This window comes from Larus michahellis, chromosome 9 (genome assembly GCF_964199755.1).
Source record: "Larus michahellis chromosome 9, bLarMic1.1, whole genome shotgun sequence".
Classification (NCBI taxonomy): domain Eukaryota; kingdom Metazoa; phylum Chordata; class Aves; order Charadriiformes; family Laridae; genus Larus; species Larus michahellis.
The window spans coordinates 24271534-24397041 of record NC_133904.1 but is presented as its reverse complement, the minus strand read 5'-3'; the positions used below and the strand labels follow the sequence as shown (position 1 = coordinate 24397041).

Below are 125508 nucleotides of genomic sequence, written 5' to 3'. Positions count from 1 at the left end.
GGCACCTCTTGGCAGTAGGTGCCAAACCTGTGCGCTGCCTTTCCCTGCTGCAACCTCCCTGCCTCCAAAACCCTCCTCCTGCCCTATTCAGCGTGGGGAAAAAAAAAAATAATGATGTTTCCTCCTTCTCCTCAGAGATAAATCGTGTCCTCTCCCCTCTGTAAAATGGGGACGGTGCCACCAGGCTGCCCACACCACAGCGGTGCTGCCCCGAGAAGAGAAGGTCGGGACAACCTCTCCCTTCAAGGCAGAGGGAGTGCCACTGCCTCCCTCCCTCTTCCAGATTAACCCCAGCTCTGCGCGCTACCCATCGCCTTCAAACAAGCACATTTATTCTCTTTGCTAAATACATACCCCCCAGCAAGGGACGGAGGTTTGAGGCAAAGCCGGTGGCGTCCACCGAGGGCCTCCTTGGAAGCAACCGCTGTGTTTTCCTTCCAAATGATTTTTCACCTTGCACCCAGGGATTAAATAGAAGGAACATGGCCTATTTTTGTGAAGGAGCATTGAAAGCTAAGCAAGTTATTTTTAAGGCTTATGGTTGTATTCCCGCTGCTGGGAAACATCCACTTCCCAAGGTCAGGGGAGGACAGGCAGTAACCTGGAAAATGCCAGCATGGATTGCGGTTCTCCGGGGCCAAGCTCTGCTGGCAGGGTTTAAATCCCGAACAAAGCTACTGGCTCCGCTTGGGTTCTTCAGGGTTTGCAGCAGGATGGCGGGGGCAGGATGAGGCCCAGCCTTGGTGCTGCCCACCACCCACCTGGGGAAGGGCTGAGGGTCTGGGAGGGTGGGGGGGGAGGGGGGCAGAGAACAGACAAACCACAACCCGGACAAGCTTTAAAGTTTCCTGGCCAGGCCCTTTGACTTCCTCACATCAGGAGCCGGCACAGCATCATCTATGCCTTTTCTGGAGCCCCCTGGGCTTTACGCCCGGCCAGGGCACAGCACCAAAGCTGCCTGCTCACGTGGAAGTGCAGCCCCACCTCCTCACCCCAGTTTGGGCCAGAACCACTCTGATCTGGGATGTTTTGGGGGTGACAGGAGCTGGGCTGCACCTTTCCCTGCCGAGCGGGTTATAAAGCTTGCAGTGGTTCAGGGAAGATGCTTACAGCTGCTCTGCCAGATGTGCTGTGTGTCCTTCCCCAAGGGGAGGCCAGATGTGCACAGCTGCCTAACACGAGCCAGCCGTGCCCCATGAACTCACACGCCCTATTCCCGGGGAGCCCATCTCCCTGCAGCAGCTACAGCCTCTGGTGTTTCCCCAGGTGTCTCACACCTACATCCCTCCTCCGCCTTCTACCCACGGTTTTAAAGCAAGAAAGTCACACAGAGCGAGACCGCTATCTCCACGGAGCCCCTGTCCCAGGACAGGGACACCTCTTCTGCAGCACCCCAACCCCGAGCTGCAGGCAGAGAACCCGCACCCATGGTGGGGTGGCACATCTCCCCCAGCCCGGGCGTGGGAGAGGGGGTCACGGGTGGGTGCTACCCAGGAGGGCAAAGTCCCTGCTCCTGGTGGCAGGGTGCCCAGCCTGTGAGCACAGAGGAACGCAGGGCTGGGGTGGAGTGGGGACATGAGACACGAGAACACCAGTAAGGACAGAAGAGGGGCTGTAAGAAGGTGCTGAGGGCACCTGGATCAACAGGTCACAAAGACACCCTGTACGTCTACTTGCAGCTTCTGAGAACACCTGGGTCAGGGACTAAAAGGCAGGCCAAGAGGAGAGCCAGCCTGCAGACAGGCTAAAGCAAAGCCTCTGCCACCACTAGAAGCCAGAAGACACCCAGAGACAGAGACAAAGGACAGTGACTCACAGAGGTGTGACAAGATGGAGACGACAGACCTGCTAACACCTCCTCAATGGTAGGAAAAGGCATAGCAAAAGCAAGGACTTCAACAAGTAGAGCCACCCAGGGGTCAGGACTTGATAGCTGCTGTCCCTTGTCCTCTTTGCCACCTCCAGACACCCTGAGGAGATCACCTGGGTACAAGCATCTCAGTGCCTGGCCACCAGACTATCTGAGTGGACACAGGGGCTCACAAGTCCTGCAAGAGCGACAATGAGTTTCACTTCTATTTTGTTTTTAAGTCACCCTTTCTTTCTATAAGCCCCAGAAGCAGGGACTTACTCCTCCTCTGCTGGGAAGCCCCCGCAGCCGGATCCCAGGGCAGGACGCATCCTGGGCCAGTTCCATCAGGAAGTTCCTGCAGCCCTGCTGGGATTTCAGCCCGGCACTGGGGTTAATGTCCTGATTTGAGCTCAGATCAGCAGAGACAAGCAGGGAGAAGGCAGGTCTGACACCTCTCGCATGTTAACAATGATACCAGCGCGGAAGGCCAGCACTCCTGGCAAAAGCAGGCGACACTGGGACTGGAACGTAGGGATGGACACACAGCAGGAAGAGAGTCTGTCACAGCTCCAGTGACACGAACCAGTTCCCAGGCACCTATTCAAATGCAAACAAACAATAGGCCAAACAGGTTTCTTTCAGCAGCGACCCAGGGCAGATAGGATCATCTGGCTTTGAAACCCTCCCGGCAAGCTTTAGCCATGCAAATGCAGGGGTTCAAGCAATGAGGTACTTTATTCCCAGCCAGGCTTCAGGCCAGGACATCCAAGCCCTGCACAGCAGACTGGGACCCACGTAAGCATCACGGTCCCAGCCTTCAAAATCCTCCACTGCTGTGGACCACCACAGGCTGCAGGACCTTGTGACAGCATTGTCCACATTGCTCACGGGGACAGAGGCACAGCAAGCACACGAACCCCCTGAGCCCATGCAGGCAGCCCCTCTCTGTTTCGGGGGGACAAAACATAGTCCCAGGCCTCCTGCCTCCCAAAACCACCCTTGCAGCTCTCACCAGCCCCAGGAGATGCTCTGGATTTTGCTGGGAGCCAGGAAGAGTGTTCTGGGGGCTCCTCAGGAAGCACAGGTCACACTCCTGGGTGGCAGGTGATAAGGAGAGGTCTCCAGGACACCCTACCTGGGAGGCCAGGAGGACATCTATTTCTCCCAAGGCAGGTGAAGGACCTGACCAGAGGTGGCCAGGTCCTCCTAGGAGCTGCCCCACATGGGAACCTCAGAGCCAGACCTCAGGCTGGCTGCTGCATTGTCTAACAAGACTCAGGATCTCCACTCAGCCTGTGCCTAGTGCCCTGGGATGCCAGGAGCCCTCCCTCCCTGCCCCATTTCAGCAGGCCATGCCCACAGCCAGCAGAACAGGCTCAACTGGCAGCAAGCCCATCAGGACAGTACAGAGCCTGGGGCGGGGAAGAGCAGGCTGCAAGCATATCTCCCTGGGAGCACTTCACAGGAGGTGGGGACAACAAGCCCATGCAAGGACAAGGCTGTCCCCAGGAGTCTGGCATCCCCTCACCACCTCAGATAAAGCTCCCCACACCCTGGCAAGCAGAGGAAAGGATGCAGACACAGGGACCTGGACAGCAGAAAGCGTCCCCCAGGCAGCTGCTGTGGCACTCCAGACTTACATTCAAGGCAGACTGAGCCTAGTCTCCATTTCCACACCCAGGAACTCCAAAGCAGACAGACAGGACAATGACAGAGGGACAACCACATCCCACGGCCTGGGTTCTCCACCCCTCCTGCAAAAACAACAAGCTCAGAGACGCAAGCTCCACAACAGCGCAGGACCTGCCTCCCTGGGCTCAGTGCCTACCCAGGGACCGGGGAGATGATCCACGCTGGGACAGCGTCTGCCCCCAGCATCACTCCAGCTCCGGCTGGGGGGAGAACCAGCCTTTTGCGAAGCACCAAGGGAATGAGGAGGGCTGGCAAACTCCAGCCGTAATTAAAGGTGATTCCCAGCTAATTCCCCCAGCAAAGGCACTGCTGACCATGTCCCCCCTGCCCCCACCCCCGCTAATTACTCTGGGCTGGGAGCAGGAGGAAGCATTTATAGCCGCAGCCAGGGGAAGAAGCTGGGGTTCATTGCCTTGAGGAGCTAAGTCAGGGTCACGCTTCGGAAATATTTGGGAAATGCCGCGATTAAAAGATTTGAGCTGGCAGTCTGGGCTGTCTCCCTCTGCCCCTGCTTTGCTGCTGCGCAACGCCAGTGCCCTCCCGCGTGCATCCATCCAGTCTTGCTGCATCCAGGCACGTGGCTGGGTCCGGATGGCACCTCGCCACCATTTCGGGTGGTGAAATCCCAGTTCGGCTCCATCCTCTGCACACGCAGCCCCGGAGCTGCTGCCAGCCCCAAGGAACAGGCATGACTGTGCTCCCTGCTCCCCTTGGCAGCCATGCCTCTCCAACACTTTTGCTAAGCGGCAGCAGGTCTCATCCTGCCCGGCCACCCCTCCGGGAGCTGCACCCTGTGCTCGCCTTTGCCGTGGGGAGGAGCCCAGTCAGGCCTTTGGGCTGCTTTGGTGTCTGATCTCCCGAATTACTGAGCACTTCAGGCTGGTGGGGGTATGCTGCCACTTCCTTGCTGCTGCTGAAGCCCAGCTTGTCCCAGTTGCCGGGGCAGGAGGCACCCAGCACGTCCCCAGCCTTCAGCCTCCAGCTGCTCGCCTGGTCCCTGTGGGACCACAGCTGCTTCTGCATCCAGGAGGAGGTTCTCCCACCCCAGAGCATCCATCCCTAAGCCGGGCCTGGGGGGCATGCTGTGGGGGAGACACCTTCATGGCATGGTGGAGGATTGGTTTGGTTGTGGAGGTGGCTCATGCCACCAAGCCAAGACTTGCTGGTCTGGGGTATCCATGAGGATGGGCTGGAGCTCCCACCTCCCCTGTTTCCCACCTCCCAGGACCCCTTGCCTGCCAGCCGCAGCCCCTGGGGACAAACCTCATGGCACGAAACAGAAACCAGCACAGGTGCTGGATTTTCTTTCCACCGTGGGGAGAGGCAAGACGAGACCACTGGAAGCCTCCCACTGGAGCGGAGGCAACCATGGAGCCATCCTGTGCCGTCTGCGGTGCTCCCTGGGGAGGATGCACTGGCCGCTGCTGCCACCTCCCCACCCAGCCATCGTGGTGGCGGGGCTCGTGGCTGTGCCTTGTCTTGGCTTTCCCACGCGAGAGCAGCCTCGGGAAGCAGGAGAAGGAAGCGGACCTGCCCCGTGTTCCCAGCGTTTCCTCTCAGCCCCGTGTGCCCTGGGATTTTTTTTTTTTATTTGCTGTCACCCTGAGCAGGAGCAGGGAACAGCCTGTGTCCTGGATAAGGGCAGCAACCCAAACCATGGGGAGCACCGTGTGTACCCCAAGCCTCTCTCCCCATCACTACCCTGCGCCCCAGGGGTGCTCACCCAGCAGAGGTCCACCCTTGGGGAAACTGAGGCATAGCCTTCAGAGGGGGCGCACACAGCCCCCAGGGACCCTGCCCTCTTCCTGTCCCCTTGCCGGGACACAGGAGCGGAGGATGAGCTCCCGGGGTGCTGGGACATCTCCCTGCTCTGGTTGCACACCTGACCAGCAGAGGCGGCTCTTTGCAGCATTCAGCCTTCACCAAGAACGTGACCAGCCCAGGGACCCACGAAGAGGGACCCCAGGCAGGGCATCCCCCCGCTGAGCTGCGTCCAGGGGAGCTGGAATGCCACAGCTGGGTGCCAGCACATCTCCGGGGCTTGCTGGCCATGCCGTGCCAGAGGCTGGCTGCCTGCCTGGGGATGGTGGTGGCAGGCTCAGACCCAGTGGCCATTGTGCTCCCAGGGGACGCGCCATCCCGCACGGCATCTGGCCTCAACATGGGGCCAAGGCAACCGAGGTCATGCAGCACATGGCCAGCGGGGCCAGGGACGAGGTGTTAACCCCTGCGGGGCTGGTACAGGGGATTGCTGGAGGGGCTGGGGAGGGATGGAGTGGGATGGGACGGGGGGACGGATGGGGTGGGGTGGAATGAGGCCAAGGTAGGATGCGGCCGGGGTGGGATGGGGCTGGGGTAGGATGAGGTTGGGATGGGATTGGGCCGTGGTGGAGGGGACCCCCCCCAGCCGCGGGATGCAGGAGGAAGCACGTCCTCCCTGAGCAGAGGCTGCGCAACGCCTCCGGTTGCATTTTGATGTGCTCGTCCCCGCAGGCCGGGGCCGGGAAGGGCTCCGGGAGGACAGAGCGCAGCCCGCCACATTCCCAGCGCCGCCGTTATTTTAACAATACCCTGCCGGCCTTGCATGCCGGGGCTAATTTTAACCCTGGAGCCAGGCCAAAACGGCCCTAACTTTCCTCGCTGTGATTTATCCAAGCCATTTCCCTTTGAAAACAAGTCGTCGTCCCCCGCCGCCCCCGTGCTAGACCCACTGCCCCGGGTCCTGCCCCACTGAGCAGGGCAAAGCGGGGCAGGATTTGGCCCTCCCCAGGTGGGTAGTTTGGAGGGTGGGAGGGTGGCCAGTGCAGGTCACCCCCCCTCCACCAGCCCTCAGCCCCCTGCCGCCCACAGTGCGGGGATTTTCGGAAGCTGGCTGGGAGCCAGGGGATGCTTGGATGCGGAGCCTTCCCCGGGATCCTGGAGCGGCTCCGTTTTCCACAGATATCTCTGGGAAGGAGGTGGGTGTTTTTTCTACCAACGATTTTATTGAAAAGGCTGTGGGGCTTTTTTTTTGTTTGGTTTTCCTTTTTTCCCCCCCCCTCCCTTTTCCCAGTCAACAGCCATGCTTGAGAAAGAGATTTCCCTTTGCCTCTGTGTGTCTACTTAAAAACTGATGGGTAAAAATGCTGCAGAAACATTTGCGAAAAATGGAAAATATTGAAAATACCTCGTGACAAAAAAAAAATAAATCACTCTCTTCCAAATAAAGATCTTTTTCTTCTCTTTTTTTTTTTTCCCATCAGAAAAGCTTTTAGTGTGCAAAATGTCGACTGCTTTGATTTCTTCTCCCAGCGGTCTGGGATGCACCCACCTCTCTGCCCCAGGAGGGTGGGTTTTCGGAAAGCTAAAAATCACTGGGCAAAGATACCAGCACCGTTACCTCCACGTCTGTCTCTCTTGTGACCGCCCCCACCTCCCGTGTCCCCGCCAGACCCGCAGCAGGGTGGGAGGTCCCCAGGGAAAGAAGTGGCACGGCCAGCCCAGGGGCAAACCCTTCCCCGCAGGACTGCAGCCTGCCCGCCCGGGAAGGGGGAAAAAAGCCCAAAGGTATTTGGTCACTAGCATCACGAGTTCCTGTTCATTCTCAACCCGTCACAAACAGAGGAGGTCTGCAAGGCTGCGGATGGAGGAGTGAGTGATTCCAGCAGGGCAGCAAGCGGAGGCGTTAGAGGTTGTCGTACATGCGTAACGTCTTCTCCAGCTGCTGGCTGACACGCTGGTAGAAGATGATCTGCTGCTTTAAGTAGGACTGCATCATCCTCTTGAAATCGGCCACACGCCGCTCGTGGAAGTGGTTCATCTCGGCTTGCAGGGCGAAGCCCACCACACGGCAGCGCTTGCGGATCCCGTCTGCCTCCTCCTGGTCCATCCGGCCCTCGTCACTCATCCGCTGGCTCTCCTTCACCTTTGCAAAGGCACCTGGCGAGGCAGGGGCGAGGGTGAGAGGGTGACGGATCCGTGTGAACGCTCCATCCCCCTTCCCCTGGCACAGGCCAGCACCATCGGGTCCACATCGGGACACCAGAGGTGCAAAGTGAATAAGGGAGGGATCCATGTGCTCCTGGGGTATCATCTCCCCGTGCGCATCAATCCCCATCCCTCTCCTCCAGGCAGGGAAAGACCGGGAGCCTTTTCCCCCTGGACTCTGACCTCCCCACCTTCTTTTCTGCCCCATCCCTGGGGCAGCCACATATTTAGCAGGAGGTTCGGGGTTCCAGGCTGCTGGAGGGGTGAGACTCAAGGCTTGGGGTGCAAAGCTAAGGTTATTACAGCCAAGGACCCCAGCCAAGCCTGCCCTACAAATGTTCCATGTCACGCCATGGATGGGGGTTGGGAGCAGCTCTGGGAGACCCAGCGCAGGAAACCCAAGCCCAAGGTAGTGAATCGGGGTGCAGGAAGGGCGCGCAGTGACAGCTGGGAAAGCATCTCCCCCTCCCAGCGACGGCTGATGCTCTGACACCAGTTTTTCTCCCCTCCTTCCATTTATTTTTACAGCTCGGTTTCGAAAGAATCCTGCCTGGCTCCGGCCCTGCATTCCTCCCCACTCATTAGCAGAGAGACTGTTTGCCTAAAAACAGGATCTGGCCCGCAGCTCGCCGGGCTTCTCTTCCCCCCTCTCCCTGCCCCTTGCTGGGAGCACCGGACCTGGGGTCATGGTGCTCCCGCCGCACCGGCCTTGCTCCCAGTGGAGAGGAGGAGGAGGAGGAGGAGGAAGAAGCAAAGGTTGGAGGCCAAATCCTGCCTTCCGCTCTGCCCACACAGCCTCGCTGATGGACGGGATCCAGCCCTTCTTCACCCGCCGCCATAAACAAAGCGGGGAGGGAAAGGCGAGGAAGCAGCCAGGGCTGGATTGCTTCCTCCCCCTTTGCCTTCCCAGCTTCCCCCAGGGACGTGGAGCGATGCACCGACACCCCCCCGGGATACTTGGACGCCCTCCGGATCTTCAGACATGCACAGCCCTGGCTTCACACCAGGAGAAAACTCCCTGCCCCCCATAATCAAGGGGTGGGTGTCCCCTCCCCACCGCAGGCACCCGGCATGGGAGGAGTGCGTGAACTTTGGACTGACGCTCCCACACCCGGCTCCCCGGCTGCATCACACCCCACTGTTGGGGTGCAAAGGGACACCGAGCCCTGCCTGCCTGCTGCCCGCCCCAGGAAGGGCAGAGCAGACACCTCTTGCCGACCTCTCCTCCTTCCTGATGCCCCCCAAATACCCAGGGGACTGGCAAGGACAAGGGGATGCAGGGATCCCTGATGCCTTGGGGGGTGCCAATCCCACCCCTCCTGGGTTTGGAGGGGCAGGGGTGCACTCTTGAAGAGTTTGACCCTGGTTGTCCCCAGAAGGTCCAGTGTGCATCCCCCAGCCAGAGGAGTGCAGTGAGGCTGGTGGGAAGAAGGGACATGTCCATATCGCAGCCCCCCCGGCTCCTCTGACCGACCCAAGGCCACGTCCCAGCCCCGAGCACCCTCGCTGGCCACTGAACTGCTGCCTTGGCCGGAGAGGGAGAATGAATAGGGACAAGCAGTAGCGGGTGGGGACGCAATGTAGCCCCTTGCTCACAAAGTGCCAGGCAGGCCATCCTGGAGCCAACAGCAACAAGTGCCAGCTCATGACTCAGGGGGAGCGATGCCTGCCCTGACCCCCCCAGCCAGCAATTTGGGCAGTAGTTATGGAGTCCACACCATCACCTGAGGCAAAACCTGATCCTGGACCCGATGGCCTGAGCAGCCTCTTCTGGGCTAGGGTGACTGGGGAGTCGTACCAGAGGGAACCATGCTGCCTCCCTGGGAGCCACAGGCAATGGTCCCCATCCCCACCTTCATCCCCATCCCCATTCTCCTGCTCATCCCCATCACTGCACAGTACAGGATTTCTTCATTGCATCCTCATGCATCCTCATTGCACCCCATGCTACTCCCACCCACGTGGGGCCATCACACGGGAGAGGTCATCACCAGGGGAGAAGAAGCCATCCTTACCTTTCTGGAGGTGGATGATGTCTGGGAAGTTGGAGAGGAGCCCTTGGTACAAAGAGAGAGTGTCCAGCATGAGGAACAGGTCGTTCTTGGGCTGATCAGCAAACATCTCCCCCACGGTCTCGTACGTCTTGCCCGTGTGGGAGATGGCGTTGTTGAGGGCATCTGAGCTGTAGGGGGGGTCCATGTGGAAGGAGTGGCTGATGGCTTGGAAAGCATTACCCAGCTTTTGGAATTCCTTCCGGAAGCCCCCGACATGCTTGCGTACCAGCTCCGAGGCCACGTTGGTCAACTGCAGGACGCTGTCATCCATCTTCTTGCTGAAGGCCTTGAAGGCATCCACGCGGTCCTCCACGTCCTGCAGGTCCTGGTGCTCCGTGGGGATCTGGATGGTGAGGAGGAAGCTGGCGCCCACCATCTCATCCTTCTCTGCCCGGCGTTTGCCCAGCTTCCACTGCTTTTCGTCGCGGCAGCAGAGGAAGTGCTGGAAGCCCTCGTACTGGGAGAGGACCGGGTGGCTGGTCATATGGTCCATCCAAAGGATCAGCCGCCGCTTGCGCTTCTCGATGAAATCCTCCTCGAAGCGCCCAGTGGCCTGCTTCTCAGGCAAGTGGGGCACCGAGATGACCGTGAACTTGTGCAAGAGGCGGTTGTAGAGCCAGTCAAAGTGCTTGTACCGCCGGTAGACGGGTGAGTTGATGTTGCTGGGGGTCAGCTTGTAGGAGATGTAGCTCTTGATGCCCTTGAACTTGGTTTGCTTGGTCGGGTCCTCCACGGAGCAGATGAAGGGGTGGGGGTTGGCCCTCCACTGGGGACCTTTGGAGCCCATCTCGATGCAGTATGCCTCGGCGACCTTGGACATCAGGGGCACGTCACCCAAGATGAAGGCTTCCACCCCCGAGCGGACAAAGCAGGAGAAGCGGTTGAGGTTCCTCCCCACCACGCTGCCCCTCTTGGAGGAGCTCATGCTGTCCTGCCTCTCCAGTGCCGGCTTGGGACAGTAATCGGCATGCTGGTGGTGGCCGTACGCTGCCGGGTACTGCAGGCTGGGCGAAGGGTGCCCATTGGTGCCTGGCGCACTCCGGGGCTCCTCCACCACTGTGCAAGCATCGTCCCAGTCATCCCAGTCGTCGTCATCATCGTCCTCAAAACTGCCCTGGTAGGAGATGCCAGGGTTGGAGGGGGTTGTGTACAAGGAGGAGTCATGGCCGGGGGAGCCAGCCGGGCTGCTGGAATAGTCCGTGTAGTTGGATCCCGACCGGGCGCGGACGATTTCAACGTAGGAGGCAGGAAAGAGGCCAGTCTCCCCACGGCTGTTTTGGCCCTGTAACCACCCATCCAGGGAGTTCTCGCTGAAGATGACGAGCTCCTCGTTCTCCTGGATGCTGATCTCCTCTTTGTTTTCACTCTGGAAGTTGTAAAGCGCTCTGGCTTTTAACGCCATGGCTAGTCTCCCAGGGGGGTGGGGGGGTCACAGCGGAACGCAATCCCTGCAGCCAAAAACCAACCCGATGGCGATACCGCAGGCTCGCTCGGCACCAGGGCCGCCCTGCACTGTGGGAAAAGGCTTGGCTGGTTTCTCAGGAAACTAAAAAAATAACGCTGGAGAAGAAATCCCCTACGAGGTGAGGCCAAGGGCTGTGTGTCCAAGTGATCCCCCCGATCCCAGCGCCCCGGTTAAAAACAACATTCTCTGGTCAAGCGAGTGGCATTTCCCCGTTTCCTACGGGATATGAACCCTGGCCGGAGCAAGAGCTGGGCTCTGCCATGTCCACGCAGGTTTTATCTTGCTGGGACGCTGATCCTGCAGCTTCACTTTCTGGGAGGAAAAGATCCAGCTGCCAGCAAGGAAATAAATTCAAAGCAACTTTTCTCGGGGCTCCTGTGGATAAAACACTCCAATCTTCCCACTCCCCCCCCCCACCCCTGCCAGAGGCTGAGAGTCGGTGGGCTCCGGGAAAGCACTGGGAACCGACCCCAAACCCAGCCCAACCTCCCGGTGATCCCGGCCCGGGGATTTTGCAATTCCTTTCCGGCCCGACTTTCCCGGGATTTGATGTTTTCGTTGTTGTTTTGTTGGGCTTTTTTTTTTTCCCCCCTGAAATTCTCCAATCTCACGCGGGACGGAGGGGCCGGGCCCTGCGGGCAGGGCAGCACCAGGGCCGGTACCGGGGGGCGGGGGGGGGGCAGCCCCCCCACCGCACCGAGGGAGGAGGAGGGGGGCGGCGGAGGGAGGGGGAGCCCGGCCCGCCGCCGCTACCGGGGAACCGATAGCAGCCTCCAGCCCGTCGGCGGACCCGGCGGGCCGCCCTCACCGCATGGTTGGGCAGGGGACCGGGGGTGGGGGGGGACACCCCACCGCCCGGGATCGGGGCCCGGGGCCGCTCTCGGTACCGCCGTCCGGTTCCGCTGTAGGTGCTGCTGCCCGGTGCCGGTGCCGATCCTGGTGGCGATCCCAGTGGCGGTCCTGGTGGCTGCGCCGGTGTCGGTGTCGGTGGGAGGGTGGCCGCCAGCCTCCCGTGACGCAGGGCAGCGCCGAGCTCGCCGGTTCGCAGCTGGGGAGCCGCGGGGAGCGGCGCGGCGGGGCGCACGCTGCCCTCTGCAGGCAGCCGGCCCGGGGCGGCGGCGGGGAGCAGCGATCCCGCCCATGGACACGGACACGGCACGGGCACGGACCGCGGGGACACGGTCCCGGCACCGGCTGCTCCCGCCTCCCTCATCGGGAATCGTCCCTCCATCCCTGCCCGGGGTGTCCCCTCCATCCCTGCGCACCGTGACCCCCTCCATCCCTGTCCACCGTGTCCCCTCCGTCCCCGCCCTGAATGTCCCCACGCCCGTGCCCTGACTGACCCCATCCCGCTCCCGGCGGGAGGGGAAACTGAGTCTCGGCCGGGGGGGTGGGGGTGGGGGGGTGGTGGCACGGAGCCTCCGCGCCGCGAGGGGGTGCTGCGGACTGTGCGCGCGCCGGCGGCACCGCCCCTCCCGCCGGGCGGAAGTGCGTCATGGCGCCGGGCGGGCGTTGCCATGGAGGAGCTGAGCGCGGCGCTGCTGGCCGGCGTCTCCCTGGCGGCCCCCAACAGCCCGGCGGCCCCGCACCCCCGCTTGGCCGCGTACAAGCCCCGCGGCGGCCCGGGGCAGGCCGAGCGCCGCCAGCGCCTCCTCCGCCTCCAGAGAGAGTGAGCGAACGAACGAACACCCCTGGGGCTGCCGCCCCGGGAAGGGCAGGCCCAGCCCAGGCCTGGGCTGTGGAGGCGGGGTGAGGGGAGGAGGGTGGCTTGCCTCCCGCCGAAAATAACCCGATCTGTTTCCTCTCCCCTTCCCAGGAGGCGGCTGGACTACGTGAACCATGCCAGGAGGCTGGCAGAGGACGACTGGGCAGGGGTGGAGAGCGAAGGCGAGGAGGAGAAAGATGAGGAAGAAGAGGAGATGGATGTGGATGCTGGCAAGAAGCTGCCCAAGCGCTATGCCAATCAGGTGAGGAGCTGCCTGCCTCTGCCTGCCTCCCCGCGATGGGGTGCGGGTGTGAGCACCGGGCAGGGTGAGTGATGTGGGGTGGTTGAGGCTGGGCTGGGCGTGGTGAGTGGCCATGGTGATGGCTGCCTCGGGGCTGAGAATAGCGTGGCCTGCCTGGCTTGGTGAGGAACCGTGCCTCCGTTCTGCCCATGAGATGTGCTGTGGTCAAACAGAGGGCAGGCAGAGGTGGGTTGCCGGTGTGCTGAGGGATGGGATGCTATCCAGAGGGACCTGGACAAGCTTGAAAAGTGGGCCCGTGTGAACCTCATAAGGTTCAACAAGGCCAAGTGCAGGGTCCTGCACCTGGGTTGGGGCAACCCCTGGTATCAGTACAGGCTGTGGGATGAAAGGATTGAGGGCAGCCCTGCTGAGAAGGGCTTGGGCTTACTGGTGGGTGAAAAGCTGGCCATGAGCTGACAACATGTACTTGCAGCCCAGAAAGCCCCCCAAATCCTGGGCTGCGTCCCCAGCAGTGTGGCCAGCAGGGCAAGGTGGGGCCGGGGGGGGGGAATTCTGCCCCTCTGCTCCACTCTGGGGCCAGCAGCATCAGAAGGACGTGGACCTGTTGGAGCGGGTGCAGAGGAGGCCATGGAGGTGATCTGAGGGCTGGAGCCCCTCTGCTGTGAGGGCAGGCTGAGAGAGTTGCGTGCGTTCAGCCTGGAGAAAAGAAGGCTCCAGGGAGACCTTATAGCGGTTTTTCGGTACTTAAAGGGAGCCTGTGGGAAAGATGGGGCCAAACTTTTTAGCAGGGCCTGTTGCAATAGCACAAAGGGTAATGGCTTTAAACTAAAAGAGGGGAGATTTAGACTAGATAGAAGGAATAAATTTTTTACCATGAGGGTGGTGAAAATATCCAGGTTGCCCAGAGAGGTGGTAGATGCCCCATCCCTGGAAACGTTCCAGGTCAGGTTGGATGGGGCTTTGAGCAACCTGGTCTGAAGATGTTCCTGCTCATTGCAGGGGGTTTGGGCTAGATGACCTTTAAAGGTCCCTTCCAATCCAAACTATTCTATGATTTCAGCTCAGCTAGCAGCATTTGTATTCCATTGTGCAGCAGTCGGTTAAAGAATTTTATCTCTCCCCATGTCTGAGACACCAGGAAGGAAAAGAAACCTCAGCTGATGTGTTTTGTCAGCCTTGGCTGCCGTATTGGTCCTAAAAGATATACAGCCTTTCAGATGATCACAGTCTCTGAAGAGGTCAACTTGTCTGGGCTCTTCACTCCTAGTACTCAGGAATCTATAGGCTCTGCCATGTGTTTATAAATAAATCAATTTAAGGTGCTGGAGCGAGGACCGATGTACAGAGGTGCCCAGGGGAGGAGTATGAGCCCCGTGCTGTAGTCTGAAGCTTAGTCAGCAGCTGGGACGCAAGACAAGGACTCAGGGAGAGTCTGTAATGCAAGTTGGTTAAAGAGAGGGAGGGAGCCCCTTTGGTGCTGTAACCCAAGGTGATGAGCAATGCAAGTTGTCTCTGAAGCACCCAGTGTACCTGTAGAAGCCAAGGTAAAACCTACTTGCTGTGAGTTTCCCATAAATTCGGGAGAGTTGTTGCTAACTGCTTTTTTTTTTTTCTGCATTTTTCCATAGCTGATGCTGTCTGAATGGCTGGTCGATGTCCCCTTGGACCTGGAGCAGGAGTGGGTTGTAGTGGTGTGTCCTGTTGGGAAAAGGGCACTGGTCGTGGCGTCCAGGGTAAGCGGCAGCAGTGGTGATGTCTCACCATTTGGTAAAGGACCTGTACCTGGTTCCCCACCAACATAAGACCGGCCTGTCTGTCTTGCTTGAATTATTTTTTTTTCCTATCCCATTTCCTCATAGGGCACAACAGCAGCTTATACCAAGAGTGGCTTCTGTGTCAACAGGTTCCCATCCCTGCTGCCGGGGGGGAACCGGCACAATTCAACGAGTGAGAAAGGTAATGTTGTGAGGAGGCTTTTGGGTTCTGTGCCCTTTTCTGTTGCCAGGGGGGACATTAGCTTCAGGCATGTTTGTGTGTCCCTGGGGATAACTAGACGCGGATAATCTCCGATACTTTTATACTATATGAGAACATATTTTAATTAGCTACCTGGTTAATTGGCACTCTTAAACCTCAACATCTTCTCTTGTTTTCCGACAGAGAGCTGTGTATAGTGCCATCTTTCTTAATACCTCCTGCAGTTGCTTTACGTGTCCTGAGGCGGGGTGACTGTTGAGTAAATGCCTCTTTCTGAAACACGCCTTTGATGTGCCTCTGGTAGTACCTTTGTAGCCTTGTGGGACTCCAAGCTAAAGGCTTTCTGTGGTCCCAGCTTTTGTTAGCAGAAGGGTATCCCTCTGCATCTCTTGGCCTTACGTCAGGGCAAGGCTTAATACAGGAGAGATTTGATCTGGTGTTTGCCTGTTGGGTTGGGCAGTCCGTGGAGCATGTCTGGACCTCCCTGTGTGTGTGTGTGCAGTGTACTCCATCTTGGACTGCATCTACAACGAGGTAAAGCAGACGTACTATATCCTGGATGTGATGTGCTGGAGAGGACACCCTGTTTATGACTGCCAGGTACTGAATCCCCCCACTCTGCCCTGCCCTCCCTTTTGTTCCCTGTTCTGTCAGCTGCTTTGCAGCCAGCACTGGGCGTAGCCCTCTGCGCAATAGGATGGATATTTCATCTAAGCACTGGCATCTCTACAGCTTGTGGGCTGCTGGAATAATTGTGTACATCTTTTGTGGATATCTGGGGAAACAGCAGAGTTTGGGGTGCTGGCTTGTTCCACAGGTGAAGCCGAGTTTGTAAATCTCCTGGGCAAGTGCAGAGGAATGGAGATGCTTGGCAGGTGCTGATCGGTGATGTGTGGTGGATAGTCATTAAGTCTCTGCTTCTTTTCACAGACCGACTTCAGATTCTTCTGGCTCTTCTCAAAGATCCAAGAGGAGGAAGGGCTAGGAGAGAAAAGCAGGATTAATCCAGTAAGTTCTTTTGTACTTGGAAGAGAAGGCGGCTGGGGGGTAAGCTCTCCTGTTCGGCAGGCTTCAGCATTTTCTTTCACAAGCGGAAGCTTTTTTCCTTCCCCCCCACCTCCCCGCCCCTCACAGATCAGGCTTCAAAATGCACTTCTAATGAAATGGAATGCCATGTTCAGGATGTAAATAGAACCACTGAGTCTTGTAAATGAGTGTGGGTTTGTGTTTTTTTGGGGTTTGTTTTTTTTTTTTCCAGACAAAGTGCTGAGGGAGATCAGACTGCAGGGTATCAGCTAACTTCCATGCCATTTTTAGCTTTCCCTTGAAATAGAATGGAAAACCAGTGTGGTTTCTACAGGGGCAGCGTGACTACAATGGGATTTATTCTTGTGTAGTATTATGAGTTCACAAGGCAAGGGGAAAGGCTCATAAAGCTTTAGCCTTCCCTCCTGCTTAAACTTATCATTGAAGTTGTCGGGATGGATGCCAGATTGCGACCTGGAGTCCCTGCTAAGCAAGGATAAAAAGTCTTCCTTTAAAGACTTAACCCATGGAGGTCAGACCTAGAACCCACAGCAGCTTGGAAAGTGATTTTTGGGGACAGACATAAGAGATCTGGCGGCCTGGCCAAACCAAACCACAGTTTGCAAAGCGGGACCTGTTCACTGTGCTCAGACGCAGCTAAGCAGAGCATCTCATAAAGGAAGATGACTGCTCCTCTGCCAGCAGTGAAGGTATCTGTATTTGAAAAACATCCTGTTCTGACTCCCAACAGTAATATCCAGAAGACAGCTACCTAATGAAGGGGGGGTCGTTTCAGCTTTCATTTCCTGGGTGGAAAGATTCGCTTGGCTGAGCCAGCAGCCTGGAGCAGATGTCTGTCTGCTTTACATCCTGCCCAGAGGTCATCATTTTCTATTTTGGTTGAAAGAGCATCTCAGGGTCAGCTGTCCTGAAAAGTCCTTCCTGCAGCCTTAGATGCTTGGAAAAAAGGTACTGGGAGCATGTGGGAGCTGTGTGCTGAGTCTCTGCCATCCACCTCTCATTAAATGCCAGAGAAGGTGTCATTTGGAAATGGCATGATAAAATACCTGAAATAGACCTTTCTGGGCCCTCTAGATTCCATGCCGGCTGGGCATTGTGGTGGCAATCCTCTGGTCTTCTTTTGTTACCGCAATGCGTTTTGTAAAGTTGCAGCAACGTACGTGCTTTATACAGCATTGCTGGAGAGATGGCAGGGATTATCTCTGAAGGCTTTTCCCAGCCCTCTTTGCTGGCTAGGGTGACTTTTATAGGTTTTCACGCAGGCACTTCCAGTGGGGTGTGAGTAGCACCGATGGACAGCTTGGTCCTGTTGTTTTGTCTCTAGATCTGGAGTTTGCTTCTGGACCACGTCAGAGGGCTGTCTGCCCCAATAACCTCTAGCAATCACAGAGACCAGTCGCTATGGCAAGAGTAAGGAGTTGAGGATACCTGTCATGTTCCCTCTGACTTTGTCAGCCTGTGGTTGTACCTGGACCATGGAGTTAACGGCCACCAGGGACCTGCCTTTCAGGAGATGGTCTAATCCTCTTTTGAGCCTGTTTGTGCTCTTGGGCTGCCAGTAGCCTGTGGCAGGAAGGCCAGCAGTTTAATGATGTGGTGCCTGCTTGAGATCTTCCCTCTGGTTACTTCGTCTGATGCCTGTCCCTCACCCTGCCCCTCCTATGCTGGATCTTGCACTGGGGGAAACCCTTCCTTCCTAGTTGCCTCTACACCAGTGCTTGATTCAGTGACTTGTTCTGCTTTAGGCAGTTGTCTCTTCTAACCCTCTCTTACTTTTTCAGTTCAGATTTGTGGGCCTGCAGAACTTCCCCTGCACCTCGGACAGCCTGTGTAAGGTGCTGGCTATGGACTTCCCTTTTGAGGTGAGAACATGCAGGCAGGGGCCTGGACCTCAGCCTTAGAGACAGCGCTGCTGTTGCATCTGCCGCTGCTTGGAGAGAGGTGCATCCCCTTCACTTGGGAACTGTGCCCTCCTGAGGCCCGCAGGAAGCTTACTGAGCTGTGCTGTTATTTCTCTGCATGGGGCATGGATGCCTTTTACGCACGTGGCTGATCTGTTACCCTGTCAACAGGTACAGGCTGCGTCCAGCCAAACTAATTAGCAAGAGTTAAACCTTAGCATTCCCTGTGCTTGGGATGCGTTTTCTGCTGCTGTTGACTCTCATCTGAAGGAGCCCTGGGGAGGAGGGTGTTGAGGCGGGCACCCAGACTGCCTCCAGAAGCAGCATAGCTCACATTCACATGGCAGTGTGATGGATGGCTGACCTTTTTAGGGCCAGCGCTGATACTGCAGGCTGCCCCAGGTGGGTTAGCGCCTGTACAAGCATGAGCATCTCTGCAGTGTGCTCCCTTATGTGGTGGTGGTTCTCGAGAGGTCTGCAGGGTGGGCAGTGGTGTCTCTGACCTCTGTCATGGGCTCTGTGTTTCCTTAGTCTAGTTATTTTCATCTCTCTATGTGGAAGGCACACAGCTGTCTTGGGGAGGAAAGAGAAGGGTGGTAGTAAGCTCCTGATGGTTTCTGAAGGTTTCAGGTGTTAGTGATGGGTGCCTGAGATGTGCTGGAGTCTGTCCTCCTGCTACTAATGTTGGATCTTGTGGGAGGGGATAGTGCGAGCTCTCCTTTTTGCTTCAGTCGGAACCAGCAGTTTCCTGCATCTGGCTCCTGCTGCTCAAGGTGGCCTTTCCCCCAGCAAGAGCGGCTGAACAGAACCCCTGCGTTCGCTTCATCAGCTTTAGAAGTTGGTGCTGTCGTGCTGTTCAACCCTCTGCTGACCTGTGGGAGAAGGGCAGGGCCGGCAACTCGGTGTGCTGCCCAGGTCAGCTCTGCGTGAGCAGAGAGTAGGAGGCCCTCATGAAACAGCTCAGGTTGCTTTTGGTGGCGATCCTGGCTGACTTGGCACTGAAGAGGATGGAGGAGGTGGTGGCATTCCGGCACAGGGTCAGTGATAAACATCTGGGAGCCAGAAGCTCTTCTGGTGGCTGCAGCAGTTCCTGCGGAGTGCCCAGTCTCAGCCCTAGATCAGAAACAGCCTCTACAGAGGTTGCTTGTCCCGCTAAGCCAAAAGCCATGTTGATTCGGCTGTGCTGCTTGTGCGCTCTCAGCCCCAGTTAGTGATTAACATACGTGCAGGTTTAAATTTAAGGGATGCTAATTTGGCTGCGAGGGCTGACTTTGCCTTCTGCTTGTCAAAGCCGGAACAGTCATTAGAGAGAGTCGGGAAGTCCCAGCCCCTTGGTGGTCTTGCCAGACCCTGCTGTGAACGCAGATCAGGGAATGTTGAGAAGACATCCCAGGTTTCCTGCAGCTGACTTGCTCAATTATGAATGCTCTGAGTGCCTCTGTAGAAACAGTCATTCCCGTCTTTGCTGATTGCATTCCTTCCTGAGGCATCCGCTCCCACGAGAGATGGCTGAGGAGCGTTGCCCCACTGCAACATGGTCAGAGCAGAAACGTTTCAGCCCGCAAAGGAGACCATTGCGAAATGCTGGGGGAGGGAGATGGGGTTGATCGGACTCTCCCTTGTAATACAGCTGTGATTTGCCCCTTGGGTTCTCCGGTCAGTACATCAGGGTGCCACCCCAGCAAGTGGTCACACTTGTGGTGTAATTTGGCTCAAAGGCAGCCAGTAACCCCGCAGAAACAGTGGTGCCACTTCCAGCCCTGGGTCCCTTCGTGACGTGCCGCAAGAGGGAGCCCAAGAAACCCTTAATAGCTTCCACCAGCAGTACATAAACTTTGGAGAAGGCAAAATGCAGCCTTGCTCTAGATAGTGCAGTGTGATAGAGGTTTCCTTATGCCTGGGCCCAGCTTCTTGTGCCTTACAAGGATCCCGTGCGTGTGATGGCAACAGACAGAGTCAGTGCTTTCAGATCTGGCTCTTCAGAGTTAATCTGTAACCTTAGAGTTAGGACCTGATATGTTATATTCAGTGGAAATTTTTTTTCCACTGAATTCAGTGGACTTTGGATCAGCTGACTGGCACTGAAGTGTTTTTGGAGCGGATCTTAAGAGCTACTGTCCTACTCGCAGATCCAAGTAAAAAACATTCAGGTTTCCACAAAGGCAGGGGGAGCCAAAGCCTCTGAGAAACCCTAGTGAAAAGGAACGGGCATGCTGTTAAGCACCTAAAATCTGAAAAGCATGGCCGTGAAATCTTGCTAAGCCAGTTTCTCTTCAGGTTCGGTCCTTTAGGGACAGTATTAGCCCTTATTCTGATGTGGCTGGTGTCGGTGCGGTGACTCAGGGTAGGGATCTGGCCAGCAAATTAAATGAACTGGAAGGAAAACGGGAGTTGCAGTAACTTAAGAGAAATCAGGGGAAGGAAAAACATGACCTAAGTCTCCACCAGGCTGAACTGCTTTGAATTCTCCAGCTTGGGGAAGATCTTTGGAGCTGTCTGGAAGGCAGAAGCCTTTCCAGGCTCTGATCTTTACCAAAACATTCCTGTGGGTGCCGGGGAATCCACGTTGCTTACCAAGTGCTGCGCACCCACAGGAATGGGCTGGATGTGCAGCGCAGTGCTGAGGTGCCACAGAATCTGGCTCTTCCCAAGTCTTCCTTGGAGGCAGGGGGAGGGAGAAGCTTTGTACTTTATATCCAGAGGGTTACACAAGCTCGTCGTCATGTTTGCTGTTCTGGTTTCATGTTTTCCTAGCACAGGAATCCCCCTTTTTTCTGGGATTATTTTGCAAGATCTTAACAGCGACTGAAAATTATGGACGGAGTAGTGTAAGAAGCTCTCTGTGTTCTGCTGGACGTTAGCATCCATGGAGCAGAGATGGACGGATGCTGCTCTTTGCTCCATCTGCCTTGCAGTTCAGCACGTAGCAGAAATCAGACTCACAGAGCAGTTTGGGTTGGAAGGGACCTTAAAGATCATCTAGTTCCACCCCCCCTGCCCTAGGCAGGGACACCTCCCACCAGACCAGGTTCCTTCAAGCCCCGTCCAACCTGGCCTTGAATCCCTCCAGGGATGGGGCAGCCACAGCTGCTCTGGGCAACGTGGGCCAGGGGCTCACCGCCCTCACAGCCAAGAATTTCTTTCTAATACCTCATCTAAATCTCCTTTCTTTCAGTTTAAAACCATTAAAAAAATCACCTTGATCTGCTTGGTTCACCCATGCCTCAGCTCACTGCCCATATAGGTGCTGCTCTGCCCTATATATTGTGGGGGCTGTAGGCTCAGGGAGGGGCCTGGGAGCCAATTCAATTCAGCCCAAGGTGGGCTCTCATAATTTCTGCCCACTCAGCCCCTCTTACTCATAGGCAGATGGCCTTTTAAGAGCTTTGGAGGCTAAGCGAAGAGGGGCACCACCTCCAGCGTTAGTCAGGCTGGCAGCAGGATCTAACCTTGCAGAGCACGCCCCTGTGAAGCGTGGGAAGAGGGGGTTGGGGGGGTGGGGAAAATCCCTTAGCGTGGTGGGGAAGCGGGGAAAACGTCAGCCAGCTGCAGTATTGCCGAGTGTGGAAATAGCAGCACAAGAGTTAGGGCCTAAACCTTCAAAGTCCTGAGTGCCCTTAACTGTCATTGATTGCTGGAGAAGTTCTCTCGTGGGAAACATTAAGAATTTATTTTGCATAAGCCAGCTGAAAAAGCTGGAGCAGCGTTACGAATCAGGGCTCCTTGGCATCACGCGCTCTGACTAATTACTCCCTAAATGTATTATTTAAAATAACCTTAATCCAGTAAAGTGGCCTTTCTGTGCACTGCCTTATTCAGAAACCCGATGGCTTTTCTGCAGAATGGGATCATAGCAACCAGAGGAAAAGTGCTGGTCGGTGCCGACATCAAGCTGAAATTGTTTGTCTTCACTGATTTAAAGCCATCCGGCAGTCGCTGGGCTTGCACTGATCTTTCAGGACAGGAGCTCTGCAGGTTTCTTCTTTCCCTTCTGCCATTTATTGCACTGCTTGAGGAAAAATGATCCAGCTGGTAGTTTTGGCCTGGAAATGGAGAGCGGTGCCGTCTGGCGCTCTGTCACCCACCTGCGATTGCTCCAGCTCTGGCCTTTCATCCACTCTCTGTCTCTCTCTCCTTTTTCCAGGTCGATGGACTTCTCTTCTATCACAAGCAAACCCACTACACCCCTGGCAGCACCCCGCTGGTGGGCTGGCTCCGGCCGTACATGGTACCTGAAATCCTGGGGCTCACCGTGCCCGCCACCGCGCTCACTGCCAAACCCGACTATGCTGGGCGTCAGCTCCGGCAGATCATTGAGAGCAAGAAGAATAAAAAGCTGGCAGCTGAAACAGGTCAGCCGAGCAGCGCGGTGGCTGCGAGGAGCGGACATTACGAGCTGGAACACTTGTCTACCCCTCTGCCAGCAAGCTCTCTGGAGGGCCAGGAGGAAGCAGGGAGCCAGATGGAGAATTAGGCTGCTGGGACAGACCGGTTGGGTAAGGAGAAAGCAAAAGGTTCCCCGCTTCTCACTGTCACTCACGCTCCCGGAGCGTGGGGCAAAGGTAATGATAGGATGGTTTTGTTTAAAGGGCATGGAAGTGGAATGTCTTCCTCCAAGTGCCGCTGGATTTTTTTTTATTATTATTTTTATTTTTTTATATTTTTCCCAGGACTTCTGTGAGGCCTTAACAGTATTGTCTGGTTCTTTACTAAGGCGGCCCATGTGTTGGGAAATTAAATGATCTGTCCCCACGCTGCAGGGTTCCCGGTTCAGCTCCTGACCCTGCTTCTGTTAAAGCCTCTGGCAAAGCTTCAGTGTTAGGAACAGTGCTCAGACCTCCAAGGTGCAGCTGCTGCTGGTAACCCCAGCCCCGACGGCAGCCACGGAAACCAGCGTATTGCAGCCTTCGATCCAGCTGCTTACTGAGACCTTCTCAATGAAAGTTTTGTGGTCAGTCCACTTCTAGTAACAAGAAAAATAAATGTTTGCAGCAGGGCTGCTGTAAATCAATAGGCCAGGCTTTCCACACGCACGTGTTATTGAGGGGAAAAGAAAAACAAAACCCTAAATTTCCTTTGCCCGTACTCGAGGCTTTTCTCAGTAGGGGGTGGAAGGAACGATTTCTCTCTGAAAAAATGATCACGTTGATTGTGCCAAATAAAAGATTTCTCAGAAAGACAAATGCTCGAATGTCTTCCTGCTGCCTAAGGGTGGAAGTGGGCTATGCCTCCTGAATAGGGATTAAAAAAATCAGTTGCAGCATTAACTGGAGCGGAGGAAACGCTCTCCTCTGTGCACTGAAGTGCTTCAGTCCCTCCTAGCCCAAACCCGCTTTTTGAGCACCGGCTGCTGCCTTTCCCCGGATTTAGTGGGGGTGAAAGGATCGTACACCATCCCCAGGTCCTTTTCCAGAGGGAAATTAAAAGGCCAGAGCGGGGCCGCTCTTGCCACAGAGCCGGGGGGGGCGGGGGGTTGAAATAGCAGTCTATGGAAATGCCCCCTGGAGGAGGGCCCGTATCCAGGAGGAGATACGGAGAGCAGGGGTGGCTGCCTGCAGATAGCAGGGGTACTTGTATCCCGCCCTCACACCCCCCCGTTTTTCCCAGAAAAAACACTTGTTTCTGTGCCAAGCGTGTGGGCAGCCTGTCATCATCTGACTCTGCAGCCGCTATTGATTATGCCAGCGGGCAGCAGGAACTGGCCGAACTGCAGCCGGAGCTGGCTGTGGGAGGGGGCAGCCCCTGGCTCCCCCTCCACAAGAATGGAGGAAGCAGCACCCCGACCCTGCTGCAGACTTTTATTTTATTATTATTTTTGTTATTTTTTTATCATGGGAAGCAGCCTGCCTGGGGAAAGAGGACAAAAACCTGGACTGCCTCGTCCTGCCCCATCCCTTGAAGGCTCTGGGCCGCTCCAGCTGCGGATTCCCCACGTGCTTCGACCTCACCGGCTGGCAAAGGACAGCAGGGAGAGCCCCGGCTGGGAGACCACATCCAGCCTCCTGTCAGTGTAGTTTTCCTTCCATCAGGCAATTCAACCTGGAGGTGGGCAGCTGGATGGACAATTTTTGCATCCCTTAGGGCAGAGAAAGCCGCAGCTCAGGTTACTGCTGCCCTACAGCATCCTCCCAAGGTCTTCCAGCTGCAGGAAGGGGGAGAAAACACAGCCAAAGAGGGCCTGTAGCCTTCCACTGCTTGCTGCTGTCGATGGAGGAGAGCAGGAGGGAAGCAACTGTCATTTCCCGCCGGCTCCAGATGATGCCGCATAGTTTCCCTTTTAAAAGCATTAGCTGGGGCTGGAGAAATAAATATTTGCGTTCCAATTCCTATTGGAAACCCAAGGCTGTGTTTGGAGAGAGGGTGTTAAACGGAAGTTGCCGGGGCCGGCGCAGTTTGTTGCCGTGACTATTTTATTTGCTGGGTGTGATCCTGTTCCCAGCTGTTCCATGCCCTGCTCCCAACTGGAACTGGTGGCAGCTTTGACCGAGGAGGGCTCACCCTCCTGGGAAGCTGAAATTTAGGCTGGGGTGGGAGAGCTGAGTGGGCAGCCTGATCTGCCGAGGTGGCCTGGGGTTCTGGAGGATGGACAGCCGGCCATCCAGCTCAGAGGATGGGCGGATGGCCATCCAGCTTGGGGCTCGGCCCCTTCCCTCTGCCTTATCTTCCATTTTCTCCCAGTTAGGTGCAAAGGCTCTGGCTATGGGCGCTGTGCCAACGCTGTCCTCCACAGCCTGACAAAATGTCCCCCCGTCCTGTCCCGGGCCTTGGCTTTTCGGTGGGGTGGCTCCCTGAGGTTCCCTGCTCTGGAGGAGCATCCCTGGGGGCTGTCCACCAGGCCAGAGAATGCGATTTGGGGATGGCGGGCGGAGAAAGGGAAAAAAGAAAAGAAACACTGGAAACTCCGGGTTCCCGTTGGGGCAGCGGGAAGCCGTGGGCCTGTCGCTGCTGCCCGCGGGGAAAGGCTGGGAAGCACAGGCTGGAATACCGGGAAGGGAGGATGCTGCTGCTGTGAGGGGTGTTGGGAGAGGAGGGACCCGCAGGCTGATTGCTCCCATCCTGGGGTCGCTGCTTGCAGAGTTCGGGGGTACAACACACATCTATAATAATTATAATAATAATAATAATAATAATTTTTAAAAGGGCTGAGTTGGGATTCTGGGGATGTTTCCTCGGTGGTGAGCTCGCAGGAACACACTGTGCCTTTGGCTTTGGGTGCGAAGGAGTCCCAGGCTGGAAGGCAGAGCCCTGGCGGGGGTCTTTAGCCGCCCCTTTTCCAGCGCTGCCCCTTCGTCCCCTCCTGCCTTCCCTCTTCGTCGGGCAGAGCCGCCGCCACCATTTTAGCGATGCTACCGGAGCGGGGCGGGGGAAGGATGATGCCGGGGGACGCGCCACAACCCCCCGAGGCGGGGAAAAAGGCTCCTCCGCTTCCTCCATCCCTGTTCCGTCCCACCGCCCCCTCCCCCGCCGGGGAAGGGCTTCCTGCCTCCCCCCGGCAGGGGAGGGGGCTGCGGCCGCTTCCTGCCGCCGCCCCCGCCGGGGCAGAGCGGAGCGGGGCGGGGAGCTCAGCCCGGCCCGGCCCCGCCGCGCGCCGCTTCCCCGCCGCCCCCGAAACTTACCGGGGAGCCGCAATACATAAATATATATATATATTTTTTGAACGTTTTTTATTTATTTTAAATTTTTCGGCACTTTTGGCGGAGCCGCCCTCGCCGAGCCAACGGCGGGCGGGAGGGGCCGGTGCTCGCACGGCCGCCGCTCCCCGGGGATGGGCTCCGGCGGGGCGCCCGCCGCCTAGGCCGGCCCGGCCCGGCCCGGCCCGGCCCGGTACGGCCCGGCCCGGCCCGCCGGGGGCAGCGGGGCCGCGCAGCATGGCCGCGGAGCTCAGCGCCGAGGAGGAGCAGGTAGGTCCCCGCCGGGCTCCGCTTCCCCGGGCCTGGATGGGCTGGGCAGGGCGCCCCCTTTGCTCTCTCCCCCCCCTTTTGCTCTGTCTCCCCCCCCCCTTTGCTCTGTCTCCCCCCCCCTTTGCTCTGTCTCCCCCCCCCTTTGCTCTGTCTCCCCCCCCCTTTGCTCTGTCTCCCCCCCCCCCTTTGCTCTGTCTCCCCCCCCCCCCTTTGCTCTGTCTCCCCCCCCCCTTTGCTCTGTCTCCCCCCCCCCTTTGCTCTGTCTCCCCCCCCCTTTGCTCTGTCTCCCCCCCCCTTTGCTCTGTCTCCCCCCCCCCTTTGCTCTGTCTCCCCCCCCCTTTGCTCTGTCTCCCCCCCCCCTTTGCTCTGTCTCCCCCCCCCCTTTGCTCTGTCTCCCCCCCCCTTTGCTCTGTCTCCCCCCCCCCCTTTGCTCTGTCTCCCCCCCCCCTTTGCTCTGTCTCCCCCCCTCCTTTGCTCTGTCTCCCCCCCCCCTTTGCTCTGTCTCCCCCCCCCCTTGCTCTGTCTCCCCCCCCCCTTTGCTCTGTCTCCCCCCCCCCTTTGCTCTGTCTCCCCCCCCCCTTTGCTCTGTCTCCCCCCCCCCTTTGCTCTGTCTCCCCCCCCCCCTTTGCTCTGTCTCCCCCCCCCCCTTTGCTCTGTCTCCCCCCCCCCCTTTGCTCTGTCTCCCCCCCCCCTTTGCTCTGTCTCCCCCCCCCCTTTGCTCTGTCTCCCCCCCCCCTTTGCTCTGTCTCCCCCCCCCTTGCTCTGTCTCCCCCCCCCCCTTTGCTCTGTCTCCCCCCCCCCCTTTGCTCTGTCTCCCCCCCCCCCTTTGCTCTGTCTCCCCCCCCCCCTTTGCTCTGTCTCCCCCCCCCCCTTTGCTCTGTCTCCCCCCCCCCCTTTGCTCTGTCTCCCCCCCCCCCTTTGCTCTGTCTCCCCCCCCCCCTTTGCTCTGTCTCCCCCCCCCCCTTTGCTCTGTCTCCCCCCCCCCCTTTGCTCTGTCTCCCCCCCCCTTTGCTCTGTCTCCCCCCCCCCCTTTGCTCTGTCTCCCCCCCCCTTTGCTCTGTCTCCCCCCCCCTTTGCTCTGTCTCCCCCCCCCTTTGCTCTGTCTCCCCCCCCCTTTGCTCTGTCTCCCCCCCCCTTTGCTCTGTCTCCCCCCCCCTTTGCTCTGTCTCCCCCCCCCTTTGCTCTGTCTCCCCCCCCCCCTTTGCTCTGTCTCCCCCCCCCCCTTTGCTCTGTCTCCCCCCCCCCCTTTGCTCTGTCTCCCCCCCCCCCTTTGCTCTGTCTCCCCCCCCCCCCTTTGCTCTGTCTCCCCCCCCCCCCCTTTGCTCTGTCTCCCCCCCCCCCCTTTGCTCTGTCTCCCCCCCCCCCCCTTTGCTCTGTCTCCCCCCCCCCCCCTTTGCTCTGTCTCCCCCCCCCCCCCTTTGCTCTGTCTCCCCCCCCTCCCTTTGCTCTGCTGCCATCTCCCCTTCCTCCCCCATTTGCTCTGTTGTCATCGTTCCCCCCAACCCCAGCTCTGTGTCGTCCCCATCCCCCCTACCTGGCTCTGCATCCCCCTCCACCTTGCGCTGCGTGTGTCGTCCCCCCGCCCCATCTTTGCTTTGCTCCCCCTCCACCCACACTGTGTCATGTCCCCCCCCACTCGCAGTCTGTCTCCCCTCCCTGTGCTGTGTGTGTTGTCCCCACCGTCACCCCATTTTTTGGCCACCCCCGTTTGTAGCACTGTTTTTTCCCGGCGGAGCAGTTCTCCCCCAAGGAAAGCTCCATCCTGAAAGCCCTCACACCCAAGCTGGGCACCCCCCCTCCCCACTATCTGCGCACCCCCCACCCACACGGCGCTAATCCCAAAGGCCTTTGCAGGACCCGTGCGGGTGGGCGCTGGGGCGAGCGGGGGTGCCAAAGCGCGGCATTGGGGTCGTGTACCCCCAGACCGATGTGTGTGTCCCCACGGCCTCTCCTGGCAGCGCCCCCCACCCCGCCATGGGCAGGCTGGCTTGGGGATGCGTGTGCACGCGCTTCCCACGCCCCAGCCCTCCCGTGACGTCCCGGCTTCCTCCGCCGGCCCTTGCGTCACTGCGGGAGGATATTGCTGGGCTCAGGGAGCGGGGGGCTGATAAACCAGCCAGCGCTCCTTGTCCCCTCCTTCATCCTCGTCCCATCCCCCCCGCCCCCGGCCTGCATCCAGCTGGGGATGTGGAGCCTTGGTGCCGGAGGCTGCCTCGAAGCTCCCCATGGCGACGCTCGGGCTGGCCAAGGGCACGGCGTCACATTGGCCACCATGCTGGCCTTGGGGTGGGGGCTACAAGGCAAAAAGGACCAGAGAGTCCGTTTTCTATTTGTTTGGGTTGGTTTTTAGTTTTTTTTTGGTTTGTTTTTTTTTTTTTTTTTTTTAAAACATCCTTGATTTCTCCCAGGAGGTTGAGGAGGGTTGGTACAGGGACGTCAGCGAGTGGAGGAGTCTGTCCCGCACCGGGGAAACGCGGCGCTCCTGGGCTTTCTCCTCCACCACACCTCCCTCTTATCAGTGCCGCTCCCAGGAGTGATACTGCTGTCTCCAGGGTCATAAAAATCGGAAGGAGTGGGGGTGTTCCTGCTCTCTGTCCTGGTATTTGTGTCACAGAAGGGGCAAAGCTTCCAGCAAAGGGGGTTTTAGAAGACTCTGCTCCAGCAGGGGAGGCTTGATTTGCAGTGAGAGGCAGCATCCCGGAGAGGGATCCAAGGTGTTTTGGTTTGTGGGGGAATATTGGCTGGAGAAGATGAAGGGATATTTGCAATAACAGCTGCAGGTTTCAGGTTTGGATCGTCAGACTGGGGTGGGGGGAAGGCTGCACGTGGGGGCTTGGAAGAACCAAAATAGTGGAAAAGTTTCTCTCTCCTCATGGGTAAGTAAGTGGTGGTTGGGGCTGGGACATCCTCTTCCAGGTCCCCTTCCCGCCACCTCTTAGCCCTTCTTGGCACCGTCAGGGTTTCCTCCGCTTGCTCTGGTGTCCCCTGTCACTGACACCAAGCGGGAGGAGCTACTCCTCTGCCTGATCCCCGCTTGCCATGGGATGGGGGAGCCCGGCCCCGGGCTTCACCCCTCTCCCTGCCAGTCTCCTGCTCCTTGGGATCTCTGCTGTTCCCTTCCCAAACTGTCCCAGAGGAACAAAACTGATTTTCCTCAGGATTTTTCAGCCCAGCTGCAATTTTCACAGGACATTGCCCGCCCGCCCCGGGCTGAAGAAGGAGGGTGGGTTTGCTCCAGGGGAGGAGGGCTTGAAGAGCCCCTGTGTTCCGGCAGTGGTGGCTTTGTCACCACCCTGCCCTGGCGCGGCGAAGTGAGGACCTCGATGACACCAGTGCTCCAAAGACCGGCATTGTTCCCAACGCCCGGCTGCAGACCATTTTGCTCACAGCGCCGTCGGGTTTTTTTGCAGAAATGAGGCCCTTTGCCATGGTTTTGGGCCCATGGGCTTTGTTTCCAGCATGTGGAGCGATCCCTCCTGTGCTTGGCTCAACACCTGGACAAATCCCTATGGGTTTGGGGCCAGAAATGATGTTTTTTGTTCTCGTGGGGGAAAAAAAACCAACCAACACAGCATCCCTCTTGCTGGGGGCTGGAAATGGATTGTATGAAGCGTGGTGGGTTAGATCTTGAGAAAGGAGACTTGAACCACACATTACATCCTCTCCCTGCCGCCACCGTGCCCCTTCCCATCACCTCAGGGTGTCCTTCCCGTCCCAAGTCATGGTGTGGGATCCGGTCTCTGCCCGAGAGCAGTGAGGAGTGTGCCTGGTGCTTGTCCCCATCCCCGTGCCACCCTGCGGGTGCTGGGGAAGGAGCAGCTCTGCTGGTGTTTTGGATTCGCATCTCCAGCTCGAGTGTCTGGGCTGCTGGGGGCCCCAGGGGAGTCCCTGGCAAAGCGGGGGTACCCCTGGTGAGGCTCCCCACCTTAGCTTATGGCTGGGATATATTTCTGTATACGTATGTGTGGATATGTGTGTTGTCTTAAGGCTTAAGATGGTTTCTCTATTGACCCGTTTATTTTCCTGCCCCCCTTCAACAGAGGAGAAATCGTTAGAAATTTGGGCTGGGAAAGAGTTGCTTTTGTTTTGGCAAAATGGAGGCTCTCAGAGATGAAGCAGTGGGGATAAAGGCGTCCCGTAAGTAGTGCTCCCAGGAAAAGCTCCCACTGGCTGCTGGCTGGGAGATGGGAACACGAGGTGGGGGGGCGTAACGCCCCATCTCCTTTGCTGCCTGCTTTGCTCCTCTCTTCCAGCCCCTTGCCCCCAGCAACTGGGGACATGGGGGGACCAATCTGGTTTGTGGTTGACCGTGGCACACCGCTGTGCTGGGAGGGCTCGTGATGCTTAAAGGGGATTTTTGCAAGGGCTCGGAGCTGAGCTATCGAAATCTGCTTTCAGATCCCTCCCGGTTCTGCTGGCGGTGGATCCAGCCCAATTACAAGTGTTCCCTCCCAGCTGGTGCTCTCCTGGCTGCTCTGCGGGGCTCTGGTACCCAGTTAGGGAGTTCCTGGCTGCGACGTGCTGGGGATCCGGGCTGGCCCCTGGTGGCTGCCAGCAGCTGGGCAAGCTGGTGTCCCTTCCAAAAATGCTTGTTGGGGTGCCAGGTGGGCTGCAGAGACCCCTTGGGTGAGCAGGGCTCCTTCGGCTCATCTCACACGAGGGGCTCGCCACTGCAGATAAATCCCAGCCTTTCGCTTCCTCCCGTCGGAAGTCATTAACGCCAACGAGCTTTTTCTGGCTGAATAGCTCCCTGTAACTCTGTGCTGCTGCCTGACATCCAACACCGCCGCCTGCCCGTGCTCCAGGAGCCAGCCTTTGGCCCTCACTGTCCCTCCTCCTCGCTCTGTCATCGCCATCCTCCACTCTTTTGAAGTGGAAACTCCTCTGTTTTGGGGTGTTGTCTGGGCTGTTTCAGGGACGACCTGCATCCTGCCCGCATCCTTTGAGCGGTACCTGGTGGAAGGCTGTTCTGTGCTGCCCTGTCCCCCCTGGGGCACCTCTATGGGGGTGGGGCGGGGGGGCGGCCAATACGCAGTAGAAAGCAAAGCTGCTTCCATTAGCACAGCATTCAGAAGTCCTGCGCTGCCCCCAGGTTGTAAAAAGTGACACGTTTTGGGGTTGGTTTTTTTTCTCGTGCACCTTCAGGATTTTAAGCCTGCTGGGAGGTTACAGGTTGGGTCTTGCGACTCTGCTCCGTCAGCGCTAGCGTTGGAGAAGTTTCGTTCTCAGTTTCTCACAGTTTTGGGTGTGTGCAGTGTGGGATGCATGCTCGCGTGGTATTGCCCTGGCGTGTTATGGGATGGTGGGGAGCAGCAGGATTGTCCTGAGACCCACTCGGGGCTAAACCCTTCTCGTCTGGTCTTCTGTGGCCGTGTGAAACTGGCCTTACTGGGGGAGCTGGTCCATGTCCTGTAGCGCATCGGAGTGTCAGCCCTCGATGCCGGTCCTGCTCATTACCCGTGTTCATACGGCTGGGTTTGCTGCCGGGAGGCTGCTGCACCCAGGCTGCTGTGTCTGAACAGGTGTTTGCCACATGTAAAATCCTCCTTTTACTCCCTGTCTCCCTTCTAAAAGTCTACAGCCAATTTTTCTCTGCCAATACTCCTACCATTTGTTCCTGTAGAGTTCCCTGCTTCTCCCCAAGGAGCTGCTGCGTTTGCCAAGCTGTGGTCGGCCCCTGCCCTCACCCCGAGGACCATGTAGCTCCTGTGGTGACCAGGGATGCTCCTTGGTGCTGCTGCTCCTCGGTGCTGCTGCTCCTCCTCCTCCTCCCATCTCACTGCGCGCCCCTCATGTCTCTCCCACAGGCGACCAAGCAGTTCCTGGAAGAGATCAATAAGTGGACGGGCCAGTACAATGTGTCCCCGCTCTCCTGGAACGTGGCCGTCAAGTTCCTCATGGCCCGCAAGTTTGACGTCCTGCGGGCCATCGAGCTCTTTCACTCCTACCGGGTAAGTAAGCAGGGCCGGGTTTCCCCGCCCCTGACAGAGGGCTCCCTGCTCTGCCAGCAATCTCTGGTCCCAAGGAAGACCGTCCCCTTGCTTTTTTTCTTTTCCCCACCCTCCCTTATGGGTTTTATCCAGATGGAAAAATCCTTGTTCAGCCAAGGCGAGTCACCATGGAGATCTCACTGACCCCAATCTCTTCCCCAACACCGAGCCCAGCATGCGCGCTCACAGGGCATCCGCTCCTATGTAAAGGAGAGAGATAATAGATATATACACATGCCTTTCCCATCACGGTTTTCCCCATTCTGGGAGCTATGGTGCTGCAGCTGGTTGCAATCCCCTGCCCGAAAATAGAGCCATGGAGCAGAAGTTTCCTCACAGGGGCTTCCGTGGGAGGGCTGGTGTGCCCCATGGGGGACGTGGTGGTTGGTGGAGGGCTGGAGTGGCCGTGCCTGCTGTCACGCTGGCTCCCTGCCCGCAGGAGACACGGCTGAAGGAGGGCATAGTGAAGCTGAAGCCGCACGAGGAGCCGCTGCGCTCGGAGCTGCTTAGTGGCAAGTTCACCATTCTGGTACGTGGAGGTGTCCCGTCCCCCCACCCCAAATTACCTGCTCCACGTGGGCGTACTCAGGTGACACGGGAGCCTGACCTTGTTTCCTCGCCAGAGCGTGCGGGACCCCTCGGGAGCCTCCATCGCCCTTTTCACAGCCAAACTGCATCACCCCAGCAAGAGCGTGCAGCACGTGGTGCTCCAGGCGCTCTTCTACCTGCTAGACCGAGCAGTGGAGAGGTGAGTCGGGGGACCCTGTCTTGGGGTGGTGGGTCCCCTGGGAGCCCCTTCCCTCCCAGGGATGAGGGGAGATGTTGCTGCCTCCTGAGGTGTTCGTGAAATCCCTCCGAAAGGCTTTGCGGGGAAAAGATGTGCCATCTCCCCTGTGAAGGGGAAATTGTGGCTGAGTCTGCACGTCACCAGATGTCCCATCTCTCATTAGAGGGAAGAAGGGTGTCACAGCTCCCTGTTGCTTGAAATTCCCTTTCTCCCCCCAGTTTGAACTCAAGCCAGTTGTTCCCGTGGAAGCGTGCAGCAAGGGAAACAAATCCCCCAAGCCCCGAACTAGGCCCTTTGCAGCCTTTCCCTGCCCACGTCCAAGTTTCAGTTTAGCAAAGACCCCCCCAATTACTGCAGGCTTTGGCCGAGGAGAAGGCAGCCCCCACCACCAGCAAGGCGTAACATGTGCCCTGCCAAAAATATAAAGCCCAGACATCCCATTCACCCTGCTGGGCTCTTTCCGTTTCTGAACTTATCCATCACAGGCGGTGCAGCTGAGACAGGCTTAAGAGATGGGCCAGGCTTAAAGAAGGGTTGTAGGAAGAGGTGGTGGAGCAGCTGGGAAATGCAGACGTGAGCTTTGGGGTGTGTGAGTCCTTCTGGAAGCTCAGAAGGGGATTTTGGGGGGTCAGCAAGCTGAAGATGAGGTTAGCATGGGGCAGGAGCCGAGCCAGGTGGACGTTGCCAGGGTTGTCCTTGCTCTTTTTCCCCTCTCTCAGCTTTGAAACCCAGAGGAACGGGCTGGTGTTCATCTACGACATGGCAGGCTCGCAGTACACCAACTTCGAGCTGGACCTCAGCAAGAAGATCCTCAACCTGCTGAAGGTGACGGCTGGGGGTGACCTGCTGGCTGGGGGTGACCTGCTGGCTGGGGATGTCACACAGGCCACTCGCTCACTGAGTAAAATCTTGCGCCAGACCATACTGACCATGTCTTGGCCGAGGTGGACCGGCTCCAGGACCTCAGGAAGGTGCTGGGAGCCTGCCAGGCTGGACCCGGCTGTTGTCCCATGGGTGGGAGGGGATCAGCTGTCCCCGCGCCAGATTCCTCTCTCAGCTGCTGGCAGGGCTTTTGGGAAAACAGATGCAAATTATTTTTTAATTGTGCTGGCATTTTCGTGCCTCCTCCCTTTTCTGCAAAAAAGAAAAAGAAAAAAAAAATAGTAAATATTGACCAGGGTGTGTTCTCCACACAAATCCTTGCTCACAGGCTTCACTTCTCTCCCCTGCAGAGCCAAACCCTCTGCCTACCTAATTCCAAGGAAGTAATTTGTTTCCCTATCGGAGCATAAAATAAGGGTGTCTGCATGCGGAGCACACTTCAGATGTGGCGTTGCCACCTCGGGGTCCCTTTGCTGGTCGTCACCTCTGCTGGGACGTGTCCCCCCCCACCCCCCAACCCCAGCAGAGTGTGGATCTGACCCCCCCCTGCTGCCTGCAGGGTGCCTTCCCAGCTCGGCTGAAGAAGGTTTTCATCGTGGGAGCACCCATGTGGTTTCGTGTGCCCTACTCCATTATCAGCCTGCTGCTGAAGGAGAAGCTGCGAGAGCGGGTGAGTGTGGGGGTGTCCTGTCCCCCCCCCCGGCGTGGGACCTGTCGAGGGGGAGGGCTGAGGCTGTTTTCCCTTTGGATCAGAGTGGTGTCAGCACCCTGTGCCCCTCATCCCCGTCTGCTGGAAGCTGCTGAGCCCGAATCCCTGGGCAGTAGCCTGTTTTGTAGGGGCCACCCTGTTTTGGTGTTTTCAACAAATATCTTTGAACCCCTTTGGAAATCGCCTACAATTTCTTCCTCTGCAGTGAGGCCGCCAGCAGCGGCAAAGCGGAGGTGATGGTAAATAATTACAAGGAAAAGAAATGTCTGCTGAGCACATGGGAGAAAAGGGAAACTTAAATACCTGTGCTCAGGCCCTATCTGGCAGGGCCAAAAATACCCCCCAAAAAATTGCCTCGGTATCAGCAGTGCTGCTGATAGAGCCCGTTTCCAGCCTGACGTCTCCCTGGGCTGGACTTTACCCCTTTGCAAGTGGCTCCAAGCTCCTCCCAAAAGTAAATTGGGAGCTGGGTGTCAGGGTGGGGTACGTGGTGGGGGCGGGGGGGCACCTCCTGCCCCACTGCTGGTGTTCCCCTAGGTGTCCTCCTGGGGCAGGGGAGAGAGGGGAAGACTCCCCATGCTGTTGGGAGAAGTCTCCAGGCTCCATCAGGGTGGCGCCAGACCGTTAGCATCCTTGTCCCTGTCCCCTTCTCCATCTGTCCCTGTTCCTCTTCGTCCCGCAGGTGCAGATGGTGAAGATGTCAGAACTGAAGGAGCACCTGCCCCAGGAATGCCTCCCTGAGTACCTGGGGGGATCCCTCAAGCTGGACCCTCTGAGCTGGAACTGCCGGTTCCTGCCCCAGCAGAACGGGCACCCCGATCCCCTGGATGAGCTCATCCTGGTGCCACTCGCGGCCCCCAAAGATAACGGCTCCGTCCATGTCCCCGGGCCCAAGTCCGTCACCCTCCAGGAGCTGCTGGATCACGTCAGCCGCAAGCAGAAGCGGGGCATCTATGAAGAGTATGAAGATATTCGGCGCAGGAGCCCAGCCGGCACCTTTGTCTGCTCTTTGTGAGTTGGGGAGGAAGGAGACAGGTGGGGGCCAGCGGGGGGGTCCCCTCGCTTGCTCCAAAAATTCTCACTTCCAAAAGAAGTGCTGGGTCCGCCCCCCCCCCGCACTTCTGCTGCGTTGTGGCAGCCCAGCCGCCTCTTTGGGTTGCAGTGCTTTGGGTTAGCAATGGAGACCCCCCCAGCCTGGTGATGCTGCTAGCCCCCTTTGCAGCTCCTGAAGCCCCCGGGGGTAGGAGGGAGCCGGGCAGGGTACGGCAGGGACCAAGACCTGGCCGGGACTCCGCTTCCCCAGGCTTTGGCCAGGTGATGGCAGCAGAGCCCAGGCTACAGGAGGAGTGCTGGCTTTTCCTTCCTGCCTGGAACACACAGGATCATAGAATAATTTGGGTGGGAAGGGACATCAAAGATCATCCAGTCCCACCCCCCTGCCCTGGGCAGGGACACCTCCCACCAGCCCAGGTTGCTCCAAGCCCCGTCCAACCTGGCCTTGAACCCCTCCAGGGATGGGGCAGCCACAGCTTCTCTGGGCAACCTGGGCCAGGGGCTCACCACCCTCACAGTGAAAAATTTCTTCCTAATATCTAATCTAAATCTCCCGTCTTCCAGTTTGAAGCCATTACCCCTCGTCTTACCACTACATGCCCTTGTAAAAAGTCCCTCCCCAGCTTTCCTGTAGGCCTTTCAGATACTGGAAGGGGCCCTAAGGTCTCCCTGGAGCCTTGTTTTCTCCAGGCTGAACACCCCCAACTCTCTCAGCCTCTCCTCGCAGCGTCTTTGTGGCCTCCTCTGGCCCTGCTCCAACAGGTCCATGTCCTTCTGCTGTTGGTGGCCCCAGCGCTGGAGGCAGCACTGCAGGGGGGTCTCCCCAGAGCGGAGCAGAGGGGCAGAATCATAGAATGTGTTGGGTTGGAAGGGACCTCTAAAGGCCATCTAGTCCAACCCCCCTGCAGTCAGCAGGGACATCTTCAACTAGATCAGGTTGCTCAGAGCCTCATCAAGCCTGGCCTTGAATGTCTCCACGGATGGGGCCTCCACCACCTCTCTGGGCAACCTGGGCCAGTGTCTCACCACCCTCAGTGTAAAGAGCTTCTTCCTAATGTCTAATCTAAACCTGCCCTGCTCTAGTTTAAACCATTGCCCCTCATCCTATTGCTACATGCCCTTGCAAACAGCCCCTCCCCAGCTTTCCTGTAGGCCCCCTTCAGGTACTGGAAGGCCACCATAAGGTCTCCCCGGAGCCTTCTCTTCTCCAGGCTGAACACCCCCAACTCTCTCAGCCTGTCTTCATAGGAGAGGTGCTCCAGCCCTCTGATTATCTTGTGGCCCTCCTCTGGGCCCGCTCCAACAGGTCCATGTCCTTCTTGTGCTGAGGGCTCCAGAGCTGGACACAGCACTGCAGGTGAGGTGTCACCAGAGCAGAGTAGAGGGGGAGAATCCCCTCTCTGGATCTGCTAGCCATGCTTCTTTTGATGCAGCCCAGGATGCAATTGGCCTTCTGGGCTGCTCTGAGCACGTTGTTGGCTCGTGTCCAGCTTTTCATCCACCAGGACCCCCAAGTCCTTTTCCATAGGGCTGCTCTCTATCACGTCATCCCCCAGCCTATGTTGATAATGAGGATTGTCCCGACCCAAGTGCAGGACCTTGCACTTGGCCTTGTTGAACTTCATGGGGTTTGCACAGGCCCATCTCTCTAGCTTGTCCAGGTCCCTCTGGCATGTCAACTGCACCACTCAGCTTGGTGTCATCCGCAAACATGCTGAGGATGCACTTGATCCCACTGTCTAAGTCATTGATGAAGATCTTGAACAGCATCAGTCCCCGTACAGATCCATGAGGGACAGTACTTGTCACCCCTCTCCATCTGGACATCAAGCCTCTGGATGTGACCATCCAATCCCTCCTCTCACCCTGCTGGCCATGCTACTGGGGATGCAGCCCAGGATGCGGGGGGCTTTCTGGACTGTGAGCGCTCATTGCCTGCTCATGTTGAGCTTCTCCTCCACCAACATCCCAAAGTTGTTCTCAGGGCTGCTCTCAAACCCTGCTTCCTTCTCCCCTGCCTCCCAGGGCACCCTACAACCAGGAGAAGAACCGGTACGGGGATGTGCCCTGCCTGGACCAAACCCGCGTCAAGCTGGCGAAGCCATACAGCCGCCCAGAGGTGAGCCAGCCTGGGATGGAAACTTGGGTCCTGCCTGGAGCCACTTGCAGCCATCCTGGCCATGGGGCTCTGGAGGGTTCATGCTGCGTGTGCTTTTCTCCCCTCAGCTGAATGACTACATCAACGCGAGCTTCATGGATGGCTACAAGCAGAGGAACGCTTACATTGGGACTCAGGGTACGGCCCTGAACCCCTGTGGGAGCCACCAACAGGGTTATTTTGCTCCTGATGCAGGTGTGGGCTTCACCTCCCTGCCCAGCATCAGCCCCTGGCTGTGGAGTGCAATAGTCTGGGAGGAGGGCGGTGCCTGGCAAGTCCCCCTCCTCTCTGGGTGTATTTACTCCCCTCTCAGTCCCCAGCCAGCAGGCAGTAGAGCTTCTCCTGGAAGAAGGCAAGAGTTCCATCCCCTTACAACGATGGCAGCCCCCTCCTCCTGCCCCTGAGCCAGCCCCTGGCTTCTCCCCACAAGCATCTGCAGCACCAAGCGGGGAGGGGGAGGGGAGGGGAGGCGGCGGGGCTTGGTGCTGAGCTGCAGGGATTCATTCAGTGCTGGGAGGGCCAAACTGGTGGTAGCTCCAGGCAGGGCTGGTGGCACCACACGAGGGTTGGTCCCCTGGGGTAGGGAGGGCTGGCAGAGGCTGCTGGCCGAAGAGGATTGCCCAAACCCATCAGGTTTTGGGGGGTGTCCCCCACAGGGCCTCTGGAAAACACCTACGGTGACTTTTGGCGCATGGTGTGGGAGCAAAACGTCCTGGTGATTGTGATGACGACCCGGTGAGTGCCCTGGGGGAGGGCACAGCCCTGGAGTTTTTGGTGTTTTTTTGAAAAATGGGTGTTTTTGCTGTTGGATGAGCAGCGCTGGGTGCTTTGCTGTGACTCTGCAGCTGTGGTGCCAGCAGGGTGGGGACACTGCATCAGGGATGGACCAAAGGGATGAGGCTGGGGGGGCTTGGGGCATGTCCCTAGCAGGGTGAGGGGGACATCACCAGCTTCTCCTTCTCCTGCTCCCAGGCTGGAAGAGGGAGGCAGGAGAAAGTGCGGCCAGTACTGGCCTCTGGAGAAGGATTTCCAGGTGTGCTTCGGGGCCCTGACCATCACCAACCTGGGTGTGGAGAACCTCAACCATTACAAGAAAACCATCCTGGAGATCCACAGCTCGGAGGTGTGTGTCCACAGCTGCCTGGTGGGGGACAGCATTGGGGGGGCACTGGGGGTCCTCCGTGGCCAGGGGCATGGAAGGGGAGAGGGTCTAACCCCCTGCTTTCCCCCAGACCAGGGAGCGGCGGCTGGTGTCCCACTTCCAGTACCTGAGCTGGCCGGATTACGGCGTCCCCTCCTCTGCAGCCACTCTCATTGACTTTTTGGGGGCTGTGAAGCAGCAGCAGAGGGTGGCAGTCAGCGCCCTGGGACCTCGCTTCAAGGGTCACCCCGGGGGGCCCCCAATCGTGGTGCATTGCAGTGCTGGCATTGGCAGGACAGGTGAGGGGGTAATGCCACTGCAGGGGGTGGAGGTCTTGGTGGCGGTGGGGCATGTCCAGCCTGTCCCTGTGGCATTTCCGTCTTGGGGACCCACGATGCATTTGGAAGCCAGTTGACTGGGGATGCGTGTCCCCAGGACCTGCTTCTCCCGATGGTCCTTGGGAGGTGAGGGGTGAGGACCACCACTGGGTGGAGGACTACCACCACTCCTGGTGGTCCCATGCAGGAGGTTGGTGGGGGGCTGAGGGCCACCACTGCCCCATTTCTCACAGTGGTGGCTCTTCGGTGGCTGACAACGTCCGTCTCATCATTGTCCCCAGGTACCTTCTGCGCGCTGGACATCTGCTTGTCCCAGCTGCAGGACGTGGGGACGCTGAACATCTACCAGACGGTGCTGCGCATGCGGACGCAACGCGCCTTCAGCATCCAGACCCCCGAGCAGTATTACTTCTGTTACACTGCCGTCCTCGAGCACGCCCAGCGTGAGGGTCTGCTCCTTGCCAACCACAGCCACACCGGCCAGGAGAAAAGCCCACTGGGACACTGAGACCCACCATCTCCCTATGGAACCACCCCCCCACCACCACCCTAGCCTTTTCCATCCTCCTGGGGCTGCTGGAGCCTGCAGGGACTCAGTGGAGCGACGGTGCCAGAACGCGGAGGCGACCACCTCTCCTCGACTATCAGCACTGCTAACAAACTGTGCCTTATCCAAACCTACCAGTGGCCGCCGCTCGCCGGGGGGTGGAGGATGGCGCGGGAAGAGTCTTTGGTTGGCTGGGGAAGTGTTTTTTCTTCTCTAAGAGTTTGTTTTGTTTTGTTTGGTTTTTTTTTTTATTTTTTTTTATTTTTTGTTGGGACCACCTAAAATGTATCTAGAGAAAGGGCTTTGCAAAGCTTTAGAAAATGTGTTTCCAGTCCTGCCCTGGGGCTTAGGAAGAGGTGTCTACTTCAGTCTTACCTGCCACTAAGTCTGTGTGTCTGTATGTATGTGTGTATATATCCTCGCTCTCCCCAACCCCGCCTATTATATAGATACGTATATACAAGCCCCCCCTTTTAGCAGCTCCTGGGGGTCCGTGCTCTCCTGTTGTCTCACCGCTGTGATCCCTGGAGTGGTGAGTTTGGTCCTGGCTCTGTCTTGTCTTTTCCCCCCCTCACCTTTTTCCCTTTCCTGCTCCTCATGGGCAGTGTTGGGACCTGGTACCCATCCTGTGGGAGGCACGGGGATGTCTCATCTTCCCCATCCTCCTCTCCTGCTGGGAGAGGGCAGCTGTGCTGCCACAGGAGGAGCTGGAGAATTTTGGTTTGAGTCGAGGAGCTCACCAATGTCCCCTGCCCCTCGTGGTGCAGCCACAGGAGTCACTAGGTACGAGACGATGGGGACAGATGGGGACCGACCTGCTCTCTGGGTTGCCCGGTTTTCCCAAGCTGGCAGTGGGAACCTGCCAGCCCAGCCCTGTGGTGAGTCACAGGCTGGAAAAGTGCTGAGCAAAACAATAAAAAAAAAAAAAAAAAAAAAGCCAAAACCCTGGGGAGGCGGTGAGCCGACCTCTGGGGCAGCAGTGCCTGCTAGGGACAGTGGCCCTGTTCCCTTGCCCCTCTGTGCTGCCTGGGGAGTGGGGACTGTCAGCGCCTGGGCCTCAGTAACTTTATACTGTAATAAGCTCTTTGAATGTGTATATTCTTATTTTTTTATAATCTTGAGGGGGGCTGGGTATTTTTATTTAGTTGGTGGTTTTGTTTTTTCTTTTTTTTGGTATTTATCATTAACTTGATCTAAGTCAGAGCCAGAAGTATTTGTAAATGTTCCTATTTTGCTCTCATTCAGAGAAACATTTCTGTTGTTGTTAACTTTTTGGGGTTTGTTTTGTTCTTATTTGTAACGATATATAAATATGCTACTTCCAGTGACCAGTCCCTCCTAGCTCTTGTGGTGGAGTTGGTCAGGTCAGGATAGGAGAGGGAGGGAGTTTAGGGCTTTGTCTATCCCTGGGGACACAGGGACCTGCTGCAGCCCCCCCTCCCCCCCCCAGCACTTTGCGGGTAGGACATGCACATAAGAGCCGTCCTAGAGCTGAGTGACTGTCTAGGTGACCCCAGAGCCATCGGCTCCTGGGTGAGGCCCTGCGAGAGATAACGGGGCTGCAGGCAGCTTTCCTGGGTGGGCAGGATAATGGCAGGAGGGAGGGCAGCGAGATGTGCAGCCCTGTCAGCTTGGGGCAGGGGGACACAAGCCACGCCCTTTCTGAGCTCCTGCCTCTTTTCCCAGGGCCTGGCTGAGCCCCAGAGCATCAATCTCCTGTCCTGCTCCCAGTGACGGGCTCTTCAGAGCCTGCTCTTTTTTTGCATAGTCCCTTTTTCCAGCTGTCCCCTTCCTCCTATCTGTTTTTTATTAATAATTATTTAGAAAGTGCCTGGGCTTCTATTGTCCACCAAGGCCAGGAAACCAAACCGCTGCCTGCAAGGAGCCTCCCAAGTCCCAGCTGGGGGGACAGTGCTGTGTCCTGGATGGGGGATCTGCCTCACGGTGGTCTCAGGGCGGTTGGGAGGGTTCGTCTCCAAGGCAAATGCTGCCAACAGCAAAAGGATGGGGCGGCTGCTAACTTGAAGAAGACACTCTTGGTCCTATTGCTGCTACATGTAATGCTCAAGGGATGGTAGCAGAGATTAAAGGAATGGAATTGTTGGGCAGTTCTGGCAGTATTTCCTTGGCACCTACAGCTGTGGTTGGGGGAGCATCCGCTGTCTTCCCATGTTTGGGAGCATTCTGCAATAAATGCTATAAAACAATGGATGGTGGCAAAGTTGGGAAAAGACATTTTGCTGCTGGATTTGGCGGGGGATGGGATGGCTCCCGTGCTGCCTAGACCTGCTCTGAGCAAGCATCTGGGGCACAAAAATACCTGGGCAGGGCTGGGCTGCTGGTGAGCTCCCGGGCTGACAGCCCTATCCAGTGCCTTCAGGTGCAAACAATGCCAGTCTCGGAGCAGCCTGAGGCTTCGCAGCTAGGGAAAAAAGAGGCGGCTTGGTGCAAATCAAACCCTAAAGGCAGTGGGAGAGCATGCGCCTCAGAGCAGAGCAGCCACTGCCAGCAAGGTTCTTGGGGGAGAGGAAATGCTAGTGAGTGGGAAGAGCAACACCTGTGTTTGCTCAGCTGGAGTCTGAAAAAGCCAAGGAGGCCAGCGCCTTCCTGGGAATGGCAGAGGGGGATGCTTTCCCCTGCACTCCAGGCATGGACAGGTTCGGTTGTGCCCAACCGCGGGGGCTGGATGGCTGGAAAAGAACAGGAGGCAGCAGGGCATCTGTCTCCAAGGGCTGTGTACCCCAGCACCCGTGGCTCTGCGAGAGTTGGCTGTTTTGAACATCCCTGGAGCTGCGACTGTCCTGCTTGTGGAGCAGTTTTGTCTCAGCCGGAGTGTCCCGTTCTTCTAGGTCCCATTTTCTGCCCCGCTGTGCTCCTTGAGCAGCATCAGCCCACGCAGTCCAACCTGCAGAGTGGTTCCTCCGGCTCAGGCTGGCCTCGAGTTCTCTTCCCTGCACCCATTGGAGGGTGGCTCCAGCATCCGAGAGAGCTCCTCATCCTCGGGAGGAAGGATCCCGGCGCCCTCCATCCTCACTGTTAATATGTTCTTCACCCCAGCTGGGCTTTCTTGTTGACACACATGCAGAAAGGGGGTGTTTGTGGTTTCTTTTCAAGCCTGCACTGTCAGTAGTGGCTCTCCCTGGCTCAGTGGGACTTTCAGAAGGGTGTCGGGTCTGGAGCCAAAAGCTGCAGGTGGTGCCAAGTGTCCTCTGAGGAGGGATGAAGATCCCATCTGTATCAGAGGTGGAGGAAAGGGTTGTTAAGTGTTTTCCATGGGAAAACAACCCAAAAGCTCACAGACACACAAACCCCTGCGGGCCTTTTGCACAACACGAGGTTCTGTTGCACTCACTCCTCCTTCCCATGCCCACAGGTCCTGCTTGGCAGCAGAAATACAGATTTCTGTGGAAATAGCCCTCCCATGGCAGGGAAACCCTAAAGTGACAATGCCATCCCTGTGCCCACCTGTCTCATGTGGCTTTCTGGGTTCCCTGGCTGCATGCACACTGCCTCACTAATTATGGCTGCTTTAGTGCTTGTAATTTGCCCTGCGACAACAGCCTGGCTCCGGAGCACTTCATTTCTCAGCCCTCCTGCTTCCTTGCCACCAGCATCCTGGGCTTGGGCACAATCCCCAAGGGCACTGCAGCCTGTGCAGGTTCAAACACCCCTGGCCAGAGACCTTTTAGCAGCCAAACTGAGCTGCAGCTCCCAGCCAAAGAGGCGAGAGAGATCCCTGCTGTGGCTGCGTGTCCTGGACTCTCAGCAGAGCTGAGAAGGGGAAAAGCAGCTAGAAAGGAAAAAACCACAAGAGTTTCAGACTTTGCTTGAGTAAAGATGCTTGAAATACATATTTCAATAGAAGCTTAGAGCATGTGCGTTTTTGTTTTTCCCCCTCCTCCATGTGCTCTGGACGGCCAGCAGGTCTGATGACAGGTCATCTGAGGCCAGGCCTGGTTCTTCTAGTCTTGGTCTCAAGGCAGGCAGGGGGCCCGCAGCCGAGGGGAAGCCAGCAACTCCCTCCAAAACTTTCTAGAAAAAAAAATATTTCATAATAACTAAAAAATAATAATTTAAAACCCCACTACCTCAAGCTGGTGATTTAGCAACGGCAAAGGGGACTGCGCAGCGCTCACCCACCCCGGCAGGGGCTGGATCAGCTCCCTCCCGCCTTCCACGGTGAGGTCTTTCCCTCAGCCGCCACCGCCCCCCCGCCCCCGGTGGGCGGCTCGTCCGTGACGATAACTAGGGCGGGTGCCAATCCGTCCCCCTGAGGGGGGAGTTCCCCCTCCATTCAGGGTTCCTCGCCTGCGTATTGAGGGTAGGTAACAGCTGCTTTTCCGCTCACTTTCACCACACACCGGGGAGGGGAGGGGAGGCCCCGCCGCCACCGCGCTGAGGGGGAAGGCGGGAAGCGCGCGAGGGAGCGCGGGGAGGGTGAGTGTGTGAGCGGCCACGCCCCCACGCTCCTATTGGCCAATGGGGCGCCAGGGAGGCGTGGCTGGCACGGAGGTAGCCCCCCCCCCCCCAGTGCGTGCGTGCGTGTGTGTCTTCCCCCCCCCCCCCGCACGTGTAACCGACCCGCCCCACGTGGGGCGCTGCCATCCCGGAAGTGAAGGGGTCGGGGACAAAAGGCAGCGCCGTTTCCCCCCCGCCCTCCCCGCTGTCTCCCACCGCCGACTCTCCCCCACTCCCCGCCGCCGGAGAAGGCGGGGGGAGTCGGCGACGGGAGGCGCGGTGGGGGGGAACCGTGAGAGAGCGTGCGGGCGGGAGACGGCCGATGTAAACATTCCACAAAAGGCCTCCCCAGAGAGGGGGCGTGGCCTAGCCGTTGGGAGGCGGGGACTTAGGCGGAGCTTCTCCCCCCTCCTCCCGGCTGGTTGGCTGGAGCTTTTCGTCCTCCGCCAATCGGGTGGCGGAGGAGGCGGGACGAGAGGCGGGGCGCGTTGCTTATACGGACATTTTTCTTCGGCGGTCGCTCCCCCCTCTTCCCCCCCCCTTTTTCCCTCTCCACATCCCCTTCCTGGCCTCGGCAGCCAATAGGAACGGGCAAGATGGGCGGGACCGAGGCGCCGATTGTCCGCCGGGCTGATGGGCGTGCTGTTCGCCCAATGAGCGCTTCCCACCCCCCCCCCTGCAACCACCACCACCACCCTGCGCGGGGAGGGGGAGGGATTTCCCGGGGAACAGAGAAGCGGGCAGCGCTCCGCCGCGGCGGCCGAGCGACGGTTACTCCATTTTACCCCCCCACTCCCTCCATCTCCACCACCACCCCCCGACCGGGCCCCTGCCTCCGCCGCCGCCCCCCCCCCCCCGTCCCCCCCCGGGAGGAGGGGCGCGGGGCACCTCCCCCCACCCTTATTTACCTCAGCGAACCACCCGCCCGGGAGGGCCTCGCCGCCCCCTCACGGTGAGGGAGACTCGGCCGCAGACAGGGCCCCGCTTTGAGGTAAGGGAAGGGGCGACGGGGGGACAGGCCCGGTGCGATCCGTGGGGGGCGGGGCCTGGCGCCGGTGCGGCGGCGGAGGGGGAGGGGCAGGGGGGCCGACGGGGGGTGGGGGGGCGGCGGTCGGCGGCGGGAAGGGGGGGAGCTCCCGGTGTCCGCGCCGCGTGCCCCGCCCCGCCGTGAGGGGGGCGGGCGGGAAGGCAGGGGGGCGGGGGGGGTTGTCCCGGCCCCGGCATGGCGGGGAGCGGCGGGCGGAGCGTGGCGGCGGCCGCTGGGCGCGCTGCGAGGCGGGCGCCTCCCTCCCCCTCCACCCCCCCTTCCTCCCTCCTCCTCCTCCTCCTCCTCCCGCCCCGGTGCTGCGGCGGGAGCCGCCCCCCTCCCCCCCTCCGTCGCCTCCTCCTCCTGCCCTCCCGGTACCGGTCGCAGCGCGCGATGGGTCCCGCCTCCCCCCGCCCCTTCAGCCCCCAACTTGCCGGAGAAGTTGCGGTGAAAAGGGTTTTTGGGGTCCCGCTCCGCCGCCGGACCGCCCCCCACCCCACCCCGTCGCTCTTCAGACACCCCCTCAACATTGCAGTCTTTCATCCTAAATCCGCAGCAAGCCGTAAGGACCGGCCGGAGCAATATATATAGAAATATATACGGGATCCGCATTAAGTTTTTTGAACCCTTTTTAGTAGTCCTTTTTGACTCTTCCTCTCCTCTCCCTGGCTGGAAACCCTGTCGGAGACTTTGCGCTTGATATTCCAGCTCCGGTTTGTCATTCTTCAGACTGCTCTACATCCATGGAAACTAAGCTCGGGTTTTTCCCGGGTTTGCAGGAAGGGTCCCGAGAGCTTTAAAAATAGGAGCCTGCCCGGCGTGTACTCGTATTTGTGCCTTTTTTTGATTTCCTGGCCGTGCACTGGTGGGTAAGGGTGCGTCCGAGGAGAAAGGCGTTGATTCGCACCACTAAAATGCTACAAAACTCAAAAGAAAAAAAGAAATTATTTAAAATAGCCATCTCGGCGCCTCGAGCTCTGCGTGGGTTTTTAAGCTTGGAGGAATGAAAACATAGTTCATGCGCTTAAGGGTGACCTGACCCCGCATGATGCTTTTCTAACTTGTTGCTTTTATTTTTGTCGGCTGTGCTAAAAGGCTTGGGGTCAGTAAACAAGTGGGAAATGCCCAACTTATTTTGGTACAGCTCTATCTGCACTTCAGTCTACCCATGCTAGCATGTAAAATTATTTTTAAATACAGTTTCAAAGAGGTATACGTTGTTCTAAAATATTGTGCCATTAATACTATATAATAAAATGGCACCTTATGTTAAGATAGTGATGTTAAAGCACCTGTAAAATTCCTTCATTGCATCACAGTGCCTTGGCAGCCTAGTGTCAGCCCGTGGTGGATCTCCAGGGAAGGAAATACCACGTTATAGGGTCTTTCCTTCCCTTCCCGGGTGAAGTTAGCGGTTTTTCAGGCCGGTGTGCTCTTTGCAAAAGGAATACACGCTTTCTCACCCCAAAGTGTCTTGTCCTCCTCCCTCCCACCCACCCGTCTGGTTAAAACACACAGTCTTGGCATGAACTGGTTTGAAAAGCTTCAAAGTGGTAGTTTGCCTAATAAAATGGCAGTAAGTTGCTAAAGTTTGGGGAAACTCTGTGTGATTTAGACTGCTTTTGGAAGCAGGGTGGGGAAGGGGGATGCTCTCCACTCCCACCCCCCCGCCTTCCCCAGTCTGGATTGCCAGGGGGAGCCCTCCGCGCAGGCTCCTGGCACGTGTGGGTCTTGGAGCCGGGATCATTGCCTTGGAATTGGCAGGCAGATCATTTACGTTTCCAGGATTTATGAATCGTTTTCTGTCCAGATTGCTGTTCTGGTCTTCTCCAGTGTTGGAAAGCTTTTATGGCTGTTAAAGCTGGAACAGAAAAGAGAATCCCGTAATAGCTGTCATTTCAGCCTGGTAGGCGAGGGGTGTGCTTTTGGAGACATGCTGCTTTTTTTCAGCTCCTGTGGGGTCTCATCTCTTTTTTTTTTTTTTTTTTTGTTATTAAAAAAAAAAAGTATTCTGGTAGTTCTCTCCACGCACAGAGAAAGGATACTCAGGGAAACTGGGCAAAATGATGCTAACTTCTGTATTAAGTGTAAAGTTCGGTTTGGAGTGTCTCTTTGCAGTGGAGTTGAATGCCCAGACCATGTGCTGCTTTAGCAAACATGGATCAGTCTCCTACCAACTTGTGACCCCTCTGGACGAACACAAGTCAGGTTTCCTCCTGCCCCGTCTGCCTTGTGGTGGCTGCTGGCCTGTAATCCGCAGGCTGTCACCGTGTCATCTTGCAGAAAACTCTCCTAACTGCGCTGAGAGTTTTGTGTGATGCTTTCCCAGCATCGTTTTCTTTTGGATACTTCTCATTTCGTTTTGGAATGGCTCTCCAGTCACAGATGTGCGCTCTGCAGCGGGGCTGGGGGCTTATTCCTGTGTTACAGGCGAGGGATCTGGGCTGTGTGGCACTGTGCAAAAAATATACCAGCGAGTGCTGAACAAGCTGGGTGATGTTCTGGAAGGCGTGTGGCTGGGTTAGTGCACAGCCAGCAGCGCTGCCAGAACCAAAGCTGTCTGCTTTCTAGCAGGCACCGTGATACACAGCATCAAAATCCTATGGGAGGCTTGTCCTGCAGGATATCCGTGATGGCTCCAGTGCCTGGAGCTGTAGCGGAGACTTATACTTGCTGCTCCCAAGTGTTGAGTCCTTTCTCCCTCAAAAGGAAACCTTTTAAAAAGCCCCCGCGTGCGTTAAACACATTGTCTGCAGCTATGGGATTTCCCTGCCCTTTTTCAGAAGGGTCCTCGCTCTGCATGGACCAAAATGATTTTGACCGGTGTTTTCACAGCTTGTTCCTGAAGATGGTGTTTATCCACAGGCATATTGTGGTCCCAACAGGTGCCCAGGCAAAAGACCTTCCCGATTTGCCTTCTTCCTAATCTTTATCTGCCTTTTTCTTTTTGCTTTTGATTCTGACACCCATTTAACAGCTGATCTCTACTGCCAGAGACCCTGCTTATCTGATTGGAAAACCTGAAATTAAAAAAATGCAGATTTTTGCCATCTTATTTGGTAGAAAGCTGCCACAAGAGAGGCAGTTTTGCGAGGGATGAGGAGAGTCCCCGGGCTCTCTTTCTCCCGTGAGGGGGTGAGCTGGCGGGAGGGGAGCCATGCCCTGCTCCATCAGCTGAATCCAGACTTGTCCCTGCTTTGTTCCTTCTCTTTCTGTGTCAGCGCTGCTGCTCCTCTCCTCTCTGCGGTACCAGAGGGGAAAGGATGCGCTCCACTTACGTTTATTGGTCCCACTGGCTTACACCAGGCAGATAGATGGGGAAATCCTCTGACAAGATTGGCGGGAAGAGAATTTCATAATCCTCGTGGCATTACTGAGGTGCAGCATACCTTTTTAAAATTTTTTTCTTGTTTTACCAGCCAAGGATCCTGTATGCGTTTGTGGTTTGTCTGCCTGATGCATACTACCTGTAGCACTGAGCACAGCTGGTGAGCTGGGAGGTAGCACGCGTGGGAAGATCAGAGGTGTGTTCCTATGTGGTGTCCTTTCCTTGTGAGGGGGAACACTAAAAACCTTGGAAGAATAAATAAAGAGTGTGTATTTTTCATCCTCCTGTAGGCAGAATGTGGTGTACTCTGGCTGAAGTTAAAAGATAGTTTGGGTAGAAATGGTGCTGGGGAAAGGGGGTGCAGTTTTCCGTGGACTCAGTCTGTTCAGTTATTACTGATCTCTCCTGTGTGCCTTGGGTTAACGCTTTTAACCAAGGAAAGTCTTGTGCAGTCCTTGCTGTATTTTTTGAGCTTTTTTCTTCCCCACCCCCAAATTAAGATTACAGATGATACAATTTGAATTGGGGCTTTCTAGATCTTAGAGTCAAAAGGCCATAAAGTCTGGGCAAAAGCCAAAAGACAACATAAAATAAGCGTTGTACTGTTTGTACCCTCGGTGGAGGGTGGCTGGCTGATATGAGTCTGTCTTCCATATCGGCCGTCTGGCGGGAGGTAGGAGGCATAAGACTTGCCGGACAGCAGATCTCTCCAGCTTTTGAATGGAGAGGATCCCTGGGAGACGCCATAGCAAGATCAGCAGGACCTCAGTGAGGAAATGAACAGACCTTTGGAGCATTCACTATCGTGTTTTCTTCCGCAGGATGCAGACAAGTTTCTGCTCTGGTGCTGGTTTGCTCGTCTCTCAGAGCTTTCCCCCTCTCTGCAGAGTTTTGCTGGTGGTGGATGCAGAGTTAAGGTCACTAGTTTTTTGTCTAGGTACAGCAGAGTATTGAAGTCATCTCTCTACTAGGATTAAAAAAGCCTGAGAATTGGTAATCTTTGTTAAGTGGTCATCTGCTGCGAGCTGCTCTTACACAGAGGGTGCAGACCCTAAGAAGGAGTTTAGCAAGGTGTTACCTAGGAATATTGACTAATGCTATTGACTGTTGCCTATAATATCTACTATATGTATATTGACTATGATATGAAATTTTAAAGTTCAAGCAGGTACAGTGCTTGGATAGAAGCAGAGTTCAGGCTCTGTTAGCGGAGGTGAGGGGAATTCATAGGGAAGAAAAACCTACAGGAGCTTTAATTTTCACTAAACAGAAGCTTAATGTTGACTGTACAACAAGCTGAGTTTCTGGAAGATTGCTCACTTGGTCTGTGAGAATTAGGAGCTTCAAAAACTGATGTTCATGCTGCTGGTGTGTACGTGGTAATGTATCCTCAGTGCTGCCACCATTTCCACAGCCTCACAGGGCTGAGCTGTTCAGTGGCTCCGTGGGGAAAAGGCTTCTCAGTCAGCCTAAGGTGGCATTTTAATCCTCATAAGGGCACACGAGTCTTCCAGCCATCTTCTGTCCTCAAACAGCCTCTGCGTTAAAGGTTGATTAGTCCATCCAAAGCAACAAGTGTGGAGTGTTGTTTTGGGAAGTAAGACACAAGGCTGGGACACTTAATAGGCACCACACCACATATACACCATGTATACATAGACAGATATATATACGCTCACACCCCTTATTGCAGACAGGTGTTAAGCCTGCTGGAATCAGTTAACTTGTTTATTCTTTATAGTAAATCACACATGATTTTTTTTTTTCAAGAATGTTCCTGCTTTGGGGATACTGCGTGTAGGTGACTGCAAAGCAGCAGCTCTTGCTTGCTCCTGTAGGGAAGGAAAGCGGTTGCACCATTGAGAGGGTAAGGGGCAAACCAGCCTGGGACATCAAAAGAAAGTGGAAGGACTGGCTGGGGGACCAGTGTTTAGAGCAGAAGGGTGTCCAAGTTGGTGAACGGGTTATAAGTAGATGCCACCAAAGCTTTGCCCAGACTTTACTCATGCAGTCAGCCATTGTCATGCAAAATCCTGGCTAGCTCTGCTTGCGGGATGATGGTGCGTGGCCAGATTTGCCGGCATTGCTCAGTTTAGTCCCAGCCCTATTAGCATAAAACTCTATGTTTTTCCAAAGCTGAATGTGGGCTGTGCTGGAGGGGAGCAGCTCCAGGTTAACCTGTCAAGCTCTTTATTTGTCAGCAGAGACCAGCTGAATGAAAAGACAACCAATGCAGGCACCATTAGCAAAATGAGCTCCTGGAGTGTGCTCCTCTGCTTTCGGAGTGCATAGAATCATAGAATCATAGAATGCTGTAAGTCAGACCTACTTTGGCTTGGTAACTTGTAAATAAGATTCAGTTAGAGAGCGTTCTCCTTTCCTTGGGGTGAGGAGTCCTCCTCTGCCTCTGCCAGCTGTCTTCTACGTGCCAGTGCTTTGGGGACCTGGTACAGGACTCTGTTCGGAGAGCTTAAAATTGAAAAGCAACTCCAAAAAGAAATGAAGTCATCTTCCCTCTTGTCCAACCCTTTCCAAGTGAAAGTAGAGACTAGTAGAGACGTACGCAGAGGTGAAAAATGTTTCGTTGCACAAAGCCTGTGTTTTCAAGCCCACCTTGATCTATTCTGAACCTCTGTCCTGCCGGTTCCCGTTTACATATTTCATACACGCTGATGATCTTTGGGTTATTTCGTTAATGATGGATTTAGTCTGTGAAGAGCTGTCCTGACTTGGTGGATGAGAATTGGCTCAGTTGGCTATTGTACCATTATTCTGGGGGACCTTCATTCTCTCTTGTTTATCTGTATGTTCACGTTAGCGATGTTTAACTGCACTGGAACCGAAAAGGACTTGCTTTGGAGAGGTCCTGGTGAATTAGAGGCTGAAGAGGGTGCGTTTTGCTCTGTTCCCTGTCCATCAAACACCTTAAATTGGTGCTTTTGAGCACCTAATGCTCTCATGAAAAGCAGATAAGATCTCAAGGATGGCAATAACTGTTGATGCATAAAAAAACAGCACTGGAATTTGCTTGCAGAAAAGAGTAGGTGAGTAGTTCAATCAGAGCAAAGAAGTCATGGTGCTTTTAGGAGTGGGACAGTGTCAAAACCACCTGTCAGATTTGAAGTGAAATTAAGTTGCATAAAGACAACTTGGAGTAGGGCAGGAACATGCCTGCGTGTTGGAGAAGACAAAGTACTGGAGCATAAGTGGGACAGCTGCTGATCAGTGCTCGCCAGCAGCCCTGGCAGGCACGCAGGATGCCATGGAGCCTGTGAGCTCTGCTCTCCTGTGCACTCTTCAGCTTGGTGCTGGTGAGCGGGCCAGGATGCTGGGAGGACTACGGCTGTGTGGCATATGGTATCCAAAATACTCCCGGTGTAGTGAGTCTGTGGGTTTCCGTGAGGTTACACCAGTCTTATGTGTATTAAATGGTGAACGCTTTACTATGGGGCTTTGTGATTTCAAAAGCTGACTACGCATCCTGCTTTTTGCCTCCTCCTTCCTCTTCCTCCTACATTTTTAAAGCATCTCTCAGAGCTGGCTGTCATCCTGCCCAGACTCTCCAGGAGGTTCTGCTTTAAATGTAGGCAACTTTGTCCAGGCTGTGTGTAGGTAACACAACTTAACCTAGTCTGTTGTGTTCAAATACTGCGTTCAGTCACCTTTGCAGGGCTCAGCGGTTGCATGTGCTTATGGTGCCCATGCTAGCAACATCCTTGAAGTGAGACTGAAAAAATAATTAACTTTTAAGCAGAGTACTTTATTTCTAACAATAAGGCTCTATTATTTGTGATAAAACACAGCTGTATGTTTCATGTAGAAAGCTGAATCTTAATTCCACTCTCCTATCTCAAGATATCAGTAACCTAAATGAATATCCAGAAACTTGCCCTACCTGCTCTTGGTGAACTTCGCGTCCACAGCCCTGGCAGGGAGCGATGAATCAATTGCATTTGTTAATTGGTCTGTTTTTAACAGGTTTTGTAGTGCTTCCCGAGCATGAGTTCAGCATGAAGCGGCGATTGGATGAGCAGGAGTCACCCGTGTATGCGTCGCAGCAGAGGCGTATCACCAGCAGCACTGAAGCTTTTCAACACCAGCACCGTGTGCTTGCCCCAGCACCTCCAGTATATGAGGCGGTTTCGGAGACCATGCAGTCTGCCACGGGCATCCAGTACTCCGTAACTCCCAGCTACCAGGTGCGTGCCCTTGTGCCTTAGCCACATCTTGGCTGCAGTCCTGCTGCGTGACCGGCCAGCACTGTGTCATTTCACCACAGAATTCTGTATTTGAGACAAGCTTTTATTTTAGTAACCAGGGTTTCCTAAAGAGAAACCAAGATTGGACAATGTGCTTAGCGTACATCTCATTTTAAGCACTTACTTTAGGACTGTTGGCTTCATTCACGTTCAGAGCCACCTGAACCACATGTGGTGTGCTTTTTTGAACATGATTCTTTTAATGATTCTCTCAGATCTTGGTCTCCTAGAGGCAAGTGTGTGCAGGGCTCTTTCTCCATTTTTCTTTTTTTTTCCACCAGTAAAGAGTTTATTCTTATGGTTGCTCTGTCACTGGCATATGGTATCTTGGGTGATCTTAAGCTTAACAGACTGGATTGGACCCACATTTGGACTGGAGACTTTCAGTAAAATTGAAATGTTTCAGAAAACATTACCCCAGAGTCATCAGGTGGTACTCTTCCCTCTCTTGCTTCCTTTGCAAGGAGCTGTCAGCTGGGGAGAGAAAAAAATGTACTTTAAGAGTGCACTGAAGATACGTCCCAAGGAAAGCAGTTCCTGTGTTATTTGTCTTTGCCATGTTTTTGTCATGTTGCATCTTCCACGCTTGTGCTGCTGGTGAGCTGCCCTCCCTGTCTGGTGCCTAATTTTACATGCAGCTTCTTCCTTATTTCTGCAGAAGGGATGTTCATGCTGATAGTAGCAGCCGCAGAGCTGAAGAGCCTGCAGGCAGGGACTGGAAGAGGGTGTGTTTATGCTGGCGGTCCTTCCTAAAAAGAACTTGAATGGACCAGCAAGCAAATCGTTTCTTGTTCACGAGAAGGATTAAAAAAGTATATCCCATCTAAAAGAGGCTTGAATGGAAAACTAAGTTTGTGTGAAATAAAAAGTAATTTTTTAAAAAAATTACAGGCTCTTTTAATGGATTTTTCCAGACTGAAACTTTTCTGGTTTAATATATGAAGGAGGCCTGAAAAGTTGCATGCCTTCTCTTCCTTTCCCTGATTTTCTAAGTGAGATTGCAAGCTGAGTTTTCCCCTGAGTCTGCTGGGGCCAGAGAGCTTCAGTTTGACTTCAAGAGAGTGGAAGCTCTTTAAGAGTCGTTCATTCCAGTTATTGCTTGTGATGCTAAGTGGTTTAATTTTTAGAGAAGATAGAGAACCTTTATCAAACTGAAAATCCCATTTTATGCTCTTTTTGCAGGTCTTTACGTTAGTGTTAGTGACTAGACGAGCAGTGACTCTACAGGCTGGCGAGAACCTGCATTTGTAATGTGTTTGCAGAGAGGACTCTCCTCTGTTTGGAGTGTAGGATGAGAGTTGTCTTCTTTTGGTTTTAGATCTCTCTAGGCCATTGTTAAAGAAAACAAAACATATTTTTTGAGTAAGTCTCAGCATTCATGCTGTGGTTTAAGTTCAAACTGACCGTGTTCTGCTTCCTTAATGTTTCACTTGTGTCTCCTGGTCCGGGAAGATCTTGCTGTGTCCCGTGCAGCCAGCAGAGGCAGCTGTGAAGCTGCAGCCATATACGTGATGTCCTCTTTGCCTTGCCAGGTGTCAGCCGTGCCCCAGAGCTCGGGCAGCCATGGGCCAGCCATCGCGGCTGTCCACAGCGGCCACCACCACACTGCGCCAGTGCAGCCCCATGGGAGCCAGGTGGTGCAGAGCCACGCTCACCCCACCCCGCCGGCCGTGCCCGTACAGGGACAGCAGCAGTTCCAGAGGCTCAAGGTAATGCCAAGCATTGCTCCCTTTTTCTATATGGTGTTTGGGGGACACCTCCCTGCAAAGCCAGCTGGTGATCTCCTAAAAGCTTTCTTGGCAAGGCTCCTTCTGTTCATAGGACCGAATGCAGAAAGGGACTTCTCTTTCTGCTGTAACCCTTATTACCCCCTTTCATTACAGTGTTTGTCTCAATACTGTAATAAAAAATGGACTTGCTAGGAAAAGATCAGGGTCAGGAAGGAAAAGGAGGAAGTATTGATCAGGGTTTTCATATGAATGGGTTAAATTGCCAAATCATTTAGTGCTTTTCTGAACACATGGCTTATGTGGGTGGTTGCGTGGGAGTAATTTGGGAGTAAGGAAGGCTCTATTCTCGGATTATGTGCTGTAAAAGCCTTAAAAAAAGAGAAAACACCACCAAAAATAACCCATTGAAGTGACTACATTTGGTTTAGCTCTAGCAAGAAGGCACATATATATAAATTGACACCTATTTCTTAGTCTCTTCCAAATATGGCGCAAGTCTCTTCCAGTTTTGATTGGAACCCACTGCCTGGTTGGGCGAGAGGCCCTTTCCTTTTGCAGAATGTAGGATGCTTCATTTCTAGAGACCTCTGAAAATGGTTTCATAGTGCGTGGTTCTTTCTCCCAGTGACATTGATGGCAAATCTTCTGCCGATGCGAGATTGGGGCAATATGTGATAGTCTTTCTGCCTTTGCTGTTGTTTAATTTCAGACAAAAGAGAGGTCCTGTGTGTAGCTTTTGCAGCTGATGAGCGTGTGGCTTGGCTGTCAGAGGTGATGGGGACCCAGAGCTCTTGTTTTTTCTGTGGCTGTTCTTTCAGTACATCTGCAAATTGGATGTTGGTACATGAATGGTTCATAAACTTCTTGCTATTTGAGGTGTAAAATAATTTACCGCCCACAGTTGCCATTTTTGAAATCCTTATATGTTGAACTGAAATGTCTGGCTTTTAGAAAAAAGTGCAAGCGTGTACCTGGCAGACATCTACTACACTGAATATGTCATTTCCACTTTCTGCTTATTCTTAGACTTCCATAATAATTTCCACATATGAATGCAGGAAAAATACTCAGTCTAGTTCTGTTTATCCTAGCAGTCACTTCAGTGATTGTAAATTTGGAGTATGGTTTTTTCTTTCTCTTGAGTAATTCTGCTGATCTGTGTTGCTTTTTTTTTCCTTTTTGTTTCTTTTTGGCACAGTTTTATCTTGTGAGCCAGGAGCGGGGAGTGAGTATCTCTTATTCAGATGGTGCTGGTAGTACACTAACCAGGCTCATGATCTCTTGCTCCTTAATTCCCTGCCCAGGCTCAGGGCTAACAGCTGTGTTTTCAAATAATGTGTGCTTTGCAGAACAATGGGAGGTGAAATAAAATCTTCTCTGCTCATAAAACCTGTCTGGTCTGTCCCCAGGTGGAGGATGCATTGTCTTATCTTGACCAGGTGAAGCTGCAGTTTGGTAGCCAGCCACAGGTCTACAATGACTTCTTGGATATTATGAAAGAATTTAAATCTCAAAGGTAATAAGCTGCATTTTGCTTCTTCCTTCCAGGTTAGAAAGAGTGTATGTGGGCATGGGAGTTCTGTCCTTCCATGTGCAAAGTAACACAGCTCTAGCAGTAGTATAAAAGCAGTTCTGTGCTTCCTTTTCTGAAAGTTAAATGTGTACCTTCATTTCTACTCAATTTTCTGCTTAGAGTGGGAGTTCACAAGTATCAGCCTTGATAGCTGATTTGTCTGGTTGTCTGCCCATTAATAATGGTCAGACTCGGAACTAGATCTCATAGATACGAAATGCTGTCTGGGCTAGTAGCATAATTCTTATGTCATTCTTAAGTTCAGCAGTGTATTTATAGGAATCAGTTTTGCTTCATTTTGTCCCTTAGAGATGATACGGTAAAAATTCTAATGGCAAATTCTTGTGTAGAGAATTCAGTGTGCCACTGAAAGGATCCTAAAGGATTGTGACGTTTTGATCTTGTTCCTTCTTCAGTATTGACACTCCAGGAGTGATCAGCCGTGTATCGCAGCTCTTCAAGGGCCACCCAGACTTGATCATGGGTTTCAACACCTTCTTGCCGCCTGGTTACAAGATAGAGGTGCAGACGAATGATATGGTGAACGTGACAACACCAGGGCAGGTTCACCAGATCCCCACTCACGGCTTGCAGCCCCAGCCGCAGCCCCAGGCACAGCATCAGTCGCAGCCTTCAGCGCAATCAACCCCAACACCAGCACAGCCAGCACCACAGCCACCGCCGGCCAAAATCAGTAAGGTGAGAGGCTTTGAATGACATACACTGATAACACAGAGATCATGCTGCCTCTAGCTGAAACTGGTATGGAGCTAGAGGGTGAAAAAGGAGCTCCCACACTGCTTTTTCATAGTATTTGTGAACCTGCATGTGTAGCGCTTCTGATGCTGGGTTAGTTTCTCATTTTCAAACTTCCAGATGCATCCTGGTTGATTTGACAATAATTCAAATAAGTCACCGTAAGGGTTTGGAAAAGCCTCGTTGCTTTCAGTGGGGAACTGAAAGATGTACATGCATTACTTGGGAAGTGATCCAGCAGCCCTGAGAAAAAGGTCCCTGAAATGCATGTGACTTTGCAAGAAGGGCTTCCTAGTTAGAGTGTTGGGCACATGTTGAACTGCCTGCTTTTGTGTATATTGTCTCAGAATAACTGAAGTCCCAAGAAATTACCCATAAAACAGAGGCCTTGAGAAAGATGTTGCACTTGTGGTGAAAGTGTGTGTGTGGTTTCAGATAATTGGGGCAATGAAGCCTTTAGTATAAAAGAGTTTGATTACTACTTTGGTAGATTCTGCGTTGCTTGAAGTCTTGTTTTCAGATTCGACATTTTTTGTAAAAGAGTCTAGTTCAGCCATCACCCAAGTGGGTACAGGAGTTATTGGCAAAATCTAAAGTGCAAGAGTTCAGGCAAGATGACCGTGATATCTTTAGGTATCAGTTTGTCCACCTGAAACTGTGACCTTCCAATAACTAAGGGAATTTGACTTGGTTCTAGCATGTAATCCAGATGCTACAGTCCTGTATTTTATGCAATTGGAAACAGAATAGGATAATAGGTGTTCAAGGACCTCAATCTACATAAAATATCATGTATTTTAGCCTCTAAATGTGGAAAGATTTGAGAGCCATAGGGAGGGAAAGAATCCCTAAAGTCAAGGGTTAATGTCTAAACTGTACCATTAGCTAACAATTGACTGGAAAAGAAAAAGAAAAGGTGGGGGGACACATGATGTGGTTAGAAAGCAGCAGGATTTAAAACGTGGCAATTAGATGATCTCTAGACAAACATTGGTGGGACTTGCAACCTCCTGTTCAGAAATGGCAAACAAAAATTGTGCTAAAAGATTTGCAAAGCTGAAAACTGCAAAGCTAAGACATTCCAGAATTAACTTACCTGTGCCATATTTCAAGGCTGTTTTCAAGGCAATGCGTTCAGTGAAGAGGTAGCAGTCTCTTTCTCATCACTGTGGGCTAAGTGGTTTTCTCCCTGTGTCACCAGCCTGCAAAGAGTTGAACTTTTTTTTTTGCTGAAACTTTAAAATGAACCTGAGGGACATGGACGTGGTACATATTGAGGTGAGATTACCTTACCAGGCAGATAAGGAAAGGCAGGATCTTGTAATAGGCCATCCTAAGACAATTTTCACTACTCGCAGGGTAGATAAAACATGTATTATGCAGAGTTAAAGTTTGGAAGGTGACAGGAACGAGTACTTCCATTTGCATTTAAAATTGCCACCTCAGAACTGCTGCTAAATTTTCCTGTGGCTGTTAGGGGTCTATTAAGGCTATGCAAAATAATTACTCTGAGAGCCTTATCTGCTTGTTCTTTGTCTTAATATTGAAAGAAATTCCAGTTTTCCCTTGCTGTTGTCTTTATACATCCCAGAATTCTTCACTAGGAGCAAAATAACTTGCAGTGTTGGAGTAAGCCATACCTATGCATTTTGGCTCTGTTAAATTTTTGAGACAGTACATGTCTTTTATCAGATTTCAGTCAAAAGCAATTAGCAAGGAAAATCAACTGTTAATAACAACAGCTTGAATGGGCCTGGTGTTTTGTCTTCCTGATGAAGTGTAGTCTCTGCTGGCCCACTAAATATTTATGTATTCATTTGCTTTGGATAATGGTTTTCTTCTCCTTAGTCTACCTGTGCTTCTGTTAATCTTGAAAACCTAGCTCTGACTGTGAAATGGTACTTCTTAATTTTGACTATTAACAGCAGTTTCTGCTTAGACAGCCAGTAGGAAATGTTGAGTTTAGGAAAGATATTGTTAAAATTCCCTAGACCAGTAAAGGGAATAATGGTTTAGTAGCAGGTAAAAAAGGTCAGTCTTTTAAGGAAGTGCAGAAGTTGTCCAGGGCCAGTAAATGGGAAGAAATTGCTTGACTGGATGTGGTAGCAGGAGATTTAATCCAGTTGTGGTATTCCAACGCAGAGATATCTCTGTTGAATCCATGTTGTTCCACCGTTGGCATCAGGTACAGTTATATGCTGGGTTATTTCCTCTGGATGTGGTCCGTAAATGGAATAAAAGTGCTTCTATTACAAACATAAAGTAATCTGCTAATTTCTAACATGGCTTATTTTCTTCTTAGCCATCACAGTTGCAGGCACATACTCCTGCCAGCCAGCAAACTCCCCCGATTCCACCATATGCATCGCCACGCTCACCGCCGGTTCAACCTCATACGCCTGTGACAATCTCTCTGGGAACCACACCATCCCTGCAGAACAATCAGCCCGTCGAATTTAATCATGCTATCAACTATGTCAACAAGATAAAGAATCGGTTCCAGGGACAGCCAGACATCTACAAAGCCTTCCTGGAGATCCTCCATACATATCAGGTGGGTGTTCACAGTGCAGACTGGAGTATATGTGCGGTTATTTCTCTTTCTTTGCCATGGGAGCTAACTCTGCCTTTCCAAGGCTTGCATTCAGGTCTCCTGCTGGATTAACGTTGGCCAGCAAGCTAAGCAGAGTTCTTGCAAATTAGGAGATGGCATAGCAGCATGAAATAATACATTTCAGTCCACCATCTTTACTTGAAAGCATCTGAAATGCCTTTTTAAAAGTCACATTTGGTGTTTTTCCATGAGCATGGATTAGGAAGAGACAATGTGCCCATAGTACTATGTTAAAAGTAAAGAAACCTCTTTCTTGATCAGTGTCCTACTAGTCCATGGCCAGCTGGGCACTTAGTATGATTCTTTAATTAGGATGCTGAGACCTTTGCTATTTCATTCTTTATATCACTGAGGGTTTTTTTTTTTTTCCTTTGTCACTGAAGTAGTTCCTGCGTCCTTTATTCTGAATCCACTCCTCTTTCCTATGACAGAAAGAGCAGCGTAATGCCAAGGAGGCAGGAGGTAACTACACGCCAGCTTTGACGGAGCAGGAGGTGTACGCGCAGGTGGCTCGCCTCTTCAAGAACCAGGAGGATCTGCTCTCGGAGTTTGGGCAGTTCCTGCCCGATGCCAACAGCTCTGTGGTGAGTTGTCTTGGAGATAGGTTGGAACTGAAATACCTAGCGGAAAGCTGTTTCGGTATCTAGCCAGAGTTCACAAAAATGTGCTTTTGCTGTTTGTTTCTTGGGTTTTTTTTGGAGTGATCTTTTCCTGAGTGTGGGAATGGGGTGAGGGTGATAGACACTGTTTTCTGGCCATAACTTGTCTTTTAAATACAATCCCTTTGCCTAAAAGGGTTGTTCTAAGACTACAATAACTGCAGTAAAATACATCGGTCATCTAGAGCTAGGAGGAGCAGGCATATTTTTTTGCCTGGATGTGTGGAACTCAGCTCTAATGATCTTATGGGTTTGTCTCTAAATAAGCTGTTAAGTAAGACAACTGCAGAGAAAGTGGAATCGGTAAGAAATGATCACGGTGGCACGGTGAAGAAGCCACAGCTCAACAACAAACAGCAAAGACCCAACCAGAATGGCTGTCAGATCCGACGGCACTCAGGAACTGGAGCAACCCCTCCGGTGAAGGTAAGAGCGTGCGATGCTCCTTCCACAGCCCTGTTTTTCCCAGGAGCCTGTGGCAGAGCAGGATGCGTTTTACAAGTCTGTGCAATTTTTTGTGGCACAGGCTGCAGCTTGAGAACACAGAAACTAACGCTTGCCTTTAAAGAAAACTTTTAAAGTCCTTGTTTCTAAGCACAAGGCTTTGTCTCGAATTTTCACAAACTGGTGGTGTTATCTGTACCTAAGGGTAGCGATAGTTACTTTACTGGCTTGGAAAAAATACGGTTTTCCCCACTTTATTAGGGTGCTGCAGAATGTCTGGGAGGAGTTGTATTGGTGCATAAGGTCTCGGTAAAGTCGCAAAATAAATTTGTCCAAAACTCATAGTGGTGTTTCTCAGGCACGTGGGAAGATAAGCTGAGGGAAAGATAAAGGTGTGCCTGAAAGCTTTGTTGTAGTAGAACTCGGAGCAGATCCAGCACGTTTTGAGAGAGCGAGGCTTTGTAGCATAATACAAATGGTCTCGTGGCCAGGTGGTTTAGTGTTTGTGAATTAGAGGCAAGTTGGCCTGCTTGTTTTGAAGGTGGTGTATCTTGCTTTGTCATGAAAAGCATCAGCATGCCTGATCGTATCATTTAAATCCAGTGATTTACTTCCCCTTCTGCACTTTCTGCTCCCCTTTAAATGAAACACATTTTGGAGGCGGCTTTCAGAGGGTGTGGAGTATGGTATGGGGAAAATAAAGGCTCTTGCAGTGGAATGCAAGAGAGAAAAAGAAATATGCTAATTTTAGGGAAGTGTAAGACTTAACCAACTGGGTGAGTGATAGGAAAAAAACAGATCTATTTTGGTAATTTTGAAATCTAGTTAGAAAAATGAGATATGCTACAAACAGTGACTGTTTCAATCAACTAGTTACAGAAAAGGATGCAACAGTGTATTAAAAATATTTGGAGTTCTATGCTACTGATGAACCTTTAAGAGATTAACTTGCGAGACACACTTTCATGCAAGTTTCCTTCAAAAAGAAAAAAAAGCCACCTTTCTTTTCTTTGAAAGCAAAAGGTGGGGTCAGGAAGAGAAAAGCCTTTTGTGATAGATAATCAAAATATAGCAATTTGCTCTGCTGAACAGCCCTTTTTTCTTAATTTTTCTTGCCTTTCTTTCTTTTGTTAACAGAAGAAACCAAAGCTGCTTGGTTTAAAAGACCAGTCTTTGGCGGAAGCCAGCAAACATGGTGTGGGGACAGAATCTCTCTTCTTTGAGAAGGTGAGAAGCGAGGTTCAGAGAAAGCCATCTCGTGTCATTGATTTATATTCTTAGCGTGTATACATTTGGATTTTTATCACAGTCAAGTATGTGGTGTATATATCACCCTGATAACATTTGTCAGCGCGACCTCAGATGTATTGTGTGACCTCTAAGTCAGATCTGTTGAATTTTTTAAGACGACTGGTGATCTTTTTTACGTGGATATTTGTGTCTTTTCCCCAGAGGTGACTCTTCAGCTTTTCACTCACTGCCGATGCCATTTATTTGCAGGAATGGGATTTTTTTTTTTTCCTGTAAGGCACGCTCCAATTTTTTTTCACCTTTATGAAATCCCTGTCTATAAGCGCTGATGTGTGTGGCGTGTCTTACTGCGTTGGCACAGCTTGCTGTACCCATCCGCAACCAGCTGCCTGCAGCGTGGGAGCTCAGTTTACAAAGCAGCTGATTCATGTTGACAATTTTTTTTTTTTGCTTGGTTTTTTTTCCCTAAGAGATGAATCTTAATTAATTGCACAGTTGTTACCTGTTGCTGGTTTACCACACAGAACAAACAAAGGATGTGTGGGATGTTTTCAAGTAGTACCTTGGTGTCTTCCCTAAGATGTCCATACATTTCCTTATGGGTCAGAGGGGAGTATATAGTGAATGTAAACGGGCCTTTTAAGTAATATTCATGTGTCAGTGAAAGTCGTGGTTGCTCCCTAGTGATGTGGTGCGTTTTGCAGCATGCTGTAGACCAGCTAGTGGTAACTGGGAACCAATCTATTGCTCAGAAGATGTGTAGGTGTTAACATGAGTAAACCTAGAAATCCCTGCTGCAGAATTATAACTGTGATGACGAATATCTTAATGATGATAGATCTCCGTCTGATGCGTATATGCCTTCTGTTCTTGTGGGAAAGGTAATGGTGTTGGGATGAATTGTTCGGTTTCCTCGTACTGTTGAGATAAGGGATACAGAAGCTGCATTCTGTGTGATAACCCAAGCTGTAACACAGGCAAGGGCTGGAGCGGTGTTACCCAGGGCACAGGTCTCTCTCCCCTGCTCCCTACTTGCAATATTCTCTAGCGTTTAAAGGCAGCCTGGGGGGTTTTGTCGTGCTGCAGTTACGACTGACGTTGTCCATGATTTGAGCATTTTGTAATCCATCTGTTAGGGATTTTTTTGAGGGATTTCATTCTTCACTTTTAACTCCTTTCTTCAGCTCTGGGTGCTGATAGTGCAGGGCATACCCAGCGCAGAGGTGGCTCACGTCAGGACCTGTTTGTCTGGCCCTGTGTACGGGGCAAGTTACCCTCTGTTCAGCTCACTTAAAGATTTGCGTTCCTATTCCATGCATAATCTCTGTGCATTGGTGGGAAGCATAGTGTTGAATCCAGGTCTCCTGGACAGCCATAGCATACACAGCTTGATCTCACCCTGACGGCAACTGTGTTCCTCTTTTCCTCTTTCTCTAAGGTCCGCAAAGCTCTGCGTAGCACAGAAGCGTATGAAAACTTCCTTCGCTGCCTGGTTATTTTCAACCAGGAGGTGATCTCCCGGGCTGAGCTCGTGCAGCTCGTTTCTCCATTCCTGGGGTAAGTGGAACCCATTTCCTTACGTGAGGTGAGAAGCTTAATCTGCTTGGTCTGTTTCAGTTGGAAAGCCAGGAAAGAAACGCTAACCTTTGTGGTCATTCAGGGGAATGCATATCGTGTGGGTGTGTGGCACGGAGGAGGAGGAACACCACTCAGGGAGATGGGCGTTGGTTTCTTGGGGCTGCAAAGTACATCTGAGACAATAAGGGCCCTGCTTCAGTTTTCTTTCCAACTTCCTGCTCTTCCGCACTTCCCTTTTCTATTCCTTATCCGAGAGGAGGTGAGAGAGGGATTCCTAGCTGTGTCTCGGCAGGCGGCACTCAAAAGCAGTGCTGGTACTGCTTGCTCTGTGTCTTCCTTTTTTCAGAAGAGCAGCCAGAATTATTTAGCAGCTTGTTAGTGCAGTCTCTTACTCTAGAATCACAGATTATTTAATTTGAGAAAAGACTGACTGTCTAATTACATACAAAATGTCATATAAAAAAAGAGTGCTGATATAAACTCACTAAAGTTTCCCAAAAGCAGCTGAATTATGTCATGAAGCCAAAAATAAGAAATACTCTAGTTTAAATAGTAATTATGACTTCCATAATTGCTAGTAGTGTACAGCACAACTCTATCAGATAAAACCAACTGATATCCTCTCATCAACTTTAGGCAGCAAGATTAATGTTCCTTCTTCCTGCTAATTGAATTCTTGGTTCCAAGGGAGAAGGCAATAGCAACATAAATTTGGGTTCAGGACCCCATTACGCTGGCTACTGTGCAAAGAAACTGCCCCAAGGAGCTTCCACTTTCTCCGTAGCTCCACTGGAATTAGTCAGGCACCAGCAGGATGCTGTGTTTAGCTATGATAGGCGAAATATTTGACAAAAAATTCTGCATTTCTCCCATCTACTGTCTGTACTCCTAGCCGTAAGGATGAATATCTGTATTGCGAAAGGTATAATACAGTTTTCTTACTCTGAAGTTGGACGTTATGTTCTGTCATGTAATGAAAAAGCAATAAATGAGCGGTGATTCAATTAGCCTCAGTACCAGGTTCAGTTCCTCATATTGCCAGAGCTTTGCGTGAGATAAGAGGAGTTGAACAGATGCAGTATTGCAGACTAATAAATTCTTCAGGAAACTATGCAAGCAGGTGAGCTTGGGCCTTGCAGGCAAAGGCTTCTTCATAGTTTGTGCTGGTCTGTGTATTTGGGGGAGGCAGCGCTGGTCGAAGCGATTGCTCAGCACTGAAGTGTTTTGCCGGGTAGTTATGGAAGCGCTTTTCAGTTTCTTCTTGCTGCTTTTGGAAAGGAAAGGTCTGTTTTAAGGCTAAGGATGTTGGCAAACAAGTAGGCATCTGGCCTGCGTTCGCTGCTGGGGTAGTTTGGGAGACCCAGATGGGATCCTGCAACAAGTGCTGCCCCTGGAGTGAAAGCTATGTCTGCTCTGCCTTGATTGTCAGTTGTCTCGCGGGGACTGTATGCAGGAGGCATGTGGAGGGTATATCGGTGCTTCTCTCTGTATCCCTGGCAATATGAGGAGGTAATTCTAAAGCACCTTAGTTGCACTGAGAGAGCAATCCACCACCTGATCAACAAACAGGTACTTGCTTTCCATTTGATCGGGCTCTGTGCAAGTGGGATTGAGCAGAGAGGATCCTCTCTCCCCACACTGGTCATTCAGAGGGTCTTCTTGGACACAGGCTGTCTGTAGCAATCAACTGTAGCCTCAGCATTGCAGTTCAGCACTGTTTGATTTCTGCTTAGCTAGTTTTTTTCACTTCATCCATTTTATTTTTAGGAAATTCCCAGAATTGTTCACTTGGTTTAAAAACTTTCTGGGGTATAAAGAGTCTGTTCATATCGAGACGTATCCAAAGGAACGGGCCACCGAGGGGATTGCCATGGAGATAGACTATGCCTCTTGTAAAAGACTGGGCTCCAGCTATCGAGCCTTACCCAAGAGCTACCAGCAACCCAAGTGCACGGGGCGGACTCCACTGTGTAAAGAGGTAAGATGCTCTCGGCTGGGAGTTGCATGATAGAGGAAAGCTATTCCCGGCCTTCTCAGAGGGATGGAGCAAGGAGGAGTGGAACAGGATGCGGAATTTATTTTGTATCCCTGCGTTATGCTGAAAAGGTTCCAGGGGGTTTTGGGACACTTCTGCTCTCGTCCAGCTGAGTTGTGCTGCTGCCTGTGCCCCAAAACTGGCGCTGGGCATGGAGCTGGGGCCAGGCAGCTGCCTGGTTAGCTCTGGTCCTGCACCCAGGTGTGTGCGGGCGTACTGTCCTGGCTCGGGATCATATATGTGTTGGAGCCCAAGGTGAGTACACCCCAAAGTGTTCCTCGTGGCAAGCAAGTGCTTGGCACTCCTGCAAACATCTGGATCGTGGCCAGAAGCTATTGCACAGGGCTGGGCGTCAGTCTAGGAATGGGTTATGCCAGAAGCTGGCTGGGAGATGCGATACCCACACAGCTTTGGTGGTTGGCATCCGCTCTTCTCCAGTGGTGCTTGTGAAAGGGTTGCATAAAGCATTGCAGGGGGAACAGCTGGAAAAAAACCCAACCAAATAGTCGTGGTGTTTACTTAAATAAAATGTAGGAGCATTAGATATGTATGTTTCATGTAGTGTAATGTGTGAAAAGAACATGAAGATTACAAACTTAAGAACTTGAAGTAGAAAGTGAAAGAACTAGTTTTGTGTATATCTTAATGTGATCTTGGGGATCTTTTACAAGGCAGTACCTAATTCAAGGTTATTGCTACCTTTTTACCCAAATTCCCACTTAGTCTCCTTTCAGAGTTGTCTCTGGTCCAACCTTAAAAGGTTAACCTTAAAATCACGTTTTCTGTAGGCAGATTCTCCCACATATTCCTCGCATGCTTCTTTCTTTCTGCCTGAAAAGCGAAGACGACCTTTTGTCTTGAGAAATGGTGCCTTGCTTTGGGAGATGCGCTCCCTACAGGGGAGCCTTCTTGGTCAAGAGTCAGTGCTGGTCTCTTGACAAAGGGCTGCAGCATCAGATGTACTTTGTCATTAATGTACTGTAATGACCTTTTGATCAAAGTGGGAACGGTACTGGCTGATCCTGTTCCTTCACTGGTATTGAAGGGGATGTTTTGGAAGTGAGCGAGCTGAATGCCAGTTAATTAACGTGTTGGTTAAGGGTGTTCACTGGGGGAGGGGAAAGCCCCAGAAATCCCTTCCCTGGGCGACTGCAGTCAGCAGTGGCACCTGCAACAAGTAGTGAGGAGATTGCCGTTTGGGATCATCGTGGGTTTTGTGTCCTTGTACTCTTTGAGACATGAGGAGGATGAATGTGGGTGACTGAGTTGCAAAGCTAGCAGTGGTGATAAGTGTTTTCAGCTGCAGTGGTGGCAAGATAGTGAAAACAACCTGGGCAAGAGACAATTGTAAATTTGGGTTTGTTTTAATCTAAGTCCTGACATATCTCTCAAAAGTGTCTTGTGTGATGCAGTTATGAACTTTTCTTCCTGTGCGAATCTAATGACTCAGTTGTTCAAGCTTCAGGTTTAGAAAACCAGGACTGACTTGCCTGCCAAAATCTCTGTTTCTTTGCCTTTGACCTCTTTGAGGCTTTCCTGAATGTTCTCTTCCTGTTTTGGAGGTGGTGAAAGCTGCAGGTGCTCAGCCGCTTTGTCAGGAAAGGTGTTGCTGGGGTATGGATTTATATACCCAATTAGCCTTATTTGGAGGTAGAAACCATGTACTGTCTAATGGTTGTGTTTGACATGATGACCACCCAGTGCTGTCGGTGGTGAATCACACACATGATGAACCAGCTGGTTGCAGTTGACTAATATGAAGTAATGGAAAAGCTCCTTTCACCTTTCTTTTTCTCTTCGCTTGCCAGTTTTTTCTCCCAGCTCCAGCTAATGAATTTTTCAGGCTGCCTGGACATCTTGATTCTGGCTGTTTGGGGTTCTTTTGAGGATGCCAGGTGGTGTTTGGGCTTTGGAAAGGACACACAGTTTTTCCGAATCCTTCTGACAGGAGGATCTACTTCCGAGGGAATTAGATCCTCCTGTCAGAAGACCGGGCTCAGAGACAGCCAAGTGGAGCCCCTTGGAAGGCTGATCTTGTCTCCCCCTCTCTCCCTCAAAGGTTTTGAATGACACCTGGGTCTCCTTCCCATCCTGGTCCGAAGACTCCACATTTGTGAGCTCCAAGAAGACACAATATGAAGAGCACATCTACAGGTGTGAGGATGAGCGTTTCGAGGTAAATTGTTTTTCCTTGATTCATGCCTTGGAAAGCGTGGGGTTCTGTGAACAGTTAATGATCTTGATACCTTTAATACTGCTTCTTAGAATCTGTATTTGTTGTGTGTCTGTCACCTGTTCTTTGCATAAAAGCTTGTGTTCTCTTAATGCAAGAAGCAGCGGCTGCGTAACCACCACTCGCTCCAAGATACCGACCCTGCCCCTCACTTTCTGTGCATAGCTCTTCATTCACACTGCTCCAGATGAAATCTTTCAATGGCCAACATATAATTGATGCATCTTTTCTGTTCTTACTGCCCACGTAGTGCGCAAGAACATGCATTCCCCTGTTGTAATCCGGAAAGTGATACGTTCAGGATGTTAAATGATTGACATTTTGACTTGAAATGGAAGTTAGCTTGGCAATTACCTGAATATGCTCAGATTCAGCCCATCCTTTTGTAGAGTAACTGTCAATTGTGTTCTATTCCCAGGTGGAAAATGTAATTTCCTAACACTATCATTCTGGTAGCCTTTAAATTCTTACGCGGTATTATCTAGGTAGCAGATGAAATATAATTGGATTATTTTAGAGCAGCTGAACATGGAAACCGCTGCTTGAGAACATTTTGTTAAACATGCATGGCTTCTTATTTCGTGTCACCTAAATGTTAGCCTCTGTGAAGTATCATGTTTTACCTATTCAACAATGGCTAATGCACTGTTCACTTCAGCTGGATGTTGTCTTGGAGACCAACCTGGCAACGATCCGCGTCCTTGAGGCAATCCAAAAGAAACTCTCGCGCTTGTCTGCCGAGGAGCAGGCCAAATTCCGGCTGGACAACACTCTGGGTGGCACTTCAGAGGTGATCCACCGCAAGGCTCTCCAGAGGATATATGCTGACAAAGCAGCCGACATCATTGATGGACTTCGAAAGAACCCATCTGTGGCTGTTCCCATTGTACTGAAAAGGTACCGACTGCTCTAGCACTCTGTCCTAGGGGCTCTGCCGAAGGATAATGCACTATATGTGATCCAGACTTATGTAAAAGTAGCTAATTCCAGCCCCTAAAGGGTGTGACCTCCACGAGGCTGTAATTTAGGAAGTGCATTTTATGTTCTGGTCAGTTGCTGTATTTCATAATAATCACCCGGAAAGAGGGAATTACCCCTCTGAAACAAACCTAACCAGCTCAGCCGGAGGGATGTTGAGCTTTTGTTTTCTCCTCTTAAACCTTATTTCTTCCCCGATGTCAGCATCAAGTATAAGATGAGGAAACTGTATTGTGTGGATTGATCCAGGGCTAAATTTGATCCCTTTCCGAATCCCGCAGCTGTGACATGACTGTGGGCTCAGATTGCGGTAGCTGTGTTGCCCGCAGATTCCCAGGCCAGTTTCTGTTGTCAACCTGCCCTTCCTTGGTCAAGAAAAGGAGTGGATACTGCAGCTCCCTGGGGAAGCTCGAGGAGACGTGTAAAGAGGAGATAGTCTTCCCGCCTCTGTGGGGCTGTCGCTCCCATGTTTCAGGGCTGTGAGAGGTGGGGGTAGCAGCCTGACCCAGGATACCCGCAAGGTCACAGCTTCCCTACCCTGCTGCAGGGACACTCTTCCTGTGAGACGGGTCTTGAGCTGCATCAGGGCTGCTTTGCTTGAGATACCGAGTCTGAGGTTCAGGAGTCCATTCCCAGGAACCTCGTGTTGCTGCAAGGCGATAACTTTTTTAATCATCCAAACTAAGCCGCTCCTTTTCAGCAGCTGAAGCTACACGACTTTCTTGGGATTTCTGAGTGAGCTGGGACAGCTCTTGTGGCTCTCCTGACCCTTCAGCCCCTCTCCCCGCTCCCGACAGCGGGATTAGAGGGACGCTAAACCTTCTAGCTGTCCTGGTGTGCCGCAGGGGGAAGCACAAGCCTTGAAGCTACTTTGTTCCTGAGCTGTGTTACTTAGACACAAGAGAAGCCCAGAGGGGTTTATTCAGAAGAGCGTGTGCAGGGTGCCCCTCCTGTGAAGCTCCATTCTGTGGGACAGCTTTCATTTATCCCTGTTTCATAAGGAGTTCAGCTCTTCTCAGCGCTGGCCAGGAACCATCGGCTTAGGTCTTCCTTATATGCTCAGAGTAGACCTCTTAGCTCACTCTTGTTTTCTTGATCCAAGGTTAAAGATGAAAGAGGAAGAGTGGCGAGAAGCCCAGAGAGGATTTAATAAAGTCTGGCGAGAGCAGAATGAGAAGTATTACCTGAAATCCTTGGACCACCAGGGCATCAACTTCAAGCAGAATGATACCAAGGTCCTGAGGTCAAAGAGTCTCCTCAATGAGATTGAAAGCATCTATGATGAGGTAAGAAGGTCACCAGTAGTTTCCTTCCCTCAAGTTTCTGTAGTTTTCAAGCTCAGTTTCAGTTTCTGTTCCTCACCACTTGATGAGAGAGGAGGTCTGCATCACTGGCAGAGCTTTCTGAAAGGGTCCTGTGTGGAGAGAGGTGTTTTGGACTAATTTTCGTGCTGTGTTTCTCACTTGTAGAGGCAAGAGCAGGCTTCAGAAGACAATGCTGGAGTCCCCACAGGCCCACACCTATCACTAGCCTATGAAGACAAGCAGATCCTGGAAGACGCTGCCTCTCTCATCATCCACCATGTGAAGCGGCAGACGGGAATCCAGAAAGAGGACAAGTACAAAATCAAGCAGATCATGTATCACTTCATTCCAGACCTGCTGTTTGCTCAGCGAGGTGAACTCTCGGATGTGGAAGAGGAGGAAGAGGAGGAAATGGATGTGGATGAAGCAACTGGGGCTGCAAAAAAGCACAATGGTGTTGGGGGCAGTCCTCCTAAAACCAAGCTGATGTTCAACAACACGACAGCCCAGAAGCTGCGGGGCATGGATGAGGTCTACAATCTCTTCTACGTGAACAGCAACTGGTACATATTCATGCGGCTGCATCAGATCCTGTGCTTGCGGCTGCTGAGGATCTGCACCCAGGCCGAGCGGCAGATCGAAGAGGAGACACGGGAAAGGGAGTGGGAGAGGGAAGTGCTGGGCATAAAGCGAGACAAGAGCGACAGTCCTGCCATCCAGCTGCGACTGAAGGAGCCTAGTGAGTGCCTTCTGGTGGGAGGCTGGGGAACAAACATACTTCTAGTCGTAGTGCGTTGACAGGGCTTACTTGGCATCTTCAGGCATGTTACATCAGTTGCCCTTTAAGACAAGGGTATCTCTGATATGCCTACATCGCCTTTTATCATCGCTGGGTAGCACTGAATTGAGGGAGGAGAGGGGAAGGTGTGGGGTACATGGGGCTCGAATAGCACAATGGTAATATACAGCAGTTGTTTCGTAAGAGCTGTCATTTTACACTTGGTATCTAAAGTATCCTTGAGTTCGTTAACTAAAAACTTTTTTAAAAGTCTTTCAGAAGTAAAGGCCTCATGGAGGAGGCTAGAGCTGGAAACCAAGAGATTATGAAAGTACCTGTGGCCTTAAAAGAACTCATTTAAATGTCTATAAAAGACAAACTTAAGTCTATTCCAGTAACTCTTCAGCTTGATTGGGCAGTCTGAGGACCAAAACTCAAAGCGACCCTTCCTGGGGATGGTGTGTTCATCTCTCCCATTCTCTCTCATTGCAGTGGACATTGATGTTGAGGATTATTACCCAGCCTTCCTGGACATGGTGCGCAATCTCCTGGATGGGAACATGGACTCATCGCAGTACGAGGACTCCTTGCGCGAAATGTTCACCATTCACGCCTATATCGCCTTTACCATGGACAAGCTGATCCAGAGCATTGTTCGACAGGTGACTGCCAGTAAAGGCTGGAGGGTGGATGGTCCGAGGTACAGAAAGTAGCCAGGATGTTTGCTGCAGTGAGAGCCCAGACCCACATTGGAGGGGAATGTTGTATGCCTAAATGGGTAATTTCAGGGGTAAACAGGTAAATTCTGGGTGTTTTTTTAACACAGCTCTAACGCTGGTGTAATGAGATATGATAAAAGGTAATTTCTGCTGTATTTAAATTACTGAGAATATCCTCTCTCTGCATAGAGAGTTCTCCCTTTGTTTTCCAGAGGTTTTAGGATATCACTATTCAATTTTAAAGCATCTCCAGAGCTAATCTTGCTTTACCTTTAAATGCCATTTAATTCTTTTTTCACGTAATTTCTTTCCTTTTCACTGGTGTTGTAGGAGCCGTGCATGCCTTTTCTGAAAAGCTTTGTCTCTTTTATCTGACTGTTTGAGTAGCTCATTTTGGCTGTTCAACTCTACTTCTTTTATTGGGCTGGTAGGAAGAATGTGTGACCAAGGGAAAAAATTCTTCATGTGCCTTTTTGTAGCATAAAGAACAAAAACAGACACAAGGGACCGGCAGTGGAATGGCTTGAAAGGCCTCTCCTCTTTCAGATGGGTAGTGCTACTTTTCAGAAGCCCTGTATATTTCAGTCCAGAGATGAACTGAATTTGAAAGGCGGTCGAGTGACTTCTGATTTTTAAACTTGTACAAAATAAGGATTTGATATTAATCCTCCCATCTCTGCTCAGACACAGCAGCAGCACCTTGCTGTGGAGGAGATATACTATGTCACGGTGCTCTAGCCCTTCCTCCCCTGCTGCTGAGGTTGTTCCCTGCCCATAGGTTTTCTCCGAGTTAGCTGTACTTTGCCACCTGCTAATATTTTTATAGATATACTGTGTTTTTTACATAGCAGCAGAGATCATCTGCAACTTTAAGAAACTACGAAAAATGTAGCTTTAAACTCCTGCTTTTTCAGCCTTTTTTTTTTTTTTTGGCTTGGGTTTAAACCCACGGTTACATCTTTGTTTCTTTCTGTTCTGTGCTGATGGACCCATAGCAGACTCCCTGATGAACACCTTCCCGGTGTTCTTGCTTTTTGCAGCTCCAGCACATCGTGAGCGATGAGATCTGCGTGCAGGTAACAGACCTCTACCTGTCGGAGAACAACAATGGAGCAACAGGAGGTCTTCTCGCTTCCCAGTCTTCTCGTACGCTTCTGGAGGCCGCCTACCAGCGCAAAGCTGAGCAGCTCATGTCAGAGGAGAATTGTTTCAAGGTAAAGCCGGGCTGTGAAACGTGGTGTAAAAGCAGCAAGCAGCGAGGGGGATGCCTTTTAAAACGGGAGAGGCACCAGTCCTTTAAAAAAGGAGCCTTGTTTAGGCACCCAAGAGCCCTGAGGACTTTCTGTAGCTCTGAAAATTGAAAGTTTTGGTGGCGTGTCCCCAGCCTTTGGCATGTAGGTTAATGCTTCTGTAAGGGCCCCTTGGAAATGAGGTTTCAAGCAGAAATACATTTCCTGGAACAGCAATGAATATTCCTTGTGCATCACAACATCTTTGAGTTGTATCATATGGACCGCTTTGCTGTCACTGGTTTTAATTTGTTAACTCAAACTCTCCCATTTAGCTTGTGTCTCAACCTTTGTTGACTGTGGGAAGATCTGCTAATACTGACGGGGCGTTAAATCATTGCTGACTGCATACATTGCTAAATAAACCTGGTACGCTGTGCTAATCAAATCCATACTTCTTTCGCCTGAGGTGCGGGAAGTGGTCAGCCCCTTTCTGAGCGAGTGAAGTACTTTGGATAAAAGCCTGCCTGTATAATTTCTCTTCTCTTGCCTTCAAACTTATTTGGGGGGCTCCAGAAGGACCCGCGCCGCCCCATAAACAACAACAAAAAGGAAGGCTTTCGGAAGGCTTTACAATTTTTCTGTTCCTTAAAGACTGCAATTTGGCTAGTGTTTTCCGTTTGCTGTCAGGCATGTGGGAAGCAGCATTTTTTTCCCTTAAAACTGTGCCTGCTTCCTTCATTCTTCCTTTGCCCCAGTGAGAAGTGGAGGTTGTTTTTTCTATTTGAAACCCTTACTGAAGTCCCTTCCACCTTTTCTTTACAGCTGATGTTCATTCAGAGCAGAGGTCAAGTTCAGTTAACCATTGAACTGCTGGACACAGAAGAGGAGAACTCGGATGACCCTGTAGAAGCAGAGGTGAGAGCTGCTTGTGCAGAGACTTAGGAGTTGAGAAGGAACTAAATTACTTTAATGAAATATTAATAATAAAATAAAAAGAAAATAATGAAATAGACACAGTATATACAAAACTGTATTAAGCTCCCAGGATGGCGTCACCGTCAGGCACTGGGGAAGTCCCAGACTGGACTCAGCAACGGATGTGAACTGGATTCCAGATCTGGAGTCGGGAACATGGATTGGGATCAAAGGCAGATGAACAGACAGGGTCCTCCTCGGACATCAGCCGTTGAAGAAAGAGAGCTGACCCTTTGATCCCTCAGCTTTTATACTGAGCATTGGGCAGATGGGATGGAATACCCCTGTTGGTCAATTTTGGGTCACCTGTCCTGTCCGCTCCTCCCCACAGGTGGGACCCCTCTATGCTTTTCCATTTCCAACCCTCCAACAGGGCAGATAACGAAATTAGCTGACCTTGGTTGTTATAGCAATAAGTATAAGCAAGAGCCTCTCTGCATACCATTCACAGAATCACAGAATGGTAGGGGTTGGAAGGGACCTCTGGAGATCATCTAGTCCAACCCCCCTGCCAAAGCAGGGTCACCCAGAGCAGGTGGCACAGCAACGCCTCCAGGCGGGTTTGGAATGTCTCCAGAGACGGAGACCACCACCTCTCTGGGCAGCCTGTGCCAGGGCTCTGCCACCCTCAGAGGAAAGAAGTTCCTCCTCAAATTTAGGTGGAACTTCCAATGTTCAAGTTTGTGCCCGTTACCTTTTGTCCTTTCCCTGGGCACCACTGAAAAGAGCCTGGCCCCATCCTCCCAACACCCACCCTTTACGTATTTGTAAGTGTTGATAAGATGCCCCCTCAGCCTTCTCTTCACCAGACTGAAAAGACCCAAGTCCCTCAGCCTTCCTTTGTAAGAGAGGTGTTCTAGTCCCCTAATCATCTTTGTAGCCCTTTGCTGTTCCCTCTTCAGCAGTTCCCTGTCCTTCTTGAACTGGGGAGCCCAGAGCTGGACACAGCACTCCAGATGCGGCCTCACCAGGGCAGAGTAGAGTTCATTCCTTGGCATGAACTGTAAACATTGGTCTTATCCCTCTGAGAACGGACACTTTTCTGCACGATATGCTGTTAATTTCAGAGAGTTACAAGAGGCCTAGCTAAGAAGTAAAATTACTGAACAGAAAGTTGGTTCTGTTTTACCTCAAACCAGGACAATTAGAAAACCCTCAAAACCATATAGAGAAACATTGTACCTGCCTTTTGGGGGATAAGATGCATAGAGCCTTCAAAAGCAGCCTTGTATTTGTCTGTAGAACTTCCAGCTTAGCCTCCTTAACCATCCTGTGTTGTTTGGTGGGAAGGCAGTGGCTGATCTGTGCTCTGTGCTCGCTTCCAGCGCTGGTCAGACTACGTGGAGCGGTACGTCAACTCCGATTCTACCTCCCCTGAGCTCCGGGAGCACCTGGCCCAGAAACCGGTCTTCCTGCCGAGGTGAGTGGCTGGTCTGTGCCGTGAACCCTATGCAGTGGGCTGTGTCTGGCCGTAGAGGGCAGAGCAGCTGTGATCTGTCGCAGTGCTGGCGGTCAGTCTCGCCTGTTATTTTAGTGCTATGACAGAAGCCATTACCCTGGCAGCGTGGCTTAGAGGTACCGTGCCGCTTTTCATCCTAAGAGATGGCATGGTCCACGGGTTGGGGAGAGGGAGAGGGCTGGTGACTTGCCACATTGGGGTTTTTTGGCAGTCCTGGCTTGGTTTACAGTGACCCTCTACCTGAAAACGGCAGGTGCGACATCAGGGCTTTGCATGAGCAGGGAGTTGGAATAAAATTTTCAGAAATAAGATAAACCAAGCGAGCTGACTTCTTGTAGGGGTCTGAGCCTGAATGACTGCATCAGGCAGTTGTGCTCCAAGCTGCTTGCCAGGCTTTCAAGGAACCAGCACAGATCCACCAGCTATGTCCAACTAGTAGTGCCAGAGAGTGAGCACAAGTTCCAAGAGAGGTTCTCTGGTTTGCAGGAATCTGCGACGGATCCGTAAGTGTCAGCGTGGTCGGGAGCAGCAGGAGAAGGAAGGGAAGGAGGGAAACAGTAAGAAGTCCATGGAGAACGTGGAGAGCCTGGACAAGCTGGAGTGTAAATTCAAACTGAACTCCTACAAGATGGTGTATGTGATCAAATCGGAGGATTACATGTACAGGAGGACAGCTCTGCTGCGAGCCCAGCAGGTAGGAGTGAGCGGAAGGACTGGGGTGGGCAGCTGGTGTTTCCCGGGACAGATGAAACGTCCTCGGGGATCCCAGTTGGTAACATTTAGCAGTCTGTGTTGCCAGAAGGATGGTGTGCTGTTTTGTCCTTCCAAGGCACTAAAGATTTTCTGAATGTTCCTAAGGTGTAATCTTTTCTTCTTTCACCTCTAAGTCTCTCTCATTGTTTTCTCATCTCTCCTCCCTTCTCTCCAGAGTTTTATTGTGGTAGGATAGTGGTGTCAACCGTAAGCTCTCCAACTTCTTCCAGGAGGTACTTCCCATGGGTGGTGTTCTCCCTGTTTTAGGGAAGACCTGTGTTCTGCGTGTTCTTGTGGGTGACATGTGAGAGTACCTGTTCTTCCAGGGCTTCCCCAAAGAGGAATCGGAGTGCAGGGCATCAAATGCCTTCTGTCCCCCTGGATCCCTCTGGCTACCATCCCCTCGTCATGTCCCCACAGTCACAGAGAGTGGGAGTTCTCAGGTTGCTCCCCGCCCCCCACGGTCAACATGTGGCAGTAGCTGGAGAAAAGCTGGGTTTTGTGGCAAGGATGGGAGTGGTGAGGTCACCCATACGGAAGAATCCCCATGGGTATATTTCCAGGGCTTGAAAGTTCTGGACCTCAGGGTCTGTGACATTTCACATTTAGCAGTCAATGCTCATGATTGCTGATTTACATTGGAATTTGACTTTTTGAAGTTACTTAAACTTGCCTTTGGTTCTCTGTGCCCAAAAGTAACTGTTGGGGCAAGGGAAGGGGGATGTGATGGGGATAGTTGGGAGGCAGGGGAGCAGAGATGCAGAAAGGGAAGGAAGTGTTGGCTCTCTGGCTGTTCTTGAGCTGTAAAAGTTGGGGTTTATTCAAGATTAAAAGAGCCTGTGACTCCAGATCAGCCAAATTCAGAAGGGTTCAGTGGGAGAAAGCTGATTTTGTCCTCTGAAAGCTTTGACGCTTTGTTACTTTTCTCATCCCATGGGAATATTTCCGTCCAATATAGAAAACCAGGGAGCTCTAAGAGCAAACCTCAGTTATAGTTTGGCTATTTAGGCTTGAGGTTTGAAATACTTCACTACGCTTTTATTATAATCTATTTAAAACACAACGTTAAGCAGAATGCCATTGCTTAGAATGCAAAAGAAAGTGAAACCTGTTAGATTCAGGCAAAAGTTACTGTCTGAACCAACTAGAAGCAGAGGAACCCAAGAGGCTATGCCAGCAGTAGTCTTTTCTATAGCTGCAGAGATGGTGTTCACTTTATTAAATTGTTCACTTTCCTGAGTGAAGCACTGAGGAAACTCACTGGGAGGTGAGGGAGAGAGGTGCACGCTGCTTCCTGCCCAGTAAATCATCCTGCATGGCTGTCTTTTAATTGTGTATTTAGACTCCTAAAACAACTACTTACCATCTGTTTCTTGCTGATGAAGTACAAATAATGGTTTTATTGTTGTTAGTTATTTAGTTGTAAAGTAATTTTGTTAAACTTGTGTTCACACCAGATGAGAGTGTTTTATTTCGGTAATGACTCTCTGAAATGCCGATACTGAGGCATTTGGTTGAATTCCATCTATCCCATTCAACTGCCACAAACCTCAAGGAAAAGTTATCTCATAAGAGGATACTGCATGCCAGTGTTATCACAGAGAATCTGAACATAAGTCAAATTATTGAACTGTTAGATACATAGCATGCAGCACAGCCCCTTGGTTACTGAAGCACACCGGAGGAGCTGCAGAAGCTACGCTGAACTACATATCTATTGGATTTAGCAGTTAACACTGAGCAGCAGTCCGCCTTTGGGAGGAGAACAAAACAAATAATAAAATACATAAGTTTTAATCTTGAGATTTAATGTTGTTCAATTATGACTGTAGCCATGGTTTTCAAGCCATGGCTCTAAGCCATCTGTCCTTAATTTTACATTCCTTAAGCAGATGCTCTTACTCAAAAATGCATGCAGTTTTTCCTCTCCCAATGCTTCCGTTAAGCCAGCGGTTCTCAGACCTTCTAGACCTGACCTGATTCGTAATTTTCTGTAGTTGGTTCCCCTAACATGTGTAACGTTGAGCTTGCTCTCTCCTGAAAGCGTGCCCCTCCATGCAGGGCTGGAGGCAGACCCTGAGGGCTGGGAAGAGCGGGCCTTGCCTGGTCAGGAGTTCTACCTTGGCTCCTGGTCGCTTGAGGAGGAGCAGGAGGAGGCAGTGCGGAAGGGACTCTGTGCTGGGCGTGCAGCTCTCAGGCTCCTGCAGGGCATGTTCTGTGTCCCCAGCCTGACAGCCACTATATTAAACAAAGAGCATAAACTTTTCGGTAGTATTTCTGAGATTGTTTTGCCACTGTAATTGTCTTGGAGAGGAGACCCAGGGGCCTTTATCAGAGCTTTTCCTCTAACGTTAGCAAGGGATGATGTCCGCGTTACAAATTCCTTCTGGTCATTGATCCCCTCGGTTGTGTTGACTGGCAGCCAAGCTTTGTGTAAAGCTGCATTTTTGGGGTCCAAAGACACCTTTTTCTAACATCTCTTCCTATTTCTATAGTCCCATGAAAGAGTGAGCAAGCGGCTGCACCAGCGGTTCCAGGCCTGGGTGGACAAATGGACCAAGGAGCATGTGCCCCGCGAAATGGCAGCCGAGACAAACAAGTGGCTAATGGGTGAAGGGTTGGAGGGCTTGGTGCCCTGCACCACCACCTGTGACACAGAGACATTGCACTTTGTCAGCATTAACAAGTACCGCGTCAAATATGGCACGATATTCAAGACACCGTAAAATTCCCTCGGGGTGAGAGAAGAGCCCGGGAGATGTGTGTGTGTGTGTGCGCGCATCAAGGAAAGGAGGAAGATGCCTTTCTTCCCTCACTGTGTATCTCCGTAACATGGCCACTTGACTAGTGCGTGGCTGGTACAACCTGTCACCAGCGGGATTCCCTGTAGGGACACGGATCTCCGCTGGGACCACGGGCCACTGGCCCTTTGACTTCGGCATGTGTCCCCGGAGGGCGGGAAGGACCCTTCTCTGAACTGAGCCATCCCAGAGAAACACGATGAGCTCGTACACACCAGCAGTGTTGAGGCTTTGACTCCCCAGAGGCCCCGGGCGGCGAGGGAAGAGAAAACTGGAGGCTCTCCACCACCGGACCTCTTGGATGTGTCCCTAAATCCCCAGGTGCCTGTCGCGACTGGATTCTCCTCCCTCGACGCTCCTGCGTGGGGCCATGGGGCAGCCCCACGCCACCTCATGGAGCTGACCCTGGGTTCGTCTCGCCACCCTCTCCACCCTCCCAGGCTGGACTCACCCCGTGCAGATTGGTCTGTCCTTTCTAGTGCCAGTGGAACTGTTTATTTTATTTTTATTTTTTTTTGTACCTGCTTGTTTACTAGTCTCTCCTAGTGCCATGCACCAGCTTTTCACACACATGTACGTACACACACACAACAGAGAACAACACAATTTTAACATGTTCCCCTCCTTTTTTGTAAATAAATGTACAAATTGTCCATTTTTTGGGTTTTTTTTTTTTGTTGGTTTGGTTTCTGGTTTTGTTGGTTTGTTTTTTTTTTTTTTTTTATTAAAGGAAGTATGCTTGATGTGCTAGCATAACTGTACTAGCTTCTTGTGTACCATAGTACCAGGTAGCTTGAGAATTAGTACCAACAGACAGACTGACGGAGACATTTATTACACTTTTTACCAAAGGGAGTTACCATTGTAGTGCTTTTGTGTGGAAACTTTTATCTCCTTTTTTTTGTAAATAAAAATAATGTCTTTGTTCTTAACTGGAGGAAGACACTCGCTCACCCACAGCCCTGTTCCTGGTCTGAAAGGCACCGTGCAGCATGCAGTTTTTGGGGTGGGGAAAGGGGAGGGATGGTGCATCCAACCATTTTTGTATGATTGGCTTCACAATCTGAGAGGAAAAAGCAAAGGCAGTGTGCGCGTTTTGTGGTTAACACAACCGAGGTATAGGCGGCCTGTTAAGATATATAAATATATATTATATAATTTTTTTTTTTTTTTTTAATTTTTGCTTTTCCTGGTGGGTAATTTTTATCCACCTAGTCTTCCAGCTCCAAGGACCTTCGCTTTTGGGAAGTGTTGCTGAGCTACTTAGCTGGGGTTGATTGTGCTGATGTATTTTTCCCTCTCAGTATTGGAGAAAACATCATCTGAAGTACCAAACCAGTATTTGATAGAGCTGCTCTGCGTGTGTGTTTGTGTGCGGTGCATGTGTGCGTGCAAGAGAAGGGTGAGGGGATGGGGCGGGTCTCATTGCGTTTCGCTAGTGAAATCCACCTATGGGATATATATATTTTTTTAAGTATAGAAGTTTAGTGCTGGCAGATATTTAAAACACGGGGGAAGATTCCGCTTTTAAAAAAAAAAAAAGAAGTCGCCACAGACTTCGTAAGCCACGACAGACACAACTGCACTGTTTCTCCTCCTCAAAGGAGGCAGCTTTCCTTTGCACAAACCCATGCTGCCAGTCCTAAGGCACCCGAAACGGCACCAGGGACAGCTGGGGAGACATGAGCAGGGCTTTGCCGTTGCTTAAACCTCTCCCAAGGATTTATTTTTTTTTTTCCAAGACAGCAGGTCATCTCCTCGGGGAGAGGCTGGGGAGCAGGCGTGGAGGGGGATGCGTGCCTCACTGGCCCTTCCGCAGCTGGGAGAGATGGGCTGGAAGTACACAGCCCTGAGGGGCCACTACTCATTGGCAGCCAATGTGCAGCAGGCAGATCTTGAATGGGAGCCTCCTATGGAGAGAGGGAAGAGCCCAGTGGGGAATACTCACAGTTTGCCAGCAATAAGTTACCTGTCTTGCTTTTCCTCCTTTGCTGTAACCGGGCAGGAAGGGGCTCTTGCGTGTCCTCTTCCACTTCTAAGGTTTCAGGCACACTCCTCCGCTCTCTGTTTCCCCCTTATTTCCCTGTTGTATGCTCAAGGTGATCTGGAAGCAAAAAATCTTGGGGTAATTTAGACTTTTGACCAGCTTGGAAGTACCAGTTGCTGCTACTTGGTGGGTGTCTTGTCCCAGGAGTCTGTGCCTGCATGTGAATGAGCGCAAGGGGGGCTGGCACGGATCCCCGGGATACGCGTGGGGAGACCTCTGCCTCCGTCCGACATCCCAGCTCTGCTCCCAGCCTGTACAATAGCAGAGGTTTGGGGTTTTTTTCTCTTTTTATTTGAACTTGCTTTTTGTATTCTGTAATGTGATCCTCGGCCCACAAATCCATGTGATTTCTATACAAATGTTGTAAACTTGACTGTAGTGCAGTATTTCCATTAAAATATCAGGGCTAATCATTGTGTACAGATTCTTCCTTTCTTCCTGATCATACACAATGAAATTTCAGGGCACTTACGGAAAATAAGGGGGAAGGGAGGACAAGAGGTGGGTGCAGGATCGCTGAGGCCAAAGGAGAGAGAGACGAGATGCCTCTGCTCGGGTTCTGCCTCCCGTTTCCCATTAATTTACTAAAAGGTGCGGTGTTTGGTGCTGGCGGGAGGCAGTAACGAGCCGTTTATTTTCCTCCAGAAGCTGGGAGGGCAGGAAGCCGGCAGAGTGAGTAACAACCATCCCCGGGAGCACCTTTCCAGGCCCGCTGGAAGAAGGACTGGGCCCGGCCGTCCTTCAGGGCCCGGTCGAGGCCCTGTCACCCGAGCTCACCTCGGCGGGGCTAGGCGGGCCCGGCCCTTTCCCCGGACAGCCCCTTGACACCGCGAGGCATCCCGGTGAGCTTCCCCGAGCCGCGGCAGGCGGCCGCCGCTGGAAGCGGGGATGCCGGGCAGCGAGCCTCGCCCCCCACCTCCAGGACCCACCACACCGTGCCCGCCTCAGGGCCGCCCCGCCCCGCGCGCCTGCGCAGAGCCCGCCGCGCCCGCCGTCATGGCAGCCCTGAAGCACCGCCGCACGGCGCTGGAGCGGGTGGAGAAGTTCCTTTCCGAGACCTACTTCACCGACTGCAACCTGCGGGGCAGGTGGGCCGTGGGATCGCTTCCCCTCCCCTTCCGTCACCTCTCCGTGGCGCTGGCAGCAGGTGGGGGTGGGCCGCGCCGTCCCCGGGCCTGCTAGCCCCGGGTTGCTGCCGGTCGGGGGTCTTAGTGAGCAAAGCACACACGCGCCCCGGGCCAGCACAGAGCTCTGCCTCAGGGTGTCGCTGGCACAGTCGCCTCTGCCCCCAGCCCTCGTGGTGGGGGTGGCTCCAACAAGCCCCTTCAGCAGGGCAAATTATTGCTGTGTCGTTCAGTTAATGCTGTGAGGGTGTTAACTGGTAGCAGGGTGATACAGCCGTGCTGGGGAAACAAGAGTGATCCCAGTCCTCCCCCAAACACACCCCCTGTGGGCTGGTCCACACAGGACCGGCTTTAATAATGGTCTCCGACTGCAGGCTCTTTGGGGATCGTTGTCCGCCGGCATCGCTCTCCTGCTTCCAGACCCCGCGGCGCATCCCGTACAATGAGGCTGTCAGGCAGGAATTCACACCAGCTAAAGTGGGAGACTCCTTCGGGCCCACGTAAGTACCACGTTTCAGGGGTACCATGACAGCGGTGGGGTTGGAGCTCACGTCTCAGAGCTACTTGTTTGTGTGACTCCTCACAAGCTCTCAATGGTGAAGAAATGAGATGATAATCCTCTTCGCTGGTGTTTTAGGTAGGTGTCTGCCTAGAAGCCATTGGGGAGATTCCGTGAGGGAACTGACTGAGATGTGTATGTTTCCAAAAAAAGTGAAAGGCCAGGTTCACTGATTCTTTCTGCTGAGAGCCCCTGTTTGTAGCCATGGTTGTGACTAATATTTGCCTCTGTGTGGGACCTGTATGCTTTCTCAGGGCTGGGAGAAGATTGGGATTTTTTTTCCTAGCTGTTGTCAAAGACACGATGCTGCTGTCCATTTTTCTGGAGTTCCAGAAGAGGCTGGTGTGAGGCCAGCACGACGGGGTTTGTGTGCTGCTTTCTGAGCTTACTCACCCACTGGGGCTGCCGTGCCTCCTTGCAGCCTGGGCACCAGCCTGCCGTAAGGGCTGTGAGCAGTCCTCACTCTGCTTTTTCCATGGAGGCTCTGAGGAATTGTGGCTTCCCATGGGGTGGGTTGAGGTTGCTGCCTGCTCTCTTCCAGGTGGGAGACGTGCTGGTTTAAGGTAGAGCTGAGCATCCCCCTGGCATGGGCAGGGCGGGAAGTGCACTTCATCTGGGAGAGCGATGGGGAGGGCATGGTGTGGCGCGACGCCCAGCCTGTCCAGGTAAGGAGGTGTGGATCAGGGGTGTGCCAGCTGTGCCAGGCGCTCAGCTATGTGCAGAGTGGTTATCTCCCTTACCTCTCTGCAGTGGGGCAGTAGAAGAAACCCCCTCCTGTTTATTATGCACTCTCGGAGTAATGTCTGTATGTGAACCAAGAACAATTGCAGGTCAGGAGGAGGACATGAGGAGGTTTTTTAGCCTTGAGTTGTAATCTCTGAGGCAATAGGAGAGCTGTCTTTAAATATGGGAAAAATCTGCTGTGCAGAGAAGGGTAGTGTTTGTGAAAAGTCTGATGCGTGGGGTGGGAGAGGGGACTACTCTCGTGGTTTGTGCTGTTGGACCACAGAGGGTCTGTGGGCTATTTCCAAAGTTCGTCCCAGAAAGGCAAGCCTTAGTAGTGGGTCTGAGTCTGTTTTCTAGAGGTTGCCCCCCGCCAGGAGTTAAAATTCTGGTCTGCCAACCAGTAGCAGCTGAAAATCCCTTGCTTAGACATTAGCAAGTCTGTCTTGGAAGAAGGGTAGGCAAACATTGGGCCTGAGATCTAAGTCTCCATTGCTGTAAAGAGCAGTGGGACAGACTCTTGTCACACAGGTCAACTTCAGTCCTGCTTTGAGGGGGTGGAATGGCTCAGGTGACCTTTTGCAGCCCTGCCCTGCTCTATGTTGGCGTCCACAGGGTTTGTGTTACTGCTGGGGCAGCAGCAGCTTCCAAGCCAGTTGTTCCATCCCATGAGACGTGGGACCAGACTCCTCTATCCAGCTGGGCTTTGTCCTGCCCATCGTGGACCTCTGAAGACCTGTGTTAAATGTGCCACCCTCCCCTGCAGGGTTTGACGAAGGAAGGTGAGAAGACCAGCTACATCCTGACAAGCAGCCTGAAAGCGACAGAGCCCCACAGGTGGGTGGTGAGCCTCGCCGGAGCCCCGCTCCACTGGGGGAGCTTGGTGTTGTTTGAAGCTAAGAGGATGGGGTGAAACATTCTTGCCTGCGCCCTGGTGCTCTGAGAAGTGTCCGGTGTTCAGGGGCTCTGTCCGTTGTTCAGGTTGGGCCGAACCCACCCCAGGGAGAGAAACGGACTTTCCCAGTTGATCTCCCAGCTCCTTGTGATCTGCTCCCTAGTGGTTTCCTTTTGGTCTCTGCAGTTTGACGCTGTACGTGGAGCTGGCCTGCAATGGTCTCTTTGGGGCTGGCAAGGGCAGTATGATCGCCCCTCCGGACCCTGACAGGAGGTTCACCCTGAGCAAGGCTGAGCTGGTCGTCTTCAACAGGGATGTCTACGAGCTGCTGGTGGATCTGGAAATACTGCTGGGCATGGCCCAGGTCTGTGAGCTCATTCTCTTCCCTTATCTCACCATTTCCACCTCCTTCCACAACTTCATCTTACCCTTTCTGCCGCCATTCCATGACCTGTCCCCTCCCACCAGGAGGCCCTGGAGGAGGAAATATTTGGTCCTGCTACTTTAGCAGAATTGACAATGTCTATAGTAGGAGACAACTGAAGAGAGAGAAGCCACAGGTGGGTTTTTTCACCCACTTTCTGCTCCAGGGCAGGATCTGTTAGACCAGCACCCCCTGAGATGGGCGTGTGTGTAACCTGGCTTTAGAAGGCAAATGAGCAAAGAAACAAGGTTGTATCTGTGAAGCAGGGACACGGTGTTTACCTGTCACCACTGGCAGAGACAGATGTTGGAAGGAGGTAGCAGGTTCTCCCTTGGGCAGATAGCATCCAAGCTGGTACAGAGAGCTGACCTGAGCCAGAGGATGAGCTGAGCTCAGAGTCAAGCTGTTATCACTCCCAACCCCAGCTCCTCGGGGAGGAAAACCAGAGGAGTTTCCAGGCACTGTACACAGCCAACCAGATGATCAACGTGTGTGATGTTATGGACCCCTCCACCTTCCCTGCTGCCCGTGACCTGGCTGCGACGATCTTCAGCCAGAGGAATGGCGAGAGCCAGCACACCATCCATGCCATGGGTCACTGCCACATTGACTCTGGTGAGAGCAGCACAGCGTTCCCTCTCTGCTGACCTGGAGGTCAGGGCATGCTGCCTAAGGGGAGAGCTGGCTGCCGTTAGGCTCCAGGTGCTGGGTACTGTGCCCCGAGGGAAGGGAAAGGGACCTCTGTGCTGCCATAGAGCTGGTCTGTCACCAAGGCAGGGGAACGTGTGTCTGGCTAGCTGCGCCATTTGGAGCACTGATGCCGCGCTGGTGATGAGGGATGAATTACAGACCACTGCCTTCCACCTGCTGGACTTCACCCCTCAGTTTTCAGTCCCTGGAAGGGCTTCAATCTCAGCAGAAAGCCAGCAGGAGAAGTGGGAGTTGGAGGCCCCAGGCCGTGTTGCTGTCAGACACTTAGTTGAAGGACAGCATTTTGCCCTAGCATTTTCCCTAGCTGATCTGTGAAAGGCAGCATAGCCCCATTCCCAGAGGAGCTTATGCTGAATAATAACCACTCCGTCCCCGCAGCCTGGCTGTGGCCATATGAGGAGACCATCCGTAAGTGCGCTCGGAGCTGGGTCACAGTGGTCCGTCTGATGGAGTGCAATCCAGAGCTCACCTTCACCTGCTCCCAGGTGAGTGATCTCCCTCTGGGGAGCTCTCCTTCCGCTCGTGGCTTGTTGCTTCTCCAGCATGACTCAAAACGAGATGGGGGGCTCACTGAGAGCATCCTGTGTAGCCACAGAGGGGAGGGACATGAGTGTGGAGCTGTGGTGGGAGCTGAGGCAGATCTGTGCGCTCTGGCAGGCACAGCAGTTCGAGTGGGTGCGGAGCTGGTATCCCGGACTCTACGCGCAGATTCAGGACTTCGTGGCAAAGGGGCAGTTCATTCCCGTCGGAGGCACCTGGGTGGAAATGGTGAGAAGCATGGTGAGCCTGGCTCACTGCATCCTCCCTGTGCCATCCCTCTGGAACCAGTCCTGACACTGAAAGGGGCAGAGCAGAGCCCTTGCTGAGCCTGTCTGGTTGGTGATGTCTCCAAGCCCAGAAAACAGTAGCTGTCTGCAGTGTCTAGCCTAGCAAAAATACCATCCCTCCCCCAAATTGTCTCATTCCCTGAGAAAGGAGCTTTGGTCTGGACTGGCTGAGCTGTGTTCCTCCCTTTGCCCTCTGCAGAGCTCTGTTCAGATCCTCCCTGTGATCTGCCAGGTCAGGATGACAGTGGGTGGGAATGGGGCACTCGCAAGACCTCCCCTTCCCCGGCACCTGACTTGCTGCATTGACTCCCCGTGCTTTCCCCCCAGGATGGTAACCTGCCCAGTGGGGAGTCCATGGTGCGGCAGTTCCTCCAGGGACAGCAGTTTTTCCAGGAGCAGTTTGGCCGGATCTGCTCAGAGGTACTTGCTCTTTTCCAGCACACCTTCCTTGTTCACCATCTCCTTCCACCTCTTGCTATGTTTGAGGGTTTCTCCCTGGTTTGCCTTCCATATGTGATGTTCAGGTGCCTCACGTTGGCCTGCTTCTTGCAGCTAAAGCTGTGCTGAGTAAATACGGATTCCCCCATGTATAATGGCAGTTAGCACAGGCCCAGGGCTTGGTTATATTGCCTGTAGGTCCCTGGTAGGTCTCTAGAATTGCTCCTTGTCTAGCACATCTTCATTTCCCTCTGCAAGAAGGGCTCAGAGCCTGACTACCGAGAAAACTTCCACGAGCTCAGACTGTGGTGTGCGACCACTGTGACTCATGCATATGTCTCTGCTGCTGTCACCTCTGCTCCTAGTTCTGGCTGCCGGACACGTTTGGATACTCAGCCCAGCTGCCCCAGCTGATGCGTGGCTGTGGGATCAGGCGGTTCCTCACGCAGAAGCTCAGTTGGAACCTGGTGAACACCTTCCCGGTGAGCTGTGCTTCCCTTCTTGCCAAGGGGATGGACTTGCGGTTGCTGGAGTCCATCTGCAGGGTTGGGCCTGTTGGTTGCACAGGTCGAGCCAGTCCTCCCACTCAGCTGACACAGGCTTTTTTTCCAGAAGCTCAAAGACGTGGGCAGTTTGTGGTGGTAGCAATGTCCTGTTAGGCTTTAGGGGAGAGGAAGGACATGGTTAGAGATCCCAGATGGGCCCCTGGACTACAAATTCCTTCTGCTTTCGGATGTGAAGCTGCGACCTGCGTGTAGGTCTAACAGACAGCAAATCCAGCCTCTCCTCTGCTGTCCCCTGCCCTTGTGGCATTCCTTATCCTTGTGCAACTGTCTTCTTGCACTGATCTGTCAGGGCATCCTGCAACCCTGTGGAGAGAAAGTGAAGGCCCAGTTTGAATCCTCAGGGGGCTCAGAGGTGCCTGTCCCCTGTGCGCTTCCCTGGTGATGAAGGTGCTGGGCTTTGTGTTTGACAGGGCTTGCAAGGAAACATGGCCTTTAAGTGCACGAGTTCTGTGCTGATGTGGTTGAAGTGTGCCCTCCATGCACACGTTTTTGTGGGAGATGAGTTTGGGAGCCTTGAAACCCTGAGCTAAGGGTGAATTTGTCTCTTTCTGATACCAGCATGACCAGAGATTCTCTTTGGGAACTCCTGGGAATAATGGGGCTGTGCTTCAGCATTTTGGCACTGTGTGGTATAGGGGGTCTGTACAAGACACCACGCTTTCCTTTGGTTCCCCTCTAGCATCACACTTTTTTCTGGGAAGGCATTGATGGTTCCCGAGTCCTGACCCATTTTCCCCCTGGTGACTCCTATGAGATGCATGGGCAAGTGGAGGAGGTAAGTGAGGTTGCCAGATCCGCGTGTGAAGTGCGGCGCTAGCCCCTCAGGGCTGGATCTGAGGCTCCGAGGTGAGGGCACTGCCTGGGAAGGGAGCGGGATAGCTGGCAGCGTTGGTGGTCAGAGGCTGTTTGGGTGCCTGGCAGTCAATTGACCGCCTCTGAGATGCATCTGTGCCTCGTTTTGGCAGTTTGGGTTGGGGAAGAGGGGCAGGACTGGTCTTTGCACCCCAAGGGCTGACCCGGCTTTCTTGTGTGGAGCTGGGACTGGGCACCAGGGGATTGCAGCTGTCCAAAATTCCCTCTAGATGCTGAAAACGGTGAAGAACAACAAGGACAAAGGACGTGTGAACCACAGCGCTCTCCTCTTCGGCTTTGGAGATGGAGGAGGGGGCCCCACGCAGAAAATGCTGGACAGGATAAAGAGAATGAGTGACACAGATGGGCTGCCAAGGTGAGAGGAGAGCTCCCTCCCTCCCCCCTTGCGGGAGCACTTGTTTTGAGCCGGGCCTGGCCTTCAGCACGGCCAAAGGAACAGGTGTGCGAAGGAAGGCAGGGAGCAAGCGGGATGAGCAGGGCGCTAGGAAGGATTGTCAGGGAGACAGAGTCTCTCCGTCATGAAGAACTGCAAGAACAAGGATGTGGGGCAGCTGTGGACTACTTGCGAGCCCTCGGTAGAGCCATGGGGTGAGTGGCCAGCACAGCAGCGGCGCCTGGCAGTCAGGCCCTACCTGGGGAATGTCCCTGTCCCCATGGCAAGCAGCGTGGAGTGGGAGAGGGGTAGGAGGAGGTTGTGTGTCGTTGTGTTGGGGTTTCCAAGGCCTCGGTTCTGTGGCTGTTGCCTTTCTGGTTGGGATGCACCTTTAGCTGTGCCACAGGCTTCTCCCCTGGCTGTTTGTGCGTCTCTCCTGCAGGGTTCAGATCTCAACTCCCGACCGACTCTTTTCTGTCCTGGAGAAGGAGTCATCACAGCTGTGCACCTGGGTGGGAGAGCTCTTCCTTGAGCTGCACAACGGCACGTATACCACCCAGGCCCAGGTGACTGCACGTGTGGGATGGGGACAGCGGTCTCCTCGGTCCCCAGGGAAGGTGGTCATTCCTAGTTCTCTTTGCTACTGCTCAGGTGGCTCCAGGGTTTGGGCAGTGCCCTTTAGGTCTCAACAGTGGGAGCCAGCTTGTAGCCAGGACTCCAAAAGGCAAATCTATTGTTGGACTTTCTTGAAGGGGTGAGAAGGAAGCCTGGACACAGCAGGGCTTCCCTTGGTCAATAGCTGCCACATCCTTCACTTCAGCAGATAGATAGTTGCAGAGCTTGGATGAAGAGCCAGAAGAAAGGGAGGAAGGGACAGGGAAAGCTATGTCCTGTGCTGGGAGTTTCAGCTTGATCTGTGCCAAAATATAACTCACTGGTAGTGGCAAACTCATGACACTTACAACAGCCAGCCTTCCTGCACTGGAGCTGAGCTTTTGCTGCTGGTGTGAGAGATCCACTCCTAGCTACCCATTTCCTAAGCATCTTTCTCCTCTCCTTGCTTTGACACCAGATAAAGAAGGGGAATCGGGAGTGCGAGCGAATTCTCCACGATGTCGAAGTGCTCAGCACCTTGGCTCTGGCACAGAGCGGAACGTTCCAGTATCCTGCCAGCCAGTTGCAGCGGCTCTGGAGGTGAGGGTGTACGGAAGCACTCGCGGCACCAAGGGGAGGATGTGGTGAGGGCTGGGGACTTCAACGCGAGAGCTGGGTGCTCTTGAGGTACCAGTCCTCATCCCCAATAGCTCCTTGTCCCTGCCTGAGACTGGATAGAAATCCTTACTATCAGTGCACCAAAATTAGCCTGGACCAGTCGGACCGCACTGTTGTGGGCAGTTATTGGTCACTTATCTCTCAGCCCCATTCAGCTGGAGCCAGAAGGCTGACTGACCACAACCTGTCTTCATTTGAGCTGCCTCTTGATTGAGTGAAAGAGTGATGCACAGTTAGGGTGTAGGGACCTTTGCAGATTCGGTACTGCCGTGCTGTGTGTACACAACCCCTTCCATAAACTGATCAGGGCTCCACCTGGAAAGTGTTTCAGTGCTGTGCTTGATTCTCCTGTTGGAAGATAGCTCCGAAGCCACACTACTGTGCTGGCTGGAAGCTTTGTTTCCGATCTAAGCATATTCCTCCGAGTTTGGACTTGTCTGAACTTGTGCAACAATATATCTGGTAGCCCCAAGGGATAAAAAAAAATAGCTCTTAACTCCCCATGGTTGTGGTTTGCTAAAATGACAGTTGACAAGTCCTAACATAAAGGGATTTAGAGGATGCTACAGATAAAAATCCTTTTCTCTCAAGTGTTTGTTAACGAGGGGTTAAGGAACAATTGTTAAGTTTGTCCATCTTGCAAACAGGGCTTAGTAAACCAGAACAAATCTGCTGCTCTCCCCTGCTTCCTCACCTGGTTTCTGTTCTCTGTTTTAGGTTATTGCTGCTGAACCAATTCCATGATGTTTTGCCAGGCAGCTGTATCCAGCTCGTGGTTGAGGATGCCCTGCAATACTACGCTGGTGAGCAGGGAGTTTGGTTAGGAGGGCGCTTGTCTGTGAGAGCACACACTGGCTCCTGCCTTGTGGGGCTGCAGAGGTTTTCAATCCTGGACTGCCAGGCGCTATGGGTTGAACCTGTGCAGGTGTGTGTCTGTAATAGCGCTAACTCAGCAGGGAATTAGCAGGGGAGCCAAGGGATTAAAAAACATCCCGAATTACTGACTTCTCTGCTTGCTGCTGGCATGCCAGGGTAGACCCTAGCAAAGGTTTGCTCCTGCCTGCCCACAGGCACTTGCAGTAGCTTTACTCTATTGTAGCACCATGATTTTCCAGTTGAGCTGGCATAGCTCATTGTAATCTTGTAATGACAAAGTTAAGAATAATTATAAACTTTAATTACTTACTAATAGATAATAATAATTAATAATAATTAGTAATTGTATCTTGGAAGTAGCTAAAGTGTGTGTGCGTTGGATGGGAGTTCCAGAAACTCTCTCAGATGTGAGAAATGGCCTGGCTGGATCTAACTCAGGCCTTTTTATTGCTCAGAGATACGCAGGGCTGGTGCTCAGCTGCAGGAGGAAGCTGTGCAGTCCTTATGCGGGGACCTGCTGCAACCCAAGGCAGGGAGTGCCGAGAGCACCCTTGTGTTAAACACCTTGCCTTGGGAGCGGACCGAGGTGATCTCCAGGACTGGGCCAGCTGGAACAGAGACTTTAGGTATGTCTAATTCGAGGGGTGACTCGTGTCAGAATTTGTTCCAGGGGCAGAGACAGAGACAGCTGTCAAAGAAATACTCTGCTTCTCCCTGGCCTGGGGAGGGTTTACTGACTTGTCAGATCCCTCCTTGGGACTTTACCCCACTTCAAGTTCACCCTGAGCTATGGATAAAGAAGAAGAGGAGGGTATGAAAGGAGGCGGTAGGTCTGATGTGAGAGCAGCAGGGCAGCATGGTGTGATTTAGGGTTAGGTCTGGGGCAGATGTTGGAACAGAACCTCTTTGCTTTCCAGCTCTGGTGACAGTCCCCAGCATGGGCTATGCTATAGTGAGGGAGCCATTGCTGCCCGCTCAGCCTGTGGCCGTGAGGAAACAGGTAAGAACAATGGCTGTTGTCCTCAGATCGGTGTACCCTGCATCAAAGCTCGACTGGGGAGAAATCTAGAGAATCCAGCACGCAGCAAGTCCGCACACTAGATCTGCAATTGGGATGCTCAGCTCCTGCAGGTATAGGTCTGTGAAATCTATTTCTGTCCTTTCCCTCCAGGAGGATGGCTCCATTACCATGGAGAATGGGATGATTGCAGTCTGCCTGGACACGATGGGGCGTCTGACCTCGCTTCGGCTGGTGGACTCTGAGAGGTGTGTCTTTCACCCGATTACTGGAACTGGGTGCTTCAAACCTCTCTCGGGTCATCTTCTCACTGTATGCCCTTCTCCACTGCCAGTTCTTATACTGCTGTTTCTCTGTTCCACTTTGTTCCAGAGAGTCAGTCCCAGATGGCTGCTATGCCAACCAGTTTGCACTCTTTGATGATGTTCCCCTGTACTGGGATGCCTGGGATGTGATGGATTATCACTTGGAAACCAGGTAGAGGAGCAGTGCATGCAACACTTTGATTTTGTCTTTGCTCTGAGCTTCTTGCCTCCCCGTCAGTCCTCGCTGTAACAAAATCTCTAACAGAGCTTTCACTCCAGAGAAGGGAGTGCCCGCTCTGTGGGCAGCTGGATTGGGATTTGTGAACCTGGATCTGCTAGGCTCTGCCTTTACCCCTTTCTCTAGGAAGCCAGTGACAACACTGCTGAAGCCTCTGGAAATCACCCTGGCTGGGGGCCTGCGGGGAAGTGCGAGCTTCTCTCTGCGGATTGGGAAAAGCAGCACCTTAACCCAGGAGATCATCCTGGATGCCGCGTGTCCGTACCTCCGCTTCCTGACCCAGGTTTGGCCAGCGGCTGCTGCACAATACAGACATCTGTGCTGTGCAGGCAGGGCACTGGGGAGCTGAACCTGGCGTCTGAATTACGTTCCCCCTCCTGTTTTCTTCCCTGGAGCCCCCCACTGCCTGTCCTCCGCTGCCTTAGGGACAGGCAGCCTGAGGGACAAGGGCTGGAGAGACCCGCCAGTTCATTTGTGTTCAGACTCTACTGTGATTTTAATTGTACACGGTCCAGCCTGGGTGCGAGCTGGCTGCTGCACACCAAGGAAGGATGAGTGCAGCCTCTGCTTGTCAGCCCCTCATAGTGATCATAGAATCACAGAATGGTTTGGGTTGGAAGGAACCTTAAAGATCATCTAGTTCCAACCCCCCTGGCATGGGCAGGGACACCTCCCACCAGACCCGGTTGCTCCAAGCCCCGTCCAGCCTGGCCTTGAACCCCTCCAGGGATGGGGCAGCCACAGCTTCTCTGGGCAACCTGGGCCAGGGGCTCACCACCCTCACAGGAAAGTATTTCTTCCTGATATCTAATCTAAATCTACCCTCTAATGATGCCCTTCTCTTACAACATTTAGGTTGAGTGGAAGGAGGCTCACAAGTTCCTGAAGGTGGAGTTCCCTGTGCAGGTCCGGAGCACAAACGCCACCTACGAGATCCAGTTTGGACACCTGCAGCGGCCAACACACTATAACACATCATGGGATTGGGCCCGATTTGAGGTCAGAGGAAAAATGGTCTGGTCCTCCTGCGGTGGGGCTGTGTTTGCTCCCAGGCAGTCGCTCTGTATGGTGAAGATGGCCCTTGGTACCGCTTCCAGGTGTGGGCTCACAAGTGGCTGGATCTCTCCGAGCACTGCTTCGGGGTGGCGCTGCTGAATGACTGCAAATACGGGGCATCTGCCCACAGGAATGTCCTCAGCCTCTCGCTGTGAGTAGGGTTGGGTTGAGGGGGGAGCTGCAGCAGTCACTTTGCCTTCTGAAGTGTCTCTTGGAAGTCAAGGCAACGCCTGGCCCTACGTGATCGTAGTTAATAAGGAAATGGTCTGGTTTTAGTAGCTAGCTGTTGTCTGAGAACTTTTGGCTGACTTAATTACAATTGACTAAGATAATGCAATTGCTATGAGTTATGTTCGTAGATAATTTAGGAGAGATCAGAGAGATCATTTGCACCGCGTAATTTTTCTGTTGCTGGCTAAAACGCAGCCCAGGAGGGGAGACTAGAGGAGAGGGAAGAAACGGTAAAGTTACAGATTCGTGCAAAGCTAAGAGAAACTCTCTGTATTTCAGTTTGAGTCCATCAGCCACAAGTTTCACAGGAAAACACCCTTCAAACGTCGATTTTTAGTTTCTGAGACACCTTGTCCGGGGTCTGTTTGCTTTTGCTGGAAACCAGCAGCACGTTGGCTTCCACCTCAGGGCACAGTCTTGAGGTAGCACAGGGAGGCAGCTGTCTTGTCACAGTGCTGGGTGACAGAGGGACAATGTCAGGCTTGGGCTGACAGAGGGTGCTGCTGAGACACCGGTCTCACCTACATCTTGTTGCCTTAGGCTGAGAGCACCCAAGTCCCCCGATGCCACGGCAGACATCGCGCACCACCAGTTCACCTATGCCGTGATGCCTCACCAGGGTGAGCGATGGGCAGAGCTGGGTCGGGTGGGGATGTGCAGCTTCGGGGGGGGATGCTCTGGTGAGCCCCAGGGTGAGCACATCTGGCTGTGCCTGCGTAGAGCCTGGCTAGAGGTTCTTGTGTTGCAGGTTCCTTCCAGGAGGCTGGTGTGATCCAGTGTGCCTACAACTTGAATTTCCCCCTCCATGCAGTCACAGCCAGCTCCGCTCAGTGCCCAGCCTGGAGCGCCTTTTCTGTCAGCTCACCTGCGGTTGTGCTGGAGACTGTCAAGCAGGCAAGTCCCCGGGGCAGAAGCGGGAAGGACAGACGGGTTAAGCTGCTGCTGTTGTTGTTAAGCGTGGTGTTACAGGTTGAGGAACCCACAACAATTTGTTGTCGTTTAGACGATTATTCCATCATCCGATGACCCCTCCTCACCCGGGAGGGGGAACTAGGGAAAAAACAAGGAAACCCGAGAGCTGAAATGTAAGCAGATGTAATAGAATAAGACTAGATAATTAAGTATAATAACACTGAGAACCAATATTTATCGCAATACCAATATAAAACATACAAGGGTTATACGCAGCTCATTCCATCAGCAGGAAGCTGTGCACTCCCAGCAGGTGACAGCAAAGGGCAAGGGATGTCAAACTCAACAGGAAGGGCTTCTACCAGTATATTGGAGGCAAAAGGAAAATTAGAGAAGCTGTGGGCCCACTGTTGAATGAGACAGGAGCCATGGTGATGGAGGATGTGGAGAAGGCGGAGTTACCGAATGCCTTCTTTGCTTCCGTCTTTACTGCTCGGCCCAGCCCTCAGGAGTCCCAGGCTTTGGGGAAAGTAACGGGGAAAGAGGAAGACTTCCCCTGGGTGGAGGAGGATCAAGTGAGAGATCAGTTAGGTCAATTGGATGTCCAAAAGTCACAGAATCACAGAATGGTAGGGTTGGAAGGGACCTCTGGAGATCATCTAGTCCAACCGCTTGCCAGAGCAGGGTCACCCAGAGCAGGTTGCACAGGAACGCGTCCAGGTGGGTTTGGAATGTCTCCAGAGACGGAGACATGTGCTGAGGGAGCTGGCGGAAGTCATTGCTGGGCTGCTCTCCATCATCTTTGAAAGGTCCTGGAGAACAGGCGAGGTGCCTGAGGACTGGAGGAAAGCCAATGTCACTCCAGTCTTCAAAAAGGGCAAGGAGGAGGAGCGGGGGAACTACAGGCCGGTCAGCCTCACCTCCATCTCTGGAAAGATGGTGGAACAGCTCGTTCTGGGCACGTGGAGGAAAAGAAAGCTGTCAGAAGTAGTCAACACAGATTTCACCAAGGCGAAATCATGTCTAACTGATCTGATGGCCTTCTGTCATGGCATGACTGGATGGATACATGAGGGGAGGGCAGTGGATGGTGTCTACCTTGACTTCAGCAGGACGTTTGACACGGTCTCCCACAGCATCCTCATCGGGAAGCTTAGGAAGAGTGGGCTTGATGAATGGACAGTAAGGTGGATAGATAACTGGTTGAAAGACAGAGCTCAGAGGGTCATGATTAGGGGCACAGAGTCTAGTTGGAGGACAGTGACAAGTGGTGTCCCCAGGGGTCAGTACTGGGCCCAGTCCTCTTCAATATATTCGTCAGTGACCTGGATGAAGGGATAGAGTGCACCCTCAGCAAGTTCGCTGGTGACACAAAGCTGGGGGGGGGTGGCTGACACACTGGAAGGCTGTGCCACCATACAGAGAGACCTGGACAGGCTGGAGAGTTGGGGGCTGACCTGGAAAGAGACCTGGGAGTCCTGGTGGACAACAGGATGACCATGAGCCAGTAATGTGCCCTCGTGGCCAAGAAGGCCAATGGCATCCTGGGATGCATCAAGAAGAGTGTGGCCAGCAGGTGGAGGGAGGTCATCCTCCCCCTCTGCTCTGCCCTGGTGAGACTGCACCTGGAGTGCTGTGTCCAGTGCTGGGCTCCCCAGTTCAAGAGGGACAGGGAACTGCTGGAGAGGGGACTGCAAAGGGCTACCAAGATGATTAGGGGATCAGAACATCTCTCCTATGAAGAAAGGCTGAGGGATTTGGGTCTCTTCAGTCTGGAAAAAAGATGACTGAGGGGGGAACCTTATCAACGCTTATAAATACTTAAAGGGTGGGTGTCGGGAGGATGGGGCCAGGCTCTTTTCAGTGGTGCCCGGGGACAGGACAAGAGGTAACGGGCACAAACTTGAGCATAGGAAGTTCCACCTAAACATGAGAAGGAGCTTCTTTCCTTTGAGGGTGGCAGAGCCCTGGCACAGGCTGCCCAGAGAGGTGGTGGAGTCTCCGTCTCTGGAGACATTCCAAACCCACCTGGAGGCGTTGCTGTGCCACCTGCTCTGGGTGACCCTGCTCTGGAAGGGGGGTTGGACTAGATGATCGCCAGAGGTCCCTTCCAACCCCTACCATTCTGTGATTCTGTGAAATGTGGGACATGGCGAGCACTGTGGCTTCGGGAGGAATGGAAGGGCTCCGGGCTCCGGCACCGGGGTGAGGAGTGCTCAGGATGGCAGCCATCGAGGGAGAGGGGGAACTTCTCAGCAAACTTTCTAATTACTGTTGAATGTGACGTTCATGGTATGAAATAACCCTGCTGGCAGCTTGGGTCAAGTGCCCGGGTCTCGCTCCTCCTCATCCCTGCACCTGGCAAGCTTGAAAACACCGAGACATTGAAACCCGCATGCTACAGCTAGCTATAAAGTGAATATTATCACAAATTCAGACACTAGAGTCTTCTAAAAGTGCAGTTTTCTCAAGCAGCAGAAGATAAATTAGTCCCGGTTTGCTGAAACCAGGACACAGGTTTGCTTTTTCCTCTGCAGCTGTGTTGGGGAGGCTCAGCTGAGCAGAAACCCTCTGGTTTGCATGTGCTGCTCGGTGAGGAGAAGGGGGCTTAGCACCCGCTCTGCCAGCCTGGGCAGGCACTCGCACCAGGGATCACAGTATTACCCAGATCCGCGGGTGGGTGCTGCAGCCACAGTCGTCAGCACTGCACAGTGGCAGGCTGGGAAGGCACGTGCACACGGGCAGAGCCACTTGGCCGCCATCTCCGGCATCTGGCTGTACCCCAAGGTGCAGGGTGGGATGCGCCTGGTCCTGTTGGTCTGAATTCCTGTCTGCTGTGTCCCCCAAAGGCTGAGGACAGACCTGAAGCTGTGGTGGTGCGGCTGTACGAGGCACATGGCAGCACGGTTGTCGCCTGGCTCCAGACCTCCCTCCCCGTTAAGGAGGCAATGCTGTAAGTCCACGTTAGAGGGCTGGGCATGTGGGGGGAGTGGAGATCACTCGCTTTGGCCTCACTGGCTGCTTTCTTCCCCAGCTGTGACCTCTTGGAGCAGCCGGCTGCGAGAGGCTGCCTGCCGCTGGAGCAGCGGGGTGTCAGGCTTTCCTTCACACCCTTCCATGTGCTCTCCATCCTCTTGGTCTTGAGGCAGTGACGCCATCAGTCGCCCTTGCTAGCGCGGCGGTGACCTGGACCAACACCCTGAGCTCAAATTGCAGCCTGAGGCTTCCCCTGTCCCAAGAGCTCTGCAAGGAGGCGGTGGTTCCAGGGAAGGGAAGAGTCTCCCCCTTGTCCCCCACAGCCATTGGAGAGCAGCGCTTGAGAACAACCACGTTCTTCAGGAACAGAGGGCAGTTGTCCACCTGCCTAACTGGAGAGGAGCGAGTTCCCAGCTAGCCAAAGTGTGGGTTAGGGTTGTGGGACAGGCTAGCTGTCCCCGCCTGGGCTCTGCTCCAGCCCCGGGGGGTTTGGGGAGCAGCAGCTTTCCACAGTGGCTCCTGCGTCATGGCCTTCATCTTGTCCAGACTCTAGCAGCAACTGTAAAAGCACACTACAGTCATTTCCCTCTCCCTTCGCCTGCCTCTCGTCGTGCCCTTGTGGAAGAGGAACGCAAGTAAAGAGGAGAATTACACAAAAACAAGCTCCAGCCTGTTTTCTTAATTTATTTCCAAATAACTGCACTGATCTGCCTCTTCCCAGGGGCTCTACTGTAGCTGCTGCTGTCTTAGCATCCTCCTCACAGGATCTCGCTCTTGGGACTGGGGAGGCAGAGCGTACCTGTGTTTTGAATTGCAGAATGCTTTGGGTTGGAAGGGACCTTTTGAGGCCATCTAGTCCAACCCTCCTGCAACAAGCAGGACATCTTCAGCTAGATCAGGTTGCTCAGGGCCCTGTTCAGCCTGACTTTGAATAAATTTTGTGGGGATAAGGTGGAGGGGAAGCCTGCTCCAGCCCCGCTGGGGAAGAGGCTGGGCACAGTGGGGTTATCCTTGGCACAAAAAGGCCATGGTGATTTCTACAGAAAATACTTTTATTAGTCAGCTAAAAACACAGCCTTCTCAGGGATGCAGGCAGCAGCCAGAAAGGGAAGAAAGAAAGGAGGGGGGGAATCCGCTTTTAGGCAGAGCGGGAGGGTCCATGGCCCTTATGCCCGTCAAATGCCTAGGGACAGCAGGAGGACGCTGGATAAATCAGGCCAATCACCAAACCCAGCTTCTTCCCACGCTGGCAGGACGCAGCGGTAGCAAGCGGACGTGAGCACAGGTACAGCGCAGCCCCATTTCTCCCCAGTGCTAACCCAAGCTCCTCCTGTGGCTCTTAAAGTGCCCCTGTAGAGAAGGGCAGCGTGCGGCACTCACACAGTAGGGGCTGCACCTGTAAGATGGAGAGGAAAATGAGAAGTCAGAGGGTGAGGGGCTGCCTGGTCCTGCCCTCTGAAGCCCTGCTGCGCCCTTTCCTGCCCTTTGGCATCCCCGCGATCTCCCTGACACGAGGGAGCACTCCCACAGCCCCTGCCTGTGCATTTGAAAGCTGCAGGGACTGCCAGCCTCACCTCTGCCCGTGCGCGCAGTTGTCCGGCGGCTTCTTCTGGCTTTGACCAGCACCTCAGGCTTGGACAAGGCCGGAGTGGTGGTCGCTTTCTTCCTCCCACGAGGAGCACGTCCCTTCCTCGGCCCGTCAGCCACCTTCTCCTCCTCCTCCGCTGCAGCCGGCTCCGGGGGTTTCGCTGCAGCCCTAGGGCACCGTTTCGAGGCATGTATGGTCACCTGGGTGGACATGAGAGCCGGACCTTAGCAGCAAAAATGTGCTTGGACTGCCAGCTGATGAGAAACTCCAGGTTAGGAGCCCCATGGTGAATTCGGGAGCAGCCTGAGCTGGGGAACAGGACAGCCTCTAGACCCAGCAGGAGCCACATCAACCACAGAGCTTCTTACCTTGGGGATCGGAGCCTTGGGATCTGCCTTCATCTGAGCGCGTTTCCTGCGGGATGCCTGCCCTGCGTGAGAAGACGCGCCCAAGTTAGACGGGGTGAGGAGGAGATGTGTCAGAGTGCCTGCACCTCAGCGGAGAGGCTGCGGTACGGTGACCTTTCAGGAATGCTGTCCCAGGTGATGCATGAGCTGAGCATTGAGAAATTGGCACTGGGGTGGAGGAATGGCTTGAGGAGGACTCCTCTCCCCTACCCCTGCCAAAACATTGCTCAGTTCAGGCTCGCAGCCCCAGGGAGAGCACACCCTCCGGCTCCCAGCCTGGCAGGCATGGAAGGGGACGTAGGTGCTGGCCTGGAAAATCATCCTGCAGATGCAATGGCTGTGCCCAGGCAGGCAACTATGCTGGTAGGAAGCCTTGGGGACAGCGGGCTCTGTCCCCGAGTGCCACTGGCCATCATAGGCCTGCCAGTGCCCCAGGGAGAGGGGCTTTGCTCCTGCAATTGTCCCCGTGCCCTTGAGCAACAAGCATGGGGCTTCCCAGGCTCCAGCCCTCCTGGAGCAAGAGTGAGTCCCGCGGGGAGGAGAGAGGACACTCACCTTTGGGAGCCATGGGGCCAGGCTCTCCCTGCAAGGAAGGTGACAGAGTAGTGACTGGGGCGCAGTCATTCTGCAAGTAGTGGCAGCAGAATCTGTGCCCCCTCTCTACCCGACAGCCGTGACAGTGATAGGGAAAAAAAGCCACTTTTCCCTGGGAAGCCGGGAGAATCAGGCTTGCTCTGCCTGCCCTGTGCCGTGGGGACTCCCCCATCAGCCCCTGCTCCTTCTGCAAGGCCCCACCACAGTGCCTCACCCAGACGCAGGGCACAGGAGGGAGGGACAGGGCTGCCAGACCACCCAAGCCCCCCACTCCCACAATCAGCCCCTCTTGCTCCAGACTGCCCGCCATCCCTCGACCAGCTGGCCACCACACAGAAGGTCATTGTCCCCTCCACGTCCAGCAGTCTGGAGGAGAGGGAGACCCCCAGTGACACAGCATAATGCTGGGGTCCTTGCCAAGCGAAAAATGGGCTGGTGTCCCCTTGGGGGAGTGGTTGAGGGGCACCCAGCCCCAGGCAGTGACACCAGACTCCCACCTGGAACCATATGGTCCTGCCATTGCGGTCACGCAGGGAGCTCATGCCAGGCACCAAGTAACACTGCAGCCAGTTCTTGAAAGCCGCGTAGTTATCTGAATTGTCTGGGTCAAAGAGCTTTTTCTCTGTGAAGGGAGAGAAGGAAAGGACAGGAGTAGAGAGAAAGCAGTGACCATGGTGTCAGGGTGCCCTCCCCAGCCTCCTGCTGCTGGGAACACAAAGCCCAGGCCTCCCCACCACCCTGAGCTGTCCCTGTTACCTGTCGCCTCACCTGCCGAGATGACCTCCATGGGCACGGTGTGGCACAGCTCCAGGAGATCTGGGTTCTCCCGCATCAGCTTCAGCTTCTTGCTCAGCGTCAGGGAAGGATTCTGCAGGGGCAGGGAGAAGGGGAGGGAAATCACCTGTCAGCAGCCCCAGCCACATTGGGGTCTCTCCTCCCCAACAGCAGCCCAATTCCCCATCTCCTCTCGCCCTCCCGAGGATGAGCTACCACACTCCCCACAGAATGCCCTGCCACAGCATGTGACAGCCCTAAGCTCACCCCACAGACCCCCCCAAGGCTGCAAACTGCGCATTAGCCCATTCCCCACAGCTATAAAGACATGAAAGCAGGGTAGCACATGGGAACACAGGCAGTTTGTAAAAACAGCCCTCAAGTCGCATGTTTTGTTTTCAGCCTCCTTTAAAATAGCCACCTCCCCTCCCCCGAGGCCGCGAGATCAGCCATGAGCTCTACTACAGCCTTCCCCAGAGATTTTAAACTTGCAAGGTGTTTGTTTCCCTCGCTCCTTCCTCTTCACCCACAGCAAATACATCCTAAGACAGCAGAAGCCAGATGCCTCCGAGTGCTGGCACAGCACGCGGGCATGTGCCTGGGGAGCCGTCACAGCTCATCAGCCCAGCCACGTGTGAACAAATGCCACACACGTGAGTTTACAGAACTGCTGCACCCCATTTGCCGCTCCGTTGGAGGGGCAGACGTGCTCAGACATGAGTGTTTATGGCAAAGGACAGTAAAATGTTTGAGGAGAAGGATCCTGTAAGTAAACTGGCTATCAACAAGTCCATGGGCCCCGATGGGATGCACCCGAGAGCGCTGAGGGAGCTGGCAGAAGTCATTGCCAGGCCGCTCTCCATCATCTTTGAAAGGTCCTGGAGAACAGGCGAGGTGCCTGAGGACTGGAGGAAAGCCAACATCACTCCAGTCTTCAAAAAGGGCAAGGAAGAGGAGCGGGGGAACTACAGGCCGGTCAGCCTCACCTCCATCCCTGGAAAGATGGTGGAACAGCTCGTTCTGGGCATCATCTCAAGGCATGTGGAGGAAAAGAAAGCTATCAGAAGTAGTCAACATGGATTCACCAAGGGGAAATCATGTCTGACTAATCTGATGGCCTGCTACGATGGCATGACTTCAACACCATCTCCCACAGCCTTCTCATCGGGAAGCTTAGGAAGCATGGGTTAGATGAATGGAGGTGGGGTGGGTTGAAAACTGGTTGAAAGACAGAGCTCAGAGGGTCGTGATTAGGGGCACAGAGTCTAGTTGGAGGACAGTGACGAGTGGTGTTCCCCAGGGGCCAGTACTGGGTCCAGTCCTGCTCAATATATTCATCAGTGACCTGGATGAAGGGATAGAGTGCACCCCCAGCAAATTTGCAGCAAATACCTCCCAACAGCAGCGCAGGCAGAGACTAGGCGAGCTCCGCAAGGGCCTCGTGACAATGTTCTGCCCCATCAGAGCGAGGAACCAAACACGAACTGAAACTGACCCCGAACCCTGGGCTGGAACAAGCCTGAAACTGCAGTCCCAAACCAGAGCTTTGCACCCAACTAAGCCCAAAGCAGAGACAGAGCAGAGCAGCCGGGCTGAGCCTAGACTAGGGGCTGGAAGCAAACTGAATCACTTCCACTGCTGCTGAGCCCAAACTGGACTGAGGAAGACTTCTCAGCTCAGTCAAACTCCCTGCATGGAAGGCAAGAGGTTCCTGGGACCCCATGGAGCTGCTGAGGCATCCTGCAGGGCCACAGCTAAACAAATGCCTGGTATGGCATCTGTCTGGAAACGAGCCCATTTCAAAGCACCGGGTATTCCTCACCTTCTTCCTCCTCGCCTGCTCCTGATCCTTCAGGGCCTCCAGCACAGTCCGAGCCTTTTCGAAGGGAGGGATCTTCAACCTGAGAGAGCCCATCTATTACACACAAGCCAGAACTCTCGATTCTGGCACTTGCCCGTGTCTACCAGGGGAGGAGGCCCAGCTGGCTTAGCTGAGGAGCTATCAAGCTCTAGCAAACTCCTGGAAGACCAAACGTCCACAGGTCAGCTGGTGCTCAACCCACCTTACCTGTACAGGATCTCAGCGCGGAGATAATTCCCAATTCCATTGAAAAACTTCTGGTTTAAGAGGGCCTCACAGATGGGCTTGTCAAAAGCCTTGTCCTCCAGGTTCTTCAGCACATTCTCCCTGCAACAGGGCACAGGCCATCAGGCAGGTTCACCTGGGCACGGCCGTCCTACTGCCACACAGTAAAAGCGGCCAAAACAAAGTGGGGAGGCCCTTCCCGCGGGCTGGGCCACGGCTGGCAGGGTGCTCACCTGAAGGCCTGGTACTCGGAGAGGACGCAGGGCCCACGGCCTGGCTGCCAGGCATCCCCCAGCCGCCACGACCCAAAGCGACGGGCATCAACGAAGCAGAGGGCGCGTGGGGGACTCTCCCGGGTGAGGAAGCGGAGGTGGGCATGGCGGGGGAGCTGGGCGACGGGGCACAGCCGGAACGACCCCGACATGCCGAAGCGAAAGACGAGGTCCTGGGGCTCTCCGGGGCCCAGCGGGGCCAGAGTCAGACGCAGCTCCTTGCCCCGGGAGGTGGCCGAGATGCGGTAGGCCTCGCTGGAGAAGGGCACCTCCGGGTTCTTGCTCACCGCCGACCGCTCCACGCCGCCCGAGAACACCACCCCGCCGCACGCTTCGTTGATGTAGCGACCGGCCAGGTGCAGCTCCGGGCCCTCGGGCATGGCCGCCGACCGGAGGGCACCGGGCGGCCCGACCGGCCACCCCGCCGCATGGGGACACGCCCAGGCCCCTCCCCCGCCCTCCCATTAGCCGCGCGGGCACGCGATGCACGCCGGGAGTTGTAGTCCCGCCGCGTCGCCACGGCGACGGGCCCGCCCGGCTTGCGGGGCAGGGCCGGCGGAGGGGAAAAACAGGCGGGACGCGGCTCGGCAAGGTCACCGGTACCTTTATTGCGGCTCCCCCCCGGGCCACAGCCTCACCACGGGCTGCCCCCGGCTTCTCCCTCCCCAGTCAGGCAGCGCCAGGGCACGCTCGGGCCCACTGGGTCCTGCACCGCCATTGCTCCTTCTGCTGGCACCTCAGAGAAGGGTGTTCATCATGGCCTGGGCCTGCTTCAGCTCTGAGGAGGGATGGAAAAGGTAGTGGGGGGGTACCAGCATCCCCCCCCCCCGCCGCCCCTGCCTCCCCGGGGACCAGGACTCCCCGCTGCCACCCCTCCGCCAGCCTCACCTGCCAGCAGCACCCTGAACTTGTCGGCTGAGAGGGCCACGGGGACGGCCGCCGTCCCGCCGCGCTCCCCGTCCCGCAGGTGGAAGCTCAGGTGCACGAGGGGCTCGTTGACCTCCTGCAGCTCACTGGAGCTGAGGGTGTAATCCACCCGCCAGCCCACCGAGCCCAGCTGGCTCACTGGGGACAGGCAGGAGTCAGCGTGCCGGGCCCCCCACCCTGAGACCCCCCCAGCCTCCCCCCACGCCACACTCACGTCGCAGGCTGCAAGCCCTCAGCCTGTCCTGGAGGGAGCTCTGCTTCTCCTCGTAGGACCGGCACAACCCGCCGGCATGCTCTGCACGGTGGGGATGAGAAACAAGACAAGAAAACCACCCACGCTGCTGCTGCAGCCAAATGCCGGTAACGCAGACGGAGGGGACAGCACAGCTGCCATCCCACCAGGCCCAGCCGGCGATGACCACCCTGAGGGGCCACCCCCTACCTTTGGGCAGCCCCAGCTGCTGCAGCTCGCTTGACAGGGACTCGCCATCCACATTGTGCTTGGCGGCGCTGGAGAGGATAAAGCCAAGGACAGCGATGGTGGCCTTCACATCCCCCGACTCTGGGTGGGAGGGAGGGAGGGTCAGCTCCCGTCTCCGGAGCACAGATCCCTGTTCGGGGATGGGACAGCACCGCTCACCCAGCCTGGCATCCGAGGTCAGCTTCAGGATCTTCTCATACTGCAGGAGAGGAGCGAACACCAGGTACCGCAGTGAAGTAACGCACTACCAACACTAACAATTCTTACTTTAGTATTAAAACTACCAACAATTAACATCCATCTTATTACTGCGAGGGCTGGCTGGTAGCATTATTACTGCTAAGGCTTGTGTTAAGGGTATGAAAGTCGGTAATATTGCTAATTATAACGCACGGACAACACGGGGGAGGGGGGGTCCCACTCACCTCCATGGCCTCCCCCAGCAGGTCCCGCAGCACCTGGGCACAGATCAGCTTCAGCTTCACCGAGGACTGCGGGGAGCGGGGGGGAATAACAAAGGGCGGGTGAGCACTGTGCCCGGGGCAAGGGGGGGGACATGGGGGGGACAGGCGGGCACTTAACGATTTTGGCCAGGGTGCTGATCTCGGCCAGGACCCAGTCAGGACAGTCCAGGTCTCCGCAGAAGCGGAACCGCTGCGGGGGGGGAAGGAGGGGTCAGACCTCGCCGCCACCCCGGTATCGTCCCCGCTACCGTCCCCGTCCCCCCCACGCCCCACCATGTCGCCGCCGCTCCCCGCCGCCGCAGACCCCGCCTCCGCGACCCGGAACCGCTCCCGGCCGGGCGGGTGGTGCTTCGGCCGGGGCCGCTCCGGCAACAGCCCGGGCGAGCGGTTCCAGGGGACGGCTAGCCCAGCTCCTGCCTCCCTCCCGGGCCAGGAGGGGGCGGCTGCGGGCTGGGCGGGGGCTTCCCGTCTAGTGCTGGCCCTGTGAACCCCCCCCACCCCCGGCACAGCTCCGGCTCGCCCACGGGCTAGTGCAGCTCCCGCTGTCCCAGCCCCGCCGGTGGACGCTCCAGCCCGGCATCGCCTCGCCCCGGCCCCAGGGTCTGTATTTCCCCCTCCACCGCCAATTTCAGCTCCCGTATCTTTATTTTAGCTATAGTGTCGTTTCTTCTCCGGCCCCACAGAATATATTCCAGCCCTGTCTCCAGTGCCTTTATTTCAGCCCCAGCTCTGTGTCCTGTCAGCTCCAGCCCAACGCTCCGTATTTCTGCCCCGCGATGTTCATTGCAGCTCCAGCCCTACCATATTTATTTCAGTTTCGGACTTAGGGTGAGGGGAACCGGCCCCGGGGCTAGCACCCACCCCGGGAAGGCTTTAGCACACTTTTTTACACTTTGCTGGGTTTAATTTATCATTGTACATTATGCTAATAATAATATAATAAAATAATGTTTTTATTATGTGTAATTATGTTATTATTCCAGGCCTCCAGCCCAGCCATAAAGATCACCCTGAGCATCATCACCGTGTGGAAGGGATCCCACACCTGCATCTCTCTCCCACGCAGCATCTCCCCGGGGACATGGATTCAAATGCCACCCTCCTGAGAGATCCCTCTCAGCCACTGGTGAGTGGGGAGAGCTGGAGGGAGGGGAAAATAACCCAGTTTGGGACCCCCCTCCCGCTTCGCATACTAATTAGGGTATAAGGAAAGCCCTTGGATTGTTTTGGGGGTGCCACATGGCAACGTGCAGCCGGCTTCTCCTCCTGGGCACAGGCCCCTGAAATATCTCATCCGGCAGCCACACAGCTGCTGCTCAGTGTGCAAGCGGGGAGGTGAGCGTCCTTCTTGCCCCCAGGGAAGTACCACCCTCCAGAGAGGTTTTCATCCTGCAGCCTCTGATGTGCGGAGGAGCTGGGGAAAGTGGCATCTTCCCTGGAAAGCGAGAAACTGGGGGAGTTTGGAAAAGAAACCCGACCTGAGTGAACGGCAGAGCTGCTGTTTGGGGGGAAACCACTGGGTTTGAGCTGGGCCTGGGGAGAGGCAGGTCTGGGGGTGTGGGGGGAGAGCTGCAGCTGGGCGGGGGCACCCGCTCTCCCACCTTGGTGGCCGGGTGAGGTGTGCCCCCCATTTGTGCCTGTAGATGGTCTGTCAGGGCTCTGCCTGCACAGCTGGGAGAATTGGCAGGGCACAGCATGGGGTTGGCCAAAGCGGGCTGTGTGTAGCTCAGCTCTGGACTGTGGTCATGCTGCAGAGCGGAGCCACCACACTCCAGTCCCTTATCGACCCTCCCAAGTCTCCCCAGTTATCATCTGCTCTGTTTCCCCTTCTGTGGGCAAGGCTTTTATCTTATCTCCATGCTCTCTTCCTCCGTTTCTTTGCTTCTTTGCTAACTCTTGCCACAAAACGTAAAAAAAAAAACCCCAAACCAAAAAACACAGGGTTGGGGGTGAAGACCAGACACGAGATCCCACTGTAGTAAGTCCCTCTATGGTCTTTGGAGATGCTGGGTGATGCTTGGCCGGGCTTGGAAGACGCTGGGTGACATTTGGCCATGCTGGGGAGATGCTGAGCCATGATCCAGCGGTGCTCAGGCAGGCTGTGGGGCTTGTTTGGGTCATGCCCATGATGCTCAGGTGATGCTGAAGGGATGCTGGGTGGTTGTGCAGTGATGCTCTCGGGGCTCAAGTGATGCTCAGGTGTCTCAGTGGGATGCTCAGGAGCCACTGGGCAGCGCTGGGGGGATGCTGGGTGATGCCAGGAGATGCTGGGGGGATACTTGGGATGCTGAGGGGACGTGGGGTGATGCCGTGACGGTCTGCCAGCTCCACCTGCTGGCATGCACTGCCTGGCACTGTGGGCCAGCACCCGAACCCCACTGCAGCAGCAGCAGCCCAAAATCCGAAGAGACGCCAAGGCAGAGGGTCCCCCTGAGCTGCAGGCTGCTGCATCGAGGGAAAAAGCCTCAAAGGAGCCAGAAAGGAGAAAGTGGGGCCGAAATTTGGGGCACTCTGTGTTTGTGCCTTGCCATGGGCTGCCGGCTCTTCACCTGAGCTGACCCGGCTTGGCTCCCTGCTGCCTGCAACAGCCGCTCACTGAGGCTTGGAAACAAGCGCTGAGAGCTTTTCAGGGCTTTTCTAAGGAGCCGGAAGGAGAAATGCTCCACCAGCCTGCCAGGATCCCCCCTGCCGGCTTCGGGCTCCCCCCTGGCTCGTGCAGGGCTGCAGGGCCAGCACCAAGGGAGGGGAGCGCCTGAGCAGATCCCTGACTTCCACGCCGAGGATCGAATGTTGCTTCTCAAGCAGGGTGGGCTGGGGTTTTTTGAGGATCTCTGCCAGGTGCCGGGAGGATTGGAGAAGGGAAGCACGTCCCTGTTGCCCTTGGCAGAAGCTGCCTGGGAGACGAGCAGGGCTTTCCATGGCTCCCCTCCTCTCCTTTAGCCTGCCAGTGGGATGCTGAGCATCACAAATGAATACGGAAAAGCTGCCCATGAAAACCAACATGCTTTCTGCAGCCAGCACATGGGCAAGGGAACTTTTGGGCTCTTGGTGGACCATGTCACTCCTTGCAGTTCCACTGTTCCACCACCTTGCTGGGGCCCCGCTGCCCATGGCCAGAGGAAGGTGCCCAAGGTCCCCAGCCTCAGCCTGGACCCCCGGCCCAAGCTACAGCCCCCCGCCACCAGCATGGCATACCGGGAGAGGCCGCTGGCATGCTACCCGCACACCCACTACCCGCTGCCCCTCCAGAAGGCAACCCTCCTCTACCACCCCCCGCCTCCCACTGTGGAGCCACAGCCCAGCGCCTACAAAGGCTTCAGCTTTGCAGGGAGTGGGGAGCCCTTTCCCAGCTCTTACCTTAAGCCCCAAGCTTCACGGAGCTTCTTCCCCAGCCCCTTGGACACCTACGTGCCAAGGGCAGGCAGTGCCGCCACTGTTGCATCACTTCCAGCCAAGGGATGCCGAGCTGCCATGGCAAGCTGGCTACTTGCCAGTGCCTGGCTTTGCCTTCAGCCCTGGTGACATGGCCATATTGGGCACTTCCTTCACCAGCACGGAGCAGAAAGTCCTCAGCAGTGGGGCACAACAGTGCTTTCCAACCTGTCTGTGCCTCGGAGAAGGGGCCCGAGGGTTCTGGCTGCGCCCCACCACGCTCTTGGAGGAGAGGCACTTGAGGGACTTGGAGCTGAAGAGCTGCACCTCGCGCATGCGGAAGCTCCCGGCCCTCAAGCAGCTTCCCAACATCCACTCGGATCTGCTGAACCTCCACTGGCACGACTCCATCAGGCAGCAGCTTGGTAGGTAGCCCGTCATCTCCCATGGAGGGCTAGTGAAATGCTCAGCTCACAGACTATGGCTCAGTCCACTTCCAGTCACTCTGTCCTTTCCCAGCACCCCCGTACAGCCAGAGAGCACCTCCCTGTAGCTGCTGGAGAGGCCTTCACCCCAGCTGAGCTGACGACTATGGGCAAACCTGGCTCCCTGCATCAAATTGAGCCGAATTCATGCTGTATTTATGGCATGCCTCCTCGTACGTGCCCCCTTCACATAGGGGAGCTTGTAAAAGCTTCTCAATTAACAGATGCTTCTTTCTTCCAGCTAAACCAAACGCTGCCCACGCATGAGACCTTCCTGAAGGCAAATGTCCTCAAGTTGATGTGAGTATGCAGCTCTGCCCTGGGGCAACAGATGGAGAGGGGTGGGTTTGCCTAGCAAAGTGGTTCGGACAGGTCTTGTGAGGGGCTCTGCTCCCTCCCCAGGGTCATCGTCCCAGGGGATCCCTGGTTGAAAACGTCTGAAGCTCCAGATAAAGCCATCTGAGACCTCTCTTTGGATGAGATGTGAACGTGAGGAGGATAGGGCTCTAAAGCTGTTCCCAAAACGGTGATGGGCTGCCCATCACCTCATCTCCCTCCCAGGAATGGCTCAGTGGTCATAGAATCATAGAACGGTTTAGGTTGGAAGGAGCCTTAAAAATCATCTCATTCCAACCCCCCTGCCCTGGGTAGGGACACCTCCCACCAGACCCGGTTGCTCCAAGCCCCGTCCAGCCTGGCTTTGAACCCCTCCAGGGATGGGGCAGCCACAGCTTCTCTGGGCAACCTGGGCCAGGGGCTCACCACCCTCACAGGAAAGTATTTCTTCCTAATATCTAATCTAAATCTCCCCTCTTGCAGTTTCAAACCATTACCCCTCATTCTATCGTTACACTCCCTGCTCCAGAGTCCCTCCCCATCCTTCCTGTAGTCCCCTTTAGGGACTGGAAGGCTGCTATAAGGTCTCCCCAGAGCCTTCTCCAGGCTGAACCCCCCCGCCAACCCTCTCAGCCTGTCTTCATAGCAGAGGGGCTCCAGCCCTAGGAGCATCTTCATGACCCTCCGCTGCACCTGTTCCAACAGGTCCATGTCCTTCATGTGAGGGGATGTTCTGTGCCGGGGGGGATGCTCCTGCTCCCACCAGCCTTGGTCTCAGACATGACCTCATTCCCCATCCAAAGCACCCAGTTTGTCTCAGATAGCCCCACCAGAGACAGCAAGACTTCCACCCACCAGCACCCAAAGAGAAGAGAGTTCTAAAACACCCACCCCACCCCTCCACTTTGATCCCATTTCCCAGGGGAATGGCTCCATTCCAGCTGCTTCCAATTAGCACACTAACTAATTAGGACTCCCCCAGGTGGAGGGGTCCTATCTTCCCTCTGCTCCTCATTAAGCCCTTGGCAGAGGAAGGAGTGTGCACGCCTGTTTTTCCAGGCAGGTTGTCCCCAAGCACCAGCCCCAAACAAACACCACGGATGCTCCTCAAAATGCCCTATTTGCAGGGAACAGGTCGTGGCAGTGCCATTTCCCTGCTGGGCTCAAGTAATTTGGGTTGAAAAACGTGACTTGGGATGTTTGGCTCTCGGGACCAGGCGGATTTTGTGCTTCTGATGGAGGCTCAGAGGGGGCAGGGTGTCTCGGGGATGAATCATCCCAGGGCACGCCACCCCAGCCGCAGGCAGGGACCAGTGACAGCCCTGCTGTACCCCACCGTTCTCCTGCCCCGTTTCTGATGGATGCACGGACACGTCCAGCAGAACCCTCCTCCCAGGCTGTCAATTGGGAGGTTCAGGACATACCCCTCATGGGCGCCAGGATGTGGGTCCTCCACCCCTGGATACTTGTGGCAGGTTGAATACCGGATCCAGACCTCGGATGATGGGACAGAGGAGCTGGGAACATTCCTCATGGCATGTTGCAGGGAATCACGGAATCTTCAGAGTTGGAAGGGACCTCTAGAGATCATCTAGTCCAACTCCCCTGCTAGAGCAGGATTGCCTAAAGCACATCCCTCAGGGCTGCATCCAGGCGGGTCTTGAAAATCTCCAGAGAAGGGGACTCCACAACCTCCCTGGGCAGCCTGTTCCAGTGCTCTGTCACCCTCACTGTAAAGAAGTTTTTCCGTGCATTTGAACGGAACTTCCTATGTTCTAGCTTGTGCCCATTGCCCCTTGTCCTGTCGCTGGGAACCATTGAAAAGAGCCTGGCTCCGTCCTCCTTAAACCCACCCTTTAGATACTTGTAAACATTAATCAGGTCCCCCCTCAACCTTCTCTTCTCCAGGCTAAAGAGTCCCAGCTCTTTCAGCCTTTCCTCATAAGGGAGGTGCTCCAGTCCCATAATCATCTTGGTTGCCCTGCGCTGGACTCGCTCCAGTAGTTCCCTGTCCCTCTTGAACTGGGGAGCCCAAAACTGGACACAGTGCTCCAGTTGTGGCCTCACCAGTGCAGAGTAGAGGGGGAGAGTGACCTCCCTCGACCTACTGGCCACAGTCTTCCCTATGCAGCCCAGGATGCCATTGGCCTTCTTGGCGACAAGGGCACACTGCTGGCTCATGGATAATTTGCTGTCTACCAGGACCCCCAGGTCCTTCTCCTCAGAGCTGCTTCCCAGCATGTTCGCCCCTAACATATACTGGTGCTTGGCATTCTTCCTTCCCAGGTGCAGGACCCTACACTTGCTTTTGTTGAACCTCATTTGGTTCTTCTCTGCCCAGCTCTCCAGCCTGTCCAGGTCACGCTGGATGGCAGCACGGCCCTCTGGAGTGTCGGCCACCCCTCCCAGCTTGGTATCATCAGCAAACTTGCTGAGGATACACTCTGTCCCCTCATCTAGGTCATTAATGAATATATTGAACAAAATTGGTCCAAGTATTGACCCCTGAGGGACACCACTGGTTACAGGCCTCCAACTGGACTCTGTGCCGCTGATCACAACCCTCTGAGTTCTGTCACTCAGCCAGCTCTCGATCCACCTCACTGTCACCTCGTCTAGCCCATACTTCCTCAGCTTCCTAATGAGGATGTTATGGGAGACAGTGTCAAAAGCCTTGCTAAGGGAGAAGCAGGGAAGTGCATCTCCAGCGGGGTCTGGTTCCCTACAGCTGGCCAGGAGGTGCTGGGTGCCAATTTGGGAACCCCCGTCCCCAGAAAGGTGCCGTGGTGGCCATGCCGGTAAGCAGAGACTGAAGCACGGCATATTTGAAAATGAGCCAAACCCTTTTAATCAGGCGAGGCACTGCTTAAAATTCATATCCTTACAAAATTTTAAGTAAAGCAAAGGAACTTTCTTCCCTGGAACCTTAAAAATTACAGTATTATTAACAAACACTGCTTTCCAAATTGCTTTACAACACTATGCGCAGAGCCAGCATGGCAAGGGAGAGCAAGAACAACGGAGTCCCCCCTTTCTGTCCCCTGCACGGCCAGTATATCCCAGTAGAAAACCAGAAAGGCACTCGCAGGAGACACGGCAGCTGCTGCCTCCCGGGGCTGGCAAACACACCTTTGGGCTAGAAAGAGTCTATGGTACGGTTCGGGTTGGGTTGTTTGGTTTTTTTCCCCCTCTTTTTTCCATGTTTTCTTAGTTTAAAATAAATATTTCCTGTAGTGAAATAAATAATAATAATAATAATAATAGCAATAATCCTCGTTTTGTTCCTCCACACCCTGCATCAGCTGGAAAAAAAAACAAAACCTGAGTGTCAAGTTTGTAAGGCCTCTGCTGGAACCACTGCTGCAAACCAGGCGAGTCCGTCTGTCTGTCCTTGGCTGCCACATCCCTCCCGGGATGACCATCAGCCTTTCAGGGACTGTGGGACGGAAAGGATCTCTCCTTCCAAGGTCTCGCCGCATCGCTCCCCTCTCCTGCCCCTCCGGTCATGCCGGGGTGACGTCTTTGTCACTCATCACGGGTTGTCCCCAAATGAGCATCTCCTTTGGGACGGCTGGCGTCTGTGTTGTCAAGTGGTTTGGTTTTCTTTAACAGTCTTTAAATCTTTCTTGCAGCCTCTTCCAGCTACAAGCAGGACCAAAACTCTCCACCTGAATAGCATCACTCCCACTGCCTTGGTCCAGCACAGTAAACAGGTGAAGCTGTTGAGTTTAAATAAAAAAAAAAACAAGTATAAATTACTATATATTTTTTTTTTAAAAAAAAAAACAACACATAACCTGAAGGCAGCAGCTCCTTATAAAGGTGAGTTTGTAACATTTTTAAAATGTCTTCATGTAAAACAACAAAAAAATCAGTCCTGTAATGACAGAAGTTGTGATTCCCTTGACCCTTAACGTTGTGTTAAGTATGAAGATTAAAAACCAGGAGGAAGGTTCGTTTGTTGGGAACAGCGTGTATAAAGCGGGAGAGGCAAGCCAGAGGAGAGAGGAGGGGATGTGGGAAAGCATCCCTGCAGCAGCCAGCCTTTCTCTAAGGCTGGGGACGGCGGCGTGGCCATTTCCATGCTCCTCTTGTGGGCACAAATGCTGGCCCAGCCCTCCAGCTCCGCTGGGACTCCCACCATTCCCTCCCCAGTTCACCGGCTCCAGCCTGGCTGGTTGTGGATGGAGATGGGAGACGCGTTAAAAGATGACGGATTAAAAGAAACGAAGCCCCGAAATGGGCTTGAGCCCATCCCAGCTGGGATGCTGGGGGCCAGGGGACCATGCCGGCCATCCCTGCTTGCGGCTGTGGAGCATCTCTGGCTCGTGTGGCCCTGCCACCAAGCGTTATCCTCAGAGGGTCCCTGCGGCGTCGGTGGCCTCCAGGTACCAGCATCCTGGGAGGACCTGTCCCCTGTCCCCATCCTTGGGAGCAGCCGCCCCGGCGCAGGGAGCCAAGCATCTCCCTGCAGGTCTGCTGGTGATGGCCTGCTCTGTCTTGGCATCCGCGTCACTGCCAGAGGGGACCCCGCTCTGGGGGCGAGGGGGACCTTCCCTTTCCTGTCCTTGTGGGCGGGCAGCTCAGCTGTTGCCCGTGCCGCATTCCTTGGTGCCTCCTTTTCCTTCGTGCGATCCATGGCTATCGGTTGCCATCAGCTTTCAGTGCCTTCACGCCAGGGCTACCTGGGAGAGGGAAGAGTGGTTGGGGACGGCAGGGTCTTCACCTCCCCATCCCGAATAAACCCCCAGTCCCCGGCCACAAATCCCCCCTCCAGCCCAGCCCAGGCAGCGAGGCTACACGTGTGCTCCTCCCCAAACTTCCCGTTGTCACACCAAAGACACAAATACATAACCACCTTCACAGACCTACACAGAAATGCACACATATGGAGAGTTACCTACTTGGAGGGGGGCTGGCCGGCCTGCGAGCTTGAACCTGTAAGAAACCAAAGTGTTGGCAATGGCCTTGAGCGGCAAAAGGGCATCAGGATGGGGAGCAGCAGTGGGACTGTCACTGGTGGGACGGGACAGCCATGGGTGGCAGGTCCAGCACGTAGGGTGCGTGCTGCCCCGCTCCCAGCGTGTTCCCAAGCCACCCGGGCCCACAGCCCTTGGAGGAGGAGAGGTGGCCTGGAGGTGACCACCACCTCCTCAACATCCCACGGATGATTGTTCTCACCCTGGTGCGCAATGACAATCCCCCCAGCTCCACTAGCACCCCCAGCTCGATCACCACCTCCAACTCAAGCTTTGTCCCTCGACAACCCACGGAGAAAGGCTAAATATTCTGCTCCGCAGAACCCTTCGTAGAACAAGGGTGCTGAGGGACCATGCAAGCAATGGATGCTCCCACCAAACAGCAGCATCCAGGAGGCGGATGTGGCTGGACCTTCCCTGAAAGAGTCCCAGGGACCCACTGGTGTCACCAGCCCTCCATGGGAGATGACAGGCTACCTACCGAGCTGCTGCCTGATGGAGTTGTGCCAGTGGAGGTTCAGCAGGTCCGGGTAGATGTCGGGGAGCTGTTTGAGGGCCAGGAGCTTCAGCATGCGCGAGGTGCAGCTCTTCAGCTCCAGGTCCCTCAAGTGCCTCTCCTCTGAGAGCGTGGTGGGGCGCAGCTCTACCTTGTGCTCCTGCAGCACTTGGTCAATGGAGGCCCCGGGGAGCTTGGGGAAGAGCTTCTCCTTCACCACGTGGATGGGGATGAAGATGGCCCCTGCTCGGACTACGTGGGGGAAAGGACACTTGCGAGCAAACATGAAAGTCTCCAGCTGAGACAGCAGGTTACTGAGGAGGGTGGGCACATCTTGGAAAGCCAACCAGATCTGTTTGCCTTTCGTGGGCTTCTGAGGTTCAGGGATCCTGGAGCCATTCTTGGGTTTGGGAGGGGATTTGGGCATCTCTCCAAGCTCCTCCACCACCTCTGCCTTCTTCAACCACTCCCGCAGGATCTCCGGGGAGGACCTGGACACTGAGCATGAAATAACGTTGCAGAGCAAGGCGTGCAGGCTGCTGAAATACTGGCCAGCAGAGCTCTGTGGGCCAGGGGGCTCACACTGCCCGGCCAGCGAGACGCTCTCCTCTCCCGGCACATGGCGGGCTTCGGGCAACCGGGGCTGCTCCGGGTCTGGGCAAGCCCCCCGCAGTGCGGAAGGGCCGGGTTGTGGGGCTGGGGGGCTGCTGGCTGGCGGGGAGGCGGGGAGGGTCTGCGGCAGTGCGGGGATGCTGCCAGAGGGGGCTGGTGGCAGTGGGCTGGTCTGGGGGGCGCAGGGGCTGCTGGCCGGCTGGGGGGACACAGCGCCGGGCGGGCGGGAGCGCAGGATCTTGTATTTTTTGAACATGAACGTGGCTGAGCTCTGGAAGTTGCTCTTGTCCCCAGAGCCCACCTCAATCAGCAAGGGCAGCCCCCCGAGTTTGGCCCCCTCTCCCGCCCTCACCTTCCCCCCTGGACCCTCTTTCTCCTGCTCTGCATCCTCCCTGTTTGGTGCCCCCTCTGCATGGCCAGCAGGTCCCTGGGTCTTCCCAGCTTTCACCAGTTTCTTCTTCAAGCTGAGGTCCAGCACAATGTCCTCAGCGGCTGGCTCCCCGCTCCCCACCCCACCAGGGCTGCCCTCCCGAGACCCCAGCTCTTGGGGCACAGGCTTTGGTTTTTCGGGGACCTTTCCATGACAGCTTTCCTCTTGGCTCTGGACCATGCCACTGCCCGTCTTCAGCGCCTGGCCAGACACTGTCCCTGCAGGCAGCAGGCTGGACATCACCGAGACATCCCCAAGGGCTGCAGGATCCTGGCGGCCCCCCGTGTTTTGGGTTGGGGGGTCCCCCCGCAGATGTTCCCTGTAGAAGGGGACCTGGGCTGAGGCCTTCGTCCCCTCCAGGTAATCTCGGTAAGGTGCCAGGCTGAAGACGTTGTTGATCACTGGCATGGGTGGGGAGGAAGGAGAAAACTCGCCATTCCTGGGGGCTTTAAGCCCCTGTGGGGGGGAGGCATCCAGAGAAGGGGGAACGAGGTCCTTGGCTGCATCCTTGACCTTGCAGGCATCTCCCTTCCCTACGACGATGGGAGCCGGTGGTTCCCCCCGGGTGGTCTCTTGGGGGGCCGGGCTGCTCGTCTTCCTCCCAGGGTAAGGGGGGTCCTGCTCCCCTCGGCTCTGGTTCACCCAGCTTCTTTCTCCTTTAGGAAACGCCTCGCCAGAGCCCTTGGCGACCTTCTCCAGGGCACAGACAGGTTGGAAAGCACTGTTGTGCCTCGCTGCCACTCGCCCATGAGGACTTTCCACCGGGTGCCGCTCGCAGCCTGGCTCCGTGCTGGTGAAGGAGGTGCCCAATACGGCCGTGTCACTGGGGCTGAAGGCAAAGCCAGGGACTGGCAAGTAGCCAGCTCGCTGCGGCGGCTTCGCATCCCTTGGCAGCACCTCCAGCTTGGTGGGCGGTGATGCCACAGTGCCGGCACTGCCTGCCCTTGGCACGTAGGTGTCCAAGGGGCTGGGGAAGAAGCTCCGTGAAGCTTGGGGCTTAAGGTAAGAGCTGGGAAAGGGCTCCCCACTCCCTGCAAAGCTGAAGCCTTTGTAGGCGCTGGGCTGTGGCTCCACAGTGGGAGGCGGGGGGTGGTAGAGGAGGGGTGCCTTCTGGAGGGGCAGCGGGTAGTGGGTGTGCGGGTAGCACGCCAGTGGCCTCTCCCGGTATGCCATGCTGGTGGCGGGGGGCTGTAGCTTGGGCCAGGGGTCCGGGCTGAGGCTGGGGACCTCGGGCACCTTCCTCTGGCCGTGGGCAGCGGGGCAGCCGGCTTCCAGCAAGGGGGTGCTCCTGTATTTCTCAAAGGCGGCGTAATAGGGGGAGAAGGCGACCGGAGAGCCCACTTTCTCCTTCATGGGCAGCGCCAGGCTGGGGTGAAGTGGCAGGGGGCTGGGCTCAGAGCGGGGACCCCTCTTGTGCAGACCAGCGCTGCCGCGGGGCTCGCCGGGGTGGAGGGGGTGGCTGGCGGGGGCGGTGGCCGGCAGAGCCCAGTCTGCATCCCCCAGTCTCTCCATGCTGGGTCCCAGCGGCAGGGCCACCCTGGACTCCATGAAGCAGGCGGGGGCTCTGTACACAGGCTTGGGGACAGCCAGGGGGGCCGCCTTGTTCACCGCCACTGATTTCTTCACCGGGAAAGGGTGTCCCACAGCCGGCAAGGGGCTGGGCAGCTTCTCCCTCGCCATCAGCAGCTCCCGCATCAGGCTGTCCTTGCTCTTTTGGGTGGCTGGAGGCTGCAGCCCAGCGCCCAGGCTCTCGGGGCGGTACAGCAGGCAGCTCGCCAGCGGCCCCTCTACCGGCACGGGCTGGCTGCCAGCACCGGGACCATAGTGCAGGTAAGCGGACACTGGGCTCCAGTGCCCCAGGGGCTGCTCAGGGCCGTCGGGGCTCTGCAGTGGGCAGGCGAAGTAGGAACCCTTGTAGTTGAAATGGTTTTCGGAGCCAGGGTTGGGCACAGGGCTGGATTTGCAGAGGCCAACAGGAAAGCCAGCGGCAGGCTCCATCTCCAGCCGAGGTAGCTTGTTGAAAATCATGGGGTCCAGAGACTCCACGTGACGTTTTGAGGCCATTTATACGTTGCTGCCGGTGTCCCGACCAGGGCGTGAAATGGGAGAGGTGAGCTGGCCTTCCTGAAAGGGAGAGAGAGAGAGAAAATACATCGTGAACAAAGCAAGTGCCCACGGAAAGCACTTGGCCCATGGAGGAAAGGCGTGGGATGACAGGGTCTGCTGAAAGCTCTCCAAAAGTCCACTTGGCTGCAGAAAGCATGTTGGTATTCATGGGCAGCTTTTCCGTATTCATTTGTGATGCTCAGCATCCCACTGGCAGGCTAAAGGAGAGGAGGGGAGCCATGGAAAGCCCTGCTCGTCTCCCAGGCAGCTTCTGCCAAGGGCAACAGGGACGTGCTTCCCTTCTCCAATCCTCCCGGCACCTGGCAGAGATCCTCAAAAAACCCCAGCCCACCCTGCTTGAGAAGCAACATTCGATCCTCGGCGTGGAAGTCAGGGATCTGCTCAGGCGCTCCCCTCCCTTGGTGCTGGCCCTGCAGCCCTGCACGAGCCAGGGGGGAGCCCGAAGCCGGCAGGGGGGATCCTGGCAGGCTGGTGGAGCATTTCTCCTTCCGGCTCCTTAGAAAAGCCCTGAAAAGCTCTCAGCGCTTGTTTCCAAGCCTCAGTGAGCGGCTGTTGCAGGCAGCAGGGAGCCAAGCCGGGTCAGCTCAGGTGAAGAGCCGGCAGCCCATGGCAAGGCACAAACACAGAGTGCCCCAAATTTCGGCCCCACTTTCTCCTTTCCGGCTCCTTTGAGGCTTTTTCCCTCGATGCAGCAGCCTGCAGCTCAGGGGGACCCTCTGCCTTGGCGTCTCTTCGGATTTTGGGCTGCTGCTGCTGCAGTGGGGTTCGGGTGCTGGCCCACAGTGCCAGGCAGTGCATGCCAGCAGGTGGAGCTGGCAGACCGTCACGGCATCACCCCACGTCCCCTCAGCATCCCAAGTATCCCCCCAGCATCTCCTGGCATCACCCAGCATCCCCCCAGCGCTGCCCAGTGGCTCCTGAGCATCCCACTGAGACACCTGAGCATCACTTGAGCCCCGAGAGCATCACTGCACAACCACCCAGCATCCCTTCAGCATCACCTGAGCATCATGGGCATGACCCAAACAAGCCCCACAGCCTGCCTGAGCACCGCTGGATCATGGCTCAGCATCTCCCCAGCATGGCCAAATGTCACCCAGCGTCTTCCAAGCCCGGCCAAGCATCACCCAGCATCCCCCCAGCTTGGCCAGATACCACCCAGCCTCTCCCCAGCATGGCCAAACAGGTCAAACCACACCGTCTCTCCTCGCCCCGGCCCGGTGGTGAAGCTGCTGGCTGAGATATTTTGGGGTCTGTGCCTAGGAGGAGAAGCCGGCTGCACATTGCCACGTCATCCTCCCCGCCAAAAGAAGCCAAGGGCTTTCCTTACACCCTGGCTAGGAAAATGCGAAGCAGAAGGGGGGTCCCAAACTGGGTTATTTTCCCCTCCCTCCAGCTCTCCCCACTCACCAGCGGCCGAGAGGGATCTCTCAGGAGGGTGGAGTTTGAATCAGTCCCCTGGGGAGATGCTGCGCGGGAGATGCAGGCGTGGGATCCCTTCCATGTGGTGACGATGCTCGGGGTGGACAAGCTGGGACAGAAACCTGGGTTCTTGTGAATTCTGGTGTTTCCTCGCTGCTTTTTCCCCTTTCCCCGAAATGCACCAATCTACAAAACCTGCGGGGTCGGGGTCATTGTGCAACCGGCCCCGCTGTCACCGCGAGACCGGGTTATGCCTCCGGGCACGTCAGCAGTGCCAAAGCAATCATGGCCTTTCCAAATCGCCTGCAACCGCAGCAGCGGAGACCCCTCTTTGGGTGGAAGGGAGGGAAAAGTCCTCGTAACCCCCTTACAGGGAGACCTTTCCCCTCGGGAACACCCTTTCTCACCCATTTAATAGGAAAGCGGGCGGCCAGCTCTGACTTCCAGCCTTGCTGGAGGGATGCAGGACAGAGTAAGTCATCCCACAGTGGCTTCCAGAGCCAGGCGCATGGATTCTCTGATGTCTGATAGGGTTTGAGCTCATGAACCTCATTAGGGTGAAGGCACTAATGGGCTCCCTCTTTCTATGAAATACTCTGGGGCCGTCCCTGCACCATCCGAGACCCAAGAAAAGAGCTCTGCATTTGCTGTCACCATCAGCCCTTCCCCTCTGGGACTATTCCCTTGCAGCCAGCGCAACGATGCCCTCCTTTCCTCTCTCCTCTCCCCACCCCGCCACGGTCCGTGGGGACGAAAGGGGCACCCAGGAATCACGGCCGGAAGGATGGCTGGGTGAACACTACCACGTGTGGCCAGTGCTCGTGATACTGAAACCCCACGGCTGGGGAAAGCAGTGGCTGGATTAAACACAACCGATTTATTCCTCTTTTTTTGTTGTTGTTTTTTTGTTGGTTTTTTTTTTGTATTTTTCTTCCCCTCCCCTCTTCACCACAGGGGTTTTTCCCAGCAGGTACTGGTTGGCCCAGGAGGGAGAAAAAGTAAAACCAAATGAAAAGAAGCACGTGCCACCCTGCTGCGCGCAGGTGAAACCTCCCCAATAAGCACTGGCGGGCCACAGCAAGCTTTATCTGCCGCATTTGGGATGTTGAAAGGGCATGGAACGGTTCCCGTCCCCCCCTCCACCGGGGGCTCGTTGGCCTGCCAACGACGCCGGGGATGGGTCAGACGACTCTTTTTGCTCCGACAGCTCCGAACAAGTGCAGCCGTGTCTGTTATTGCCGGGGCAGTCAGGCGCCGCACTGGGCTCCCCAGCGTTTCCTCCCCAGGATGCGATGCCCTAAACGCGGCGGTAATAAGCCGGAGCTTCTCATCGCAGCCTCCCGCCTCCTCAATCGCCACGTGATGTGAAGAAACAGCCGCCAACTCCCAGCCAGCCGGCAGGAATCGAGAAGTAAAACTCAAAAGCCTCTTCAGCTCGCTGGCGTGGGGCGTCTCCAACTGTCCTGCAGCCCCCAAGGCACCCCCCCGGGGTCCTGCAACAGGGGGCTGGTGATGGACGGGGCTTTCCCCGTGTCACCTTGAGGCGGGTGGACTTCTCTCCCGGTAAGAAGGAGGTTTCCTGTCTGGCTGTAATACCAGTTTCACAATTGCGGGGACCTTGGGTCCCTGCCGAGGAGGTCACCTTTCCCATTTCTCTGGTGGGTTTGGATGCAATCGCCGGCAAGGCTCCTGCCGCCCCGCCCCCCCCCCACATTGAGGTCATTTAGGGGAGCAACCAAGAGGCCTCAGCAATTACAGCTCCCTCATTTCACACCGTATCCCTCTTCGAAAAAAGTTTGCAGGTCCCAAGCTTTTCCGAAGGGAGGCAAAAGCCCAGCCGAAGCCTCCACTCGGACCAAGCCAGCTGCTTTTTGGGACAGTCTCCTCACGGAACACGTGCAGCAAGCCATCGCTCGTACTGCAAATAGGTTTGTTATTCACACACACACACCCTCCCCAGCAATATATATATATATATATATAAAAGAAAACTTAATTAAACATGTAGCAGCCACTAGAAGGCCACAGCCGCTGCCTCCAAAATGGCATCTGGATATTTAGGGCTTCAGACCCCTCGGATGCAGCGATACGAACGCACCCATCGGACTCCGATCCCGTCAGCGTCCCACCCCAGGTTCGCCGCGGTGGGACAGGGACACGCAGCCCGGTGCTGGCGGACCCCGGGCACACCGCATGGCTCCCCCCCCCCGCCCGGCCACGAGGCACCCGCCGGCTGGGGGCTGGACGGCCACCGTCCGTCCTTCTGTCCCCTCCGCACGGCCCCAGCCACCCCCCCATCTGCGCGGGCGATGTTATCCTCACCCCCAAAATAACCCTCGGACAAAGTTTCTGCTCTTGCACGGCGGGGGGGGGGGCTGGAGGCGCGTTTGGCCCCGCGTACACGTTGTGCATCAGCCGCCTGATCTAAAGCGTCCATAAATGGATAAAAAAAACCAACACCCTGGAACCGGAGCCTGAAGCCCATTATTCCCTGCATCGCCCAACGAGAAACAGATGAGCTGCGTTAATCGAGGGTTCAGGAAAGTGTGCTGGGGGTGGGACACGACACCCTCCCGCAGTGCGTACCCCCGGCCGGGAGCTTTACCCTCCCAGGGGAGCTCAAAGGCAAGCGGGGTACGGTGCGGGCAGGGGTCCCCGGAACCACCCCCCCTCCCCGCCGCCCCGCATCTCTCCGGCTCCGGCATGTCCTCCCCTGCCCCGTCCCGCAACCCTCCCCTCCAAGAGCGGATCCGGCCCCGCACTCACCTGCGGCGGCGGCGTGGAGCCTCCCCCGGAGCATCTCTACGGCGCCGGGCGGGGGGCTCGGCGGCGGGGGGGCGACTGGTGCCGGTACCCCGCTCGGCCGGCAGCCCGCATTGTGCGGAGGAAGTGGGAGGAGGAGGAGGAGGAGGAGGAGGAGGAGGAAGAGATGGGCTGGGTGGTGCGTGTGGGCTGGCTGGAGGAGGGGACGGGACGGGATGGGACGGGACGGGACGGGACGGGACAGCCCAGCCCCAGCCCGCCACATGTGCGCTGAGCTGCTCGGGGCTCTGCCCGTCGCGCTGGGAACGGGGACCCTCGGTACAGGGTAATCCCCCACCACACGCGTTACGGGGAACCCCCGCGGCGGGGAACCCCTGTTATGGAAGGGTTCCCCTTGCAGCAAGCCCCTCCCCCCCCGCCCCCTTATGGTGGAGTAGCCGTATGGGGAGCCTGCCCTGGAGGGAAGCTCCATTAACGGGAGTCCCCGTTGTACGCAGGGAGGGACTCCCAGCTAAGGGGAGCCCCCCATTGCAGGCAGTCCCCATTACGGAGGACCCCCCATTAAGGAGACCCCCCCATTGTATGGAGCCCCTACCAGGGGGGAGCCCCCACTGCAGGCAGTCCCCATTAGGGGCGACTCCCCATGAAGGGCAGACCCATTGCAGGCAGTTCCCATTAGCGAGGATCCCCATGTAAGGGGAGCCCCCATTGCAGGTGGTCCCTATTAGAGGGGACCCCTCATTAAGGAGGGCCCCCATTTCAGCAGTTTCCATTAGGGAGGACCCCTCATTAATGAGAGCCCCCATTGCAGGCAGTCCCTGCATCGTGGGGATCCCTAGTAAACAGTAGCCCCCATTACAGGGACACACCCCACCCTTGCAGAGCAGCCCCGGCACAGGGATGTCCCCCCAACCCGACCCCACTGGCGTGGGGGGGCTGGATGCAGCCACAGGGTCTGGGTCCGGCCAGACATGAGTCCGGCCATCCACACAGAAACTCTTCCCCATCTCCTACGCAGGGACAGAGGGACACTTGAGGTTTCTTAGCCCCCCCAGCCCAAAGAAAAGCCTCTTCTCCTGGATTTAAACCCCCCCACGGCACAAAGGGTCCAGCCCCAAGTCTATTTGCCGGTGTTAACACTGAGCGTTTATGCAAGGAGTCGCGTCTGAAAAGGTCTGCGCAAACATTCCCCAGTTAATAATTAGCCGCCGTAAATACGATTAACCCAGTGACACAGATGCTGCGAGATGAAGTGAGGTGCCCAGGGCCACGGAGTGAAGCAGTGGCAGAGGCTCGGGAGCGGGAAAACCAAGCCTTCCAAGTGAGAAATTAAGCTTCCTGCTTTTTGAATAGGTTTTTCTCCCAATATAGTCCAAGTTGCTCCTTGCACGGCAGGGAGGTGCCTCAAAACCCCATCATCTGGGCATGGTTTTATTGGAAGCCGAGCCCTCCAAAGCACGTTTAGATGGCAGGAGAAAGGGGAGAAAAAGGGTTCTTTTGGAGGTTCCCCAAGAGAATGAGCTTTACCTTTACTAAACGTAAAGGCGATGCAACGATTATTGATCAGGTTAGGTGGATTATTTTAATAAGGGACCTCCCCCAGGCCCAGCTCACTGAGGCGTATGAAGCCGCTCCCCCTCTTTTTGGCCCCAGTTCAGCACCGGGCTTAGGAATGTGCCTAATTATAAATACAGGTGATTAAAGACCTTACGGAACAAAGACCAAGAAGCCAGTGTTTGAATTCTCCTCTCTTCGGCCTCACAACCATTATTTTTCCCTTACGTCTTTATTTAATTTATAGCAGTTTTGTGGCACCAGCAGTTGATTCCTGCAAAGAAAATATAAGTAGTTGGGAGGAGCCGGCTCTGAATTTCCAGTCCCTCAGCTCTGGTATTTACCCACGATTGCTTTGTCTGGAGCCCATCGGTCATGAGCTGCTGGATTGTTTTCTTTGGTCAAACAGAAAGGCAATTCTATAATAATTATTATATATGTACTTATTCAATGTTCTACATTAGTATGTAATAGATAGTGGTTATTATTGATTAAAAGGAGCATGCGGGAGGATAGTAAAGCTAATTATTTGGAGTCATGGTCATAAAAACGTATCAGCGTTAATTTTTCCCTCTCTGGACAGAAGTGCAATTCACTCTGTGCGGCAGATAATCCCTTTAAGCTTGAGCTGGTTAACCCACGCGCTCAACTTTGCACCCGAAACACCCTTCCTCCTCTGTGTATGGAGACACCTCTGCTGCCAGTCGGTCAGCCGAACCCTTAAAGCCAAATCTCACCAAAATCTCCCCGGTTTTCGGTCCGATGGGGCTTTTTTTTTTTTTTTTTAAAAATAAATCTGTAATTTCTGTAATATCCTTTTCCTCCTAAAAAGACTTCTAAACGCTGTGACGTGTGGCGTGAGGTTTTCATGGCAGCCTCCTCTAGTTTCTCGAGGGTGCTTTGTTTTTACGATGACTTATTTTAAAACACTCATTGTTTCCCTCTTGAAATAACTCAGGGGCTGATGTTTCCCCAGAGCAGGGAAGCCGGGGCGGGGTGGGGGGGAGGGAGGTTTCTACCTGTCCTCCAAGCAACCACCTGCTCTGGTTTCTTCTTTTTGCTGCAAATTTCCTTCTCTCTCAACTTCCTGCGTGATTCATCTCCTCGTTAGCCACCAAAACTGGCCCAGCGGCAACAAACCCGCTCCTTGCCGAGCGCCACGAGCGTGGTGGACGCTGGCCTCAAAAGAAAACACTTTTTTCCTGGTTTTTCTTTTAAATATTTTTGAATTTTTTTAATTTTTTTTTACAGGCGTAAGCACTTGGGAAAATGGCCTCTGGGGAAAGATGTGCAGTGATTCACAGCTCGGATGCAGCCAGGGCACACAGCTGAAACTCTTTGCCCCTCCAGCGTCCTCCGTGGTGGGCGAGCACCCTGGGGCCTGGCTGATGGGGACCAGCACAGGTAGCCCTGCGGCCACAGGGGCTTTGACCCGGGCAGGCAAGGGTTTAGCCTGAATTAGTCAAATTTTGGCCCTGTGGTTTTCAGTTTTCTGGTTGAGGCTTCTCAGCCCTGGCGGTGACAGCATCCTATCTCCGGGTTGATCGCTCAGGCGATTCCATCTGTGGTTTGCCCTGCTCGGGCTCCCTCCCAGCCCGCAGGAAACCTGCTGCCTGCAGATTACCAGGACTGGGCCCCCGAACGCCGGCAACCCCAGGTGGGGCACCCCACCCTTGGGATTCACCCCTTGCAGGCATGGGGATGGGGGTGTCTGGCTCCCTCCCTAGCCGCGCCACCTTGCCCGTACCCCAAAAAGGGTCGATTCTTGGCCCAGCTCATGCTCCCCAATTTGCCCTGGAGCTAATTAAGCCTCTCAGAGGGAGTTAACCCACTTTTGGAGGGCAGTAGAGTGATGCAGACCAAGAGGGGTCCAAATGATGGGGAAGGTGGGTGAGGGGTGGCTTTGGGGTACCCAGCTCTCGGACACAGTGAAGACGTGTCCAGGGGACAAGGTCCCGGCCCGTCTCCTCTTCCTGTGGCGGCTGGGTCCAGGAGCATCTTGCCTTTATTCCTTTTCCCTCTTCTTTTTCCTCTTTGATTTTCTCCCTGAGAAAGTTGTGCCCAAGTTTTCAGAGAGCTGGTGGGCTTCAGCTAATCTCTTGGTAACACGGAGAGGCTTAAAGGTCATCCGTCACCCACAAACACTACAGCCACCGAGTTTTTAAATACAGCATCCTTCCAAAAATGCCCCAGGTTCACTCCAGGTACCCGGGCAGGCTTTGGAACAGCACTAGCTGCCTATGTGGTGATGAGAAAACCCCCCTCTCACCTCCTCAAATCCTCTGGCAACCTTCAAATTATCCCACCGAAGCCCAGGTGGATAACGAGAGGTGCCCGCTGGACCAGTGACCCTGCAGATGCTTCACTGGGGGGAAGCTGTGGGGTCTGCAGAGAAGCTCCCACCTTTTCTGGGTCTCGGCAGCTGTTGTCCCTGGTGTCGTCAAGAGCCCAAGGAGGTTTTGGATTTCTTCTTTTTGGCCAGGGAGCCGTTTGAGGGGAGAGGGCAATGGGGTCCACTTCTGCA

General features: G+C 54.3%; 8 protein-coding genes and 1 long non-coding RNA gene across 17 annotated transcripts; 5 read left to right on the top strand and 4 right to left on the bottom strand.

The window, feature by feature from the left end:
* Window positions 1-6514: 6514 nt before the first annotated feature.
* SNX33 (sorting nexin 33) lies at window positions 6515-12264 on the bottom strand. Of its 2 annotated transcripts, XM_074600280.1 has the most exons (3): window positions 11917-12264; window positions 9526-11360; window positions 6515-7462 (listed from the first exon to the last, which is right to left on the bottom strand). In XM_074600280.1, exons 2-3 carry the CDS (start codon window positions 10964-10966, stop codon window positions 7209-7211), a joined length of 1695 nt encoding a protein of 564 aa, XP_074456381.1. In that variant the 5' UTR covers window positions 10967-11360; window positions 11917-12264; the 3' UTR covers window positions 6515-7208. The 2 variants fall into 2 exon arrangements, with proteins under 2 accessions (XP_074456381.1, XP_074456380.1); XM_074600279.1 differs by having other exon boundaries at window positions 9526-12092.
* Window positions 12265-12516: 252 nt separating this feature from the next.
* Window positions 12517-23104, top strand: SNUPN (snurportin 1). 3 transcript variants are annotated; one of them, XR_012588969.1, is made up of 9 exons: window positions 12517-12698; window positions 12846-12996; window positions 14625-14729; window positions 14856-14952; window positions 15476-15573; window positions 15904-15981; window positions 17802-17882; window positions 22066-22483; window positions 22592-23104. XR_012588969.1 is itself a non-coding variant. In XM_074600277.1 (9 exons), exons 1-9 carry the CDS (start codon window positions 12547-12549, stop codon window positions 22393-22395), a joined length of 987 nt encoding a protein of 328 aa, XP_074456378.1. In that variant the 5' UTR covers window positions 12517-12546; the 3' UTR covers window positions 22396-23104. The 3 variants fall into 3 exon arrangements, 2 of the variants coding, with proteins under 2 accessions (XP_074456378.1, XP_074456377.1); XM_074600277.1 differs by having other exon boundaries at window positions 22066-22240; window positions 22346-23104; XM_074600276.1 differs by having other exon boundaries at window positions 22066-23104.
* A 2547-nt stretch (window positions 23105-25651) lies between these two features.
* On the top strand, window positions 25652-40755 carry PTPN9 (protein tyrosine phosphatase non-receptor type 9). Its single transcript, XM_074600882.1, has 13 exons — window positions 25652-25822; window positions 31630-31773; window positions 32252-32341; window positions 32436-32560; window positions 33319-33424; window positions 34041-34151; window positions 34873-35201; window positions 37269-37362; window positions 37470-37539; window positions 38058-38136; window positions 38374-38524; window positions 38634-38841; window positions 39162-40755. The coding sequence occupies exons 1-13, from the start codon at window positions 25790-25792 to the stop codon at window positions 39386-39388; spliced, it is 1767 nt and encodes a 588-aa protein (XP_074456983.1). The 5' UTR covers window positions 25652-25789; the 3' UTR covers window positions 39389-40755.
* A 3843-nt stretch (window positions 40756-44598) lies between these two features.
* On the top strand, window positions 44599-79114 carry SIN3A (SIN3 transcription regulator family member A). The gene is made up of 21 exons (XM_074600881.1): window positions 44599-44876; window positions 52219-52439; window positions 54032-54208; window positions 55639-55745; window positions 56219-56501; window positions 58861-59112; window positions 59604-59756; window positions 60099-60257; window positions 61413-61502; window positions 62965-63083; window positions 64872-65082; window positions 67199-67315; window positions 68031-68269; window positions 69453-69636; window positions 69820-70393; window positions 70925-71094; window positions 72192-72365; window positions 73206-73298; window positions 74684-74778; window positions 75304-75511; window positions 78066-79114. The coding sequence occupies exons 2-21, from the start codon at window positions 52251-52253 to the stop codon at window positions 78294-78296; spliced, it is 3825 nt and encodes a 1274-aa protein (XP_074456982.1). The 5' UTR covers window positions 44599-44876; window positions 52219-52250; the 3' UTR covers window positions 78297-79114.
* A 2280-nt stretch (window positions 79115-81394) lies between these two features.
* On the top strand, window positions 81395-97477 carry MAN2C1 (mannosidase alpha class 2C member 1). 2 transcript variants are annotated; one of them, XM_074600874.1, is made up of 26 exons: window positions 81395-81506; window positions 81917-82042; window positions 82643-82766; window positions 83591-83661; window positions 83906-84083; window positions 84569-84758; window positions 85233-85339; window positions 85512-85622; window positions 86009-86101; window positions 86485-86601; window positions 87365-87460; window positions 87768-87913; window positions 88374-88497; window positions 89004-89125; window positions 89921-90006; window positions 90535-90705; window positions 90997-91079; window positions 91251-91345; window positions 91470-91574; window positions 91767-91923; window positions 92496-92639; window positions 92738-92847; window positions 93468-93547; window positions 93676-93821; window positions 96689-96792; window positions 96874-97477. In XM_074600874.1, the coding sequence occupies exons 1-26, from the start codon at window positions 81415-81417 to the stop codon at window positions 96989-96991; spliced, it is 3096 nt and encodes a 1031-aa protein (XP_074456975.1). In that variant the 5' UTR covers window positions 81395-81414; the 3' UTR covers window positions 96992-97477. The 2 variants fall into 2 exon arrangements, with proteins under 2 accessions (XP_074456975.1, XP_074456974.1); XM_074600873.1 differs by having other exon boundaries at window positions 81400-81506; window positions 88374-88548.
* NEIL1 (nei like DNA glycosylase 1) lies at window positions 97466-103139 on the bottom strand. Of its 4 annotated transcripts, none has more exons than XM_074600876.1 (10): window positions 102498-103059; window positions 102247-102366; window positions 102001-102079; window positions 101165-101209; window positions 100161-100272; window positions 99902-100026; window positions 99366-99393; window positions 98772-98833; window positions 98390-98603; window positions 97466-98211 (listed from the first exon to the last, which is right to left on the bottom strand). In XM_074600876.1, exons 1-10 carry the CDS (start codon window positions 102914-102916, stop codon window positions 98192-98194), a joined length of 1224 nt encoding a protein of 407 aa, XP_074456977.1. In that variant the 5' UTR covers window positions 102917-103059; the 3' UTR covers window positions 97466-98191. The 4 variants fall into 4 exon arrangements, with proteins under 4 accessions (XP_074456977.1, XP_074456978.1, XP_074456980.1 ...); XM_074600877.1 differs by having other exon boundaries at window positions 100173-100272; XM_074600879.1 differs by lacking the exon at window positions 101165-101209 and having other exon boundaries at window positions 100173-100272; window positions 102498-103139.
* Window positions 103124-104833, bottom strand: COMMD4 (COMM domain containing 4). The gene is made up of 8 exons (XM_074600880.1): window positions 104682-104833; window positions 104527-104598; window positions 104370-104435; window positions 104104-104143; window positions 103906-104025; window positions 103678-103758; window positions 103425-103601; window positions 103124-103314 (listed from the first exon to the last, which is right to left on the bottom strand). The coding sequence occupies exons 1-8, from the start codon at window positions 104682-104684 to the stop codon at window positions 103274-103276; spliced, it is 600 nt and encodes a 199-aa protein (XP_074456981.1). The 5' UTR covers window positions 104685-104833; the 3' UTR covers window positions 103124-103273.
* On the top strand, window positions 104756-112356 carry LOC141748583 (uncharacterized). The gene is made up of 4 exons (XR_012589034.1): window positions 104756-105008; window positions 105392-105534; window positions 108507-108565; window positions 112234-112356. It is a non-coding gene; the product is annotated as an uncharacterized LOC141748583 (long non-coding RNA).
* Window positions 112357-113501: 1145 nt separating this feature from the next.
* Window positions 113502-121564, bottom strand: C9H15orf39 (chromosome 9 C15orf39 homolog). 2 transcript variants are annotated; one of them, XM_074600871.1, is made up of 3 exons: window positions 121434-121564; window positions 114062-117242; window positions 113502-113539 (listed from the first exon to the last, which is right to left on the bottom strand). In XM_074600871.1, exons 2-3 carry the CDS (start codon window positions 117180-117182, stop codon window positions 113502-113504), a joined length of 3159 nt encoding a protein of 1052 aa, XP_074456972.1. In that variant the 5' UTR covers window positions 117183-117242; window positions 121434-121564. The 2 variants fall into 2 exon arrangements, with proteins under 2 accessions (XP_074456972.1, XP_074456973.1); XM_074600872.1 differs by lacking the exon at window positions 121434-121564 and adding an exon at window positions 118656-118744.
* Between the last annotated feature and the right edge of the window lie 3944 nt (window positions 121565-125508).

Bases quoted from the DNA above. Each gene is read 5' to 3' on its own strand.
- SNX33 (XM_074600280.1), bottom strand. From the start codon at position 10,966: ATGGCGTTAAAAGCCAGAGCGCTTTACAACTTCCAGAGTGAAAACAAA. The intron at 7,463-9,525 runs GTAAGGATGGCT...CTGCCTCGCCAG, and splicing joins CATCATCCACCTCCAGAAAG to GTGCCTTTGCAAAGGTGAAG.
- NEIL1 (XM_074600876.1), bottom strand. From the start codon at position 102,916: ATGCCCGAGGGCCCGGAGCTGCACCTGGCCGGTCGCTACATCAACGAA. The intron at 100,027-100,160 runs GTAACAGGGACA...CTCCCTTCACAG, and splicing joins CTCGGCAGGTGAGGCGACAG to AGAAAAAGCTCTTTGACCCA. The intron at 98,212-98,389 runs GTGAGGCTGGCA...TCCATCTTACAG, and splicing joins AACTGCGCGCACGGGCAGAG to GTGCAGCCCCTACTGTGTGA.
- COMMD4 (XM_074600880.1), bottom strand. The intron at 104,144-104,369 runs GTGAGTGGGACC...CCTCTCCTGCAG, and splicing joins TGCTGGGGGAGGCCATGGAG to TATGAGAAGATCCTGAAGCT. The intron at 103,315-103,424 runs GTGAGGCTGGCG...ATCCCTCCTCAG, and splicing joins GTTCAGGGTGCTGCTGGCAG to AGCTGAAGCAGGCCCAGGCC.
- SNUPN (XM_074600276.1), top strand. From the start codon at position 12,547: ATGGAGGAGCTGAGCGCGGCGCTGCTGGCCGGCGTCTCCCTGGCGGCC. The intron at 12,699-12,845 runs GTGAGCGAACGA...TCCCCTTCCCAG, and splicing joins CTCCTCCGCCTCCAGAGAGA to GAGGCGGCTGGACTACGTGA. The intron at 15,982-17,801 runs GTAAGTTCTTTT...TTACTTTTTCAG, and splicing joins AGAAAAGCAGGATTAATCCA to TTCAGATTTGTGGGCCTGCA.
- C9H15orf39 (XM_074600871.1), bottom strand. From the start codon at position 117,182: ATGGCCTCAAAACGTCACGTGGAGTCTCTGGACCCCATGATTTTCAAC. The intron at 113,540-114,061 runs GTAGGTAGCCTG...GGTTTCTTACAG, and splicing joins CTCCATCAGGCAGCAGCTCG to GTTCAAGCTCGCAGGCCGGC.
- SIN3A (XM_074600881.1), top strand. From the start codon at position 52,251: ATGAAGCGGCGATTGGATGAGCAGGAGTCACCCGTGTATGCGTCGCAG. The intron at 52,440-54,031 runs GTGCGTGCCCTT...TTGCCTTGCCAG, and splicing joins CCGTAACTCCCAGCTACCAG to GTGTCAGCCGTGCCCCAGAG. The intron at 59,757-60,098 runs GTGAGTTGTCTT...TCTCTAAATAAG, and splicing joins CCGATGCCAACAGCTCTGTG to CTGTTAAGTAAGACAACTGC.
- PTPN9 (XM_074600882.1), top strand. From the start codon at position 25,790: ATGGCCGCGGAGCTCAGCGCCGAGGAGGAGCAG. The intron at 32,561-33,318 runs GTGAGTCGGGGG...CCCCTCTCTCAG, and splicing joins CTAGACCGAGCAGTGGAGAG to CTTTGAAACCCAGAGGAACG. The intron at 34,152-34,872 runs GTGAGTGTGGGG...TTCGTCCCGCAG, and splicing joins AGGAGAAGCTGCGAGAGCGG to GTGCAGATGGTGAAGATGTC.
- MAN2C1 (XM_074600873.1), top strand. From the start codon at position 81,415: ATGGCAGCCCTGAAGCACCGCCGCACGGCGCTGGAGCGGGTGGAGAAG. The intron at 91,080-91,250 runs GTAAGAACAATG...CTTTCCCTCCAG, and splicing joins CTGTGGCCGTGAGGAAACAG to GAGGATGGCTCCATTACCAT. The intron at 96,793-96,873 runs GTAAGTCCACGT...TTTCTTCCCCAG, and splicing joins CCCGTTAAGGAGGCAATGCT to CTGTGACCTCTTGGAGCAGC.